At 41.7% G+C, this 127,274-nt stretch overlaps 3 protein-coding genes across 5 annotated transcripts; all 3 read left to right on the top strand.

Moving 5' to 3' along the window:
* Positions 1-25,142: 25,142 nt before the first annotated feature.
* LOC127053195 (protein SSUH2 homolog) lies at positions 25,143-51,740 on the top strand. Its single transcript, XM_050957511.1, has 13 exons — positions 25,143-25,234; positions 27,536-27,600; positions 30,128-30,235; positions 30,741-30,819; positions 31,767-31,896; positions 33,540-33,600; positions 35,227-35,351; positions 41,824-41,886; positions 42,526-42,608; positions 43,776-43,872; positions 45,091-45,192; positions 47,130-47,237; positions 47,885-51,740. The coding sequence occupies exons 1-13, from the start codon at positions 25,209-25,211 to the stop codon at positions 48,023-48,025; spliced, it is 1,188 nt and encodes a 395-aa protein (XP_050813468.1). The 5' UTR covers positions 25,143-25,208; the 3' UTR covers positions 48,026-51,740.
* A 2,278-nt stretch (positions 51,741-54,018) lies between these two features.
* Positions 54,019-78,096, top strand: LOC127053200 (protein SSUH2 homolog). Of its 3 annotated transcripts, XM_050957518.1 has the most exons (14): positions 54,021-54,126; positions 58,251-58,309; positions 58,968-59,110; positions 61,320-61,424; positions 61,783-61,864; positions 62,921-63,050; positions 64,292-64,352; positions 66,417-66,541; positions 67,802-67,864; positions 70,763-70,842; positions 71,902-71,994; positions 75,605-75,710; positions 76,509-76,616; positions 77,662-78,096. In XM_050957518.1, exons 3-14 carry the CDS (start codon positions 59,071-59,073, stop codon positions 77,800-77,802), a joined length of 1,134 nt encoding a protein of 377 aa, XP_050813475.1. In that variant the 5' UTR covers positions 54,021-54,126; positions 58,251-58,309; positions 58,968-59,070; the 3' UTR covers positions 77,803-78,096. The 3 variants fall into 3 exon arrangements, with proteins under 3 accessions (XP_050813477.1, XP_050813475.1, XP_050813476.1); XM_050957519.1 differs by lacking the exon at positions 58,968-59,110; XM_050957520.1 differs by lacking the exons at positions 58,251-58,309; positions 58,968-59,110 and having other exon boundaries at positions 54,019-54,126.
* Positions 78,097-87,460: 9,364 nt separating this feature from the next.
* LOC127053201 (protein SSUH2 homolog) lies at positions 87,461-118,907 on the top strand. The gene is made up of 12 exons (XM_050957521.1): positions 87,461-87,546; positions 92,428-92,526; positions 94,090-94,171; positions 97,177-97,306; positions 98,921-98,981; positions 100,450-100,574; positions 101,318-101,380; positions 103,347-103,432; positions 109,743-109,835; positions 111,442-111,547; positions 112,622-112,729; positions 118,027-118,907. The coding sequence occupies exons 1-12, from the start codon at positions 87,519-87,521 to the stop codon at positions 118,171-118,173; spliced, it is 1,128 nt and encodes a 375-aa protein (XP_050813478.1). The 5' UTR covers positions 87,461-87,518; the 3' UTR covers positions 118,174-118,907.
* Positions 118,908-127,274: the final 8,367 nt, after the last annotated feature.

The following is a 127,274-nucleotide window of genomic DNA, read 5'->3' as shown; positions in this document are numbered from 1 at the left end:
CACAGAACTTCAGGGGCTCTGCAGGGGTGCATGCTGGAATAGGAACTTAGCATCCATTTCCAGAGTGCACTATGATCACACACTTCTGGTTCAGCTCCACTGGTGACTGCAGAGGGAGCTTGGACTATCCTACTCCCACGTGCACAGTCTAACACTGGTGGCTGTGCTAGACTAATGCAGTCAGGACTGATCCCACTGCAGAGGGAGGGGATTGGAAGTAGGCTTGTGCCGCCTCGCCTCTTGTACACCTGTGTAAGGCCAGCCACAATCTGGACCATGGCATCACTCATTCATCCTTCAGTGTGCCCAGTGGCAGAATGTAAGCCCACCAAGAAACGTACAAGCGACATTATGGGCCAGATAGTGGCTAGTGTTTGAGTATGTGTGAAGCCTGCTCCCTGAGAATAACTCTTGGGTCTCACGGCACCCACAAAAGGGTAAGGAAGGTGAGGTGGGCTGAAGGCCCTGCATCCTACACACTAGCTAACTGTCCAGGTGACAACGAGGGAAGGGAGAAACGCATACAATCTACTCCTTAGGGATTGTGTAGCAAGCATGCGCTTCTCTGTATGGTGGAGCACAATGTTTCCCTGTGCTACCGGGAGGTAGCATGATATATCCCATTGCTCCCACTGAAGCTTTGCAGCTTTGCACTCCCTCCAACCCAGGTCAGCACTAACTGCAAACAGCAGGCAGCACCATGATGAACTATGCTCCGTGCAACCCCAGTATCAGTAAAGGTTGTATTTTACACATCCTTCCAGTGCCCCATTACCAAAGCAGACAGAAGAAAGCAACAAAAATGATACATAGATCAGAGAGCAGGACCCTATGAGAGGCTGAGGCAAATAGAGTTATTTGGAGCCTGTAAAAGAAGTGACTCTGGGGAGGCAGATCATGGTCTATAAATATCTCCAAAGAAGCCATATTGTCACGGAACAGCCGAACAAATCCCCAGAGTCCTTTTAAAAGGCAGCCAAAATATATATAGTCTCGGGGAAAGAACTTGGAGCCTTCTAGCTTTTTCATGTAAAGAAAATTTCAAACAAACAGAAATAATCAACATCACAAATTAAGAAGGGCACATACTCAGGGATATTTGTCTCCTTAGAAAGTTAGGCAAAGAGCCATCATAACTATATTAAGTAGGATTCTTTGAACATTTATTGCAGTTAAATATCTATCTACTCTCTCTTTCCAGTGCTTTGTAGGTTCTGGTGACTACGTTAACACATTTATTCTAAACGTAGTGTAAAAAAATTTCAGTATGAAAAAAATATGTTTACACACATCTTAATTTGAAGGCATTACACAGACTATCTGGACAATAACTAATCATTATTTTCTCCTACCACAGACATGTAGGGATTGGAAGGACCTCACTAGATCATCTAGTCTAGTTCCCCGCGTTGTGCTATCATGTGGTATTGTGGAATAAACAACAAAACGAGAGTTATTTTTAAGTTTTAGATTTTCACTAATAGGGTTGCCAATATTACCTGCATTAGCTGCTGCACAAATAGCAGATTCCCACAAGAAAGCTACTGTCTGGTTGGCCTATTATAATCTAATGGCGTTAGATAAGATGAACACGGTCTGTTCACAGTGTGTTGTGACATAAATCAACAATCAAAATGGGCCAAATTCAAATAATCTACAGTGAAAAGCAAATGAATGATTCACACTGTCAGAGGATGGTACAGTAAGGCAAATAATAATGGCTAGCATATAAAGAAGGAAAGGCCTGATTCTCCCTTGCTTTGTACCTCGTGTAACCATTACAACTGAGCGAAGAGGGAGCAAAATGAGTGTAACCAGTCCTACAAAACCCAAGGAGTCACACATGAAGATGTCTTCCAACCCTTCTGAGCAGTCTGTGTCACTAGGGATTCATTTGCCAGTTTCATTGGTTGGACTGGTGAATGGATTCAGCAAAGGATTTGTGGAATTTGCAGCGTAGTAATGTTTTCATTTACATGGGTTATCAGATTTCTAGTTGAGACCTGTTCAGTTTATTTTTCACACAAATGAAGCTAAGATAACAGCTAAATACAGAAAAGGAACCTATTAGTATGTCATAATTCTATTCTCTATGGTAGGCAACGGTGGCCATGTTGGATGGGTGTGTCTATCTAATGAAAGAATTTTCTTCCCTCAACTGAGACAAGCTGTGTTGCAAGATGATGCCAAAGCCGTAACACTAGTGCAAATGTGAGATTTCACACATTCTGTGACTTCTCCCAAGAGGCAACACTTCAGTCAAAGTGTCTCTGTGTGTGTGTGTGTGTGTGTACATAGAGGTTTGTGTCTGCTTATTGTGTGTGTGAAGGGAGATTTGGGATGTGTTGGAGGTTTGGAAGGGGTGTTTTCAGTAGGTCCACAAAGAGTGAGAAATGGCAGGTGAAGGGAGGAAACTATTAACAGCAAAAATTTACAGTCACTGTCCTAACGTGCCTATGTATAATTGGATATGACTAGTCTAGTTACCTACAGACTTGGTTTTGGTCTCACTCAGATTGTACACCAGTCTGACTCCACTGACTTCATTTACAGAAATGCAGAATCAGGTCCCAGACTCACAAGTGTGGCAGGGCCTGATTTGCAGAAGTGCTGAGCATCTATAGCTACAGCTGAAGTCAGTAGGTGCTCTGCACCTCTAAAAATCAGCCTCTGCCTGCTGTGCATTTCAGCTGATCATTCCTAGCATGATCTGAGCAAGTGCTGGTAGCAGGTTATGCAATCACTTCCCCTTATAACTTTCTGAAATCTTCATGTGTTGGACTCTTTCTTACAATGGACACTGAGCAGAGATAGTTAGCTACTGCACAAGCAGCAGATTCCCACAAGAAAGCTGCTGTCTGTCTGGCCTATTATAATCCAGTGGAGTTAGATAAACCAAACGTAGTCTGTACACAAACAGTGTGTTGTGACATAAATCAATGATCAAAATAGACCAAATTCAAATAGTCTGCAGTGAAAAGTACAGTTTTAATTCAGTCAGCTGGTTCTGCTGAAGTCATAGACACATAGGCTGGGGTGCTTTCCAACATCAGCTCCCTCGGGCCTATGATTTAGTACTGGACAATGTGTTCCGGTTTTATGGACTCTTTCCTTTACAAGCATCTTGTTGGTAAAAAGTTCCTTCCAGGTCAAAAATCTGCCATGCAGAGAGAGTCTGATTTAGAGCCTATTATGATGAGACTGCATAATGAAAGTGGTAGGAAAAAGGAAAGATCTATGACTCATTAAAGGAAAGATCATTGCCTAGAGACACAAGCAACTACCAAAAAAGCGTTGGTGATTTATAGTGAAGATTTTATTATGTAAGCTATACACCACTAATGACTGCAGCCGCTTGGAATGGGGCTAAAAATCACAACAGCAAAAAAATATATTCCCATCAGCTTCAGCACCCCCAACGCAGTGCCTCTGCTGTTTTCATCAACAACAGTCTTTGATGTTTGAGGTTATCAGTGCTTAGGTATTTTCTGTACAAACCCTTTTTCTTAAGTACCTCTTTAAAGCAATTTGTATAATGAAGCACTAAAACCAGATTTCATTCTCTCTTTCACTGGTTGAAACATGACAGGCCTCTTGTAACCATCTCTCCTACAAGGGCACCTTTTGTACTGTTAGGGACCTGATGGAATTCCAACCACCTTCTGCTGGCTTGAATTCTAGAGTGCACGGTACTGGTTTTCATATTGAAGTCAATGGAATCACCCAAGGAAAAAGATATCTTCAGCGTGTTTAAGGGGATCACCATCAGGTCATATGTGATGGCCGCCATCTTGGCTAACACACGTGGGATTGAACCAGGGACCTCCAAAGCTAAAAGCATGAGCTGCTATGGCGTGAGTTAAAGAGCCTCCATCCCCTAGCTGGGGGATGTAACAAACTCAAACCATTTCAGGATTGGCACAAAGGCAGACTGTAATCCACACTGGCCAGTGAGTTTTATGGAAATAATCCCTCCCACCCCTGTTCCCTCCCCAATTCAGGCCCAAATTCAGAGTGCTTAGGTATTTTCTAAGAGTACTGGCAGGTCCTGATTTAATAAACCAAATCCAGCCTGAGTATAACTCCATTTGAGTCCTTCTTAGTTAAAGCTGGGTTTGCTTGTTTACTTTCTGCAGCATTAAAGCTAAGCCTGTTCACCATGAAGCTAAATAGCACTGAAACAAATCCTCATACTCTTCAAGAAAGGAGAGATGACTATATCCAGAATGGAGCCCCCACACATCCTGGAGATCAGGCGTATGAATTAGGAGTGTTTTAACAATATTTGCAATTTTTTTTTTGAGACAAGGGTCCTGTGAGTAAAAGCACATTAATCCGTAGCTATGCCTATTGTGGTTTGTTTTCTTCATTTCAGGAAGTTCAAGGGTTTTGATGTAAGTTAAGGGTTAGCTAGTATGGGGGGGCAGGGGCCTCCCTAGGTAGGGCAACCTCGGGCTACAGAAAGAGTAAATATCAGTGATGTTTTCCTTGCAGAGATTTCTCTCCAATTATTCCATCATAGTGTCGGGTTTGACACTGTGACCCAGCAACCTCTTGGTGCCCGCTGGCAGAGGATGGAGGGATGTAAGAGCTGGAGGGCCCCCAGTGTCTGGTAGCTACATACTAGTTTGTCAGAGAATGTCATGTAAGGGCTCTACTGAAAGCCAGGGTCACATTGATCACCATAAATGTGTGTACAGATAAAAAGTTCCTTTGGGTACAGCGGCTCTGGTGATTTTGCGAGTGTGCTGTGGAGCTGGATGTGTACACTCCAGGGAGATGCTTGGACGACCCAAGGGTTGGCATGTGCCCAGGGCCAACTTTAAGCAGATTCACCTGATTCCCCGGAATCGGGCCCCGTGCCAAAGAGGGCCCCATGCTCGTGCCTAACGGGGCCCTGCATTTTGGCCTTGGGGGGGTCCGCTATGGGGGTCTTTGGCGGCATTTCGGTTGGGGGGGGGTCCTTTGGTGCTACAGAAAACCCGAAGCGGACCCTCCACCGCTGAAGTGCTGCCAAAGCACCGTACCGTCACTGAGTATTCCAGTCAGGTCCCACGGGTCATAAAGCTGCCCTGCCTGTGACTATCACTAACCTGCAGAGGTACAGCGGAGCTTGTCTGGGCTGAAAGGGGAGGGCTTGTCTGCCTGTGGCTGGTGGAGTCAGGATGCTGACACCTGCCAGGCACAGACAAGACTTGTTCATGTTAAGAGCAGTTGGTAGGAAGGTGCCTCAGGTACCCAGGAGGTACCTCTGGGAAAAGACACAACCACCTGTCCTGTCTTTCTCCCTCTCCCCCCACCCAATCTGTCAGGGGTCCTAACCTCCAAGAAGTCCTGGGATCTTATCTATCCTAGGCAGGGATATAAAGGATCCTAGAGTGAAAGGCTCCACAACTCTACACCAGCTCTGGCTGTTTGGAGCTTAGGTGGCCAGATGTTCTAATTTTATAGGGACAGTCCTGATTTTTGGGTCTTTTTCTTATATAGGCTCCTATTACCCCCCCCCCTCCACACACTCCATCCCAATTTTTCACATTTGCTTTCTGGTCACCCTACTAGAGCTCCACCTTCTGGTCCCTGGAAGCCCCACAGGACCGCCCTCTGCATTCAAGATCCCCACCTGAGTGGGAGAAAAGTGCAGAAAAGTGATGCACCCACAGACCATATTTCCTCTGGGGTGGGGGGGAGTGGAAAAATGATGACCTTCACACCCAGTACACACCCATTGGGCTTGAATGGATCATCAGACCTGTGGAGTGCCTGCCATGCCATCTGAAAACAAGGAGATGGAGCTGTGGAGATGGTTGACCCTCCTTTTCATGTGAGAGTGGGAGATGCATACCAGAAGGCTTCCTTTTGCAGGCAGATCATGGGGGAATGATCAGGCTCACTGCTGCTTCCTTTGAACTGCTACCCAAGATAGGACTTGTCAGTTCTGTATTAAGCATCCATTTGTTAACATACCAAATATGTACAAAGTTCAGGAGAGTAAAGAGGCTTCCAGAGACTGAAGGAATAAGAAGGAGGAGAGAGATGACCCTACACCTCCAAAGTTGGGATACTTCAGGTAAGTTTCTGTCTTTACCTAGGCTTCCTTCTGCAACCTGAGGCAAATTCGTTAGTGGTCTACATGCAAGCTGGGCCTCCATTTGTGTCTGATGCCTGCGATGAACTGTGCCCTCCCCTCTCCTCCCCCCTCAGGTCTTTGGCTGCAATATACTGCCAACAAAATGTCCAAATGAAGCATGGACACAGAACTGTGGGTGCAATGCATTAAGGGTACAAAATCATGGATGCAAAAACAGATATTATGAATTAGATACACAATCTGTTGCTGAAATGCAGCCATGTCTGGGAGAGAAGGAAGCAGCTTTTAAATTGTGTTAATCCGTGCTACCCAGGACAGATCCAAAGGAAACTATTTTTGCCTTGCTCGGGGGTTGGGACACACACATCCCAGTGCAATCAGTCATTTCACTCCAGAGCCCTGGCAGTGGAGTCCATCGCTGAAAATGTCTGAGCAATATAAATCTCATGGAAGAGCAATGCTTGTCTGGCAGGGATCCAGAGATCAGGCAGTGAAATTAGGAAACACAGCTGTTCTGAGCAATACTGTCTTCTGACAGATGGAGAAGGGGGTGATCTGGGATATTTTCCCCCACTAGCAATCCTGTCTTTGACACTGAGCAATGATAACGTTAAGGGCCCTGCTCTGGTTTTTACCAGCAGTACATGCACTTGGAGGTGGGGTAGAGGGGAGAGACGGCAAAGGGCTGGTCTGAAGATGCTCCAGCCCACTAGCAGACCCAGAAAGTATTCTAGCTGACTGGGCCAGAATGCCTTTAGGAGCAATGGGGACATGAGAATGCCAGAGCAGAGGCTGTAACATAGTTTGAAAGGGTGCAGCACGCACTCTCCCCTACTTTGGCTGTGCCCTACCCCCACGCTGCTCTCTCTCTAGGATGTCCAATGGTGGTAGTCAGTCACTGTCTTTATGCCCCAGGCGACTTAATCCCCCCCCACCCCCATTCACACACAGACACAGAGAAGTCTCCTTGATTTGAGAGGAAGGGGAAGTTACTCAGATAGTTTTGTGATAAAGGCAAGGCCTGGGAGCAGGAAGGTCTGAGTGAGATTCCTGGCTCTGCCACAGACTCCAGGTGTGACCTTGGGCAAATCACTGTCTCTCTGTGCCTCAGTTCCCCATCTGTAACAAGGAGATAATAAAATAGCCTTCCCTCACAGGGCGAGCTGAGGATAAATCTGCTAGTGTTTATGAGCACCTCAGGTTCTATGTAGTGGGGGGGCCTTATAAATACTTCTGGGCCCTAGGGGTGGAAGGGCTAATATTGGTGCTTCCTAAGCCACATAAGGTGGGAGCTAAAAGAGCTCCCGGCAGACTTTCTTAAGGTCAACCTTAATCTAGAGCTGAATGTCTTTCTCCTTTGTCCCTACCCTCCCGGTTGCCAAAATCCAAATCCACTTGCCACACATTCCTGAGCACCAAAAGCACCAGCTTTCCCAGCTGGCCAAAACTTCAGCTACCTCACCACCCCCAGGCCCACCAACTTCCACAATGGTTATTCATTGTCCATACAAAAATCTGCAGCACACTGAGCAATGAAAATTGGGGGTAGGAGGTGCAAGGGGGTGGATGCTCTATTGATTTTAATAGCAAAATAAATAGAAGATCATGGAAGCTGTAGTGTACGGGACTTGCCTGGCTTGGGAAACCATAATGGACAGGGATGCTTGGGGACAGACAGCTGTATCAGCCTAAAGGTCCTGCTATTTAACTTAGGTCTGATGTACAGCACCGGACACAGGGCTTGTGCATGCTAGATGGAAGGCTACATGTGGGTCTATGAGGTATGTGTCTACCATCTTCTACATATTACACTGTTGCATTTCATTTTATAGCGTATAGCTCTGCTACATGTGTTATTCATACCTACTTTCTGTGTTGTGTGCTACAGTCTCAGGTCATTAAAATCTCCCCTGCCCTGCCATGTGGAATATCACTGATTTCCTATAAAAAATGATGTCTCTGATCCTTAGCTTCCTGTTCAACACCACCACAAAAAAAGCTGAAAAACTGCTAGAAAGGAGCAGCTGAGGATGCCCACATCAGAGAGGAATCCTCTGATGATAACATAAGTGGTGCAACCAACTCCTATCCCTCTCCACCCTGAATGATGGGCATGTTGGGGGCAAGATGGGGTCAATCCAAGGGCAGTGCTGAGTACATTGTGCTCTGACAGTTCCTCGGTGGGGAAAGATAGAACAGCCTGAGGCTGCTCTATGTTACACTGAGGGCTGTTTTGGCTTAGAACTATCTTCCCTCCCTCTCAGCCCATCTGTAGAATAGGTGGGACTTTGACTCCAGGTCTGTAGGGCAATTTTTCTTTAAAAAAAAAAAAGAAATATTAAACATAAAAAAATCCCCAACTCATTAATTATTGCTACAGACCTTGGATATTTTTCTCTACTTGTTCTCTTCAGTCTCCTAAGCCCAAAGAAAATGCTGACTGAAAGTCAGGAAAAGTTGCAGGTTACCCAGAAGAGACTGAAGTGAAGGAGACCAATCCACTCCCACACCCTATGAATCAGTCCCTCGTGGAAACCAATCCATCCTTCCAAAGAACTACTTCCAGTTATTCATTTCAATCAACAACGCAACCTCCCCCTGCCTGCCATTTCAGGGAGAGAAATCACTTCTCCAAAAGGCCAATCTCAGCCCAGATGTTGGGTCATTTTCTCCACTTCATTCATCTGCTAGCCTGACTGATTAGAATGAATAACTCTAAGCTGTTCTCTTTGGGAGAGAGACCTGAGCTCTGTCTTGACTTGTTTCTGGGTATTTCTCGCTCTTTTCTTTCAGCATTCTCTGGGGTTGGGGTGTGGATGCCTGCGGGTGTACAAATAGGAGCTAATTTCCAACTCCCATCTCTGCTGGTAATATTTATGGATCACTTCTGAGATGCTGACACACAGAACAAACAGCAGCGAGTAGGCCACATGAGTGAAAGACACCCGAGACCCTGGAATTACCATTGCACTTTTTCCTCAGGGAAATAACATCATTTTGTCTGGGGTCTAAAGACTGGGATGCTCCATGAGTTTACAACTACAATATGCTGTGGAGTGGGCTGTCTAATTAAACCACAAAGGTCAGGGGAAGAGCTGGGAGAGCTCCATTTATTCAGATTTAACTTTCCTGGTGTAATAATTCAGATTATATTTGGTTTTGTTTCATGGCTTTGGGGCCAGCGGACACTGTTATGTAGATTTATGCCTTTTAGGGTAAATTGGGAAGGCCTTGGATGCAATGAAACTGGTGTGTTTCTGCCAGGCAGCAAGTCTGCACCACTAACTGCCACAGGGCGGTGTTCTATGGAGGCTCCTTGCACCCTGACTGAAAGATGTTTAGAATGCAGGGAAGGGGCCAGGGCCAATGCTGCTTCTTGACCAACAGGGAAGGAACCAAGACTCCTCCTGATGCTCATGGCCTTTTTGCAAAGTGTTTGCATTAGAGAGCGGCCCGTTCTGCACAACAACAGGATAGGCCTTTACTATGAACTAAAGGTGCATGCCTCACACATTTCAAGGCACAAGTTTGCAAAGGGTTGTTAGAACAGTGTTTCAACTTCCTGCCCTTTGGGGGCTTATAGAAACGTATTTGACCTGGGAATGTTCTATGTGGTGCATTAAATGGTTCAGAACAACAGGCAATGTCAAAGGAATTGTCTCAAAGGAAAATATAAAGAGTCTGAAAATAATGGAATTATCAAGGGTGCTCACTGGCTCCACTGCTGGACTGACACGCACAAACTCATTCCCTACTTAATGTTTCTACTCCAAAGTGGAAGCTATGAAATAATTGCCTAGTTTGGACTCTCAGAGCTGGATACTGTGACCATTAGATCCTTCCCCCTGTATTGCTGGGAATACAGGACACTACAGCTAGGATTTTCAAAGGCACCTAAGAGAATAAGGGGCCCAACTAACGCTGAAATTCAGTAGGAGATGGGTGCCTCAGTTGTTTAGGTTCCTTTGAAAATCCCTGCCCCAAAATCTATTGATAGTTAAACTCTTTACTAGTACTATCTAGCATTCATCTCATGAACTAGAATTCCTGATTACATTCCTAATTCCAACCAGGCAGCGGGGATCCCATTTGTAAACACATCATCAGCTCCCTCAATTGTTCCACGGGATAGATCTATTACATCCTAAACCTAGAGGGCTCCTGTTTCCTTAGATCTAGCAAAGGAAGCATATTGCTCTAGATTAGAGAAGAAATAAACAGACAGAAATAAACCAAACCTGCAGAAAATCAAAGCTCATGAGCAACCAAAGAGGCCTGGGCCACAGGGGGTAATAAAGAGAAAAGGAATTTGGGGAGCTGAAAAGCTTTGACATTGAGTTATCCTCATTATTTCTAGCCTGATTCTTGCTTGCATATTTATACCTGCCTCTAGAAATTTCCACTACATGCATCTGACGAAGTGGGTATTCACCCACGAAAGCTCATGCTCCAAACGTCTGTTAGTCTATAAGGTGCCACAGGATTCTTTGCTGCTTTTACTGATCCAGACTAATACGACTACCTCTCTGAAGCCTGGGATGTGTTATGAGTGGGAAAGGGAAACCAGGCAGAAAAGTAATGCTTATAAATTAGGACCTCATGTTAAAGTGACAAAACACCCAATGTTAAGGGGTGCAAAGGAGTTGCACCTGGACTGAATATTCCCTGCTTTTGGAATTGCTAAATCTGAAAACTCAACCAGGAATCTGCAGACAAAGCTGGATTCTGCCTTTGTCTTTCTCACTGAATTGAAAGACTGTCCCTTTGGAGTGTAGCTGACAATTTTGTTCATGCCACACGAGGCACAATGGAGTTCAGCTAGCTCTTCCATACCATTTGTCACCCTAGCTGTAAAAGGTAGTAAAAACCTAATTATGCCATTCAAGCCAGCAAATCGGATTTAAAGACACATGGGGAACAGATGTGCCAATTTAGAAGTTTCCATTGTTACACAGTTTTCTAGCAACACATTTTAAATATGCTCCAGGGAATTACACCTTCTTTAAAGTTACAAAGGACATTTTAGGAATTGATCTCCCCCATTTACCTACCGAAAATATTTATTTTCTAGCTTTAGGGCCCCTGTTCTCCACCAGAGGACCCTTATCTTCAGAAATCTCATCTTGATCACAAACCTTTTCTTCCCCATCTTCAAGGTCTGTCTGGACTTTCTCTTCTCTCAGTATGACTGCATCTATTAATCATCTGGAAGAGAAGTCCAACCTTACTACAATGCTTTGTTAATATCTGATCACTCAGATGAGACAGTTAATGCCCATAGGACTGAGACTCTTAGCTGGCACCAAGTTTTCCTACTGAAGGAATGTTTGCAAGAAGGTACAGCAAGCAAAGCACTGTAGCAATGGCCTTGGAAACCAAATTGCCCTGACTCACAATATTCTTTTATGAAAGGCCTGGGGTCTTTGCAGCCTTGTATTTCTCAGTTTGAATTCAAGGATCCCCCAAGTGCTAATGAAGACTGAAGCTGCACAGAGTACTAGGGCATTAACACCATTACCTTTCAGACAGAGCTGGAAAATGTACGTTGCAAACAAAAAGCTCAAAGAGAAACTCTGTTGTATTTAATATCAATTAAAATTTTAAATTCATAGTGGAGGAGGTACAAAAACATATATTTATTATTAAAGTTAAGTCTTTTCCTTAGCACTTTTGAATTTAAAGCAGTTTGCGACTTGAGAGAAAGAGGAAGCCTTTGAAAAATCAAACCCATGCCGTAGTGGCAAAACCCACTCATCATTAAGAAAGGAATAGATAATAAGACAGAAAATATCATATAGCTGCTATCTAAATCCAGAAAAGGGCAACAAAAATGATTAGGGATATGGAATGGCTGCCGTATGAGGACAGATTAATAAGACTGGGACTTTTCAGCTTGGAAAAGAAACAACTAAAAGGAACTATGATAGAGGTTTATAAAATCATGACTGGTGTCGAGAAAGTAAATAAGGAAGTGTTATTTACTCCTTCTCAGAACACAAGAACTAGGGGGTCACCAAATGAAATTAATAGGCAGCAGGTTTAAAACAAACAAAAGGAAGTATTTTTCCACACAACGCACAGTCAACCTGTGGAATTCCTTGCTAGAGGATGTTGTGAAGGCCAAAACTATAACAGGGCTCAAAAAGGAGCTAGATAAATTCATGGAGGGTAGGTCCATCAATGGCAATTAGCCAGGATGGACAGAGATGGTGTCTCTAGCCTCTGTTTGCCAGAAGCTGGGAATGGGCGACAGGAGATGGATCACTTGGTGATTATCTGTTCTGTACATTCCCTTTGGGGCACCTGGCATTGGCCATTGTTGAAGACAGGATACTGGGCTAGATGGACCTTTGGTCTGACCCCATATCTACGTTCTTATATTCTCTTTGCATTTATGGAAATGTTTATGTTAGGAGAGGAGATTAAATAAGACCCTCTTCACAGAGAAATGCCTTACAGATGCTGATGTTCCACTGATGGCAATTGTTTAGGACAAAAATTATAATGTTTTTTTTCCAATCAGGTGAGATTTGGGGAGAGTAATGAGAGATGTATAATAGGAACCTAGAATATGTTCGAGGACATGATAGTCTTTATTCAGATTTGAGCCCATCACTGCAGAACAGGAAAGAAGAGTTTCGGGCTGTGAGATGAGAGTGGATGGATGAAAGCACAGCAGTTGTACTTCACCTAAGAAAAGCTCTTTCATGCCTAGTTTTGCAATGGGATCTGCGAGCATGGATGTTTGTACTACTACAGGGTCGGATAGATTTCCTGCTTAATAGAAAAACAAAAACAGGACAATATTAATATTACAGCTGAATCCAAGCACAAGCAGGCTGTGGACTAGCATGAAAGCACAGACTACTGTGGCAAGATTCAGGACTGTGCACAGGGAGATGGTCTCAGGAAAGCCTGTCTGAATCTCAGACTCAGCTGAGGGTGCTCAGCTCCTTGACCAATCTGACCCCAGGCACTCAGAAATGCAGGCCACCAAAACTGCAGTCTGCTTTTGAAAATGTGGACCTAAAGCACTCAAATGAGGTATTTACCCATCTCTGTGATTGCCGTGGGACTAACCTCTTACCAAAAGTTCCACCTCTCCCATTAATACTGGTTTGTGTGATTTTGTTTTATTATCTACTGTTGTATTAGCCCAGACTGACAGTACTGTGAAGTGGGGTGGTAAACCCTGATAAACAGCTGCTGGAACTGGCAGCCCTTTCTTACAAAAACGAGAGAAGTTAGGCAGATGAATAGCATGTACACAGAGTTATTGCTGAGGCAATATTAGGTTAAAGATAACCCACAATATTGTATAGTCCCTAGTTGTTATTATCATTAAATGTTATTTGTTTAATGGTGACAATGAACTGGGTGCTGTATAAAACACAAAGACAAATACAACGGTGTTTCCTAGGATTATTTGCACTGTTCCCACAGGACACTAATCAGGATTATAAGTAAGAGTGCCACATATTTACTGCTTTCTTTTAAATCTCACTACTGTTGCTGCTAAAGCCAAAGAAATTGAACGAATAACTATGCCCTTTATCATAAAAAAATTAGACACAAAAGAAGAGGGTATGATTAAAGGCAGGAACTTTTCTGAAATCATCTGACATCCTGCAGCAAAGTTTCATGGTCATCTGTATTTCATGGGTCATATTCAGCTCTTGTGTGACTTCTGCGATGCTTAAATCGTAAACATTCAGTTTCAGCCACATACAGCTGGATTAAATTATTAATAACTACAAAAAATTCAGTCAGGATCAAAATCCTTGCCTGTAACAGGAAGTGAAATGTGAATTCAAAGCAGTAGCAGGAGGGAGCGCACGTGTTTATTTAATACCCTCTAGGTTGCTGGTTCTTTTCTACCAATACACTTAGTCCTGATTAGTATTGCTCTGTATGGCAGCACTACTGGTTGTTTATATAATCCAAGCAGTGGTTACAGGCCACACTTTTTCTAGCTAGTTAACTGAAACAACATAATAAAAGATAATAATTCGTCTTAGTTGGAATATTAATTATGTAAGCCAGGGCTGATTAGGTGATTGTTTCATTTACAAGGCCAAAAATCCCAGCTGTATTTTTATCAAGCCAGAATGGGAAGCATATTGATTCACACACAAATCTTTGAACATTATTTGCTCACCAAGAGGGCATCTAGCAAAGATGACATTATTTTAACAATGTTAGATGAAGATTGAAGAATTCTTCATGAAGCAGCAGTGCACAAGTCTGCCACACGGTGGTGCCAAACTAATTTTAAAAGGCTACTTTAACATCAAGTTTTTTGAAAAATCACAGCAAGTCTCTGGCCCGATGAAAGCATAAAACGGAAGTTTTGGAGCAGAGCTTTTTAGCTTGAATTTATATCTGTCTTCAGCCCAGTCTTATTCTCCCCTTTATGTATATATTTCTCTCTTGAAATTCACTTCATAATATAGACTCACTTGGCTTTTCCTTATAAGAATGAGACTTTTGTTGATTTACCACCAATGACTTTACCAATCGGATAGTAGTTAAACTAGATTAAACCAGTTTGTATGCTGCTGGTCAGAAAACTATTGTCAATGTGTTGCTATCAGCTCTTATTTATCTTGGTGGGGGGAGGTTTAGCTAGTTTTTATTCATTCATGACCTATTACCAAAATACAGCAACATAAGAAATTTATGATTTATTTATTTAATAATAATAAGTAATAATAATTTCTCCTCAAGAAATGAAAACACACACATGCACACACACGCTGCAGGAAAGTGGTTACAAGCATCACAGTAATCAATTGTTCTCCATGTTCACTAAAAATAGGCCAAGAAGCAATCTGCTTAATCTCCAGCAAGGGAGATTTAAGTTAGATATTTGGAAAAAAAATGGTAACTAGAAGCATAGTTAAATATTGGAATGGGCTGCCAAGGGAGGTTGTGGAATCCCCAACATTAGAGGTTTTTAAGAACAGGCTGGACAAACACCTGTCAGGGAAGGTCACACCTCAGTACAGAAGGCTGGACTTGAGTTCCCTACCAGGTCTACATTTCTCTAATTCTACCAGGAGTCAGGACAACGAAAGAAATTATCACCGGTGTGCAGCAGACTCTGTTCACTCCTAAAACAAGTACCATTTTATACCAAGCTGCAATCAGAGAAACAGAAGAGAAGGTCATTTTATCATGCTTAATAGCCGAGTCAGGTTGATGAAAGAGCAAGCCACGAAAGCCCTGCAGCACAGGAACAGAGCAGGAAAGTGAACATTTTAATGCATTTTTTCCCTTTTGAGGCAGTTGTAAACGCAACTGTACATCTATCTGGTTTGGAAATGTGGCCCTGGATGTCAGTTTTAGTCTGGGAGGAACACTGGTTAAAGGAGACTGAAAAGGGGTGCTCTCATAACACCACTATAGGGGACAGGGAGCTGTGGGGAGCTCATCCAAGCCAAGGAATGGGGAAAGCGTTCTTTATACTTTTAGCATCAACATCCAAGGAGAAAAGGGAGCCCTGCTTTTAATAGCAGGGCTGTATTGTCCCCTGCCTCCCTTTATTTTAACCCCTGATGGGGAGGCTTTCGAGGAATGGAGGTCACACAGATTGAGTAGGACAGCATGGTGGGGCTTTGTGGGAAGAAATGTTGAGTCATAGTCAGTGTCTCAGTATGATCCAGAATGAGAGTTTTTGGGGATAGGGAGTGTGGGGAGATTAAGGGAAGACACACCACTTACTACAGTTGAAAGTGGTGTCAATATATCTGATCCAGCTCGGGGCCAGTCACGGTGCTTTATTTTGACTCAGAACAAGAGGGTGAAAACTTGGGGAGTTCTGTCTGTGATCCACCTTCTGTGCTGTCTTTTGGCCCTTAATTAGAATTAATTATAACAACTGGAGCGTCATGCCAGAGACACACTCCCTGGTGGGATCAGGATTCAGAGCTCTGGAGCAGGCCAGACTGTAGAATGACAGAGTCTCAGGACACCAGAGGAAGGAGCAACTGAAGGTATGTCTACACTACCTACCGGATCAGTGGGCAGTGATCGATCCAGTGGGGGTCAATTTATCACGTCTAGTCTAGTCTAGACGTGATAAATCAATCCCTGAGTGCTCTCCTGTCGCCTCCTGTACTCCGCCCGCCACAAGAGGCACAGGCGGAGTCAATGGGGAAGCCTTCAGTTATTCCCATAGCTGAAGTGTAGACCAGGCCTGAGTGATCTTTATTTTTGTATTATACTAGTCTTTTTAACTTTTCCTCTAATGCCCCCTAATTGCCTCCTACGCAATGGCTCCAGGCAGTCACAAACTACACAGCATTATGTAGCTGAGTGGAACAGATCCTAAACAGCTGTTTATCTGCATTTGAGCACATTGTCTTTCTCACTTTGCTTCCCCCCACCATAATCAAATGTGTATCTCCTCTGTATGCAGACAGGTGCTGCTGTCTCTTATAGGCAGCCCAGGAGGCAGAGATGATGCTTTCATTTATCCCAAAGTGCCCAACACTGTGATTCTATCAGTTATATTTACAGAACAGTGCCTGTTTTGCAATTCAAAGGTATGAAACTTTCCTGTGTTGTTTAACTTTGCAAATTTTGGCAGTAGCTGCAACGTGGAAATGCTACACACAAGTAGCGGTTCCAAAGTCCTTCTTTACAATAAGCTCCTCATGATGGCAACAATTTTATAAAGAGCTCTTAACAACTGGGATAAGCCAGGGCCAAGAGACAAAGATTTATTTTGTTATATTACAGTTCTATTCTATAGCATAATTTGCCTCAATTGCAAAAAAAATCAGTTATGTTCCTTTTAAGATTCTAGGGTTAAATCAAATTTTGCTCTGAAGTTATACCAGTAAAAATTATTATTTATTATTTATATTATCTTAGCACCTAGAAGGTCCTCATAACTCTATCAGGCTGGGGACCTATTGTGCTGTACAGATATGGTAAAAGACAACTCCCTAGTCTCTGCCCCAAATAGTTTGCAATCTTATTTTAAGATAAGAGATAATAGGCAAAAACTACTCTTTAATGGGCTGGAGTATATGGAGGGAGGACAGGTTCACTGTAACATGCACAAGTAGCTTCATAGACTAGCTGTGTGCACAGCTCATACATAGCGATTTTGTTGTTGGGGCTTGAGACTGGGGGTCCCCTTCACTAAGCCCCAGGGGGACTCTCGTCTGTGTTAATGGAGACAAATGAGCAGATCATTAGAGATCATTTCAGCTCTCCACCTGCCGACTCATTATCAGCATTCTGCAGGCATCATGGTCAAAGTAAGTTTTATAGAGAAGAGGAACAGGGTTGTGGTTTCAAACTTTGTTGAGGAGGCTGTTCACTGGATGTATTGGGAGATTGCACGAACGTGATATGGGAGAAGTGGTCAAGTGCGTGATCATGGCTGGAATAGCTAAATGATTAATGGGGCAAGTAGCAAGAGGGTAACAAGCCTTGTGGATGGGGGAAGTGGTAGATATGGTATAGCTTGACTTTAGGAAGGCTTTTAATACTGTCTTGCATGTCTTCCTCAAACAAACTAGGGAAATACAATCTTGATGGAGCTACTATAAGGTGGGTGCATAACTGGTTGGAAAACCATTCCCAGAGAATAGTTATCAGTGGTTCACAGTCAAGCTGGAAGGGCACATCAAGTGAGGTCCTGCAGGGATCAGTTCTGGGTCCGGTTCTGTTCAATATCTTCATCAATGATTTAGATAATGGCATATAGAGTACACATAAAGTTTGCGGACGATAACAAGTTGGGAGAGGTTTCAAGTGCTTTGGGAGGATAGGATTAAAATTCAAAATGATCTGGACAAACTGGAGAAATGGTCTGAAGTAAATAGGGGATGAATTCAATAAGGACAAATGCAAAGTACTCCACTTAGGAAGAAACAATCAGCTGCATATATACAAAATGGGAAATGATTGCCTAGGAAGGAGTATTGCAGAAAGGAACCTGGGGGTCCCAGTGGATCACAAGCAAAATATCAGTGTAACACTGTTGCAAGAAAAGCAAACATCATTCTGAGATGTATTATCAGAAGTATTATAAGCAAGACACAAAAAGTAATTTTTCTACTCCACTTTGTGCTGATTAAGCCTGAACTGGAGTACTGTGTCCAGTTCTGGGTACCACATTTCAGGAGCGATGTGGACAAATTGGAGAAAGTCCAGAGAAGAAAAACACAAATGATTAAAGGTCTAGACTTAAGAGGGAAAAATGAAAACGTTGGGTTTGTTTAGTCCAGAGAAGAGAATACGGAGGGGGGAACATGATAACAGTTTTCAAGTTTTAGGGGCGAGGGATCGCTCAGTGGTTTGAGCATTGGCCTGCGAAACTCAGGTTTGTGAGTTCAATCGTTGAGGAGCCATGAGGTAAAAAATCTGGGGACTACTGTTTTAGATAATACTTAGTCCTGCCTCAGTGCAGGGGACTGGACTGGATGATCTCTTGAGGTCTCTTCCACTCCTACAATTCTAGGATTCTGAGCTAATAGGTAGGGTAGGGCTTCTCTCTTTTTTAATTTATAATAAAGCCCCCAGTGATTATAATCATGTGAATTCACATAGCACCTGTTCTTTACAAAAGGGCCTAGACATCTTTACAAAGAATGTCTGAGTTCACAGTACCTTTTTGAGCTAGGAGAGTATTATTATTTTACAAATGGGGCCATGGAAATACAGAGAAGTAATGTAATTTGTTCAGAGTTACACACACGGAGTTGGGAGTAATACCCAGAAGTCCTGGCTCACTGTCCCATTCCCTTCCTCTAAGCACTAGACCAGTGGTTTTCAACCTTCTTTTCATCTGCGGACCCCTAAAAACTTTTGAATGGAGGTGAGGATCCCTTTGGAAAACTTAGACATAGTCTGCAGATTTCCAGGGGTCTGCAGACCAGAGGCTGAAAACCACTGCCCTAGTTGATATTGCCTTTATGGTTTGTATGTCCAACTACTGACTTGTTCCTTGACGTTACTCTTCATTGGGAATTCCTTCAGACCTGTTAAGCAACATTCCCCTTTACAAATCCCAGGAAAAATGTGTTTTCCATAGCTCAGTGGTGAATGCACAGTTCCAACACAATTCTGCTCCCCACAAACTCAGGGTTGTCCAGTTTTGCAAACTCAGCCATCGTTTGCATTGTCTCACTCTGTGTGAATAAGCAGGTCCATGAAGTTTCTGAATAGGGTGCCCAAGGCTGAAGCTGGAGATTGCAAGGCACTTTACCCCTCATAAATACTGAATGATAATACATGTTTGAAGACATTGCTGCAAGATTGCTCTCAACGCGTATTAAAGGCTTTATTGAATATTGCTTAGATGAGGTATGTTCAGAGGCTCAGATTACATGTAGATAAGATCGCAATTTAGAGGGTGTGTAAGTGGTGCAGTTGAACATTTACCACACAGTTATCTAATTCAGGATGTAGTTTTTTCTGTTGACTTGAGACTTAATCCAGCATTCCACAAAAGCTCCCTTTTAATTTCTTGGAGTTTTAGGTGCACAAGGATTAAGCCCCTGTTTTCATTTTTGCCATCTATTAACTTCTAATTCAGAATTACTATAACCACCTATCTTTCAGTTAGGGAATGACTGGGCTAGACACTGGGCCAGATTCAGTCCCCTCTGGCCCATATAAATTTTCCCCAAGACAGGGGCAGTGTAGGGCCAAGGTGCACATTCTTATGCCATGCTCCTCTATAACCCCTGGTGTAGGGGTGTACTGCAGGCAGGACAGGGAGTGGGAGTGGTCATAATAAGAGAAGGAGCAGGGAATGGCCAGATTAGCCTATATGTTATGGTTACCCTGGTATAAATTAGAGCCACTCTGGGGTTGCTCTAAATTATGACAGGGACCATACCAACTTCTGGAGCAGTTAGAATTATGGAGGCATGAAACAGTAGCTATGTCTGTGCTGTTTGACTCCTGGGAGGTGCAGCACAGATTCTAGTCTACTGCAGTGATGGACACTAAACAGCACCATAGACATAAACAGACACAGATACAGTAGCACGAAAAGAAACCAAGGTCTTCATGTACCCCAGAGATTGTTTGTACCATCTGATCCAGCCAGACTATATTGCCAGAGAAAATTCTGCATATCTCCAGAGAAATATTGCCTGTCCCCATCAAACAGATCTACAGTGGTGTGTCCTAAGTCCATGAACCTAGTGTGATCTCTTGATCCCTAAAGTCTTTGAAACACAGAAACAAAGAGTACAGTGTTAAACAGCAGAAACAACAACAGCAAGACCACTTGTTTTATTCTGTTCCATACAGAATTAGGTTGACAGGAACAAATTGGCTTTTAATTTGTGCTTCAGTTCAATTTGCTTTGCTATTTCTTTCTATTTTTTAAATAAAATATATTAATTACATTTTGTTTAGGTGTTCAGCATACTAGTACATGTCCAATTTCATCACAGAGTTATTCCATTTTTTGTTGGTGTGCCTTCTTTTATTTGACTTTTACTCTGTTGCCAACATAAAATAAATTGCAGCCATTATCCCTATGTCATACTGTATTTATAGACACACTTGATTCTTTAGCAATGCAGTTGTACTGCTTTGCTTCCTGAGCTGATCCATGGAGTTCTTGAGTTAGGCTAGAAGTGGAACTCAGTTGGGTATTTGCATTTACATTTGCAAAAGGGAATATGTGTGATGGGTTTACATGGCCTCATTGGTCAAAACAAGAGAAATGTTTTGCAGACTAGACATCATTTGCATTGCTCCACTCTGTGTGAATAAGCAGGTCCAGTACATTTTTGAACAGGTTACAAAGCACGTTACTGCATTCAGGAATACCAAAGGCCAACAAAACTGTCTCATATCCAGTAGCTAATTCTCTTTCCTTCAAAAAGTGTCATGCCTATGTGCTCTATTTTTAAAAGCTTTTAGCTGTGGTTGTCTTGCTAAGGGAGGTCCTGTAGCTGAGAACTTCTGTAGATAAAGGATGAAATCCTGGTTCCACTAAAATCAGTGGAAAAACTTCCATTGACTTCAACAGAGCCAGGATTTCACCCAAGACCTCTAGAGTTATCCCAGTATTGTAACAGAATAAATTATTCCATAATAATTCAAGATACAGTTTTGGAACCCTAGAGTTCCTTAAAAGCAAAGTCATTTTGTTACTGATATGGCCCCCATCATCACAGAATTTGAGAGCCTTAGAAACATTAGTGAAGTTATCCTCTCAACAACCCTGAGAAATAGGGAACCATTAGCCCCATGTAGATAGCTGGTGTGCTACGATCACTGCCGATCATGCTGACCAACATTGTCTTTTTGTTTCTTTTTATTCTTCTGTTGGTGCATCTGTATTCACCTGTTGTCTCTTGGCTTAGACCTAGATTGTAAGGCGGTTGTGGCAGGGCCTGTCTTTTTGTTTTGTGTTTTGTACAGTGCGTAGCATGACGGGGTCCTGGTCCACAACTGGAGTTCTTAGGTGCTACAATCATATGACAAATAAATAATATTCAAGGTCACACAGGAAGGCTGTGGAAGAGCCTGGAGTTGAACCCACCTCTCAAGGCTCCGTCTAAGTCCACCCTTCTAGTGAATCACTTGACACTCTTTTAGGGCAGAAGCAAAGCTAGTGGGGAGGTTGTGGAATCAGTGTTACTGTCACTCAATGGTAGCCCCACCAGGTTATCCTGGCAGAGCTCCTGTTCCACAAGCCCTGCTATCTGCAGTGGTATCTGTTCTAGTTATCACTGCCAGCCATGCTATATTCCTCCTGCTTCGTCAGAGCACCATTCATTTGTTATGGTGGATGCTGGACTAAGTCTAGCTTATTCCCCACCACTCCAGGGTGCAGGTTCCATCCTAAATGGTGACCAAAGCCCTTCACTTTAAAGAGACATTGTTCCAATGTGCTCATTCCAACATGTTCCATTTTCAGTTGAAGATCCTTCCCATTCAGAATCCTTGGATACTGTAGGCTCCAGAATTATTTCCTGTTCTATTTATGGTTCTGTCCTCATTTATACTGCAGGATGAAATCTAATTACATTTGATTCTTTATTATTTTTCCTCTATGTGCATTTTTCTTGCTATTCTAAGAGCAGCCATGTGTGCTGGAGCATGAGGTCCAGTGAGATACATGTGCTTCCCTAGTGCTGGAGGCACTCAGTTTATGGCTTTTTTCCTTCAGATGCACCCATCTGAGCATCATTGAATGGTTACTTAATGGTAATAAATGGTTGGTTATAAATCATGGTTACTTAATGGTAATAAAAGGATGGTTATAAATCTTATAAAGCATTACTAATGACATAGCTTATTATTTGTATGTCACTTTCAAAAAATATCACTTCCCCCACGTTTAAGAATAAAAATTGCTGAGTGCCCCGTGCTGCTATGTGTTAGTGAAGTTCCTCTCTTTGACAGCACGCCATGGGAAGGTTGGTCATGTGAAAGGGAGAAGACAACAATACAAATTAATCCAACTTCCCTCCTCAAATCCGGACATGTTGCTCAATGACAACGAACATCTCTTTTGGAGTTTCATTTCTTCTTTTAAAAATCAACAGCTAGCACGCACTCGTGCTGTACAAAATGGCTGCTGCACAGGAGCGGCGCCAGGGTTTTTGGCGCCCTAGGCAGGGGTCCTTCCGCGCTCCTGGTCGGCGGCAATTCGGAGGCGGGAGGGTCCTTCCGCGCTCCTGGTCTTCGGGGCACTTCAGCAGTGGGTCCCGGAGCGAGTGAAGGACCTGACGCAGAATTGCTGCTGAAGACCCAGAGTGCGGAAGGACCTCCCCGCCGCCGAATTGCCGACGAGGGCCGCAAAATGCCGCCCTCCCAAATTGTGGTGCCCTAGGCAACCGCCTAGGTCACCTAAATGGAAGCACCGGCCCTGCTGCTGCACAGCACCCAGGAAGTAGCTGCATTTTAACAGTTGGTGAGTGATACCATGTGCAGTTTTCTATCTCCACTGCACTTCCGTAAGTCAGAAGGGATTCATCCAAACAGGAAGTTGGTGGATATTTGCAGTGAGGCCTGTCCCTCCCTTAGGAATTCTACTAGAAGAGGCTGCCTGCGAGATAATGAGCCAGTGCATTCCACAGACATTTTAGCCATTGCCCTTCCTAAACAGTGTTTTGCAATCTGGAGTGGAGCAGCCTGGGTTATGGAGTAAAGCCTGCAGAAGCCAATATAACTCAATATTGAATCAACAGGTAGATTTAGATCATTACTGTTGCAACAGAACACAGCCTAATGACAGTACTCAGGACAAGAGGAACAAAACTATAAAGGCCAACGAACAAGATGCACCTATAAATATCCATATGCTACGTAAAAGAAGATGCCTAAGGAGAAATCTTAGATTGTGGTGGGTTGAAAGAGTATGAATTTAAAGCAGCATGTAACCTGATTGTTAGGGGACTCAGTTATGATATTGATTTGTATTACAGTATCATCTAGAGTTCAGGGCCCCATTGTGCTAATCACTATACACACACATGCTGAGAGACCAAGCCTGCCCCACAGAGCTTAAAGACTGAAGAGACAAGCCAAAGAATGGGACAGGAAGTACACTTAACCCGACAGAAATAGGGAATTCATGCATGGTGAGGTTAAATCACTTGACCAAGTTCACACGGGAAGTCCATGGTAAATCTGGAAATCTTGTGTCCAGAGCATTCCTTCCTCTGAAAACCGAAATCTTTAATTTAAAATAATTTATTATTATGGAAAAGAAAATTAATCAACCCCGTGACAGGGGTCCTTGGTCATACAGACCAAAATATTCAGTAACAATCATTTTGGGAGCCTCAATTTCTAACTTAAGTAGGCACTCTCAATTTGAGCCACTCCAAATTACTGGACATATTTGAAACCAGAAGCCACGTTGTATAAACTGTGTATCTTCCATCACTATCCAATCACTCACCAGCACCTCTGGCATGATTCCAAATCTACACTTCCTGCAGTACTGGTACTGAAGCCAGTGAATGTTCCTAGCATGCAATGACAGTGGAATCAGGTCCTGTGAGAGCATGCTAGGGAGTGCAGCACTGAAAGAGTTAAAAAATATTCTAGGAATCCCCATGTAAATACTCTTAGGGATCTCCTTAGAAAAAGTATTTGTTCTATACCTCTGATTCAAAATCCAACAGCTGACAATAACCTAGCAGCTCTCTCTCTCTCTCTGTGTGTGTGTGTGTGTGTGTGTGTGTGTGTGTGTGTGTGTGTGTGTGTGTGTGTGTGTGTGTGTGTGTGTGTGTGTGTTACTGATGCAGAACAAGCGATTTTTTTTTTTTTACACACAGCCCTTAGCACCAACACTGTCAATCTTCATAGTGACCAAGTGGTGTCCCTAGAGGTGTGCATCTGAGTGGCACAAGAGAACTCAGCACATGAGGGCCAAGACCACTCAATGCCAATGACACTATGCATTTTGATGCTGTACTTGTTCAAAACAGCAGCGGCAACCACAAACTTTCCACAATAAATATACCAGCAAAGTAACAGCTGCATCCAGGATCAGCTCCGCTAACCTCTGCACCTGGGACCAGGCACTGTGACATCCACGCTCAATAAGAGACTAACATCTGGCAGAATTCAGTGCCCTGGTTGGTTTAAAGTAATGGAGGAGGACGCACTACCTACATATTTATTTTTTTAATTAAAGCTAACGCTAAAATTGTATAATACACAGGTTGAGAAAAGATACACATAATACATCTGGGCATAGTACTTCGATTATCCACAAAGTTTGTTTTTAAAGGTCATATGATACAGCGAGTACACAATCAGCAATAACCCAGATTTAGGTGAATACATTTAAGAATAAAGTTTAGCTATTAGCAGCCAAGTATTCGGGTACAACCCTCATGAAAAGTTGTACAGAGAGTTGGCTGTGGAAAGCCCAATGTATCAATGTCTGAAGATTGTCCCTCAGGCATTGCGAATTAGGGTAAATTTACACTTTAAATGCTGCAGGCATCAACCTCTGCACAGCCAGCCAGTGACTTCTCCAACCAAACCAGCAAACGAAGGGTGCGGAGGACGTAACCGAAAGCAGGGGGCTGGCTTCCTCCAAGAAAAGTTGGGTGTGGGTGGGGAGGCGAAGCGGAGCAGCCCAGCACCAGCGTTCGGGACCACCCCGGCAGCGATGGCAGCGGAGGGCCAGGAGATCAGGTGAGGGCTTTTAACTTCGCCTTCGCTTTGAGACCGGTCCGGAGACTCTTTGGGCAGAGCGCAGCCTTCCTGCCTTTCACTTTCGTTTCTGTTCGCTGCGGCCCTGCCTGCTCCGGCGTGGCACCGCGGCCCTGGAAACGCACCGATCCGAGACAACAGCGACGGGGGGCCCCAAGGGACCCAGAGATCTGGAGCGCCCAGCGGTCCCCTCCATGTGATGTTCTCATCATCACCCCTCTGCTCCTCCGATCAATACACACATCCCCTGGGCTGGGGCCGTAACAACGAACCGGGCAATCGCTTCCCCCAGGGCGCGCCCAGGGAAGCAGCGGACGCGCACCACAATCAGTTGCGCACAGAGCCCCCCAAAGTTTTCCCCCGGGGAAGCGTCTCAGCCTCGTGTAGCCGGGCTTTGGTGTTAGCTTGACTAGGAAGTGGGAGCGATGAGTGGGCCACAGGGTTTTAGCTACGGAGTGGGTGATCTAGCCAGTCCCCCCCCTTTCCTCCCCAAGTGATGTGTGCCCAAAAGATATGGGGCCAGATCCATTGCTGATGTAAAGCAGTGTAACTCCATTGAAATACACGACTTACACCAGCAAAGGTTCTGGGATTTTTCTCTTTCCCTCCAGCCATTCAGCTACTCTTCATCCAGGTGCTGATCTTCGCCCTTGGATGGCAAAGAACTAGCTGGTTCTGTGAAGGTGATGCAGTGCTATCAGCAGTATTCAATAGGTTTCAGATTAGCAGCCATGTTAGTCTGTATCTGCAAAAAGAACAGCAGTACTTGTGGCACCTTAGAGACTAACAAATTTATTTGAGCATAAGTTTTCATGGGCTACAGCCCACTTCATCAGATGCATAGAATGTATATATCTCCTCACTATATGTTCCATTCTATGCATCCGATGAAGTGGACTGTAGCCCACGAAAGCTTATGCTCAAATAAATTTGTTAGTCCCTAAGGTGCCACAAGTACTCTTGTTCTTTTTGAGTATTCAGTAGATACACTGAGCTGAGACTTGTTGCTTTTCAAATGTTGACCATGAAACTATAGAATTACTTTACCTCCATTAATGTATTACAGGGGTAGGCAACCTATGGCACGCATGCCGAAGGCAGCACGCGAGCTGATTTTCAGTGGCACTCACAATGTCTCTGTCCTGGCCACCGGTCTAGGGGGCTCTGCATTTTAATTTAATTTTAAATGAAGTTTCTTAAACATTTTAAAAACCTTATTTACTTTACTTACAACAATAGTTTAGTTATATATTATAGACTTACAGAAAGAGATCTTCTAAAAACGTTAAAATGTATTACCGGCACTCGAAACCTCAAATTAGAGTGAATAAATGAAGACTCGGCACACCACTTCTGAAAAGTTGCCGACCCCTGATGTATTATTTGGCTCCTAATTTTGCTTACATAAAGGTGGTTTTGCTTGTGTGTTAAGTTTCTAATATAATAATTTTTAAATGCATCCTTCAAACAGTGAGAAACTTTCTCACTTTGTGGACAAGCATAGTGATTCTATAACACAAGTTATTAAGACATGCAAAATGTCAGTGTTATTGCACAGGCTAATAAGACACTGATTTGGTACAACTTTCCAGTGCAGATCAATTTTTTCAGACAGATTTTACACCCCCAAAACCAGGTGTCAGCAGGGAAATGCAAATGAAGGCTTTTGGTGGAGCATCTTGAGTGGTATGTCTATAATTTGAGGTCATTTGTGATCTCGAAAATATTTCCCAATAAAGAATGGATATTAAGTTGCATCATAACGGCCTTTTGGAATTTACGTAGGAGTATCCATCAAGCTGAGTGTGTCATATTGTTTTGCAACCTAGGTTCAGTAGTCTGCCAAATAAAATAATATCTTGGCATATGAAATGCAAAGCTACAGCAGTTCATGCCTTCTCAGTTATAAAGCATACTCTGGACTGGTACGGCCAGGGTGCTTTAAAGGGGAAAAAAATGTCTCCGTCCAAATTAGGCACAGTGGCTGAGATTTACAAAAGTCAATGCATAAATTAGTTACTGAAATCCTGATTTAGCTACCTAAATAAGTGGCCTGATTTTCAAAAGTGCTGAGCACAAAGCACATCAGTGTTTCCATAAATTCCAAAGAATCCATAAAATGTCTCTAGAGCAAAGAGATTCTTCTTGCGATCTCTTTACATTTGCCCTTCACCATTGCTCCAGGTCTCTCATTTCTCCATGTCCAGTCCCCTATTGCCGTCTTTCTACCTGTTTATTCCTTAACACTCAGATTGCCTGTTTTCTTTTACTTTTTTTGATCAGAGTTTCCAGCCAGAGTTATGGAGCTGTTGATCAGATGTCTCATGCCTCTGCTGAAGGATATTTTGGTATGAAAACCCTCGCAATCAATGACTCTCATGACACTGATGTTTGCGTTGCTGGCTGAGTCAGTTCTTGTATGTCAATCTTTGCCAAGGAGATCAGAATGGACCCAATCTAGGGTTGCCAACTTTCTAATTGCATAAAACTGAACACCCTTGCCCCACCCCTTACCCCGCCCATTCCCTAGATGCCCCGCCCCTTCCCCATGGTTCTATCTCCCACTCACTCCATCCCCCTCCCTCTGTTGCTTGTTCTCTCCCACCCTCAGTCACTTTTACTGGGCTGGGACAGGGGGTTGAGGTGCGGGAGTGGGTGAGGGCCCTGGCTTGGGTTGTGACTCTGGGGTGGGGCTGTGGATGAAGGGTTTGGGGTGTAGGGGGGGTTGTGGGCTGAGGCTGAGGGGTTTGGAGTGTGGGAGGAGGTTCTGAGCTGGGGCAAGGAGTTTGGGCATGGGAGAGGATTCGGGGTGTGGGCTCTGGGAGGGGATTTGGATGGGGGGTGCTCAGGGCTGAGGCAGGGAGTTTGCATGTGGGGTGCGGGCTCCACCCAGGTGGTGCTTACCTCAGGCAGCTCCAGGTCGGTGGCACAGCAGATCTAAGGCAGGCTCTGTACCTGGCTCTGCGCAGCTTCCAGAAATGGCCAGCATGTCCTGTGGCCCCTAAGTGCAAGAGTGATCAGGAAAGCTCTGTGCGCTGCCCCCACCCCAAACAGTGGCTCAGCAGCTCCCATTGGCCGGGAACCACAGCCAATGGGAGCTGCAGGGGTGGCACCCATGGGCGTGGAGCCACCTGGCTGCCCCTGCGCGCAGAATTAGGGTTGGACATGCCAGCTGCTTCTGGGAGCCGTGTGGAGCCAAGTAGGGAGTCTGCCAACCCTGTAGTGCCGCCAACCAGACTCTTAATAGCCCGGTCAGCGGTGCTGACTGGAGCTGACTGGAGCTGCCAGGGTCCCTTTTCAACAGAGCGTTCCCAATCCTGCACTCCTTACTTGAAGTCAGTGGGAATTTTGACTCCGCAGAAGGAATGCGGAGTCATGAAGAGATTAATGCACAAATTGCATAATGCATTGTCCTCTTAAATGCAAATTTCTTCTCATTTTTGTGAATAAACGCCAACATCTAGTTAGTTAATGGGAAGCAGCATAAAGTAATGTACATTCCTTCCTGCTGAGTGAGTTGTGTTTGTGGTTCAGCAATTAAAATGCTTGCAATTAAACAATTGCAATTGAACCACTATGCCGAAATTCAGAATGAGAATGTGCAAGAGACTTTCATTTCTTCAGAAGAGCTCAGTTCTCTGGTCATAAGAATCTATTTATTTTCTTTCTCTCCATCTTCAGTTCCTGCTTGTGGTAGATAACAAGGGTAGGCATGGGTCCCTCTAGAGTTCCTCAGTGTCATTCCTGAAACAGTCTTGCTGCTACTGAGTAACATGAGTCATAGGCCTGGTCCACACTACAGTGTTAAATCGATTTAAACAGCATTAAATCGATTTAACTCTGTAGCCGTCCACACTACAAGGCACTTTAAAGTGCTTAAGGGCTCTTAAAATCGATTTCTGTACTCCTCCCCAACAAGAGGAGTAACCCTAAAATCGATATTACTATATCGATTTAGGGTTAGTGTGGACAGAAATCGAAGTTATTGGTCTCATTCCTTTAATGTAGCTACCCAGAGTGCACCGCTCCGGAAATCGATGGTAGCCTGGGACCATGGACGCACACCACCGAAGTAATGTGCCCTAGTGTGGACGCATAAAATCGATTTTATAAAACCTGTTTTATAAAACTGGTTTTAATAATTTCGATTTTATTCTGTAGTATAGACGTGGCCATAGTTTGCTACAGCTGGATTCAAACAGGCTCTGAGTCCTCCTTAAATGTCCGTTTCAGCTACTGACATTCAGATTTCATCAGCCTGCACTGGTAAGCATTGATTCAAATCTCTGTCCAAAACTTTACTGAAATTTTGGTTGGATTAAAAAGAAAAAGTGCTCAGATAATATTTTCCCCTGAGTTTACGTAATCTCTATGCGTTCTCATTCTGTCTTAAGCCACAAGCAGAAGTAGTGAAATACCACAGAAAAGGCTTTTGTGCTACTTCTGTTGCAGTGAGAATCAAACAGAATCACAGGAACACAGATTTTCTTATAAGATTTTCAGGCCTATTTTGCAGACTCTTATTTCAAAGAGAGTCACGCAGACATCTCGATTCATAGGTGTTTATCCTGGGCACACCTCAAACCTTATGGAAGTTTATTCATCAGTAGTTTCCATGTGTGTGACAGAGGTCACCCATTGCTACCATTTTTACGGCAAAACTTCCTGGCATATCTCAAACACTTATTTGATTAAAGACCAGCAGTCTGAGTCTCCTTTCACACCAGTTTTATGCTAGTGTAGCTCTGATGTGACTGGGAGGAGAACTGGGCCCAATATAAAGCATTCTGTATATCCAGGACCCTAGTTGTTTCATTGCATGTTTGAGTGAGGTCATTATGACAACTTTCTATTGCTAAACTCTTTATGCTGTAGGTGCCATCGTTCCTGATGACATTACTAGTGGAGAAGAACCATCTGCTCCCCCTGCTTATCCCATGGATGATGTCTCTGGCTATGAAGGCACAGCTCTGGGTGATGGTGGTTAGTATATAAACTCACAGACTATTCTTTTTCCTGAGACTGTCTGTCTCTTTAAAAGGAAGTCAGTGTAGAGCATTTTGTACCAGCTGACTGACACTGTATTTTCTATATTCCTGAATGTAATCTTATTATCTGAGGCATTTTCCCAAGTGATAGGGTGGGAGAGAGATTCCACTGGGATCAAGCAGCTGCCAAGAGTTGCGAGTTACCCCCACCTATGCCACAACCCTCTACCCCTGCTGTGCCAAACAATTGCCTCTCTATCCCTGCTGAACCATCCAATGAATGTACCCCTGATTTCTCTCTTTCTCTAAAATATCAGTTTTCCTCTGATATTTTGTGTGTGCGTGTCCTGTGCTGGTCAGAGGCTGTTCATTAGAACAAGACAGAAACCAGTGATTTTGGCCTTATTTCAAAAGCAGACAGGAACTGAAGGACAAGTAGCAAATTAGTGTGTCTCTCTAAACCTGTATAATACCAACTTCTGCCTTTTCTTTTCTCGCAGGAGGAATAGATTTACCGCCTCCATCAGATCTGGTGACTGATCGTGGAGGTGGGCCCCCTCTAGCTCAAACAGACTGGAGGTAAGATGTGCTTTCAAATGTAATGATGATGATTAAGAGTTACCTTGCATCCTTTGCAAACACCGCTGATCAGGACCGGCTCCAGGGGTTTTGCTTCCCCGAGCAGACAAAAAAAAAAAAGAAAAGCTGAGATTGCGATCTGCGGCAATTCAGCGGGAGGTCCTTAGCTCCGAGCGGGAATGAGGGACCCTGTGCCAAATTGCCGCTGAATACCTGGACCAGCCGCCCCTCTCCGGAGTGGCCGCCCCAAGCACCTGCTTGCTAAGCTGGTGCCTGGAGCTGGCCCTGCCGCTGATGAGAGGGTGGCAGCCAACTGGCACACTGCACACAAGAGAGCAGAGGGAATTTTTTGGCCAATGACATGGGGTCAGACACTGCTCTTATCAATGGTGCTATGGGAGCGTTAGGCCTTCCCCATTTTCAGCTCTCCCAGCCAGCATGTGAGTGCCTGCCTTACACATCAAGATATGTGTGCACAAAGCCATGATCAGCATATGCTGCTGAGTAGATAAGCATGCACTTAGCCACGGGTGAGCGAATTCAGGGATTTTACATGCACACCTCTGAGGTGCACAATAGGCATAAGTGTTCACATTCTCAAATACATGCTGACCTGACAGTTGAAAATCAGTTGCCAGTGTCCATGACATTCTGACAGGACCTCACTTGTTAATGTTGCATCCTAAACACCTCTCATCCTAAACTGCCTCTCTACTTGGGAGAGATGAAGGCTTAAGTTACCCTGGCTAGGATTTGAATCTCTAAGAGAATCTAAGTTTTTCCAAACCTGTCATCTTATCCAGCATTTTTCTGTCAGTGCAGTGGAGTGCTATGTAAATTAGGGAGAGGCCTTTTATGGGAGAATGTGTGATGCTGGGATGTCAAAATCACTCTGAAAATTGAAAGCCAATTACAAACCGGTCCACGCTTTCTTATCTTTCTGGTAGCATTCCTGCTGTTTCAGAAGATGCAGCCAAAGAAGCTCTTATACAGTACGCAGCCAGTAAGTGCTGCTACAGCTCAGCCCCTGCCAAGGAAATGGTGTTTCGGACTCTGCAGCCATTCAACACCTACAGAGTATGTTCATCTTTTGCAGCTCAATGAGTTTGTCCACTAACTTCAGCAGGAGCTGGGCATTTCACTGGGATCAAACAGCTGCCAAGTGTTGCAAATTACCCTTACCCACCCAATAGCCCCTTACTGAGAAACTCCCATTGGGATGGTGGGGCTAACGTCAGTTTGGAATTGTGTTTGCACGCTCTGAACATCTGGGGAATCATAAAGGAACGTAATCTTTAGAATGACAGAAAGAGCTACTTCCGCTTCATAGCTTTTCAATGATGGCTTGGTTTAGAATCTGGAAAATGTAGGTTCATAATTTGATTCCATTGCTATGGACCTTTTTGCCAGTGTCAAGTCTTTTAAAAGTATACATTCCATTTTGATCCCTGATTCAAATAGGGTAAGGACTGGGGGTGAAAAGGTCAGCAGCCAGTCTACATAGGTAGCCACCACTACTAGAACCATTGCAGTTGAACCACTGGCAGTGAACAGTGGGTGATATCCAGAAAACCTGACAGCATAGACAATGTCAAAGAGAGAAGCAACTTTTGGATATAGCCATTGTTAATTACTAGGACCAATAACCGAATTCCAGACAACAGCAAATATTCCATGGCGACTTGTCCTCTAGAAACCCATAGATAGATCGCATTAGGTGAAACTAAAGTGAAGAGGAGAAGTATGTGGGAATAGAAGAGAGGGAGGGGATATGAGGAAAATAACCAAATGAGAAGGTAAATAAAGAAGAAGCGAATGACTAAAACAAAAAGAAATAGGGAAATTAAGTAGAGCAAGTGCAATGGTCTCATTGGCATTTTTGCTTTTTAGAGCATAGAGCAGTGGTTCTCAACCTGTTTCTCATTGTGGGCTGCATATGCAGCCCACATAGTGTTACCTGGGCTGCAGGTTGAGAACTACAGTGTCCCCCGCCTAATCCCACCCCCTCAAGCCCCTATGCTCAGCAGCCTCTGCCCAGAGACCCCACCACAGAGTGGGGCCAGGAGCAGAGAGCTGAGTATAGGGCAGGGGGCAGGGACCCTGACCCCAGACTACGCTGTGCAGGGACTCCTGACCCAGCTGTGTGGGACCAAGGGGCAACCAGGACCCTGACCCCAGACCCTGCCATGCGGGGCCGGGCAGTAGCCAGCAGCCCGGACCCCAGAGCAGACCATGCGGCAGGGTAGCTGGATGCCCAGACCCCACTGCAAGGGGTCAGGGTGCAGCCAGAACCCCGACCCCGGAGCCCGCCATGCAGCAAGGCAGCCAGGAGCCCGTAGCCCATGGCCTTTAGCACATAGCTGTGCTGGGCCGCAGCTATGTGCTAACAGGGCCACATGCAGCCCGCAGGCTGTGAGTGGAGATCCGCTGGTATAGAGCAAATATGGAGCCTGATCAAAAGACCATTGATAACAGTGGAAAGTCTCCTGTTGAATTTGATAGACTTCAGCTCAGGCCCATAATACAGCATTCTGTGAAGATACCACCTCACCCTGTCAACAGTGAGACTGGTCATTATTTTGGCTAATGTAAATCTACTTTCTTAAACTCCAGATTGCAGTCTCAATTGGGTTTTTGTATACACTGCATTGAATGCCCAATCACTCCCACTTTGGGTTTGTTAGAAGTTTTTGTTGTATGTTAATTAATTAATTTTTTAGTATCGGCTAGAGACCTTCACTGAATCCAGATCATCTGAGTGGAAGATAACACCTTACAAGGGTAAGTAGGATTCTGACATCAAGTAAGAATCTTGTGAGAGCGGCCTCTTCTATGGTACAGATCTAACTGTTGTGATGTGCATTTCTGCCAAAAACTAATGAAAAATGTGCACAAGAAAAGTTACCTTCCTACTCAGCTGCCGAACTGCAGTTATTGAAAATAAAATAAAACACATGCCTGGATAAAAATACTATGACAATTCACACCTTAAGCACAATAAGCCAGTTAATTTATGAGTAGAGTACGTGATTTATCTAGTTTGGAAGCTGAAATAAACTAGATCCCTGAAGGAAGTGTTCTAACTCCATAGGAATGTGAACGTTCTGGTGTGTACTGGAGCTTACTGATGACTTTGTGCCTAATTCATAGTTATAGTGTAAATGGGGGGAACATTGCAGTCCATCGTAAGGCAAATGTTATAGAAACTAGGTGACAGCCAACATTTCAGAGTTATCAGGAGTTGGCAAACCAGAAGAGGTTTGGGTTCTGGTAGCCTTCAAGCAACACGTCATATAGAGTTGGTTGAAATTTTTCAAAGCAAACATTTTTCTTGAAAAATGGCCTTTTTTTTCAAAAATGGAAAATTTTGCCCCCCCACAAATCTTTAATAAAATTTCTGATTTATTCATTTAACTGGGAATGAATCATTTTCAGTTTTCATTTTTTCCCCAGTTTTTGTTTTTTCCTTTTCCTCCTCTTTTTGACAGGCAAAAGAAAAATAAGAAAGGAATGGAGGGAGAAAAAAAAGAAAGGGGAAAAAGAGGGGTGGGGGCTGATGGAGGGGAAAAAAAAAGGCCAGGGAAGGGAGATCAAAGACCCTAGCCCTGAAAATTCTTGATTTTATGAAAAATTTCAAACAAACAGTAATCATTCCTTTTTGCAACTTGCAAAATGGGTCTAATGGGTGACTGAAAATTTCAAGATATTTTGCAACCTGTTTTTGAGTGGCTCTAGTAATCATGGAGGATTTTGATTTGGGGGTTTGTCAAACTGGTGTGGAGTGATTCTATTCCTCCTGAGGGAAGCAGAGCACAAAAAAAAAAAAAAAGAAAGAAAAGGATTTTATTTGACTGTCTCTCAATTTAGGGATTTGTTTTTCTTTATCATAACCACTGCCCATTCCATTCATTGGGGACATGAAGCCAAGATTTATTGAACACAATTGCTTGTAACTAATAAGTTCCTGATCCTGCAAACACTTAGGCATTTGCTTAACTTTGCTAACCTTGATTTCAGTTGGGACTACTCATAGTAGTAAAGATAAGAATGCAGAAAAGTGTTTGCAGGATTAGAGCTCACAAGACGTATTTTTCACTGAATTTTGGAAACAACGATTTTTGTAATCTTAATTTCTCAGAGGAAGTTTGACTATGCTGCATTAACACTATTTTGGTTGAATATTTTAGCTGGATTTGTTTGTGTTTGCAAAATACTCTATAAAATTTTCCTTTTTGGAAAGAAATTATGGTTGGTAAACAATGGAACTCTTTGACATAAAAGTGGTATTTATTTTAGTTAATCACATTAACTGGGATCAACAAACAGATACAGGTGTGACATGATTTAATTGCAGGTGTCAGGAAATACTTGGTGTTGGTACTCAATACAGTTTTGTCTCTGCTTCAGGTGAATTTGTTGACTCTTTTTTGCTTGGGCCAGCTCCTTTGCCATGGACTGTACAAGTGGAAGTTCCTACCATGTTCACAGACAACATAACCAAAGTCAAAGTGCCTCATACATCTTCATTAAAGGTATTATAATCATAGAATCATAGAATTGTAGGACTGGAAGGGACCTTGATAGGTCATCTAGTCCAGTCCCTGTACTCAAGGCAGGATTAAGTATTATCTAGACTATCCCTGACAGGTGTTTGTCTAACTTGCTCTTAAAAATCTCCGATGATGGAGATTCCGCGGCCTCCCTAGGCAATTTATTCCAGTGCTTAACTAACAATAAACCACCTCATCATGTGCTTTGGTGAGTTTACATATATATAAATACATATATTTAAAAGTGAATGAGTCCGTGTAACAGGGTGCTCCACTCACTGTTAAGATGGCGCCTTCTCCTGGTCACTCTGGGAATAGCTTGCGAGGCCCTTCCTGCAGTTGCATGCCATCTTCTGCCTCCCTCTTGGGGCCTGTGGCCCTTCTCTTGCTCCACGAGCTGCTGCTGCCTCTTCACAAGTTGGCCGTTTGGCCAGGTCACAAAATGCTTTCCCTTCCAGAGTTGGAAAATCTTTCCTTGCCAGCAGTCCTAGGCAGTCTTCCTGTTCACTGCCTCGTAGTGCCACTCCCTCAGTGGCTGGCAGGGGAACCACTACTCTTAAATTTTGCCTCAGGGATCCTCTAGCCACCAGTCAGGTTTTGTTCTGTCTTAGACCTTACTGCCTTTTCCTGAGCCCGGTCCTGCCTTCCTGTCTTCTCCCATCACTGGTTTGCCAGCCCAAACACACCTCCCTTCTCCTGGGGAGTGACTGCAGACTTTCCCAGCAGTCCCTTTCTGCTGTCAATTTCCTGCCTTTATAGCCCCAACCCAGCTTGTTCCTCCCACGTTGGACTCCCTCACTCAATCCAGGAATTACTTAGCCACCTGATTCTCTCAGCTGTGGCCGTTGAGTTAATTAGCCCTCTTCTTAGTCTTCATTAACCCTTTCATGGCAAGTGTGGGGTGAACACCCCATCGCCGTCCGGTATTTTTCTATGGCATCTCAGTCACATTCTGCCATTGTTTCTATCGATAGAAATTTACCACAGAAACAAGCATCTAGCCAACAGGTATTTTCTGATCTTTGGATGAGAGGTTAGGGGAGAGTCTTCTCAGGTCATGGCTGCTGATTTTACAAGTGGAAGCTAAATTGTCAATATTCTCACAAGAAAATGGTGGGATTTACAAAAGCACTGTGATGGCCTAGCTGTATTCTCAGTTAAGTCAATGGGGTTTTTAAGAGAGAGTTCAATGGGAGCAGAGTGAGGCCAGTGCTAAGTGATTCTGAAAACTCCATCCTCCAAGAGAGAGAAGTGAAGGCAGCTGTCCCAAGCTATGTGCTGTTGCTTAACAAAATGGGTTCTAGGCTCTGATCCTGCAACTCTTACTCACGTGATTAATCTCCACTTGCCCATTGACCTCAGTGGGAATACTAGCATGGGTAAGAATTATTCACACGAGTAAAGCTTAGTAAGAGTTGCAAGACCAAGCTTTTATCAACCAAGAAGGCGTGACAGCTGTTTCTGAGTGCACAGCCATTGTGCCAGCATTTAGTCCCATTTAGGGGACTATGAGTGTGATAGACTAGCTGCTCTATAGCTAGTCTGCTTTATTAGCAAGAGGCATTTTAAACTGTTAGGCAATACTCTGAATGTCAAAACAATGAATATCTTTTTCCCAGCTTTAAATAGCTGTGGGCCAAATCCTGGGGGGTGCTGCTATCCTGTCTCCACCAACGTTGCAGGCACACAGCCCCGCTCAGGATTTGGCCCTGTAGTGGGAAACATATGGACACTTATTCATATTTTATGATGGATGTAATTTCTGTGATTTGATACTGGGCCATTTGTATTTTTATGACGCTGGCTCTTGGTGGGTATCTATCTTCAGCAGATACAACAGCAAAACAAAGCGAGTTAATATGCAGTTTGTTTTCCTAGTGAGCTGGTGTAAAATTTGAAAGGTGCTCACAAAGTGCTGTATGCTCGCTAAAGCTGCAGTGTGCTAGGTGCTGAGATTCAGTTTGCAAAACTTTCTACTCTGAGCACGCATTTAAATACTATCTAGAAAGACAGATCTTATTTGGAGAGACATGGAGCATCCACTCCTTACGTTGACTCTGATTTGAATAGAAGATTAGACCTAATATGTTTCATTTCCCCCTGCAATCTACACACATATGTACTTGGGTCCCTATCTTGCACCACTCAAGTCAGTGGGAGTATTTTGCCATTGACTTCAGTGGTGCACGAGCAAACTTATAATGCAATGGTACCCAAATTTTTCACCATGTGCCCTTCCTAACCCTGCTGTGCCCCAACCCCCAAGCCATGGTTAGGAGCAGAGTCGGGAGCGTGGCCACAGTTGGGGCGGGGGTCGATGCTGTGGCCAGAGTTGTGGCTGGGTCGAAAGCCAGGAGACAAGGCTGGGGCTGCAGCTGGGGGACAGAAACCAGTGGCTGAGGCCAGGAGTTGGGGCCGGAGCAGAGCTGGGGGCCCTGCTGCACCTCCCCAAATGTTCCTCTGTGTCCCCCTAAGGAGGGGCCCCACATTATGGAGATCACTGTTATAATGGGGCCACATTTCATTCACAGTTACTGAAGTGATGCCTAAGGCAGCTTTAAGTTACTTTTGCACCTAATAAGAACATAATAACAGCCATATTGGGTCAGACCAAGTATCGTGTCCAGTATCCTGTCTTCCAACAGTAGCCAATGCCAGGTGCCCCAGAGGGAATGAACAGAACAGGTAATCATCAAGTGATCCATCCTCTGTTGCCCATTCCCAGCTTCTGGTAGACAGAGGCTAGGGACATCATCCCTGCCCATCCTGGCTAATAGCCATTGATGGACCTATGCTCCATGAATGTATCTAATTCTTTTTTGAACCCTGTTATAGTCTTGGCCTTCACAACATCCTCTGGCAAGAAGTTCAGTAGGTTAACTGTGCATTGTGTGAAAAAATACTTCCTTTTGTTTGTTTTAAACCTGCTGCCTATTAATTTCATTTGGTGACCCCTAGTTCTTCTGTTATGAGAAGGAGTAAATAACACTTCCTTATTTACTTTCTCCACACCACTCATGCTGAAAAATCCCAGTTTCATTAATCTCTTGTCACATGGCAACCGTTCCATACCCCTAATCATTTTTGTTTCCCTTTTCTGAATCTTTTTCAATTCTAATATATCTTTTATGAGATAGGGCGACCACAGCTGCACACAGTATTGAAAATGTGGCCATACCATGGATTTATATAGAGGCAATATGATATTTTCTGCCTTATTATCTATCCCTTTCTTAATGATTCCCAATGTTCTGTTCACCTTTTTGACTGCCACTGCACAGTTAGTGGATGTTTTCAGAGAACTATTCATAGTGACTCCAAGATCTCTTTCTTGACTGGTAACAGCCAATTTAGACCCCATCATTTTATATGTATAGCTGGGATTATGTTTTTCAATGTGCATTTATCAACACTGAATTTCATCTGCCATTTTGTTGCCCAGTCACCCAGTTTTGAGAGATCCTTTTGTAGCTCTTTGCAGTCTGCCTGGGACTTAACTATCTTGAGTAGTTTTGTATCATCTCCAAATTTTGCCACTTCACTGTTTACCCCTTTTTCCAGATCATTTATGAATATTTGAATAGGACTGGGCCAGTACAGACCCCTGGGGGACGCCAGTATTTACCTCTCTCCATTCTGAAACCTGACCATTTATTCTTACCCGTTGTTTCCTGTCTTTTAACCAGTTACCAATCCATGAGAGGACCTTCCCTCTTACTCCATGATTGCTTACTTTGCTTAAGAGACGTTGGAGAGGGACTTTGTCAAAGTCTTTATGAAAATCTAAATACACTATATCCACTGGGTCCCCCTTGTCCATATGCCTGTCGACCCACTCAAAGAATTCATGTAGATTGGTGAGGCATGATTTCCCTTTACAAAAATCATGTTGACTCTTCCCGAACAAATTATGTTCGTCTATGTATCTGACAATTTTATTCTTTACTATAGCTTCAACCAGTTTGTCCAGTACTGAAGTCAGGCTTACTGGCCTGTATTTGCCTCGGTCACCTCTGGAGCCTTTTTCAATAATTGGCGTCACATTAGCTATCCTTCAGTCATTTGGTACAGATGCTGATTTAAATGATAGGTTACAGACTACAGTTATTAATCCTGAAATTTCACATTTGAGTTCCTTCAGAACTCTTTGGGGGGAATACCATCTGGTCCTGGTGACTTATTACTGCTTAGTTTATCAATTTGTTCCAAAACCTCCTCTAATGACACCTTAGTCTGGGACAGTTTCTCAGATTTGTCACCTAAAAAGAATGGCTCAGGTTTGGGAATCTCCCTCACATCTTCAGCTGTGAAGACCAATGCAAATAATTCATTTCATTTCTCCGCAATGGCCTTATCATACATGAGTGCTCCTTTAGCATCTTGATTGTCCAGTGGCCCTACTGGTTGTTTAGCAGGCTTCCTGCTTCTGATGTATTTAAAAATTTTTTTGCTAATACATTTTTTGCTAATACTCTGTCTAGCTGTTCTTCAGGTTCTTTTTTGGCCTTCTGACTTATATTTTTATACTTCATTTACCAGAGTTTATGCTCCCCTGTCTTTGACCAGCTGGGGACATCCTCAGCCTCAGGGCTGCTCTAATTTGAACTGAGCTGTGTAAACCTGCTTCCCTAATGGGCTTTTATGATAGCTGGGGCAGAGGAACACGGTAGCCACTTTCACTTCTCAAAGAATCCCTCTGATTCACATTCTGCTGTGAGGGCTTCAGTGCGGAGTGGAGGGGAAGACGCATAGAGCCAATTATGCCAGTATTGCACCATCTGCAGGTTACTCCTACACCAGGAGATACCCCATTCCCATTTAGGATTCTTAGGACAATCATGAATCAAGGCCAATGTGCGTATATATGGAGTGTAAAAGCTAATATAACCATAGCTGATACTTACCTCCTTTGTAAAGTGTTCTTAGATCTATGAGGGAAAAGTGCTATATAGGAGTGAGGTATTATTTCAGAGAGAGAGAGGGATTGAACGTACAGGACTGGATAAGTTTGTTAAAAGTATGTGGCAGGTTTAGGAGCTTTTTTATATCAAGATGAATTAGTGCTATCAGAATCCCAAATAATTTAATTATAAGCAAGAGAGTTATTTGTTTTTGAACGTTTTTATTTCTATTTAAAATTGTTATCCAAATATGGAAGCATCACTTTCTGCTTCCCTTGAGCCGTTTTTTTGTGTTTTGTAAAATTATGCCCAAGAGGGACTGGTATTTGGTGAGAAAAAGCCCTGTCTTTTGGGAAAGCAGTGCTATAGTCCAGGAAAAGAGATGCTTTGGGACATTTTAATGGGATGTGATTTAATAGATATTTTTCTTTCCCTTGCTTCTGTAATAAGAAAGGAATTTTGAGAGAGTTATCTCACTTTAAATATCTGACCTCTTCCATCATTTAAACCTTACTTCTTAAAGGTGGGGAGGAGTGAGGGGGGTAAAATGGGCAATACACAGCCATGAAGAAAGACGAAGAGCAAACTGAACAGGAGTCTAATATATGAAAGGTATTATTGTCTAATGGGTAAAGCAAGTGAACTGGGGATCATTACTCCTGAGTGCTAGTCCCAGCTCTGACACAGTCTCACTTTGGGCAAGTTCTGCTCTGTGCCTCAGTTTACCTGTCTGTTACAATAATCAGTAAGTGCTTCATTGTAGTCAGGAATGTTTGAATTCCAGTTATCCCCTTATAGGGAAAGAAATGAACTGACAGAGTCACAGGACATGATATCCTAGTTTAATTTATTTCTGTGGAGATTTTCTTTGGGAGGGAAATTAGAATCCGTAAGCGAAGAGCAGCTGTAACTCACAGATGTAGCCCTGCCCGATGAGAGCTCCAGCATACAGACCGAGCATTCATGCTGTCACATAGACTGTTCCCTTCTTGCTTCTCTACCACCTGTGCTAATACTGGTTTATCATGATTTTTTGTCTACACCGAGGCTCTCACTAGTGCTACCACAGGGTCTAGTTGAACCAGTGTTATCACTGGTGACAGCTTCCCCGCCTAAAATTCCATAGTGTAAACATGGGCTGAATGTTTTAGCCTTACTTCAAACAAATTATAGAAGTGCTTACATGGGCTGTCATTCAACATCACTCTCCCACGTGATTGGATGGACTTTGGGGTGTTGGCACCAATGAGCTTACAGCTACTTTGCAAAACAGAAGACATACTTAATAACTTCTCTCCCAATTCCACCTGTAGAAGGGTGGTTGTAATTTGGCTGTAGGTAGCTTTAAGAACCTTGAATGAAAGACCTTATAAAAATGTAAAGAATGAGGTTTATCTAGAATGTTTCCACAAAAGAAGAAAAAAAAAATCTCATTGTCTTTTTTTTGGGAGGAGGGGGGGCATACCAAGAGGTGTCCAGGTAGTAACATAAACAGCTACATTAAAGAAATGTCAATCCACTGGCTGCCTTTAAAATTTCTCCTTTAATTTAAGGGCTGCCATAATTGTCGATGTTCAGGTACAATTCGCTGCACAAAGTGTCATGGAAGAGGAAAGGTGAGTAGCCACATCCAAGGGGATCCTTTGGTTAGGACTGAATTCATTCTGGGGAAAGGTGTCAAAATAAGAACCAGGCAAAGATGCTGAAATCAAATAGCTTTGGGAGGTTAGAAGGCGAGTGAGGTTCGCTGTGAAGAGTTCACAACTGGATTGTGCTCTGTTTTACAGCATTTATTGTTATTTATTATTTGTATGATTGTAGTGCCTCAGAGTCTCTGTCATGGACCAGGACCCTATGGCGCTAGGCACTGTACAAACACAGAACAAAAAGACAGTTTCTTTCACAAAGAGCTCACAGATCTAAGCATCTCTCAAGCAGTTCATGGGACTAACTTGTGTAGTAAGGTGCTGAGTGCAATGGACGTTTGTGGAGTAGGGCCCTTAAAGATTAATTTATGCTTATTAGGAATACTTTGGTCAAACACATTACAGGACTCAATACAGGGGTAACTCTGTGAAATTCTATGGCCTGTGTTGTACAGATTAGAAGATCTAATGACCCCTTCTGGACTTAAAGATCTATGAGTCTATTAAAGTTACAATCTGTTTTCCACGTGAGAAAATGAAGGTTGCAACAGCAGCAAACTGCTCTGGCAAAGTATATATGGCTCTGAGTTTTCCATCTAATTAATGCAGGAACAGTGCTGGATTTGTCATGGCTCTGGGAAACAACTGAGTAATGACAGGTGCACACACTGCAGTGGTTCTGGAAGGAGCAGGTGAGTCAATACTCAAGGAGAAGCCAACTTGACAAGTCCATATTTTAATTAGCATCAGCCTCAAAACTATGGCTCGTTGGCAGCAGGGGTGGAATAATGCTACATTCAGGAACAGTTCACGGTCAGATTCTTAGGTGGGCTCAGCTAGCCAATATAGCTGTACAAGTATTGTTTGGTTTGTGAAAATGCCCCTCAGTACTGGGCTGTGGCTGCCCAGGATAATCAATGAAATCCAGCTGTTGCTGTTGAAACTCCTGCTGGAATGAGCAAAATGTATTATTCATTCTGGGGCCGGAGCTGGCCCGGAGTTTTTTAGTGCGCTCTTCAAAACTAGACCTGTAGATCCCATCCAGCTTCCTTCCCACCTAGGAGTAAGCTCCTCTCCATTTCTTTGCATAGCATGGAGTTTCCCTCCACTGGTTACTTCCTGCCTGCAAGCCTCGTGTTGACACCCCTTGTCTGTTTGTGAAGATTTACTGCCTTCAGAGGCTTCCCTAGGAAGCCATGAGTTACAGAGGAAGCAATTTATCCAAGGCAGGAGGGTAGTGGGAGAGTTCAACCCAGCTGCAGCCTAGCTCTGGAAGAGCTATTCTTTGAAATTCACAGCTGCGAATAGTGTCAGTCTGTTTTACTGTGATTATACCATCTCATTTTTCTGAGCGGGTGGCAGTGCTTCAGTGGCAGAACCACTCTGTACATGAAACTGAACCTTGTGCTTGGAGAACAATGTTTCCCCAGTGCTTTGGTGGCATCAGCTACCTAAGACATTGCAGTGAAGCTGTCTAGTTGCTGCTGGAAACACTCATAGAATCATGCTAATTGTGAATAAACTTGTGACTGGAAACAGAGAGTAGACTCCATGGCTTACCCATACATATAAAATACCGGATTAGGACTCAATACTATAAATACTTACTAACGGATAAAGTACTTACTACCATGAGTCAATGGATCGGTGACTTTACTGAAGTCATGTTCTTCAGTGAGACAACTCCTGGTAGTAGACACGATGGCAAATAGTAAGCCTCGGCTGGACTGGATCTCTAATGTGATGCTAAATGAAGTGTGATGTGTATGTGTGCATGCACACACACAGTGTATGTATCCAAAATCACTGTGGTAATAGTTTCTCACCATCCACTGTAATTATCATTTTTTTGTTTACAGATGCAACAGTTGTTCTGGTTCAGGCCACAAAACCTGCAAAACGTGTGCAGGAAAAGGACAGTTGCTGTACTACATTGAGCTTCAAGTCAAATGGCAAGTCTAATAAAACTTTAAATAATTACAGAGAAGCTCCTTCGTCCTTACCGTGGTGCATACAGGGTTAAATCGGCAATGTTCTGACATGCCGGATTGTGATGTATTGCTTTCCCTCGGGAAGAGGGCTGTTAGGATTTCAAGAACATTACCAGCTTCACAAAGTTGGGCTGTACACAAATCCATACCAGCTAATTATCATTTCAAAAAGTCTGTTGAAATTTACCAGAAAGCTCCAGAAGAGAGCAGCATCTTAAGAAGGATGTTGGAGGAGATAAGCTTCGTGAAAATGTACAATAATCATAGAGAAGTTGAAAGCTTAGTTGTGGCCCTGTACTAAGATAGGATCAAAGCTATGGGCTATGTCAGCAGCTCATCTCTCTGATGTTGTGCCAGCAACAAAGAAACATAGATTAGGACTGAACTCAGTATCACATCACTGGCTGTTTAATCATTGATGACTAAGGAAGAGCCACAGTAGAGAATAGGAGAGTTATTCTCTGTTTATTTAATTAATGAGATCCTTGTTGTTCTACACTGTGTTTCATATGAAGGAGAAGAAATGTCCTTCCCTGATTCAATGACCAGGGTAGTACATGGAGTACCAGACAGGGTGATCTAACAAGTGCCTTGCAGAACAGCAGTTTTACCTCTTGTTTTGTATCCTGTCCCTTTGCTAATCTTCTGTAGTGCACTATCTTCTTCAACTTTTCAGGCCCCAGATTGGGTTAGAGTTCCCAGATTGTTTTACATTGGTCTGAATTAAACCCCTGTTGTCCTCTGTTGGCCCAGTCACTGACTTAAAAATGTTCAGCCATTGTTATTTTAATATTTGTAATTTTTAAAGGCATTTTATTTTAATATCACTTGGTGGGTTTTGTAAGAGGATTGTTCCAAAGAACAAATATAAATAAACCACCTTAGCATTTCAGTTGGATCCACTACAACTGGAATTTGAATGCCAAAGTCTCAAAGTTTGCATTTTAGCATAGCATGCCTCCATATTATCATTAGAAAAGTGCAAATAATACCATGTGTTATGTTTAAAGCTCTACCACTAGGAACCTCAGTACAGATCAGAGAACTTATTTAACAACTCTGCCTTGTGGAGTTTGATGTTTTTGTAGCACAAGAAACACATAAAGAAGGGCCATCTAAAATCCATTTGAGTAAGGGGAGGTAGAATAGGTGGCAATATTTTTGTCCTTGTTCCTATAGGAAGAATAACGTTTTTGAATACGTGGCGGACCAAAGATCTGGGTTTCCTGCTGATCTCTTCAAGGAAGTCACTGGGCAGAAGATGTTTGTTGATGAACAGTCCATGGTAATGAAACTCTAGACTCTATCACCTCTTGAAGTAGCAAAATGACAGGTCTGGAAACAGAACCACTTGCATAGCCTGAGGTGGAGTTTACAAAGAATTTAAAGTATCAAAAGAGGAAAAAGACGTTTGAGAACACAGCGCTCTGTTTTTCTGGTTACTAATGTAACTAAATTAGTTAATTCTCAAATGTCATCTACAGTAGGATTTTCCTTTTATGAAAGGACTCAGGGCCAATTGCTGGTTTGGGATATTTTGTATGTGTATCAATTCACCTCTTTGGCTTGATGACCAGAGGTGCTGCTCACCCGCAAATCCCAAATGAAGTCAATGAGAATGAGAGATGTTCAACACCTTTTACTATTCAGACCAGGGGAAAGTCCTGTAAATCCCTGCAACATGGATCTCATTATATTTCCCACAAAAATGGGCCAAATCCTCTGTTGGCATAAACTGGTGCAGTTCCATTTAAGCTGTGCTAATTAACACTAGCAGATAATGTCGTCCCATTTCTACACCTGTAGATTGAAAACCGCACTTTCCCTGCATTTGGCCTGTCGGTCATATATCTATTGGGCTAGCAGTGTTTGGGTTTATGGTCACTGGGCTCATATAAATTCCCAGTGCTCACACGCAAAAAAATAAATTTCAAATATATTTAGTTACATGCAGTTTACATTAGAGATGGTCCCAAAGAAAAAACCCAGACCTAAACAGCATCCGGCTTTGTGATGTTGGAAATCCAGATCTAAATTTTGCAGCTTTGTTCCTCTCACGGTTACATATTTGCAGGAGCTTTTAAATAGCAAATATAAACGCGACGTCTTCTGATCCTCCTGGTGGCTAACCCTGTAGAGGTTCTCTAGGGACCAGGCACCCCTGCATAGCACCTATCATAGTTTGTTAATCTCAGACTGGTTCTGTGTTTGAACCCGTGTCTGGGGCTTCTGGGTGCGGCCATAATACAAATAATAATAATAGCAGCACTCGTGTTTGAGGTGGCTTGGTATTTCATAACACACTCCAAGTCCTTCTTAACCACCCACTTTTGGAGGAGCTACAAAATGTATGATACATATTGATTTCCTGCAGGGTATATCTGGAGTTGATAGCAGTGATTCTTGTAGATCCTGCCAAGGAATCCACAATCAAGTGCAATTAGGTGACTACCCTGGAAATCCAGAGCATATTGCTTTTCAAGATTTAGCATATAGGGTTTGTGTATACTTTCTGCCCCAGTGTAGATGGTGTAAGACATGGCTTGCACTAGTGTGACTAACCCCCTTTTGAAACCTAGCACAGACGAGCCTTTAGTTTTTAGCAACTGCAACACCTAGCAGCAGTGAAGACTGCTGAAAAAGATACTAAGGAAGAATGCTTTTGTTTTCGTTACAGCTGGTACAAAATGTCCTATAAAACCATACTCACATGAGTCGCTTTTCTTTATGCAAGCAATTCCATTGACCTCACTGGCCAGATCCTTATTGATGTAAACTGGCATAGCTCCATTGATCTGTTCCACTGCTGTGAATAAAGATTACTCATATGAGTGAGGGTTTGTCTCCACTGTGACACTCAGGAAAATTAATCTGAATTGACTATGGGTTAAATTTTAAATGGATTAGTTAAATGGCATTAAAGCCCTGTCTGAATGCACTGTAATTGAGAACTGAAGTGGCCTTAATTCACTCTGGAAGTGAATTGAACTAAACCGAATTACAGCCACTTTAATTCTGAATTACAGTGTCCACACACAGGTTTAATGAAGTTTAACATTATCCACTTAAAATTCCCACCTGTAGTTAATTCAGATTAATTTTCCTGAGTGTTCTTGTGGAGACAGGTCCTGAGAGACCTCAGGACTGAGATGGGCCTGATATTTGGAAGTAATTGTGATCTCCGTCCTATTTGTGTGTCTTAGATGTTCTCCCTTTCTCCAGGTTTACCCTGTTGTGAATTTTCCTGATCCTTCCATAAGTCAGGCTTCCCAAAATGCTCTTGTGCAACATCACACTCAGTTTGCATCCACATCTCGTGTACTGAGACAGGTGAGTGCACTTCAGGCCACGTCTAACAAGAGGAGGCAAAGCAACTAGTTTGTGGATGTCAGACTGTAGCAGCTTAGCATTTATGCAAGTCTCACTGTGCCCTTTTTTATTGGACCATTTGAAACCATTCTTCAAGCACCAGTGCAAAAGACTTTCCATTAGGTGGGTAATGACTATTAACTTTAAAGGGACTGGATTTTCTTAAGTGTCTGCATACCAAGACCTTTAAAACATCTTTAATTTGATTTAGAATGGGGGTGAGGATGGGGGGGCGAGTGTAATAATAAAGAAAAATGCAATATTATTAGAAGTGAGCATAAGAGAACTGCCAGCGAGATAGAACATGGTACTGGGAGACAGGAACTCCTTGGGTTAGAATCTCAACTCTGCCATTGATTGCCTGTGGGTAGGTCACCTCATGTCTCTATGTGCCTCAGTTTCCACACCTTCAAAATGGGACTTGTCGTGCTTTCTTACCCAGGGGTGTGGTGCAGATTAATTATTTAATGTTTACACTGGTCTTCAAACATGCATAGCGCTACATAAAGTGCTTTTGAAAACGCCACCAAGAGAGCTTACAAGTACTCCTGTATTGTATAGATTTAGCTTCATTATCCTTGTATTTTCTGTCTCTCTCTTTATTCCAGAGGCAAACTATTGAGCTGATTCCTCTTACTAAAGTGGAATACGAGTGGCAAGGGAAACGGTATTCCTATTATGTGTATGGAGATGAAAATAGGGTGTATGCAGAGAACTACCCCAAAAAGTGCTGCTGCTCCATTATGTGACTGACTGATCTCTTCTCAGAATGCCAAGGCCAATGGCTGTTGTCCAGAAACATACAAGGAAAGGATTAATCTAGTACTATTTTGGTTTTGTTTTGGTCAATAGAAGTTCATTGATTTGCATGTATGGGGCAGGCTGCAGCAGGAAGAAAACAGGGGAGCAAAAAGTTTGTCAAGTTGATTATTCAGTTTCAGGACTGTATCCTGTATGTATGTCACTGTCTCTGTGGGCCACTGGGGGTTTGCTGTGGATCTCCCCGTCCCACCCTTGCCACTGGTAAATGCAAACTCAATTTTGGGTTACAATACCATTTAGTTTCTACAATTTGTGTGGGCCTAGCCTAATCTACTTTTATTCGGGCTTCACTGGGTCTCCTGGTGTTAATAAGGTCTAAATTTTTATGAGTAAGGAAATACAAGGAAAACAGGTCCTAGATCTTTTTTTTCCATTATCAGTAGTAGTAAAAACGATGTGACCCAACAGTCTGCTCTGTGTTACATTACGGAAACCCACTGACTTCAGCGAAGTTGGACCAGTGTAAATCAAACCAAATTTTGGACTGAAGGTAATAACATTGGTGTGGATCAAGTAGTGGTGGTTAGTATGTGGCTGCACTCCAGTAATGCTGTCTACACATTTCTCTTTGTTGTTTGTGGATTCTTTTATTCTTACCACAACTGAGAGTTCAGTGATAATATGGTACCAGGCACAAGTTGAAAAGGTTTTGCTGTGAACCTTCAGAGTTTGCGACTAGCTCAGCAAAGAGCATGTGGATGGTAGTGACGCATCTTACACTTTTAAAATGTCTGTCTCCACTGCAGTGCTTGGCTTGCTGGTTCAGCCATCAATAATCTTGTCTGTGGGAAACACAGAGGCAGCATTTTTATTCTTCTAATAGAATCTCCAAATGAAGCTAAACAGAGAAGGAAATAGGACAAATTGTGGATTTTTTTTAAATTAAGTATATAGGACATGACCAAAAGCCTTTTGAAGTCAATATGAATCTTTCCATGACTTCAGTGGATCAGGTCTCTAATGCATATTGTTAATCACCCACTATCAAATTCTAATCTTTCTTGCTGCTGAGTTTTCAGCATGTTTGGATCATACCTCATTTGCCATGTGACTGTGATACACACACACACACATCTATAAGTTTCTCTTTCTGTACAAATGTCATAGTAATAAAAGATGACTAGGTAGTATTTCTGTAAAGAATAAATTTATCTGGGCAGTTGTGCCAACAACACTATAGTACTAATGCCCAAGTGTTTACTTGCACGTGCTTGTCAAATCCGGTTTTTGTAGGTGGGATATAACCAGGGTGGACTGCATTGTTCTTTTAAATAGTCAAGTGGGATTTAGTGATTGTGATAAGAGCTCCGGAGAAGCTATTTGTTCACATATCGAGTATAAGCCATGGGAGTTTAAACATCCTCCTGTTCTGCTAACACACTGTCAGTGTGCCCTAACCCTGACCTGGAGGGATCAACTCTGGGGCTAAGATGGTAGCTCAGTTGCCTTACCACTCAGTCTTTGTCCTCTGCTAAGACTGTCAATAGTTCTAACTGGTGTCAGTTGATTGTTATTACTATTAGTTGTGTTGCACGGGAGCCCCACTCATGAACCAGGACCCCACTGTGCTAGGCACTGTACAAACCCAGAACAAAAAGTAAGCCCCTGCCCCAAAGAACTTACAATCTAAGTAAGAGTTTACAATCCAATTTTGTTGGTTTTGTCCTCTAGGAAAAGGACTGAAATCACTAACCAATTTTGCATAGGACAGGGAAAGGCCATCAGCTTTGGTGACTCACTTGGAAGTGACCTAGATGAACCGGTGCTAATGACTGCATGGGTAAAATTTTCAAAAGCACCTTCGTCTCATTAAACATGGACTCCTAAGTCACTTAGGTGCTTTTGAAAATGTTACCCAACGTTTAATATTTACTTGGATAACAGTGTCTCTTACCTAATATTTTCTAAGCGAAAACCACTTTCAGACTGATTTATTGCTGCAAATGACTTCTGCAATGAAAACCCAAAGTATTAGTCACCATAAACAGAATAATTGAGCTCCTGATACCAGGAGTCAGGATCGGGTTATTTTTGATGCCACAGCACTAACCTTATTACCTAGTATGATTGTAACACTTCACCAATTATAAACAGTCAGCTTTAAATTCAGGGATGTTTAGAAAGCATCTCTTTTCTGATAGTGAATGTGAGTTTGGATGGGAAATGGATCAGAATTTAACAAGACTCTGGTACCCTTTGCTTATACATCTAAGGTAAAAGAGGGTTTGTTGTGTAGTAGAATTGATACAAGTGTCTGGGGTGAACATTCTGATTATAAATCTCAATGAGCTCCATTGACTTCAGAAAAATTATTCTGTATTTACATCAATGAAACTAAGATCAGATTCTGAAATTAATGTAATTTGTCTGATTTTTCAACAGCAGAATTATGTGGCTAAACTAGCTACTCCTTTGCCCCAGTCCCATCTTTCCCAGGTAAATGTGTATGTGTGCTGGAAAAATTTGAACAGGCTGAATAATTTAAAAAATATGGCTCTAAATGGTTCTCCTTGTGGTATTTTTGGATAGTCTTTGTTTTTAAAATCTTTAACCAGGATCTTTTCAGCCAATCAAATGTTATTTTTTCAAAAGTGCCTCAGTGATTTAGAAGTAGAGCTGTCTGGTGAAACTTCAAGAAAACCATAGTCCATCACAATATATAGTGCTGTCAAAATAAAAATGCTCTGCTAAATCAGGTCAATTTTGCTGGAATTTAATTGTGGAAAAAACCTGAGAAAAAGTTTTGATATTTTTTGTTTTACTTTGAAACCACATTTTGTTTTGAATTGTTTTTATTTTGCATTATAAAGTATTTTTTTAATGTCAAAACTAAAACATTTTGACTCACCTGACAGGGAAATTCTTCAAAATCTTCCTTTGCAGAGAATTTAAAAATATTTGGTTTGCATTCCAATTTGAAATGAAGCCAAATTTGAGATCTTGAAATCCTCTATGAAATGGAGCATCCATCCCTTTCATAGCTTTACTTAACCTAAATCCCCAAAACAGCCTTAAGCAATTAAAGAACCTAAGTCCCACTGAAAGTCAGTGAGTCTTGGGGTCCTAAGTCTGTTTTGAAAATGGGCTTTAGGAGCTTTTGAAAATTTTACCCCACATCTTTTCAGGGAAGAGCATAGGAGGAATATTGTTTAGGTGCATATACAGATAAGCAATACAACATTTAAAACAAGAGACACAGAATGAGATTTTACTACATTATGTTCCTAGCTATATATCCTGTCTTTTTAAAACTGGAAAGATATTTCATCAAATCAGATTTACTTTTCCATAAATGTTGCATGGCACAGCAATATGTGGAAAGAACAACACCAGTTGCCAGTTTTCAAGATATGTCTGCAAGGGAGGAAAATGTGTTTAGTTTATTGTAATAACACATTTATAAATAAATAATAGTATAAGGCTCGCTTCCAATAGTAATTTCTTATTTGCTAGTTTCAATGTTGTACCATTTATTAGTTCTATAGTGCCATCTAGTGTGTGATTTTATCACTGCAAACACTAAAATGGTTCCCTTTTTTCTGACAACAAGCCGATTGGGCTTTTTTCTGTTCTCATTCACACCCATTTTAAACAAGTGTAACACGATGTACATTGACTTTAATAAAATATTTTGTGTCTTCAGTGTGTGACTTCAATGGAATTGCTCTGAATGTGCATGAGAGTGAGAGACTGTCACCATGGTCTGTGCTGCTCAGATGACAAATCTTCACCTTATCTGACTTAGCTATTCATAAATCTTTGTTCTCCCTATTTGGGCTGGACTTCCCAAGACAAAATTTTGCTACCAGAACTTGTTGTTTCTGATGGAGGTGGATGTAAAGTAGAAATAGCAGCCATATTGCCATTTTGCCACTTGAGAACCATAATGTACAGAGGCCTAAGAAAATGAAAAACAAAAGTTAGCCAAACTTTCTCAAGCCTGGAGAGTTGCAGTTTGAGTTTTTGGTGGAGGTTCCCATGGGCTGGCCGTGCATAGCCAGATTCTGGTCTAACTCCACTGGAATTGCACTTGTATACCAGTTATAGTGAGAGAAGAATCAGGCCTAAGAGACTTATCCTGGAATTTGCCTGTATCAATGAGATCAGAATCTGGGACTCAATCTTGAAATCTTTCCATCAGTTGGTATATGCAATATGCTGCTTACTAACAATTTTGCCAAGCAAATAATCCCACTCCAGGGAGTTTACCATTTTAGAGTCTGAACTGTTATACCAAAAGTGTTAATAAAATGCATGTAATGACTCAAATATATGTGTGACCCAAGGATGCCAACTAGCAGATGGCTTAGGGTACATATGGGTACAGGGATAGATAAAGATAAAGTCCCTGCGGAAAGCCTCATAGTTATTATAAAATGTATGTATGGAAAACATGAGGAGTTGTGTGTATATGCTGAAAATTATGTGTTCTAGGCCTTGCAGTTAAAGGCAGGTCACACAAAGTTAGCATGCCATGCAACAAACTTCTCCAGACAAAGTGGGAGGTGGATCACTGTGAATCTCAACAATCGAAGTCTATTAGCAAAGGAGACAAATGCTAATGAAGAGCTTGTGGACGCTTCGGAGGAAGATGAACAGGAAGAGGTAAACAATAGAGGGAGGCTGGAATCCTATTTTCAGATGAACATCAAAGGTCTGGCCTGGTCTGTGTAGGTAAGATGAACCCCCAGGCATCCTCCAGTCTGTGAGGACAAGCTGCCAGGGGGCTTGATTTTATGAAAGCAGAATCTCAGCCCAACCTGGCTGAAAATACTGGGAAAAGACTTTTTAAGCTATCTTGTATGAGACAGGGAAATATCTTCTGCAGTGTAGTTGTATCTGTGTCGGTCCCAGGATATTAGAGAGTCAAGGTGGGTGAGTTAATATCTTTTATTGGACCAACTTCTGTTGGTGAGAGAGATAAGCCTGTTTGGTGATTTAAGTTTAGGCTCTAGAAAGTGTATTTTGATTTTGTTTGATATGGAACCATTTGTTTCCAATATTCTTACTTCCTATTATTGGAATCTCTGTCCTTTGATAATAAGCTTTCTTCTTGTTTTCACTATAACCATATCTGTGTGCTGCGTGTTATGCAAAGTGGTAATCCCAAGCTGACTCTTCCAAGCTTTGGAAGCAGCGCATCAGAGAGTTCTGTGAACGTTCAGTGGAATGGGGACAGGGCACTGCAAAGGGACACTTGGAGAACTCAGGTTAGAGAGTCCCTATCACTAACCTATACAGAGAGAGCAAGGTCTGCAGAGGCCTGGCAGGTGGGGCTTGTGTTGTCAGAGGTTAAGGGCAGGTAACAGCGAGGTGCCTTGATACCCCATGCAAGTGTCATGAGAAGTATGCAATATGAAACACTTCATATGTAGAAGGACTGGCCCCAGGGACACCATACTGTAACAGCATCCAGATGGTCTTTAAGGGATGTGGATTAAGCCTTCTCGTGTGGATGGGGTTTGCAGAGAAGTCGTCCCCACATAAATCCGTAGAGGTTCTTTCCTGTTGCAGAGCAGCTGCGCTAAAGCAGGGTTAATGTCAGACCTTCCAATGTAGCCCATTCAGATTAGAGCTAGGAGTTTTCAAGGTAACAAATTCAGGGGCCCAGATCGGAAAAAGGAACAGTGGGCTTGTCTGGACTACAGTTTTAGAAATACATGTTTTTATTCTAGTCTAGACACCCCCGTGGGCTAAAGCAGTCAGTGACCAAGAGATCTAGGCCCTTATCCCTGTTGAAGTCAGTGGGAATCTTTGCATTGGGCACGGGATCAAGCCTTTAGAGAGCAACTTTTTAAATAGCTGGCTCTTGCTGATTAAAACTAGGGGGATGGCATGTTGAAACCCTACAGGAATTCGTGTGATCCTGTACTTGCAGATTTAGTACAGACACTGCAACTTCCTCCAACTGTGAGGCCTTGTGGGAGCTAACCAACAGCACAGGAAGTGTCATTTCTTGAGCAAACAACAGTCAGTGTCTTTCAACAACAATGGAGCAAACAACAAAGGAGCAGGAGTTGCAGATTGGGTGAGCTTAAGAAATAAGAATGTATTTTTGTGAAGGAGAGGTACAAACATTCTGCTATGTTGGAAAAATCAGGGAATCGTACAGTCGCTGCATACCATTTTAATACAGTAATGCAGGGAGAGGGAGGCTGCTGATTAAGAGAGCTATGAAACTTTTGGTTTTTTAACCCAAATAAAAGTAAAAATTTGGGGAGAATTTGTAGAAATGTCTCAGTTGGTTTTTAAATGTTAAGAGTAATGTTTATAAAATGAAACAGTTTCCTTTCAGTAAGTCAGAGGGAGTCTTTCATCCAACTCTGGAAAGTTCTAGTGAATGCCAGTTAGTATTCTCAGCGTTGCCTATTTTATGTTGTGTAAAGATGTCTTCATCCCATGATATGTATATGAGTCAGTTACAGTTTGTTTCCATCAAAAACTCCTAGTTTGTACTGCTCAGGATAAATAAAATCTTTCCTGAGTGAGGCATGATGGATGCTTTCCCAAGACGAGGGGCAAAACTGTATAGTCAATGAAGGTGAATGGCCATATTTTCAGATGTGGTTGCAGTGGATAGATCATTAAAATCCCACATTTTATCGCTGTAGCAATATGCCCTGGTTTGAAAATGTAGTCCTATATGAAACTCATCAAAAACAATGAAATTCACAGTTGAGGATTGCAGTACAGTTACACACCTAAAAACTGCATGTAACAATGCTATTACTGTGTTTAGAGTATTAATTATAGAACGACACAGTAGTTTTCCTTCAAAAGGATGCTTAAGAATGATGTGAAGACTCACAATTATTTTTGCAAAATGCAGCTTGGAACTGGACATTGTGGTACATTTTAACCCTTCTTAAAGTAGGGCTATCCTTGTTCTGTGCTTGGGGTGTTGACTTAAATGTGCAACTTCCATTACTGATGATAACAGGAGGCATACATTTATCCTTTGAAGCACAATGAGCCAGATCCTCACTTGGTACAAATAAGTATCTCAATTGAAACCTATGCTATTTTACACCAATTGATAATCTGGGCTAACATTGCAAGTGTTTCCCTTGACGGTGATGTATGTTGTAGGGGAGTCTGTAATCAGAACAGGTTAAATTGTCTCTCTTAGCTCTCTTCCAGCTAACTAGAATAAGGTTTCAGTTAACTTCGTTTCCCTCTTATTTTAAGCTCCGCACCCCTCTGTATTACATGCTTCTGCCTGGGATGTGACAAGAGGTTATTTTTGCAATGTTTCTAGTCCAGCTGGGAGCAGGAAGTACCAGAAATGCTAGGAAAATTCCTGCACAGCCTTTTCAGAGATTCAGATAAACATTCTAAGAGTCACACATCATTCATTTATAACAACACACAGTTATCTCTAACTCCGTTGACTTCTGGGCAGTGACTCAGAGATCACACGGGTGTAAAGGAGATAAAAATTTGGCCTGCCAGGACTGTTAGTCATTGCAATGTTATTGCCTTTACAGCCCATTTTGGAATATTCCTCCTTTTATTTTTAACCTTATTTGGATTTCCTTTTTAGAATCAGACATCTGGGATGATTCTAAGCAGGTACCAAGAGCAAATTATCCAATGCCTTTGAGAAACCTCAGACACGTTCTCTTTTTCAAATCAGCAAATTATCCAATGTCTATAAAAAACCTCAGACATGTTAGCTGGTTAGACCTTTTTCAAATCAGTAGTTTTTTATGCTATTTTTTATGGTATGTTATTTCTTTGGGTCTTCTTGTCAAGGTTTTTATGGAGATTGTTAGAGAAATGCTTAAGAAATAAAGAAGAATTATCAAGGGTAAGATACTTACGACAACATTATAGACTTTGGTTTACAAAGTGTCTGTAAGCTCTGCTTCACGCATCTAGCAAAGTTACTTTAAAATTTACAGCACAGATTCAGCTATATGTTTAATACATCGTATTATACCTACATTGTTAAATACAAACAATAAAGGGAAAATCTTAGGTTTCTACACCCTTGGAATCAAGATTAAAAAATATCCACCCATCAGTGGTAGAGTGGTCTACAAAAGGAAGAAAGGGACATTAAAACAAGACGTCTGAACAGCTTCGTGCAGAGGTCGGCATCCTTTCAGAAGTGCTGTGCCGTGTCTTCATTTATTCACTCCAATTTATGGGTTCGCGTGCCAGTAACACATTTGAACGTTTTTAGAAGGTCTCTTTCTATAAGTCTATAACATTTAACTAAACTATTGTTGTATGTCAAGTAAGTAATTCATTTAAAATTGAATTAAAATGCAGAGCCCCCTGGACTGGTGGCCAGGACCTAGGCAGCATGAATGCCACTGGTTGCCTACCCCTGGCTTAGTGTATTGTACAGGTTGCTTTAGTGTACCCTGCCCTTCTCTATATATTGTGCCTTTTGAACTGTAGCTCAATACAGTTTGAAGGCTGAAGTAGAGCCAAACCAAAACTTTGGATGTGAAACACTTAAACACTGGGAAATTCATGATCCACCTCTGGACATTATGCCTCTGCCACATTTGTAGTTCTTTCAAAAAGTTCCAGTCTGATGACACTAAAGTCATTTATTTATCTTTTGATCAGTTACAGTTTGATCACTAGCACTGCAAACATCCACACTGTGCCCCTGAGGCCCGGCCTGGAGAGACCACCTCTAGATGTATAAGAGTTGTTCATTCTTCATTGCCACTCAGTCCTTGCCTTCTCTGCTAGGCACATTGATTGTGATGCTTTTTTTATATGATGTGGACACCTGACCTCTTGGAATTGAACCGAGATACCAAAATTATCTTTACCAACTATGGATCATCAACAGTCAATTGATGTCTGTCACTTGTGGCCCAGATTGCATTTGAATTACTAGTGAAAGGCCCCATATATCATTCAAAACCACCTTTGCTCTCCAGGTCCCCATCGCTCATTTTTCATCCATCAAATGCTGTGAGTTTGCTCTGATGTGGCCTTCACATACAACACTCCTATCCCTCAGTCTCTGTTTTAGAAAACTTCCCCAAAAAGCCATGCAAAGCAGAGACTTAAAATAGTTGCTTACAGCTGCTATAAAATGATTCAGCCCAGGTGAGAACTAGGACACCAACCAAAATATGAGAGAGAAGCATTTTAATTTAGAAAGCTTATTCTCAGCTTACATAGACCTGCACAACTTCCAGCAAAGCATACAGGAGTGCTGGGGTTTAAGACCCACAAATAGGCTGGAAATCTCTCTCTTTGTATCTGGACAAAGCAGAACAATTGTACAGGGGATAAAAAGCAGGTTAAAGAGCTGCACAGGTGACCACCTGATTGACCATTGGGTTTTTAATTCATGCTAGGCTAGACCTTTGGCCACAATACAGTCTCTGTACCACTTTGCCAAGGCAAGGAGACCGTAAAACTGCTTTATCAGGCAATTGGTGATTACCCTGGAATGGGGGAATCTTTGGCTTGCGCGGTCGGTGGATAGCCAGTTCTGTGCCATTCTACCCCATTGACCCACAGCTTTGGGGGCATGCCAGGAATAGGAGAGGCCTCAGCAGGAGAGTGCTGTTCCACCCATCCCCTCATTGTACAGGGTATTGTGCAACCAGTTACGTTAGTATGGAAAATCCAGTGATTAAGGGCTTGAAAACAGAACTGGCTTCCAATGAATGATTAATGACAGTTTTGTAGTGAGATTGCTCAGGAGAAAAAAAAATATTATGCAAGCACTTGCTATGGTAATCACAGTTAAGAAACATTTTAAGGAGGTGAAGCTGGCTTCTGTTTACTTTTATATTAAGTAAAAACCCAGCTCGGTTTCCACAAGCATTCCAGCCAACCACTAATCTAATTCCCAGAGGTATTTGCAAAAGGGGTGCAAACACATTCATATTGGTTTAAAAATGCGATAGATTATTCACAGGGCTTTTTTTTTTTGCCAAATTCTCACAACCAACAAGCAGAGCACAGCACAGGCAATAGCAGGATGAGTTTCTCCTAAATTGCGCTGCCAATATGTCTCAGCCTTCGTCCTGTTGGGGCCACCTCCAGGGGCGAGTGGGTAATAAATACCATTAATCCTACGTCACAATGAATCATGACCCTGCTGTGCATCCCCTTCTCCTAGCAGAGGGCTTGTTTCATTATATTCTTTGTTTGCATTCTTCCAAACAGAAATGAAAGCCATCTGAATTATGGAAGTGAATGTCTCCTTTCTCCCTCTGTTGCATAAGGTATGGACAATGGTATTTGTAAATTAGCAGCTCTTTACCTGAGATTAGATCTAAACTACTGAGCAGGCTGTTTTCAAGCAAGATTGGCCAGGAGCTAAACAACCCACAATCCTTAGCTTTGTTTGCTGTCCTGTCTAAAAAAATGAGGAAAACAAAAGAAAAAACCATTGTCCCACCTTGTTGACTTCAATAAGAACAACATTGAGCTTCAAAAAACGTATGCAATAATGGTAACAATTAAAATAGACCAGGTTTTGATTTTGTGTGCGTTTTTGGAAGGATTCTTAATGACATTATGCTAGTATGTCAGACAAGAATAACCCAAGAACATAACAGTTTATAGTACATGAAGATACTAATATGTTGCAAATACTTAGGGTCTCCCCTGAATGATAAATGCTGTGTATCTGAAGGAAGGTTTGAGACTTTCTTCTGAGAGACACATAAAGCACATGACGATCAGTGCTTTTCCTTTGCAGTCAGGCATGCTGATCATCACGATTGCAGCTCACATTGTGAAACTCCACATGGTTATGCTTGTTCCCCTCTAAAAAGTCCCCTGTCCTTTACCATGCCTGAGCTGCACTTTCAAAGCAGGTGGAGTCATATTCAAATCTTTACCCATTCTTTGACGACCTGAAAATACATTTTACAACAGCAACAACAGATCCAGTTATACTAACAACAGAAACAACAGACCTCGGTATATTATCTAGCACGGTCGACTTGACTCATTTGGAGTCACCCCCGTACAGCAGAGGATGCAAGATAGAGACCACTGTCACATCTGCAGCACACCAGGTAAGTGAGACAAGCAAAAATTCATGCATTCCAGTCTCTTATTTTAGTTACTTATTCTGGGCCAAGAATTACACACCGCACAACTCCATTGACGTCAGGACATTTTCATGGGGCTGTAACCAGTGCAAACAGGGCCCTTAGTTAACTTAAAGTTTGTGAGTAAATTTAATGCTTCTGAAAAGTGAGTGACTAATAGCACCAGACGAAGGCAGATGCTGTGGAACTTTCTCTCACACAGCTCTGCCAGTGCACTCCTATGTCTGTAGCTTGCAGCATTCCTACTAGTCCGGTCCTGAAGCTATCTTGAGCAGAAGCTGTTAAACAGTGCTAAATGGTGTGGTGATTTTGCGATGATCTTACACTAATGTGGATGTGGGCACGTAAATAGAATTCTGTCCATTTTACAGATGAGGAGACTGAGGCATGGAGGAGTTAAGGGGTTTTCCCAAGGGCACATGGAAAACAAACCTGTTGCAAAGAAAAAAATCTGGATGTTCACAATCATGTTCCTTAAAGACAAAATGGCCTTTCCTTCCCCAGTATTGTGGCTAACCATGTAGCTTAAAGCTGACCAATAGTAAAGGGTAACAAAACCAAGAATATGCCAGGCATGTGCTGCAGATACTGTACAAACTGTATAAATATACTTTACACTGCCTGCATATTTATGAGAACAATATTGCCACATTTCTGACCTGCAATAACTCAAAAGTTCCCGTTAAAGGAGGAAGAGTCCTGTGGCATTCTGTGTTGTTCATTGCCACACCTTCCTGAGCTCAAAGAACAAACTTGACATCTGCTTCTTGTACTCAGAACCATGGCAGAGATGTTTCTGAGACAAATTAACAGTGATTGTTTTTTATTCTCTTTGGACTTTGCTTTCTCAGTCAATTTACTCTGAATACAGTGAGGAGGTTTGTTTGCTACTGAAATAAGTTAGTTTAGCAATTGACTTTGTGAACTCTCTGGGTTGTTAAGCACTTTTGACTGGGCAGATCTGCTAGAGTGGATTCCTATGAAAGATTTTTGCCTTCCTCCCTTGGCTACTAGAGAGCTAGATTAGATAGATAGACAGTTCCAGTGCTGCCTTTTGCCTCATTTTGCTTGATCCCATTCACTGCTTTGAGATTCCCACCCGCACAGTCTTACCTGTGGCCAGGACCAGCGCTAGGGGTTTGAGTGCCCTAGGCGCACGGCAATTTCGCCGCCCCGTGCGCTTGTCCCACGGCTCCGGTGGAGCTGCCGCAGTGGTGCCTGTGGAGGGTCCGGTGCTCCGTGGCTCCAGTGGAGCAGCCGCAGTTGTGCCTGCGGGAGGTCCACTGGAGCCGTGCGAGGAGCCAACCGTCCGCAGGCGCCACTGCGGCAGCTCCACCGGAGCCACGGGACCAGAGGACCCTCCACAGGCAGCACTGCGGCAGCTCCACCGGAGCCGCCTGCCTCCCCCTCCGGCAAAACGGCACCCACCAATTATTCTGGCGCCCTAGGCAATTGCTTAGTCTGCCTAAATGGTAGCGCCGGCCCTGCCTGTGGCCACCACCTAACACTTCATAGACTGACTGGAAGGGAATGATTGAATAATATGTTTTTATGTAGTCCAGAAAGGGGACATCTTGTAATTCGAAGATCAATCCTGTTATTTTTGCAATATGGCTGATCTCCATTAACCTAAAAGTCAGAAATTTTAAGACTGCCCCTTAACCCACATCTTCTGCATCATCACAATACCACGGCCATCTACTTCTGTGGCATTTCTTAGGCAGTTCACATGGGTATCCCAGTCCATGGGATCTATGGTTAATGCACCCTAGAAGGACTAGTCAAGCCAAACATTCAGTTCTGGAATGGTAACTAATTCAGATATGGTCTAATCATTTTGCATAAACACATAGTTCTTGGTGACCCACAAGTACCATAGAGATAGGACAAACTGACTGGGAACTTACAGTATACCTGCCTGCAAACATCACACCATTGGTGTGAAGACATCACTTCCAATCCAGATCTAATCAATACAGCACATTTCCTGGAACCTTCTGCTGAAGGTTTCCCATCATTACTTCAAACTGGTATTAATGACCTCACATATTCTCTCCTCTTGATGTTTTTATTGTATTGTTAATGGCTGTTTCCTTGCAAAGCACTGTCAGTCTGCTGTAAGTACTTTTAGAGCCCTACCAGAATTCACTTCTCTTAAACTCATGTGTTGCAGATGCCCCTGTTCCTTATTCTTTGCCCCATGAACAATCCAGTGCGCCCCCCTTGGAGCTGATGGACGGGGCCACTGAAGATGAAGGGGAAGATTCAGGAGACTACGGTTGGTACAATCTCCCACAGTACATGAGGGTTGTTTGTTCAGGGCAATGTCTGCCACTTTTAAATAACCACCTATTGCAGACAGTGTTAAAGTAATCAAGGAACAGGTCTTTATTGTGCTAGCCTTGAAGAGATACACAATAAAAAGACAGCCAAAAATCTAGGTTATGATACAATACTACAGGTAAATGAGACTAATAAAAGACACAGGAGGATGAGGTATCAGTAAAGCCAGCAAGTTATATTATAAGAAGCAGAGTTCTGAACTCATCATCTGCATCTTTCCAAACTAGCAGGAAATTGAACTATGCCAATGCAAGTTACTAAATTCAACTTTTCTTGCTGTTATTTCACTGTAGGAAACAAAGGTTTACCTCCCCCAGCTGATCAGCTGCCTGAAGGAGAGCACAGTGATTCCATTCCACCTCAGACAGAGTGGAGGTAAGATGCCTTTTAGGTGCTGTTTCCAGTGTGAGAGAGCAAACTTTTTTTAAACTCATATTTACATTATTGTCTGTGGAAGATGGTGGAATCATAGTGTAAAATTCATAGCCTGAATTTCCATGTTTTATTGATGTATTTTACCTAGATATGTTAATGCTGGATACTATCTATCATATTGCTTGGATGCTGATTGCTGTTATCTGAGTTTGGACCTGATTCTAATCCCACTGAAGTCAATGGGAGCTTAGCCCATTAAGTATCTTTGACTAGCAGCTTATAGAATTGTCCTTTGCCTGTCTTCCTACAGCCTTGTGCACATTGCTTTAAAACAGCAGCATTATGAAAAGAAACATCTTCTAAAACAGAACAATACATTTTCACCTTACCCTGGAAAAGAAAACAGAACATAAGAACGGCCATACTGGGTCAGACCAAAAGTCCATCTAGCCCAGAGAAAGAGCATAAAGAAGAGAGGTGACACTGAACCAGAATCCTAAGTCCAAACCTTGCATTAGAGTAACAGCTCGAACTGATCTCTATGCTCTGTTGAATTCAAACACTGATTCTGAACATCTGGGAATTTGGCTCTGAGTCTGATCAGATCTGAATTTTTTTGTGGCCCCAATGTTCAGGAGTTTTTGGATTCAGGGATTTGATCTGGACCTTTCCTGGCCTTTATTTGCCATCAGAAACATCAGCCTACCATCAAATTAGTCCAGACTTTACAAACAACTGTAATCTAGGGTGAGGGCCATGATTTTCATAAGTAACTTGTGAGTTAGAGCACCCTAAATTTTAGGGGCTCAAGAAGATATTTTAAAGCAACTTGATTTTTCAGAGGGGCTCAGCACCCTCAGAAATCAGATCCTTTTCAAATGTGTCTTTAGCAAGGCACCTAAAGATGAAGCATGCCATATTGCTAGCCACTTAAGAAAATGGTAGCCGATGGTTTTACATTTTTTCCTCACTGTATAAAGACGTTTCTTCCTCAATCTCAGGAAGTGAAGTGGATTGTCCAGTTTTTACCAAAACATTTTTTCTTTCCTTTTCCAGCATTCTAGCTATTTCTGATCATGTAGCCAGAGAAGCCTTAGTGCAGTACATAGCCAATAAGTGCTGCTATCGGATTGCCCCTGCAAAATATATGGTGGTCCAGAACCTGACTCCGCTCAACACATTCAGAGTAAGTACATATAGTATTGAAAACAGCTGACCAAATTTAGCATTGCATGGCAGGCTTAGTTGATAGGCTTATTCCTATACCAACTACAATGATCTACGGTTTAAGGGTATGTCTATGCTACCCGCTGGATCAACGGGCAGTGATTGATCCAACAGGGATCAATTTATCACGGCTAGTCTAGATGCAATAAATCGATCCCCAAGCACTCTCCCGTTGACTCCTGTACTCCAGCTGCAGGAGGCGCAGGCGGAGTCGACGGTGGAGCGGCAGCAGTCGACTCACCGTGGTGAAGACACCACGGTAAATTGATCTAAGTATGTCGACTTCAGCTATATTATTCACGTAGCTGAACTTGTGTAACTTAGATCAATTCCCCCTCCTCCCCCATTGTAGACAAGGGCTCGGATAGACACCCGTCACGGGAAGTTGGGCAAGATATTTGCAACGAAATATAAAACCTCAAAAAATCAGCATTTGTCATGTTACCAATTTGAAAGTGGTCTCATTTCATAACCCCCTTCTCCAGACACACACACACTAAAATTGGCCATTTTCAGCTAAGATAGGCCCGTTACATTTTTCTTTGCTCCAAAATGTGGTGCTTTCTCTGGTTATACGAGGGACACTCTGTGTGTGTCTGGTTATACTAGGGAGACTCTCTCTCTCTCTGTGTGTATCTAAAGTACATCCCAGAGAAGAGAATGAATTTTTCCCTAAATGTAAAATTGGTCTGAAAAGTTCTTGATCTCATAGATTCTTCACTGTGGACTGGAAGATGTGACTGGACTGGAAGATTATCAGTATTGTGGTTAGGCAGCAACAAAGATAACAAATACTGAAGTGACTTATGCTAGTGCAATGACCCCCCCCAGTGTGCGTCTTCACCAAGTTTCTACAATGACTTTTAGCACAGGTCACTCCCACCCAGCCTCATGCTAGTATGTCTCTGTGATATCAAGACTGCTTATGCCTCAGACAGACTCAGCAGTCTCCATGCTATTACTCCACAGTGCAATCATTTATTAATTTAACTATTTTATTGCTCTGTCTAGCTCTTGCTTTTGAAATCAGAACAGCTCTGATTACCCAAACGCAGGAACCAATTCGACTCTCCTTGAAGTCAATAGAGGTTGTACCGTTGTTTTTAAAGGGAGCAGGATTAAGCCCAGAATTGCTTCACCTCCTAGCAGAGAATAAGAAGCAGCTTTACATTAAAGTTGACTTTTGTTTGGTCTTATCAGTATCGTCTGCAAACCTTCACTGAAACCAGAGAAACATTCCCGATTAGCGAGCCTTATAATGGTAAGCAAATCAGCGCTCTTACTTAGCAGAGTGAACGCTGTAGACGGTACTGTGGCAGGGAATTACTATCTTAGTAGACTTATGGATTTAACGAGTGACCACATGCTCCTTAACTGCACACAGACTAGCAGAATCATAAGGGGCAATATTTTAAAAAATAGCTACTGATTCTGATTGCCTCAGTTTTGGAATCCAACTTGAGGTCTCCTAGGGCCTGATTTCAGAGGCATGGAGAACTGGATTGATAACTAAGCCTTTCACTTGTTTAGATGGCGAGTTTAAATCCAGCCCAAATTGGTGGAGATCAAAAAATTTAAAAATTATAATTTATTTTTCTTTGCCTGTCACCTTTTATGACATTTGTTTTCTCTTTGGCTTTTGGATAGTGAAACAAGGTGAGTCTGCTTAGGCTAGTGCTCCTGTAGTAACTCAGTGATGATATGTTTGGCATCCCATTCTGGCATTTTAGTCCAATCCCCACCTCACTAAATGAAAAACCATTGGAAAATATTTCTGTGTATGTAATGTTTTGGGGAAAGAGAAGCGAAGAGGTTGATGATGGGGAAGGAAGATCAGATAAAAGTGGCAGTTGAAGGATGGGAAGAGAGGAAAGGAAAAGAATGAGGGAGAGGAAGTGGGGGAGAAACAGAGGTAGGAGAAGACAAGAGTGGAAGAAGAGAGATGGAGGAGAGTGGAGGGTGAAGGGGGAGGAAAAAGTGAGGAAAATTGGAAGTGGAAGGTGAATGTTATCATAGGGGCCAGCTAAGTGAAAGCTAACTTCCTGCCAGTCCATTGTATGTGCCCACTAATATTTTTCATTCTTCTAACCTGGTTTGCTCTGGGCCTGATGCAAAGCCCAGTAAATGAATGGGAGTATTTACATGGACTTCAGTGGGCTGTGGATCAGGCCCCAGAGTTGTTCACACAAGCTAAATATAAGCTGGGGCAATAAATTCATTTAGAACCTTTCCCACCATTTATTGTAATTGTCTTTTATAATTTTTTTTTTAAAAAAAGTTCCGTTCAGGAAACAGCATGTTCCTTTGCTTCAATTTCCACTGATAGATGCAGGTTTGTTAACATACCAGAAGTTGCTCACTGGAGTCACAGTTCCTGATATACAATTAACTTCCATACTAGCTCAAGCACAGTGAGGCGGGTTTACTTTGACCTCAGAGTAAAATGGATTGTAACATCTTCCTGCCTTCAGAGAGAAAAGGAGGAGGGGAGAGGGGGGAAGATTGTCTAGAGACCGGGATATGGGTGTACAAAGGGAAAGAGAAGAGAATTGAATACACTGAGGTTATACAACCTCATATGGTTGCAAATATAAGCTTTAAATTGGGGACATTTTCTCATCTAATTAAAACAGATTGGCCTCTGTAAAGGGTTGGCTTGGGAGCGGTAAGTTCAAGGAGCTTTCCTCCATCCCCCTTGCGAAAGGGCAAGCGACAATTGTAGGAAAATGATTCCAAATGGGATGAAGCCAGGCACCGCTCCAGCATTAGAGAACAAGCTACTACTAGAGGAGAAGGGAAGAGGTGGCAACATGTTTAAAGAGGGCACAGCTTCCATGTTCCTTCTGAGCACTGGAGACTGACGGAGGGTTTATGCCTCCTAAGGCGCAACTCCTCCTCTGGGGAGCAGTGACTGGTGTGTTTTGGACTTGAATGTAGCACAGATTAGCAGAGACCTGAAGTCCTTCCCAGCTGATGGATTCAGTAGTCTTTCTTGAATGAGTAGGTGGGTCTCTGCCCAGTAAACAGAGGCTGGCATCAGAGGAATCATGACACCAGTCAGTACTAATTGGCACCTCTCACCCCCAGGACGGTGGGGCTATAATGGATAAGATCTGAACTGCCACTGTCTAAACTGGATTTGTTTTGTGGATAAGCGGCTTCCCTCAGTTTCCTCCACTACCATCAACCTGGCACCTTCCACTAGCACTGAAACGCACATGTGAAAGGAGGTACCTGGTGATGTTTTTGTCCATTCCATGCTAACCTCCCATCCTCCCTAATGCATCGCTGTCTTTTCTGACTGATCTTTAGTCCTTTGCTCTAGGTGGATTTGTGGACTCTTCTGATGTTGCACCAGCACCTGCCCCATGGGCAATAGTAGTGGATGAACCTCCTCTGTTTATGGATTGTAAAATGCACATTCCAGTGCCGCACACATATTCAGTACAGGTAAATCCCCCACAAACATTCCGACTTCTAAAGGATCATTCATTGGGTGACAGGAGTGCCCCATTTGAAATCAGGTCCCTATTGTGCTAAGCGACTGTCCTGTCCCCAAAGAGCTGACAATCTAACTAGACAAGATGGACAAAAGGTGGGAGAAGGAAAATATTATTATCCCATTGTACAGAGGGGCAACCAAGGCACAAAAAGCAGTTAAGCAATTTACCTAAGATCCCACAGGAAGTCTGTGTCAGAGCCAGGACTGAGCCCAGATTTTTTAAGTCCCATTTCAGTGCTTTAGTACCTACACTAATAGAAAATATTTCTAATCGTAAATCCGGCAGCATGTAACTCAAAGTCTGATCTTCTTCAAGAGCTTAATCCTACTATCATTGAAATCAATGGCAAAACTCCCATTGGCTTCAGTGGAGCAGGATCCTGGTCCCAAGGTATCATGTTATCCTAAATGCAGAAGGCTTGATTACATGTTAATTTTAAAATCACTGTGCTATCATATTTCAGTTTTATATTTGTGGTTAAATATCTAGCACATATACCTATTTTTACTAATTGTAATGGCTCTTCTGGGGTATAATTGTATTTATTGCTTCTTCTTCTTCTGATTTAGGATAAGAAAAGATAACTCAGGTATCTGGCAGGTAGCATTGTTTTTGTTGCTTTAAATAATGAGATAAAGGATTAGCCCTTGTTTTTGGCAAGGAGTTGATTTTACTGCTCCAGATAGTCTGAAGTGTGCATTTCAAGTGGGCAGCCTGCCATGAAAAAGGATTTGTATCCACCCAACAAAACAAAGCAAGACTATTTTTGGAGTAAAACAAACAAAACTAGACAGAAAAGCCAACCCAACTGGTTTTGTGTAAGAACTCAGTAACCTAGGTAAGAAAATATATATCCTGCTTCCTGATGTTTCTACTAGGAAGAGGACAGAAGATCTTTGAGCATGTATTTCAATGTAGGGTTGACAGTCTTTTTATACTTTCTGCTCCCTGTGATATGATCATTTCATTTCACAGTGGAAACCCTGTCTGCACTAGTCATTTTAGGTTTCTTTGCCAATGGGTTTCAAGCAAGGCTCCCCTCACCTACAGGTGTAATAGAGAGAGAGGATGAGGTTTAGGTGAGAATGGTGACTCCTTGGGGTTAAAAGTAATTGCCCATGGGCTCTAATGCCAGCAGCCCCAAGCTGCTGTATTTCTCTTTCAACTCACTGCTCTGTTACTTATACCTTTTTTGCTTTGCTTTCAGGATTGTCCTAATTGCCAAGGACATGGTAAGAATCAGTGCCACTTGTGTAGTGGATCTGGACAGGTATGTTACAATGCAATTATGGCCAGTTCTCTTTCACGTGTCACCATTTCCTAGCAGTACAATTTTACAGGGAAGGAAGAAAACACTTAAATTTCCCTTCAAAAATACTTGGAAGAGTATATAAAAACCACTTGGCCCAAACTTTTCTCTTTCTGAGATCTTGACAAGCAAATTACATCAAGTCATCTGAGAACAATAGTCACTGGTAGGAACTGGTCCCACCTATGTGTCTGTTGGACATTCAGTTCACAATCTTTCTTCCAAATAGATGGAACAGATCAAGTTAGGTCTTTAATAAATACTGAGGGAACATATGTCTTCAGCTTTCAAAAACGGGGCAGCTGTTCCCAGTCTTTGACAAATATTTCAAAGAGAAATGACAAAGTCAGGAAGGAGATGTAAATGGTTGTGTGACAGCTAAAGAATGGAAGGTTATGGGCCTGATCCAAAGATCATTGATGTCACTGGGAATCTTTCTATCAGTGGGAGTTGACCGTGACCCTTTGTTATTTGAGAAAAACTTGATCCCAATTTATATTGACAAATGAGTCTGACCTCTCTTTGAATCTAGGGCTTTCCCTTAATAAAGGAGTGATTTAATCTAACCTGTTTTAAGTGAACAGTGAAGGGAATGACAGAAATTGGGAGGCTTAACAGAAATGACATCCTAATCAAGTTGGAGCAGATTTGTACCCAGAATATTTGGGAAGGTTTCAGGACAGAAAGTTAACTGCTAAGAGTGGTTTCTTATACTAGTTTCACTGTGTTTTGTCTGCCCAGATATAATGAAAGGCGGAAAGAGAAATGCAGCTATCACAGTTGGTGAATGACTAGAGTAGAGAATAAGATGACATTAGAAGGCACCCTCATGTCTGTACACTACTATGATAGAATCATAGAATCACAGAAGATTAGGGTTGGAAGAGACCTTAGGAGGTCATCTAGTCCAATCCCCTGCTCAAAACAGGACCAACCCCAACTAAATCATCCCAGCCAGGGTTTTGTCAAGCCAGGCCTTGAAAACCTCTAAGGAAGCAGATTCTACCACCTCCCTAGGCAACCCATTCTACTGCTTCACCACTCTCTTGGTGAAATAGATTTTCCTAATATCCAACCTAGATCTCCCCTAGTGCAACTTGAGACCATTGCTCCTTGTCCTGTCATCTGCCACCACTGAGAACAGCCTAGCTCCATTCTCTTTGGAATCCCCCTTCAGGTAGTTGAAGGCTGCAGTCAAATCCCTCCTCACTCTTCAGCCGAACCTGCGAATGTGGCAGGTAAACAAACTGGCCCAGCCCGCCAAGGGCTTTCCCTAAACAAGTGGTATCCCAGGTTTGGGAAATACTGGTCTAGATCACTCTGGACTCTATCTCTACTCTCCAACGTATCTACCTCTCTCCGCAGCTTAGTATCATCTGTGAACTTGCTGAGGATGCAATCTATCCCATCATCCAGATCACTAATGATGCCGAGATATTGGTAGCAGTTAAAGTGATCCTCAATTGAGGTGCTTCCTTTGTAAATATCATCTCAGTATTTAACCAACCACAAAAAGAAGGGCTGCCCATCTGTAGCCACTATAGATGTCAATATTAATTGTTTAGCACAAGTCCCCTCAAAAGTTTTCCCAGGCTCTCCTATACAAATTTAGGATGAGAAATTGGTAAAAAAAGTTGAATAGAACTTCTATTCTGTGGTATATAGCTGTCACAGCAGTTGTTGTCAGGGAATTTCCCTTTTCCAATAGCTAAACCATTGTCACTGTCAGAGACGTGGGGTTTTTATCGGAGGAGCTAGCTGGATGACTCAGAGAATAGGTAATAGGATGCTGAGCTTTTCATCAGTTTGTTCTGGCTAAGTTCCTTAGTAATCAGAATTCATTGTGATACGATGGCTGTTCACATCTGATCTAGCACCAACTCTCATCCTGCTTGGCAGTTTCATCAAAGAGGCTAAAGGACTGCTTAATAATGGTGATTCCATAACTGCTCACTCTCATAGGTCAGTCAACATGGGTAATATGGCAGTGCTTCTACGCATGCAGTATCTGTAGACAAAGGACTTGAATCTCCAGAGGATGCAAATTATAGGAGAAAAACAGGTCCTGCAGGTGGTAAAGGCTACTTTTATGAGTATCAGCAAGACTAGATAACTGCAAGAGTATTAAAAAAAAACCCCAAATGAGGAGTCCTTGTGGCACCTTAGAGACTAATAAACCGTTATGGTTAACAAGGATGGAAGAACAGGTATTGCTGGAATCTCTTTAATTTGTAGTCCTAATTCTGGAATCTGCAGGTGCTACTCAATCATGTTCAGGTAAGCACTGCAAAATTTGAAACTGAACAGACTCTACTGCCATCTTCAGACACAGAAAATGTGTTATGAAAAGTTTCTTGCTAATATATCAGCTTGTACAGACTATAGAATGGATCTAAGGATGTGCCTACCTCATTTTAACAGTAATATTAAGGAAGTAATGTCACTTACATGAGCAGCAGTATTAAGTTGTCTGCAATTAAATACTCTGCTGGATATGGAATCCTTACTGGAATACTCTGCATTAGGGGATAAATTCATCCCTGTATAGAAATCCAGCATGAGGCCTATGCATTACTTTCATTCCATTTTAATCTTCAAAACTAGGATTTGAGTGGGACTAGCATGGTGTATGGATCTTGTGTGGGTTCTTTGCACAGGGATGAATTTCATTGTAGGTACCCTTGCCGCATGGTGCATGGGATGAAATAGATCCACTTAGGTTACCCCGTTCTGAGCTCCAGGTACTTGTATGTACTTTTGTTGTTGAGAATGTGGACCTGACAAAGTGAAAAGTGAGAAGATCAAATTCTTGTCAGAGAAAAACATCTTTTTCTTTTCTTTTCACCTTTTTAAATGTAGAGAATATGTACAGCTTGTAATGGGACTGGCTGGCAAGACTCATCCATTTGTTTATTTTGCTCAGGTTCAGGAAAGAGACGGTAAGAAAATGCTAAAATACCAGATGCAATTTGTATTTCTTTCACAGCTTTCGTTGACCAGATAGCTCTTTATTAGGACATCATTTCCTTCATGCTCTTTGAAAATGGGGATGGGTGAAATGGTGCCAGCTGAATAAGAACTTAACCAAACTACAGATCCAATTCAGTGCTCACTAAAGTCAATGGGAATCATTCCATTTATAATAACAAACATTAGCATCTTACATTCAAAGCTTGCAAAACAATTTGTAAACATTCACTAAGCCTCCTGTAAAGCGTGGTAGGTGTTATTAATCCCATTTTATGCTGGAGAGACTAAGACACAAAGAGGCAGTGGGCCTTGTCCTTCACTACCTTGCACCATTTAAACTAGTGGAAATGAATACAAAGTGGGTGTAAAATGGTATTCTGTACCCACTTTCTGCAGGTTGTTATTCATTTATTATATATTTTAGCGCACAAGGGACCCAACCAAAATCTGGAGACCCATTGTGCCTCACTCACACTGTAGTAACACATAGTAAGAGAAGATCCCTGGACTGAAAATGTTACAATTTAAAAAGTCAAGTCAGATGACTGTTTTTCCCACTCCTTGGTGTCACATTAGAACACACACATGCAAACTGGTGATGTCTGATTAATGAACCCATTGAAATCAGACAGTCCACTGAACCGATCCACTTTTCTGGATGAAAATGAGGGTAGGTCTACACGGGGGGGTGGAGGGAGGGAAGGTGTCGACCTAAGATACGCAACTTCAGAGCTGAAGTTGGCTTATCTTCTGCCGATTTACCTGGCCATGAGGACAGTGACGAGTCAACTGCTGCCGCTCCCCCATTAACTCTGCTTCTGCCTCTTACCACGGTGGAGTGCCAGAGTCGACGGCAGAGCGATCGGGGATCAATTTTATTGCATCTACACTAGACGTGATTAAATCAATCCCCGATAGATCGATCATTACCCGTCAATCCAGCGGGTAGTGTCGACGTACCCTGAGAGTGCTATAAAGGAGGCTTGTATGTGTAAAGCGAGTGCATAAATGTTGTATTTCTTCCATAGTTGCTCAGCCTGTCACGGTGGCGGTTGGCAGAATTGCATCCGTTGCTCTGGAAAAGGCCTCTTGCTATATCATTCTGAACTTACAATCACTTGGTAAGTTGAAATCAAATGAACACAGGGGTTTGTTAGACAGGAGGGTATATACAGTTGTTGGCCAGTCTCAAGCATGCTGATGTTACAGAGACAGATCCTCAACTGGTGTAAATGAGGGTAGATCTGCTGAGGTCATTCCTGTGAAATGCTGGGCCATGGTTAAGAGTACTGACTTCAATGGAACCAGGCTGATTTACACCTGCCAGTTATATTGCCCAACCATGAGATAAGTGCTCCTGGTGATAGTCTCCTCTGTCTGTTACAGCTATCCCCCTATTCCATTTTGTTTCTTACAGCTGTCCCCATACTCTGTTTTGTTTTTGTTCTCCTCCTGTGGCTGTCCTTCCCTGGCTGTTAAGTTGTTTACCAGGTCCACTGCCCTTCTCAAAGGGAGGGCCCCTTAAGTTGTTTAACAAGAGCCATTGCCCTTCTCAAAGGGATGGCCACTTGTGCTGCGTACTAAATGGGACCACTGCCCTGTTCAAAGGGTTAGTCCTGTTATCACCTCGTTGAACCTGGGCTCGTTGTAGGGCAGGCAATGTCCAGAGCTGCAAGACCGATTGTGTTTTTAAGATCCTGGGCATGAGTCATAGGCCTCATGTGCTTTTGAGTCACCTATTGCACAGGACTCTGCCCAGACATGTCTCTGTGCTCACCTGCAGTTTTTTCCCTGTGCCTCCTCCCCTGTGACAGAGGGAGCCTATCAGGATTACTGGCGGGAAACTGCCTGAGTTTGCCTTTAAAAACAGATATTTTTTAAACAAACATCAGAAAGGTTCTTGCATTGCGGCCTGGTCTGATAAGCCAGGGGTGTTGGGGGGTCCTTTCTCCGCTCTCGTTTTATTTTTGAGCGTACCCCTGGTTTTTTAAACCCCCTCCCCCATGAAGAACAAATTGCTACCTGAGAGATCTCCTGATTATTGAGACTGTACCGAGCCCTCCTTGCTTCTTCTGATGTTGCTGCTGCCTTGGGGACTGGTAAGAATCCCTCTGTGAAACTTTCCCTACTTTTATTTTATTATTTTAGCTGCTGGCCCTGTTTCCCCAGCACACAGACTCAAGCTAAACCTTGGTCTGTGTCTTAAAACCTCTCTTAAACTCCGCGGCGCTTTGCCGCTAAAAATAAGTTTGTGCCGCTGCTAAGCTCTGCTCCTGTGGGCTTTGCCTTGGGGCTCCCTGCTTTCAGCTGTATCCATCGCTGCAGCCACCATCCCTTGGCTTCCTTGGGAGCTGGATCCTGGGCACATACCACTCTGCCCTCTGTGACTTCCCCATAGCATAAGGTGCACCATAGGTTTTGTTTTTTTAGTTTAATAAGTCATAGTTTGTTAAGATTATAGAGCTTGTAAGTTCACCTGCCTTGTTATAGTTTACTGTTTTGTTGCTCCGTATAGTTGCTTGTTATAGTTTTGCTTAGAATTGTGATATTTGTTGTTTTGCCTAGTCGTTGGTTAAGATAGATAAGGTTTTTGCTGCTTAAATTCGTCTTCCCGCTGTCCCGATCTCTCCCTGAACTTTCCCGTGTCTGTTTTTCCCCCGCTCCAATCTCCCCCTCTGTGTGCTTCTCCGTGTCTCCCTGTTATAACCCTTTGCTGCTTTTTCCCCCGCATCTGCACTCTCTCCGAACTTCCCAACTCCTTGCTGCTTCCCACCCTCCGCGTCTGCATCACCCTCTGAACTTCTGAAACCCCTTGCTGCTTCTCCTCCTGTGAAACTTCCCAAACCCCTTGCCGCCTTTTTTTATCCTTTGTTTTTGGTGTCCGCTTGTTGCTTAAACCTCTCTCTAGCCCTTCTTTACACTTCTCCGCTGCCCCTCCCCTACCGAAAATCACCATCACACTGCTCCATTGTCCTTACCCTGCAGGGCTTCAGAGTCTCTCGCTGCTTCCAGCCGCACTCTCCTCTCATCAGTTGCCACTAATCATTCACTCCCCTCCCCCCTCCTGTTCCTTGACCCAGCCTTCAGGTACACTCTTGCAGATTATCTGCTATCCTAGCCTTACAAATTAAGTCATTACTTTTCTTTTATACCGTTACATTGCATAATTTCACTTATCACCCATATTGTATTATTGCACTGTGATTCACATTTTACTTGTAATTATAACACCCCATTGGCTGCTTCCACTTTTCTGATATACTTTGTATTTGCTTTGATACCATTGTGTTACATTGTGTATAAGGCCACTAACCACTTAATACATTCTATCTAAGATTGTTGACCTTTTTATATAGAAGCTACCATTTTATTTTGCATTTCTTTTGATACGCTTATTGACTGTACTGTATCCCATTGTGCTGAATCCCACTTACTGTACCCCACTGTTAGAACTCCCTACACTGTTCAGTAAGAAGAACCCCCCCATCATTGTCTATTGTAAACACCCTATACACCCCATCTCATCGTATTTCATTGTTAAATTCCCACCACTTCCTTTTTCCTTTAATAAAGAAATTAATTGGCACCCCACTTGTGTGGTAATTGCTCCCCAAGATCCCATATACCTGCAGGCAGGGACAACCTCATTTAACAGAAGTGTTAACAAAATCCTTAGAAACTGATATTTTACCTGTAGATTTGAAAGAAAGAGTGGCATTGAAATCCAGCTTTCACCTCTAGGAAGTATAATTTTGTAAGTTTCAGAAGTCACTTGATTATCTACTTTTAGTTAAGCAGTATGAGAAATGACATAATCACAGTCCATGCTGAATGCATCTGGCACACAAATATTCAGAGACCTTGAGTGTTCAACCAGATAACTAGAACTTCTGGATCAAATAGAAAACTAAGGTCCTGAGCATTAGTGCCTATTAAAACTCTTTCCGTATGGTTAGCCAGAGCACCTTAGCTCAAAGCCCAGACAGAATTCTGAGTAAACTACATTTCACCTCACTAACATTTTCTTGTAGTGGACCTGATTCTTGTTTACACTATAATCCCTTTACCTTGCTCTAGCAAGATGAAGGGGTCTTAAAGTGAGTGTACATGTAATGTACACACACTTGACAGTGCCCCTATGGTGTAACGGAACTTTAGTGTAAATGAGTAAATGAGAGACCCATCATCTTCCTTTTAAATTCTGATCTGTTTAATGTTGCTGTGCCTTGCTTGAAGGGTGCCTCTCATACCCCACCAGTGGAAACCCTAATTGTTTGGAGTTGGCACAGTGGCACACATTAATCAATGCAAAGGCAGAATTAAGGTAGACCTGGGACTGGCTGTGGCTCTGGAAATCTCTTCTTACACAGTTTTTTCAGGCCACGGAAAGTAGTAACCTGAAGGGGGTGGTAGGATCTGAGACATGTGAGCTAAAACCTGTGAGGCACATAACCAAAGCCTAGCCCAGAATGTCCTCTAGCTACAAAGGCTTGAACTTGACAAGATTTTGTGGGAGATAAGAGCAGGTCACAAAAGTTACCCCGATGGTTCCCCTCTCAGCTGTGGCTTTTCCGCCATAATCCTGTGTGCTTCCCAAGGCATGATTTTGTCCCAGGGCTTGTAAAACATGTTGAACACTATGGGGTTTTGTTGTATACAGCTAATCATAGCAATCCTAACTTTTAAGGAAGAGAAATAGGAACCAACATGCTCCCCCCATTTTCCCAACAGGAAGAACAGCGTGGCTGAATATGTTGTTGACAAGAATTTTGGGTTTCCTATTTATCACCTGCAGGAAGTCACCGGGAAGGAAATATTTAGCGATGAAAATCAAGTGGTAAATAATGACACTATTATGTTAAAATTCTTGCATCTCGAATCCACTGAAACTGCAGAGCATACTGCCATGTTTATGAACTAGATCTCTAAATACCAAGTAATTTTAAAGGAACAAAGAAGTAAAATTAATATCCATACATTTTATGATAAATGTATAATTTCTATAGGAGGGTTTCACTGTATGTTAGTAAAAAAATGTGACGGCAATTTTCCAATGACAGAACAACACAGTAGCAGCCATTGCTATAGCATCATGTTACAACAAGGGCAACATGCTACAGTCCAGTTAAACACTGCTGATAGCTGTCAATACTTGTGGATGAGCAATAAGAGACACAGGCCTGAACCAGAACCCTGGATCTGAACTACTAGGAATTTGGGGAAAATTTGCATCCATAGAGGGACTTTACATCTCGGGCCCATTTTTTGTCACAGCACAAGACAGGGAAAGGAGTTCTCCAGAGTGGTTATTGTGCCATCTGAGAATCTCACTATCCTGTGCTGATTTAGCCAGCTGTAGGTCTGCTTTTTGCCGGGGTTGTGAGGTGCTGCAGGATAGTCCAGGATCTATATTTAAAATTAGATTAAAAACTGATTTATCCCTTGAAGCACTGACATTTTGCCAGCTGCCAGTCAAATTGATGCTTAGGAGGGTGTCGGCATTGTGAATGCAGTCTGTACAATGGGATAAAATTAAAACACACCCATGGGACTACAGTTCTTTACTAATGATCTTAAACTGCAGTTTGAAGGGTGTATAAATAAGTCCTTCTTAACTCTGTTTTTATTTTCACAGGTGTATCCTATAGTGAATTTCCCTGAGCCAACCATTGATAGGGGTTCAGAATCATGCATTGCACAACACCAGATGCAGTCTGCCTCCAATAGTCGAATATTGAGGCAGGTAAGTAAGATGCACCAAACGGATGTGAGCTCATTGCCCCAATAAATGGGAGGCAACTGGGGGAGAATATTATCCTTCTACTGCTAATCTCTTGTAAACTGGTGAAACAACACAGCAAAATCACAGAAGGTCAGCCAATCAGTTCCCTTTACTCAAGGAGAACTGTGCATTGTAATCTCAGAAAACAAAACCACTCCAAAAACATCAACATGCAAAATATTCTCCTGGTTCGAGGACTCTAAACTTAAATCTACAGCCCCACATTCAGAGACCAATCTTCAGCCAGTCAGGCTTTCCCTTCCTATTTCTGGAGCTGTTTTACTGCACCTCCCTGCAGCACCTATGCGAACGCAAGTTGCTACTAATTTACCATCTGCCCGGGAGGTTGCATCTTGTCACGTGTTTGCCAGATCTCTGTTGCACGATTCTGATCTGACTTTCACTGGGAGTAAATCTATCAAAATCGAATGAAGATCCATCATGTAAAATCAATGTAAACGATGTAGTCAGTCCCCAAGATTTTTTTTTTAATAAAAGGAGAGTCAGATGGGAGACAGTACGTTCAAAGAAGCTTGTTTAATAGCAACTTGGGGATGGAATAATTTAAGTGGTATAAACCTGTATAATGAAATCCACGACTTCTAAATATCCTGGTGTGCAAGAAAGGTGTAAATATGTTGCGGTCAAAGGATACTTGGGAAAGGAATTGAAACCATTCCAAGAATTCACCATCACCATAGGAATTCTGAGATGAGTGAAACACTAAGCACAGATAGACTACACCAGTGTTTCTCAACCACTGATCCTTGGATCAGTGCCGGTTCCTGAGATCTTCTGTGGGCTTTGGATCAGGATCCTTAAACCAAATAAGAGCTCGGTTGTGATCCACTTCCTCATGCTGAGTAGCATTTTACCCGGGAAGCAAAAGGGCTATTTGTGAGTAAGGTGCACCTCAGCATAAGCCAGGGCAGCAGGATCTGACTCCTAAATTCTGCCCTTAGGATCATTATCAGATATAATCATATATTTCCTTTGTCTATTCCAGAAACAAATCATTGAGCTGATTCCACTCACCAAGGTGGAATATGCATGGAGAGGAAAAGTCTATTCCTTCTGTGTCTTTGGAAATGAGAATAAAGTGTATACAGAGGACTACCCAGCAAAGTGCTGCTGTTCAGTCATGTGATTCACAGATAGGTCAGAAATTCTGCTGAGAAACACACCATCAGGCAGCACAGCACAGCGCAGCTGGAATTATTTATTCTCTTTAATAAACTGAGCAACTCCTTCCTTTCCAACTTTCACTGGACAGCAGATCTAAAGATCTTCATTCCCAGCATTATCACAGAGGGTGATGGGTATCTGTTTATTGGTGGAGTAACGATTTATGCGGGTCATACAGTGCTTAAATTAACCAGCAGAACACCTCTCTCTGCTCTATGTTTATGGAGATGAATAAATCGTGATAATGAAAATTGAACACTCCCGAGCATATTATATGACAGATTTGAATTCCAAGCTTTTGGTTTTGTTCTTCATAGCTTTGCATTGAGATATTTAGCTTGATAAATGTATCCTTTAAATTCCTATGTGTGATTTGCATATTCTAAATGATGGAAATGTAAGCAGCTTCAAGGTAGCTTTCTTACAGAGTTTGAAATGAAGGACTGTGTTCTGTCATTTTGCAAATACACTAGTACTCTGCAATAGCTCTCAGGGTCAAGAGCAACAGGTGTGTGTATTCCTTATCCATTGATAAGGACCTTCACAAGAAAGTGGGGGAAGACATTGGTTCAGAGAGGGATAGGTAGTGATGTTAGCACATGTCCACTTGTAACATACACAAGGGCAATGTGGGTCTTTGCTCCCTCATCGTGACTGAGCCACACAACAGCCACGAGTCTGCTTTGAAGTGCTGGAGTTACTCCTCTAGCTCAACTGATAACATCTCATGCTTTCAGCTCCGTAGGACTTGGGCTCAAACCACACTGTCAGCACAAGCAGGGTCAATTACAGAAGGATGTCAGGAGGCTCCTCACTAGGATAGTCTGTTTAAAAAATTAGAATTTAGGACAGATCCTTACACTGGGGGACCCAGAAGGTTTCCGTTGGCCATCTATTTAAAGTGGGAGCTCCTTGCAGCAGGGAACATGAACTCCTCTGGGTCTGGGACAGCATCAGGCACACGACAGACACTGAATAAAATAAACACTAGAGCTGAGCTTTCTTGCTTGAGGATGATGAACCTCCCCCCACCCCGCCCGGGCTGTTCTAAATGAGTGGTGGAATAGCAACACTCTCTTCAAGCACTTCACAGACTGATTATAATCAGACCTTTCTCCCTCACCTTCATATTTTATATTAGATGTTACCTCCAAGCAGCCAATGAGGCTGCTGGCTACCTCCTGCTGAGGTGCAAATCATATAGTTATTGTTGTCATTGCCTGCATTGTTGTCATTGGCCAAGGTGTACAGCAAGAGTAACTCCATTCCCTTGAGTGACAGCACCTTTCGGTAAGTGACATCAGACTCAGGCCCTAGAGCAGCATAAGTGATTTGTCTTTGAAACCAGCTCATGTGTGTAGTTAAACATCATCCTTTTCAGACCCAAGATCTTTGTCAGGGGTAGACAGAGAAAGGGGGCGGGGAGTAGGAAAAGTAAATGCCAACACTAAAGGCCACCAGATTAGTAACTATGATAGCACTCCAAAGCCATTGTAGTCTGTGTTGTTGTGTAACTGGGTACAGTTACTAGCACAAGCTAACTGACACAAACAATTATAATGTGCAGTGTTGTTGTAGCTGTGTTGATCCCAGGATATTATAGGACAAGGTGGGTGAGGTCGTATCTTTTTGTCCCAGATCTGAAGAAAAGCTCTATGTAAACTCAAAAGCTTGTCTCTCTTACCAGTAGAAGCTGGGCCAATAAATGATATGACCTCACCACCTTGTCTTTATAAGCAATTCTACCACAGTCAAAACAAGGGTCAAACATTTAGCCAAGTGATTATAGCCCTTGTAGCAGGACAAGTATGGAAAGACTAATTTGTATCCAAACCTAACTGATACAAATTATTCTCTCGGATTTGGGGTATTATTGCAGGGGATTCAGATTTAACCCAAATTGACACCAACTTGGCAAAAGGCTCGTGCTGCACATTCCTTCCATGCAGTAAACTCAAAACAAAACTGGAGTGTATAAATCATACAGCAAAGCTCCCTTCTCTGGTCAGCATAAGCCTCTGATGTCTCCCTCCATTGACAGTAGCCCCCTTCTGTTAAGGTCTTGAGTCTAAACAGGCTCAGTGGTATCTAAGTGACTCCAGCTCATAGTACCTCTTTAATATGGAGATATATCTATCTCATGGAACTGGAAAGGGCCTTGAAAGGTCATTGAGTCCAGTCCCCTGCCTTCACAGCAGGACCAAGTGCCATCCCTGACAATTTTTGCCCCAGATCCCTCAAGGAGTGAACTTACAACCCCAGGTTTAGTAGGCCAATGCTCAAACCACTGAGCTATCCCTCCCCCAAAGGGTCCCTCTCTAAGCAACCCCTGAACCTGGGCTGGAAATTAAAAACTTACACCCCTGACCTATCTGGTTTGGCAGGATCTTCTTCTACTGACACCATTGGTGTGGAGTATGGCTTTGGACTTGGGGTCCTTTCAAGTGGGCAGCATGAAGACCTACATACCCCTCACAGTAAACTGGTCAATATTTTCTTATCAAATTGCTTTTTGACAGAAAATTGGATTTTTGACTAATTTTTTTGCAGAGCGTGTCTGTTTTCCATGGAAATTTTTATTTTTCGCTAAAATATTTTGGTTAAACCCCAAAAGGTTTGGGCCAAAAATGGGAGCTGTAGTGTTTTGTAGCAAGTGATAGTTTGCATCTCATGTCCTCATTCTACATGCTAGGGTTCCCCGCAGGATTACGTCTCCCCCACCAATAAGGGGACTCCTGTGTAACATGGAATCCCTGGCAATAGCGCACTGTGGGAGATGGTGTCCAGCTGCAGAGCCTGGTACATAGGGGGTAATGGGGACACAGAGCAAACTCCCATTTTCAGCCAAAACTCAACAATTTCCATGGAAAATGGAAATGGAATTTTTTTCATTTTCATTTAAAATTTCAGACTACCTCTACCTCACAGCCCTAAAGTAAGCAATGGAAAAATCTTGCTGATTACGTGATTGGCTTAGCACTGGGTAGACTAGACACTACATTTTAAATGGCTGAACACCCAAACTCTGTAAGGAATAGAATACTTGTGGGAAATATTTGGCAGAGGTTCTTTCCTTTCTGACGTGAATTAGAATTCTTGCCAAACCCAAACATTCAAAATTCATGAGTTGCCCCATAAAGAAATTTTAATGAATGAATAAACAGTTGTTGTTTTTTTAATTTGCCTTCAGGTTTGTTAACCTTTTGGGGGCACTTGGGTCATGTTTCCAAGCTTTTCTCTGCAACCATCAGGGCAGAAATGTTTATTAGAAAAATATAAGAAGAAAGCTGAGAATTGCACCTAAATGCATGTCTCCAGGAGCTGGGGCTTTACATAAAATATCAAATATGACAAGACTTGCAATAAAATCTAAGTGTTGGCAACCTTGCCATAGTATCTGAGCATCCCATTCAATCATTCCTGCACCATACTTGCATTTATGAAACTCTTTACACAGCGGCTTTAGGCGGACACTGACGTTTCCCTGTTACTCCATGGCAGCCGGAAAGATGGGTTGCTCGTGGCTTAGAACTGTCGAAGTTAAAATAGATCTATTTAACTAGAAAAACAGATGTCTCCTAGCATCAAAGATAAATGTATTTGTTCCCAACTGAAGTTTGTATGCTCAGTCTTCTTTAATCATAGTACAGCAGGCATCCAAAACCTGTCACATTTATCTTTTGAGCACAGCACAGAATGCTATAGTTCCCCTGGGAGTGGCAAAGAACTCCGCCACCAGTGTGTTTCATTTTCTGCCTCAGCTAATTTTCCACGGGCCAAGCAAACGTATGTCTTTTTATAAAGAAAATTCCAAAGAGTTGTTAAGAATTGAGGGTAGATTTTCAAAACATCACACGGAGGTTTTATAGCTATGTCTCACATTGATGTTATTGACTTAAATCCTGCACAAAACCTCTAAAATAGGAGGAAGTATGTCCATTGGGTAGAGAATAGGATTTAAAGGCAGGACTCTTGGTTTCCTAGCTTTGCCACTGATTTTCTGCGTGAGCTTGATCAAGTCATTTTATCTTTCTGTACCTTAATTTACCCTTCTGTACTTAGGGTGTTGGCCTATGAGATCCCCACATGAAGTATTTATTTAAAAGTATTATTTAAATACACATCCAGGACGATCTTTTCCACTCCAAAAGTTCTGGGAGAGACATCAACTTGTTCCAATCAGCGATGATGCAAACACACAGCATAAGGTATTGTATTTAATACTTCCCAGAATCATTGCTATTTCACAGATTGTTTTTTATTTACACCAGACTATCCTACTGAATGGAATCTAGCATTTTCCCTTGCTAATATTTATGCTGTAATTCGTTGTTTTTGGGGAGAGTTGATAAGTCGATAACAATGTTATCACAATTTAACAGGCAGGAGTTATTTTGTTTTATTTACATTATACAATTCACATGCAATGAAGGGTGTGAGCATTTCTCAGTAGTCAGGTTTTGGATGGGCCGTGAAACTATGAGCCCTAATTCTACAGCTGACAACTGACAAAACTCGTAAGGCCCAAACCAGAGTTTAATCAACAATGTCTTAAAATAAAAAGATCAGTTATAAAAGTGCATTCATTCCCCACCCCCAAATTCAATACCAGAAAACCTATAATGCCTCTAAAAATATGACTAGCTAACAGAAAATAACATCAGCTCAGCAGCTGGAAATAGCCAATGCCATGCAGCTACTATAGTTATAAGGGTGTCTCTTTTACATGTATCCCTGACAAAGAGAAATAGCATGCTAGTTCCAGAGTTCCTAGATTGGGATGGAAGACCCAATACAATATATATTCACACAGGTATAGACAATAATTTTACTGATTCCACTAATACACATAATTGTAAAATAAGCATTTTAAGAGTAAGGGAAAGGTCACTTCTCACATATGTCCTGTTAGCCTGAGATGAGATGGTGACTAGCTCATTTGCTATTTCTACCAAGGCTGGTCAAAAAATGTGGAAAAAAAATCAGTGTTTTTTTTTCTTTTGCTTTTTTTTTTTAAATTTCAGTTACAGAATTTGAAAAACTCAGCCCATCCTACTCACTAGTAAAGGGAGGTGAGAGCTGTAATGGGAGTGAATTTAGCAAAATAGCACAAACTCAATGAGTGTCTCCAACCACTTCAGTTCATTCATTCTGATTTCTCTTCACTTGGTCTTGCTATCTTTTCCATCAGACCTTAGGTCTTCTAGTCCCCGAAGCATTTTGGAACAAATACATTGTAATGGGATTCTACTCAAGTCCCACCCAAAATTTAATTTCTGCCAACAATTGCAGACTTTTTGAAAGTTTCTACTGAAGTGACCAGCAGTAAAACAGTGACATTCAAATACTTTTTTGAGGATTCAGCACCAACGTCCCATTGAGTTGGATGGAATTTCTCTCTCTCTTTCATTCCATTTACTTTATAAAAGTAACAGTGTTGGAGGCTTCAGTTACAAACTGGTAAAACTGACCCAGTTAAACAACACAGTTTGGTTTGCTGTATAGATGGGACCTATCTGTATTAACCACATTTCCAAACCATACTGCCAGCCTACTCCATCTGAAGCTGCAATATGAGACAAGGGTTGTACAATGTATAATCATTGCTATAAAAACCTCCACTTTCATAGGTAGTAAATTCACTGACAAATTATAATAATTATAATAACCTTTAGGAGGACTCAGTGCCTCCATGCCTTGTCCCGCTTATATCGGACTGTTCCATAGTCTGAAAAGATTAACTTCACCAAAGAAATCCTCAGACCCTCTGGCTTTCAGTTGGATGATGAAATGCAGCAACATGTCAACAAAGCATCGTAATCTGACTATGCCTCAATGTGATATAGCACAGTCACAGTGGTGGAAAAGATCCCAGAAAAGATGTGACCATCAAGTTCTATTAAGTTTTATTAAGACAATTAGACTTTTATTAAGACGGGTATGACTTAGATGGAAAGTGAACAGTTATGGTCAACACATCAGGACAGCCTTCAGGCCTTTTCACATAAAATAGAAGGGACAGATGGAGGAAAGAAAAAAACAGTTTAAGCATATTTAGGTCCCGATCATGCAAATTGCTGACCAAGGGGCCCCAGTTATTTCAGTGGGGGTCCACCCATGCAGCTAACATTGCAAATTTAGGGCCTTAGAGTCTATTCCGGATGCTTGAAGCTTTGCGTTAAAGAGTAGAAGTTAACAGCAACATGAAGTCTAGCTCGATCATTAAGAGCCATTTATTTTAATCTTGAAGGTATTTAATGAATCACAGCTTCTCAAGTGGAAATTCAAGTGTAATAACAACGACACCTAGCACACTGCATTTAATGAACACCAACAACTGTCGCTGGCAGTAATAATGCTTAGCATTGGGGCTAATGGATCTATTCATTGCTATTAATACATACTATTCATTTATCCCTCTCAGAGGTGTGGCTCTATGCCACAATTTATTTCAATGTTTATCAGCACTGTCCCGTGGTGATTAGTATTTTTAGATATTTTTTAAAAAAATCTGATTTAAATAATAGCTAAAAATATTCCTAGCCAAGGCTGTAAGTGCTCTAAAAACTCCAGTAACAGCACAATTACATCTCAGCAGCATTAAATGATCAATTCAGATAGGAACTCAGCCAGCCAGATACTTACAGAGACTTCTTTCCACCCCTCAGTCATTGAGGGACCCATACTCTCAGCCCTCTCCAAAAGCCCTATCAAAGAGATGTCATTGGTTAACAAATTCGGACTATTTTGGACTAAGAAGGGGAGCAAGATCCAGAGTCCTGGTGACCTCACTCAGAACACTCTGTTAGCCACCCCCTCTCTGTTGAAAAGAGGGGGATTCAGCTCACGTGCTCCTGCTGAGTGCAGCTAGCAGTAGAATGTAAACTCTCTTCCTTGATGACCTCAGAGCAATGTCAGTATGGACCGAAATGTATAAAGGTTTTAGAGTTATAATAGGGCCTCATTCTGAGTTACATTAAGGTCAGTTTATACAACTCTGACAGCATAAACCTGCCTTAAAGTAGGTGTAGGCAGCTCCCCAAATATCTCTTATGTAGGGAGCCTTTCTGGCTGGTGAAGTACTGGAATAAAAGTTATATATCAGCTGTGCACCCAGGCCAGACAAAAGGCATGGATCAGGGCATGCCAGCGGTGTGGCCAGGGAACACTACACTACAGGTATTCTCCATCTCACAGTTTATAATAGTGGTTCTCAAACTTTTGTACCGATAGCCCTTTTCACATAGCAACTCCCCCATTATAAATTAAAAACACTTTTTTACATATTTAATACCATTATAAACGCTGGAGGCAAAGTGGGGTTTGGGGTGGAGGCTGACAGCTTGCGACACCCCAAGTAATAACCTTGTGACTCCCTGAGGGGTCCCAACCCCCAATTTGAGAACCCCTGGTTTATAAGTTCCTTACTGATTCCCCATTGCTGCTGCTGCTGCATTTGTTTTGCAGCAGCACCTAGGAGCCACAATCATGGATCAGGCCCGCATTGTGCTTGGCACTGTACTAACACAAAACAAAAAGCCAAACCCTACCCCAGAAAGCACCCAATCTAAGTATAAGCATCATGCCTGCAATTTTGCTTGTCCATTATGCAGTCCATGCAAAAGGATATTTTCATGAAAAATTCATATTCTTTTTTTCTGTCAAAAATTTTCAGTGAAGCGTTGCCATCTGGAAAATTTTGACCAGGTCTATACAGATTGAAAAAAGAGATGGAAGGAACTTTTTGCCCAAAGATGTGTTTACATGGTGATGGATTAAAATGAAAACAAAAATCCAAAATTTGATCAGCTCTAGAGAAAGGCTCCTACAGCCTCTCTCTCCCTGACATGCTTCATACCTACATAAGGGATGTGCGATGGGATAGCCTAATTTTGGCAATTAATTGGTCTTTGACTATTAGCAGTAAATATGCCCAATGGGCTGTGATGGGATACTAGAAAGGGTGGGACCTGAGTTACTACAGATAATTCTTTCCTGGGTGTCTTGCTGATGAGTCTTGCCCACATGTTCAGGGATTAGCTGATCGCCATATCTGGGGTCAGGAAGGAATTTTCCTCCAGGGCAGATTGGCAGAGGTCCTGTTTTTTGGGGGGTTTTTTTGCCTCTCTCTACAGCGTGGGGCATGGGTCACTTGCTGGATGACTCTCTGCACCCTGAAATCTTTAAACCACAAGCTGAGGACTTCAATACCTCAGACATAGGTCAGGGGTTTGTTACAGGAGTGGGTGGGTGAAATTCTGTGGCCTGTGTTGTGCAGGAGGTCAGACTAGAAGACCATGATGGTCCCTTCTGAGTCTATAAGGATGACAGAGAATCAGACCCCTAATGAATCAAATATTTGAATATCATTGGATATTAACCTTTTGGTCACATGACCTAATAAGTAAGTCACTGAAAAATTGGCTAGTAACAACATATCCTCCATTCATTTTTTTTAAACTTCACATTTTTTGTTATTTTATAAAATATAAACAATAATGAAACAAAACATATATAAATACAAGCACAGGATGGAAATAGCATATAAATAAGAAAATTCAAGAACAGGTTTGTTTATGATAATCGTCAGCTACCTGACCAAAGTATCTTGTTAACTGTTTTCCCAGACAGGCAATAGCTTATTGTCCTTAACTGTATCAATCTGTTCCTAATATTTCTGCTCATAGAAATGATGGATAACATTAGAGAGCACACATATTACCAAAGAAATGCTGTCTGCATATAGTACAGTAAACTTAGTTTTTTTGGATGAAGGTTGAAGTTCAAAAAGGAAGTATGTGTGTGGAATCAGAGAAGAAGAAAAGGGATGTAAGGTACACAAGAAGGAGTCGGGAAAGCTTAGCATAGGCTTGGCACAGAATATTTATTAGCTCATTTGGTATAGCTACAGTATTCACCAGGGAACACAAGTATCCTAATTTGAGTTGTAGTAATGTACAGGATTCACATATATACAAGTCTGGCTAAATGAAGAGCAATGAATGGAGGATTCTGATCATTACTTAAGTCTGCCAAAGTCTCTGGTATCTAGCTGGCATGTATTTAGCCATCACAATCATACATGACAGCAGATAATACCTTACATCAGATACAAAGACTTTTAGTGAAAGCAAAATAGGTGAAAAGGGGGAAAAAAAACAAAGTCCCATAACATGAAGGTATTTGTTACATACATATAAAACAGTACATCTGTATTTTGGGTGATGAGTAAAATGAATAAAGCCCATGATCACATTAAACCCGTAATGAAAGAACTACTCTTCTCATGTTACTGGATGGATAAGAGGGACAGATGGGAATATGATGTGTAGGGAGACTTACATCTACTCTACAGACCCTTTATATCAGGCTAGTTGGCCTGAAGGGCCCATTGAGTAATCTGACCCTGTGTGTTAGTCTTTCTAAACATTTTGTCCCCACTTATGGGTTTTGCTTTGGGAGGGGAACGTGAAACTCATACATTTGTTTGGCTTTTATTTTCATCACTCACTTTTGCGTCAGCTTTGACTTTAATTCTGACCTTTGAATTGTTTGTGAGGTGGGAGTGGCTGCAGGGGGTGGGCTTTAGCTACTATGAACACAGAATGCTCAGAAAACAATGCATTCCATGGTGGAAATTGGGATTAGAAAATCCTCTTTGCCTCCTGACCCTTGAAAATGGACCATGAACAGAATGAAGATGACAGTAAGTAAACTAAAGGAAATATAGCCCAGAAAGGACCATTTCTCTAATAGTTTGTTGTCCTATTTTGTTATAATGCATGCTTAAAAATAGTTATAGGCTTTTCTTTCAGGTCATGCACTGAACAACAGTATGTTTCCAGCACTGAAAAGGCCCACAGTAAATACATGCATGCTTCCTCCCATTGTCTGTGAAAATGTGACAATTGTCAATTCATTCCTTAAATACACCCTCTGGACAGCTGAAGGTGTTCAGTGCAAACTTAGGTCCAGATCCAAAGTCCACTGATATCAGTGGAAAACTCCGATTTCCTTCAAAGGATCAGGCCCTTAAAATCATCTTCCATAACTAGAATTCCATAGTAATTTTGCATCATAGTTTTGTTTTCAATAAACGGAGGACTTTTGAATCCTACTACAAAGCTGCATGGCAAGAATTGAACAGGGACATTTATATCCTCTAATAAAATGCTGTGCAATTAAGACATCTCTGATAAAAGATCTTTTATCTGAAATCTTTGTCTGCACTTTTTTAAAGAGATTATAATACAGTTCCAAGAGAGACATCCATTTCAAGGGGCCCCCGTGATACACTGCTGTCACTAATACTGCTGAAACGTCAGTGAGTACTGATGTTTAATTCGTGAATGATGAAAGTCTTGATGATTGTTCGGAGAAATAACGATGCTACATGAAATATTGTTAAATCAAGATAAAAAGGAGATATTAATCTCTATGCAAAAAGCTGAACTCCAGGTCTGCCTAACCACCAAAGAGTTAAGAAATAGGTGAAAGGATACAGAGTGAACTGGGTTTCAATGATGCTTTTCCTGGGTGTTATGAGAAATAATTATATTTGAAGGTTATATTTTTCTAATGAGTGAGATTGGCTAGATGTTGTTCAAAAAGGGCTGAATCCAAAGTCATTGAAAACTATGGGAGTCTTGCCATTGACTTCAAAGGGCTTTAGATCAGACCCTGCAATAACATATACTCTTACATGTATCCATTAAAACATTGCACCTCCAGAAAAAGGGCATCGTTACAAGCAGATTGCAATTTAAAAAAAGAAAATGATCATCCCAATATATTATGAGTCATATAAATGTATTGACACCATTTACTTCTAGCTTTAAACCTTCCCTTTCTCATCAAAAGGAAAAAAATAATTTCTCAATACTTAATTCCTGCCAACTATTGACAAACTTTCCCATAAACATTCCTTTACATGTAGGGAAAGGACGACAGATTTAAACCGACTGTAATACCAGAACTCTCTCAAACCATTTTTAAGCTTTGTGCAAATATCACTTTCTCCATTTCCAGTAAAAATATATAAATGCTTTTGGTGTGCTAAATGGCATAAAAGAATGGTGGGGAAATAAGAAATGACAAAGTTCTGCTTATTTTATGATAGGGGAAAAATGTATTTGGCAATTTATTTTATATGTGCCCATCACTCATCCACTCGTATCTACATTGTGGATTCTTAACCAGGCAGTCCCAATCACTCTGAGCTTCCATATTGCTCAATGGAAGGGAAGGGGCATTGGTTTTGCAGTCTTGTTATAGACCCCCAAAGTCTGAAAAACAAATGACTGAGATGTCACAGAAAGTATAAAAATGCAACAGTATAGAATAAGGCATACAATAGTTTTGCTTAGCCAGAAACTCAAACCCAAACTGGACCTGCCCTGTTGGAGTTTGCTGGAAAAAAAAATCACACTCCTGTAACCTTAGTTTCATCATAAAATTATGGTGTTTCCATTAAGAAATCTTTCTATTTTGATGACAGCTCAGACAAGCCTGCTTTTGAATTTGGGGTGGGCACAGTGGAAAGCATCTACCCAAAGAGGAGCTCTGCATTCCGGAAGTCCATCCATGCACACATATGGTCTGTGGATGGAATTCTGGGGTATGGACACTTCCAAATTGGTGTCACCATGTGTTTCCATGCATTGCTGAAGTCAATGGGAATTTTTCCACTGACTTCGCTAAGCGAAGGATTAGATCTCTAACGTACAATACAAGAACATGCTGCAAACTGAGGCACAATTTATAAGTAACAACTTACACTCTCAATTTCCTGGCTTTGGTCTAAGTTCTTCTCAGTCTCATTGTTATTCTAAAGTACATGTGTTTATATATTATTGTGATATCTAGCAACAGGAACAAGTCTGTTGGTGATTTATATGCTCCAAATTCGGGATATTTATAACTCAGCCATTTAAAGCATTTGCATGGAGCTGGAATTTGGAACATATTCTCAGCTCAATTTTTGTTGTAAATAAGTTACTTAAAATTGCTGGGCTATTTTGAACTTTAGCCCATTAAAATAAATGTTTGGGTACTCTTGGGAACATGCAGAACTAGATTTTTTTTATAAGTGCAATGTGATTTAGAAATAAAAAATGTTGGCAGAGATTGTGATGTAATGGTTAACAGGGTTCTAGAAGTAAGGACATTTGGGTTTTTGTGTCTGCACTGACAGTGCCCATGGGTAAACCACTGATTCTCAGTTTACGTCTCTATAAAATGTATATAATGCACACCTACCACACAAGGGTGATGTCAGTCTTAATTAATGTTTGTAAAGGATTCTTAGTTCTCTGAATGCAACAAATTGATAAAATTGACTGATTTCTTGTGGGTATCATGACCTAAGTGAGTTCCATTGCTACGTCATATGAGTTGGTGAAGTGGGTTGGTTGTCACAGTTTAGTTCATAGTGGACGGCTGTTCAACTTAGTGGGAATCTCAACAGAAATATCATGGAAATTGAACTTGTAGAGAGGCTGTGAGTGAGTAGTCATCAACTGATATGGGCCCTAATTCCTGGCTCTGTCACTGAGCTACTGTGTGGCATCTGGCAAGTCATTTCAGCCTCTTGGAGCCTCTGTTTCCATACTCATCCTTTGTCTGTCTTGTAGCTGGAAAGCTCTTTGAGGCAAGTATTGTCTGTAAGTATCTATTTGTATGGAATCTAGCACAATGAGCCTTGAAAATCCATTGGGTCTCCAGTCACTACTGTAACATTAATAATTCTCATGGCATCTAGAGGTGAACCCTCCAGGTCATGGGTCATAGATAGGTGTAGGTTCTCCAGTTCTCTTTTTTCAGCAGATAATTTCTTTTAAACACAGAGATGGGGCAAAACTGGAAGTATTTATCCAACACCTTTCCCTATCCCTGGACGTTGGAAGTGCAGATAAAATGGGACCTAGATCAGAACTATGGAACTATCCCTTGATTTTAAACTTGCAAAACCAAACTCTGCCTCAAGAGACTTTAGAAATGCATAATAGACTAATATACCGTAATCTGTGAATTAATCGACTCGTCTCTCTAGAGATGCTTTGCTCATTGCCTTAAATAAAATCACTTTGATTTTGCTCTGAACATGAGCAAAATAATTATACTGAAAGCAACGTATGGATTTTTTTTTAAAAGAAAGTGTCCTGTAGTGTTTATCACTCAACATCAGGCTGTTATCTTCACTCCTTCAGTACAAGGACAACCTTGTCTTCTGCACAGGAAAGGTGACATTTCTACTGAAGCATATCATTTCTTATTTTCATAGGTAAAATAATGAAGTGGTTAATTTAGGCTCTCTGAAGAATTAAGAATGGTCTCAGAAGAAAAGTCAAGTAAACCAAATTGATGGATGACTGCACTGAGCCATTCTTTGTGTCATTTGAATTGTACATTGTTAGCAGATGACATTTCCTGGCTCTTCCATGTGTTTCTTTGTTTTTTTTTTTATTAACTGCATTTGCTTCCTGGTGCAAACCACTCTAATATGATGGGAAAGGTCACTGGATGGAGGGCTAGTTAATAAGATAGATGGTACTCCTGATGCTTCATGCAGAAACAAATTGTTATAGCTCAGGAAGGGGAGTATTTTTAGAGCAGCACATAAAGAAACAATCAACTGGTGTCCCAAGATTAGGATTAAAATAGTTAGAAGTGTGGCAAAATTTTATAGAAGCCACCGCTAGTTACCAGTGTTATTATTACTAAAAACAAAGGGTGAGATTTCTAATATAACTAGGGGGTTTGGACACCCAGCTTTCATTAGCTTTAATGGGCCTAAATCCCTTAGGCAATTTGAAATTCTCATTCATGTTTTCTTATCCAGTTACTAAATAGAGAAGTTCAACCTCTGGAAAACTGTTATTTACAGTAATACTTCTGTAAGGCCCTAATTCTGGATGCTCATGTTTAACATCACACGTATGAACAGTCCCCTTAAAGTAATGTGTGTATAAAGCTAAGCATGTGCAGAAGTATCTGCAGAATCAGAACCTAAATTCTAATATCTGATATCAGGTACAAGTTTTTTTTTTTTTTGCTTAAAAAGCGATGAGCCTTTAGTTTGTGAAGTGTTTATATTACGATAAAATATTATTAGTAAATCACATCAGTAGTATATTCATCTTTTTCATTATAACCAACAGGACAAATACTTCATGAGTAGAAATGATTTTGTTTGTATTCAATATCTTTCATCTGAGGATCTGAAAGCATTTCCATTAAGATACCAATGCTGAGAAGGCAAGCATGATTGTAGCCCATTTACAAGTGGGGGAATTAAGGCCCAGTTAAACAACTTGCCCAAAGTCAAAGATTCATTGGAATAGAACCCAGGATTCCTGCCCCAGCTCTAACAATTAGGTTACATCAGTTACATTTCTGCAAATGTATACTAAGAGTTGCTCCATTCCCAGCCTGGAGGCTGAGCTCCCAGGAGGCAGGGTTTGCTGTGATCTCTCCATTTTTACCTTTATTGTCTCCCTTTGCCCTATTTCCCTCCCCAGTAAAATTATAGCACAGTAAGTGATTATTCCATTTAATTGATCACTCTATGTTCCTTATTTCTAATTAGCAATCCTGGATCTGGAATCGGAGCCTGAAAGTCCACTAGCACCCCCTGAAGATCTTCTGGAACAACTAGACGGCTATGAATGGACTCTGCGAGATGGGGGTATATGTGCAGCATGGACAGTTTCTCTTTTATTACAATCTGTATATGAATTTGTTTCTGTGAAAGTGAGAGATTAATTGCCCCTTTTTTATCCAAGCAAGAGCCATGCAAGCTCCCTCATCACTCTTTCCTATAAGTCTCTATTCTGGTGTGAAAACATTTGCTACTGTGGTCCCATGCCACTCTTGAGCAGAGGCAGCTGTTCATGCCAACATGTGAGGCAGCTTTGTCAAGCATGAGAGTGGGACTTGGATGAGATCAGTGCACTAATGTTCAGTAGGAAATCCCTAGAGAAAGGTGCAAGAACACACTGCCACCTATCTATGCCACAGTGTTAAATACTTCTGGATTGTGGTTAAATACTGTACCCGGTCCCACTACAAGATGTTGCTGTGAGTGCTGGGGTGCACCAGTCTCATAAACACTTGGTATCATGCTGGGTGTCTCCAAGGCTTCAAGGATTAGGTTCTTTAGGCTCAGTGGGTTCCTCAAAACTTTTGCATGCTTTGAGTCACAGAAGATTTATTTACTAGGCCTGTCATCAGAAAGATGTGCAAACACCCTAGGCACAATTGCTTTCAGTATTACAACAACAACAAGGCTAAACCCAGCACAGGTGAATAAACGGTAATAAGGACCTCATGAAAACCATGCACACTGTCTTCCCTGCAAGCTACTGCACTGTATCCATCCTCCTGCTGGTCCTCTGCATCTCTGTCCAGCTCTCAGGCCATCTAGTTCCACATCCCAGGCTACCTCCATCCACTGTCAGCTCCCAGGCTACTGTGTTTGGCCTGCTGCTGCTCCTACTGACAATAGCCTCCATCTCCCTCCTGAGCCTAGCCCATTTCACCTCTGGTTGTACTTCTCTTTCGCAGGCTTGGGAGGCTATGGAGTCCTCAGCTGAATGTTGAGCTAGGGGTTAACAGTGCCTAGTAATGAACTAGTAAATCTATTACAATGTATCCAATATTTCTGGATTATTAGGCTACGAGGACTCCACTTGAATTAATGGAGTTTGCTGATGTGGATAAAGTTCAATTGCTACATCAACTCTCAAAAACCACAGAGAAAAGACTGACAAAACTCAAACTGAAACTTTTTTTCTTAAAGTGATCAACATTCATCATTCTCCTCAATTATTTTCATTTTTGATTCCTCTGCCCTGCTGGGTTTTGGCCAGGTCCAAAACCAGAATTGTCAAAGCTCCAAAAGAAAATGCCCTTCTGTCCCAAACTGTGGCCTATCAGAAAATAGAAGGGTTTAGAAACCTCATGAGAAAGTCTATTCAGGAGATTCTGGGCCAGATCCTCAGCTGGCATAAGTTAGTGTTGTTCCACAGAAACCACTGGAGGTTTGATGATTGACACCATCTGAGGATATAATCCATCCACCCTACTTTGCAGATTTTGGATAAGACTCCAGACTCCTGAGACCTTATCTAAATTCCTCTCTTTTTGGAGGGTCTGCGATTACTAATTCATAGCAACAGACAACCTCTGTAAAGTAAAAGATTTTGCTGTTAAATTTAGACTAATTCCACATTTTGATTGTTTCCCTTAGGAGGAAAAAGCCTGCCACCACCTGCAGACTTACTGAGAAAGCTCAGTGAACAGAGAGACAGGCCCATATTTCCAGAACACAGGTGAGATCTTTGCATTTCCTGCTATATTTGCTTAACATGACCTAGGACCCTAGCCTGCTGCCCCAGGAATATTATTTTGATGATTATTAATATTACAATGGCACCTAGATCACAACCAAGATCAAAACCCCATTGTGCTAGGTGCTGGGCAAAGACATAACGAGAGAGAGTCCCTGCCCTTCCAATCTCTATAGACAAGTCAGACAAAGGGAAAACATTCTTCTCCTCATTTTACAGAAAAATGAAATGATTTGCTTAAGGCCAGACAGGAAGCATAGCCAGGCACTGACCTGAGTCCCCACCGATGCCTTAGTCACAAGGCCATTCCTCCTCTCTAGCAGATCTATTAACTTCATTGGGACTACTCGCATGTGAATGGACCAACTCACATGAGTGGGGGATGCACATCATCATCATAGCAATGCCCCTCTGTCATATTCATTGGCCAAACCGGACAGTCTCTACGCAAAAGATTAAATGGACACAAATCTGACATCAGAAATCATAACATTCAGAAACCAATAGAACACTTCAATCTCTCTGGTCACTCAATAACAGACCTCAAAGTGGCAATTCTTCAACAAAAAAACTCTTCAAAAACAGACTCCAACGTGAAGCTGCAGAACAGGAATTCATTTGCAAACTAGATACCATCAGATTAGGCCTGAATAAAGACTGGGAGTGGTTGGGTTAGGGTGACCAGATGTTCCAATAAAATTGGGACTGTCCTGATATTTGAGTGGTTGTCCTGCATCCCGACCGGCCTTCGGTCGGGACACAATTTGTCCCGATATTTCAACTCCACGGCGGACACCCCGCCATGTGTCCTGATATTTTCTTCATCTCATCTGGTCACCCTAGGTTGGGTCATTGAAAAACCTAAGCTTAATTTCCCCAATACTAATTTCTCCCTATTGTTACTCACACCTTCTTGTCAACTGTGTGTAATGGGCCACTCTCTTACCACTTCAAAAGTTATTTCTCCTCCCTTGGTATCCTGCTGTTAATTGATTTATCTCGTTAGACTGACCTAACACTTGGTAAAGCAAACCCTATCCTTTCATGTATTTACAGCTGCTCCTGTATCTTTTACTTTATACATCTGATGAAGTGAGTTCTAGCTCATGAAAGCTTATGCCCAAATAAATTTGTTAGTCTCTAAGGTGCCACAAGGACTCCTCATTGTTTTTGCTGATACAGACTCACACGGCTACCACTGAAATCTATCAACATTTTTCTTGTGCAACTTAGGTGGCACTTTGGGCTAGCCCTCAGCTCAGGGGTGAATTTTACCTTTAAAGTGCAGCCCCAGGTATTGAACTCAGCACCTTCCATCTTTGCCTCTGCCCTCATCCTTTTAAAACAATCTTCCATTTGCCAATAAAGTAGAAAAGCAAAGTACAAATGATAAAGCACAATTTTAATAAACTGCAGTATAGTGTAATGATTGGAGGGAGCCTCAAAAAAGATTTAGACAAAGTGTACAGTGGGATTAAGCTTCTCAGTCTTTATGAGAGGGAAGGGCATTAGGACCTGCCTGAATGTCTTTTTAAACACAACCTGGTAATGACAGAATAGGTAATAAAGAAACATAGGAGCTGTGAGTTGATAGTTATCTGCTAAACACTCATTAATTCAAACATCTGAGCCAAATAAAAAGGGATCTAGAGGCTCAGGAATATTTGCTAAGAGCAGATGTGTTTTAAATTTCCTTTGGATAGCATGAACACAAGGATGATTTATTAGCCCCCCAGTCTCTAATCAGAGTGTCATGGATGTTTCAGACATCCACGTTATTGATCGGAAGGCCTGCAGGGGTGATTTATCCTGTCAAGAATCATCTGGCTAATAGCCTATAAAATGGTTGTTTGCGCTCTCTGATAACTGCCTGTAGCATCATATTATTTGTAGGATTTGTGATATTAGCTCTTCCTTTTTATTGAAAAAGGGCTTCTTAATATAAGTTGTCACAATCCTGACTGCAAAGATTCTTAAAGGATATTGTTTAGGGCCCTAACAAATCCTTAGCAAAACTTACTTTACCTGGGAGGATTCAGTCATCATTGCCTCCTAAGAAAAGAATTGCTTACTTAAGCATTCCCCAAACAGCAAACGCTGAGCCGATCCCCTCTATTAGCATCCACTCTACAATATTTCAATACATCTTTGCGAGAGCATTTTTACATTAGAGAAGTGTACCAAATATAGAAAAGGAGAACATGCAGTATTACAAGGGGGGCATGGAGGCCCCAGTCCTCCACCTTCGCAGTCAGTGTGAGTATTACCATTGACTACCAAAGGCAGTAGGAGAAGGGCTTCAAAATCAGTTATTACCATTGCGACTGCTAGCATGTCATTCATATTCTATTTCAGCTGTGTATGTCTGTATGCTAGTTATATCGGGTACTGCAGCCTTACAGTTCTAGGAGGCTGCTGTCTGCAGAGGCAGTTGCCACTCAGAGCAGAGCTGTTGCAGCATGTTACAGAGGACACAAATTATGCTCTCTTCATGTGCCCATTAGTCTTTTTGTTGTTGCCGTTTCTATTAACCTGAAATTTAAAAAAAACCAGCTCAAGATATGGCTGCTCTTCATGTATAAAATTATACAGTCTCTAAAGTGTGTATAGAGATCGGACAGGAAAGATGTTTGTATTTTGGTTTGGATCTGGTGAAATCACAGGTTGGGTTTTGATTTTGCAAATTTGTTTTAGGTCTGGCATCTTTCTTATCCCAACCAGCAGAGTTTAAGGTGCGGGTTCAAACTTTTGGGTTAGACCCATTTTTCTAATAATGAGCAAAGTGAGATCTTCTTCGTTTTGCAGGTAATTTAAAAATACATTTGTCTTTTATTTGTTTGTAATTAAAAAGATACTGAGGCCAGCAGTGATTAGTGTCAAAGACTGGGCTTCTCTCCCTAACAGTGAGTTTAACATGCTAAATAGACATGGCTGTTTCTTTAAAAGGTTAAAAATCGAGAGTTTATCATTTGAATGTTAATCCTTAGAATTCCCACAATGACAGAAGACATGGCCAGGAATGCCTTCCTCAGCTTCGTCAATTCTAAATGCTGCTATGGCAATAAAGCTGCTGGAGAACTGGTCATTCAGGATTTGAGACAGATGACTGTATACAGAGTGAGTATATTCAGATCTGAAACTGAAAAAAAGCGGTGCTTGGGCCATGTTTGGCCAAGTTGCTTTGGTAATTTTCCGGTTGTCAAGTGATACTGGTCCATGAAGAATCATCTATTTATTAAATAAAATGACTTTAATTCATTTTTCTTGAAATGGAATTCTATAGCTCAAATAACTATTTTCCAAGGAAAACCCACCTTACTAATATTTGCAACCTTCTACGAGTCCATCTTTCTCTATAGTACGAGCATCCGCAATACCTAAATGCTACAAAATTTCTGAAAGATTTTCTCCTCCCTTCTGAACTATGGAATTTGTCTGTGGCGTCAGACCCCTAAAATTGCTGCCTTTCCCCAGGCAAAACTGCTAACCTGTACTTGGTTTACTCACACAAACACAGGGAACAAAATGTAATCCTAAATGTACTCTACCAGAGTTATTCACTCTAATATATAATTCAGCTGAAAACTGACGGATCTAGGTTCTTTATCTCATCCCCATCACAAATTTATTAAAGTGAGCTCAAGATAAGCTCTCCCTCTCACTTTCTGTCCTTTTTCCATTCTGTAAAACAGTTCTTTTGGATATGTTCTTTTATGTTTTTTTTAAATATTTTGTGCTGCTTCAAAAATGCCAGTTTGCCATTGAACTGAGCATTAATGGGTTTCAGAATGCAGATGCCCCCTGTTATTATACACAATGGATCACTCAACTTTCTAATACATATACAATGGGACAAGCATAGCTGTTAAATAGAACAAAAATGTTATGCTACAGCAAGTTCTAATATATAATTGAACTCTTCTTGCTTTAGAGCTTTTAAAAAGAGAAATACAAGACACCAAATATCCCAATAGATAAAACTCTTTGTATTCTCAATGGAGTTCATTGAATAACTCACTAAAATGATATTTATTGCCAGCCTAGCCTTTTTTTCTGTTCACACGAGACTTATGAGGTACGAGGTCACTAATAACTTGGAAGTATTCACTAAATATTCAGAATCAAGAGTTTCTAGCCTATGGCCTGTTAGTTCTTCATTTGTGAACACAGCATCAGTTGTGTTGAGTGATAGTTCATCCAAGTCACATGGTATTGTTTCTGTTCCCCAGTTGGTTTTCTGAAGCCTTTCAGACTAGACTATAACTGACAACTGATGACTAGGAAATCGTAAATACTGCACCTTTTGTAGGAAATTTTAGACAAATAACCATTTATACGAGGCTGTTCAACTTTTGGGATTCACAAACTTTCTAGCGGTTATCTGAACATTCCTGAGTAAACAAGCAACAGAATCCCATGAATAAAAGACTTTCCGTTTGTATTTGCTAGTCTACTTCTTTAAATAAATAAATAAATAGTTGATGGAGCTCTATCTTTGAGTCAAATGATTCAGTGAATGTCCTTGCCAATTTTTCCCTCAACTTTTTGTAAAAACTTGAAATGGAAACGTTCTCCAGTATGATTTAGTTGGTGTTGGTCCTGCTTTGACCAGGGGATTGGACTAGATGACTTCCGGAGATTTCTTCCAACCCTAATATTCTATGATTCTATGATGGCTTAATACAATTTCTCTTAACGATAATTGATTGCATGATTATTTCTCTTTTCTAGTATAGACTGGAGACCTATCATGAATCAAGGCTAAGTGAATGGACTTTTCAACCTTTTACTAGTGAGTAACTGCCACATAACCAATTTGAAATGAGACAAACAGGAAATGCTTGAATAACTGAGGCTGTGTGTATACTTGGAGCTAGGGGTGTGATTCCCAGCTCATACTCATGCTAGCTCTCATTGAACTATTGCACTGAAAATAATAGCGTAGCCAAGGTGGCATGGGCAGCAGAGAGAGCTGACATGTGCTAGCCGCCCCTAATAAGTACCCATGTAGTCTAAGAGAGAATATGTGATTTATTCAAGGTCACAGATGAAGTCTATGGTGTCCGCACGACTAGAACATTCTTCCTCTTTCACTAGACCATCTCACACAAGACCATCCTCTGCTAGTACCTGTAAGATACGGACCTAAAATGAAGAGTTTGGATGAGGAAATGGATCAGATCTCTCTCCAAGCTTAGGGGAAGGATAGTCAGACCTGGGATTTTGTTTTGCACCCGTCTATAATAGGGTACATATTATACACATTGAAAAATCATACTCTGTTCAGAGACCCCATGTAATGCCTGAATATTGTAGCAGGTGGATAGGAAGCTGTCTCAGCTCTGCTATTCACTGCTTAGATCATTAACTTAATTTTAACATTTAAAATTATTTTATTTCAATTTAAAGTCAGATTTAATTCATTTTTTTTGCACGGGTTCTCTCAACTGTCTGCAGTACTTAAAGACTTGGGACTTTAAACCAAGAAAATAAGCTTTATCTGACTACTTTAAAGAGGTTTTTGTCAGATTACAGTATGTGTGATAAAAAAATAAAAAAAAATTAATGAGTAAAAAGAGAGCTGCCTGTGAGAAGTCAAGGACACAATGAGGTCTGTCTTGCAAAGGTGAGGTGTGATGGGTTTCTAAGAGAAGTAATACACTCAGGCTGAAGTGATTGGCATGACCTATTATATGAAGCAGCTGAGGGACTTTGAAGAGAGCATTGTGGATGGAGGACTTTCCTTTATAGACTTAGGTTCATTTTATTCCCATTTTGTGAGGATTTTGTTAAGGGTCTTGGAAGCCGGTGACATTATTTCCATTAGAAAAAGCAGATTGCCTCTATAGTAATAACTTCCTGCAAAGTGTGATATACCGTGGTGCTTGTGAAAGATTTTAAATTGACAGCCCTAGAGAGTGAAGTTCTTTTATTTATCCAGAAGAAAGGTACAGCAGAGATAACAGTCCCTTGCACTCCTTGAACAATGTGCCTGAACCCTGACTAGGATGGGCCTTGGACTCCGTGAGAGGCAGTTGAAGGAGTCAGTAAGAAAGTCTACACCAGAGAAAGAGTAGGCAGTTCAGTCTGCATCCTTTGCTGAGAATGCCAATAAGAGCACTCTGTGGTGCACTGCCAGTTGTGAGGCTTGTTGGTGTTCCATTGGGAAGTGGTTGGAGAACACCAGACTCATTTCCAATAACATATACAGCAGGGCAACGTTCGACCAAGGTTTATATAAGGTTTTCTTCCTGATGCAGATAATTTGGTAGATGGACCACAAAATGGCGCTTCTCCTCGGCCATGGGATATTAAGGTCCAGGCGCCGCCAATGTTTCAAGATGATACAAAGAAGTTCCGAGTACCTCACTCTTCATTAGTCAAGGTATTTCAGTCTATGGATCAGTTAAAAATCAAGGGCAAAGTGTGTTATTAAGTAGGACACATTCATTTAGATGAGCCTTCCAAAGATCTAATGGGTTATTTATGGTTGTGGAGGGTAGAGTTCTCAATAAATTTTAGTGTTAGTTTTGTAATTTTATCTTATGGATTTCATATGAAAATAGTGTGTGCATGTGCTCGCGCACACACACACGTGCGCACACACACATACTCTCTATAAATATGTGGGCAAATAAGTATAATTTATTTTTGACTACTCTTTTTTTTCCAGCTGTGTGGGTACAAATTTTGCTCTAAGCTTTATAAGAAATGGTGCAGGGTGATATTCCTCCCCCTCCCTCTTTTATTAATAATGACAAAAACTGGCAGAAGCTTTTCCAATATTTTTTCATGACATCTCCCTCCTCTTTTGACCACATCCAAGGGTAGTTTAATTTTTTGTAAGTAAAATTTTGATTAAAAAAAAGAAATTTCAGCAAAAGTATGCACAGAAAATATTTTCCATTTTTCTGGTAGGTCTAATTAGAAATTCTCCTCTGTTAAATAATATACTATTGATGGTTCCTTTAGTAGTCTTTTAAAGCAGGTTTTACTCTATTTGATGCTGTCTGATTGGAGTAAAATACCATCACTAGAGTATTTTTGATGTAAAATTATTGCGTAATCCTATGTTAATGTTTCTGAATATCTTGGTAACTTTATACATGAGCAATATTTTGATTTCAGGCATGCCACAAATGCCAGGGTCGTGGCCGACACAAATGCAGCGCTTGCCATGGTGCAGGCAGGGTAAGTAGCAGTTATGACTTCTTCAAGACTGTCCCTAATTCCATACTTTTCATTTGAGTGCTTCACTCACAGATATCTTATCTAGCACTTAATGTAGTGGTACTGCACTTATAAGTGGGGAGGATTCAGGATGTGTGTAGGGGTGGTAAATCAGTTTACTTCCAAACTTCGCATAGTAAAAGCCTGATCCTGCATTCTTTGTACACCCAAACTTCCTATTGACATCAAGGGATCCACATATACAGAATCTGGATTGTGAACTTTATGAATGAAAAGAATCCTATTTGGAAATTCACTCCAGTAGATAGACAACCTCAGGAGTTATAATACCTTACTCCTCTCTAGCCAATGAATTACACTGGTTTGTCTGAGAGTAGATTTCACTCTGCATGCAATCAAACGAGTGTGAATCCTAAACATACAATACAGTAAATCCATCAACACATTTGCTCAGACTGTAGTTTTGAAATTTCTCAGTGGAAATGAGTCCCCAATCCAGCAAGCCATATGCTTAACTTTAGGTGCAAGAGTAATCTGACTGAATAGTTCCCAGCTGTGCATTTGGCCTTCTCTGTCTAATGTGCTCATCCTGCATAAAAGTTCCCAGCAACAGAACACATATTGTTGTTCACAGTACTCAGAGCATACTGTTTAGCTAAATCTAGTCCGATTTTACAAAAATGTGTCTGCAAAGCAGCTTGCTAGTAATTACATACACCAATATATGTGCAAAAATGTGTATATAATATAAAATACTTTTAATCTTATTCCAATCTCATTTATACCAGTGGTAAATTTGACCAATAGACACCTATTCAGCCCACTTTCATAGGCACTGAGATTTAATCAACCTTCTATTTTCCACATTATTGTTGTCAAGGCGATTCTCCACTCTGGCACTTTGAGTGCAGAAGGTGGGGGCTTGCAAGAATTTTAAAAATTAATACTGGCCATTTAGGGCTTGTATTAAACTCCCAAGGTCACAGCTTCTCTCTGACCTTGGATGGGTAGATGCTGCCAAACACTCAAGTGCAAAAAAACCAAACCAAATCAAAAAACCCTTGAGAACTCAGGAAGGAACACTTGAGAATTCCTTCCCCTGGGGTACCTTCAAGCCCTTTCACTCCCTTCCTGGGAAGAGCTGAGAAAAAAAACAAAGGAAATCAGCTGTTCCTACCAGCTAATTAAACAACATATGCACAAACCTCTTAGGGACACAAAAATCAAATCCTGTTCTTAAAAAAGGTAAATTTTATTAAACCACAAAAGAAAGGACATTTGGAACTTAGGCTTTTTGCTGGATCTTAAAAGAAACAATTACAAAAATTAAGCATCAAGACAACTCGCTTAAGGTTCAGCTTAAAGGTTACAAGCAAACAAAAGCATCAGGGGTTAGCACAGAGGAGTCCACAAGCCAATTAAAAAAATAAAAAATAACCCTAATCGCGTCTTCCTAGATATTCCCTAATTTACTTACATTTCTGGGGTTTAAGATAAGCAACCTTTAGGTATGATCTGATGGTTTTTCACACTTGGCTTAAAGCTTCTCACAGTTTAACTGCTCCCTGTTCTCCTCTTTCCCAGAAAACAAACACACAGACAAAGGAAAGGTTTTTTCTAATTTAAAAAATTCTAACCCTCTCATTGGCTCTTTTGGTCAGGTGCCCTCTCCTTTCCTTTTACCTGTGGGCTTGTTAGCCCTTTACAGGTAAAGCAAGTAGAGAACCACCACCAAGAGGGATTCCATAGCCAACTGGCTGGCTGGGTGTTCACAAAAGGGAGCTATCCCCCCTCTGATTTATCACATTGTGCAAAGCACATATCTAACATAACTTCTTTTTTGCTGAAATTTGACTGAGCAGGGTTGTGGTTAGAAAGCATAAAGATAGTATGCAAGACAAATCTGAAAACATGGTTGTTTCTAGTATCAGGGAGGGCATATTTTATTTCTCTGGTGCATTTTTAGATGAGATGTGTTACGTGCAGTGGGGCCAGACACAGGAAAAAACAGCAAAAGCGGTGCAAGATGCGTTCAGGAACTGGACGTAAAAGGTAAGGTGGGCTCATTGGCATTTTGCCACCATGGCTCCATTTAGATTATTTTCTAGAATAATTTCATTTATTAAGAAAAAAAAATCTAATCCTCATTTGTTCACAGAGAGGCAGATTCTCTACGTGGATGAGTTGCACTGTATGTAAGAGAGCAGTATGATTGCTCAGAGCTGCAGTACGAAACTGGAGAAAAGCCTGTTGAGAGTCTTTGGGTTAAGTTTAGAGGTGAGAGCAACAAGGTGTCATGGTGGGCATCTGCTATAAACCACCAGACCCGGAGAATGAAGTAGATGAGGCTTTCTTCAGACAACTAACAAATTTTTCCAAATCACAGGCCAGGTTCTCATGAGGGACTTCAGTCACCCTGACATTTGCTGGGAGAGCAATACAGCAGTGCATAGATAATCCAGGATGTTTTTGGAGAGTGTTGGGGCAACTTTCTGGTGCAAGTGCTGGAAAAACCAACTAGGGGTGGTGCTCCTCATGACCTGCTGCTCACAAACAGAGAAGAATTGGTAGGGGGAGGGCCAGCTCTACCATTTTTTCTGCCCCAAGCAAAAAACAAAACAAAAAAAAGCAGCCCAGAATGTGCTACCCCAAGAATGGATGGAATGCCGCTCCTTAGCATGCGCCGCCCCAGGCACATGCTTCCTCCATTGGTTCCTGGGGTCGCCCCTGGGTAGGAGAAGTAGAAGTGAGTGGCAACCTGGGCAGCAGTGACCATGAGATGGTTGAGTTCAGGTTCCTGACAAAAGGAAGAAAGGAGAGCAGCAGAATACGGACTGTGGACTTCAGAAAAGCTGACCTTGACTCCCTCAGGGAACTGATGGGCAGGATCCCCTGGGAGGCTAATATGAGGGGGAAAGGAATTCAGAAAAGGTGGCTGTATTTTAAAGAAGCCTTATTGAGGGCGCAGGACCAAACCATCCCAATGTGCAGAAAGAATAGCAAATATGGCAGGTGACCAGCTTGGCTTGACACAGAAATCTTTGGTGGTCTTAAACACAAAAAGGAAGCTTACAAGAAGTGGAAACTTGGACAGATGATTAGGGAGGAATATAAAAATATTGCTTGAGCAAGCAGGGATATAATCAAGAAGGCCAAAGCACAATTGGAGTTGCAGTGAGCAAGGGATGTGAAGGGTAACAAGAAGGGTTTATACAGGTGTGATAGCAACAAGAAGGTGGTCAAGGAAAGTGTGGGACCCTTACTGAATGGGGAAGGCAACCCAGTGAGAGATGATGTAGAAAAAGCAGAAGTGCTCCATGCTTTTTTTGCCTTGGTCTTCACAGACAAGGTCAGCTCCCAGACTGCTGCACTGGGCAGCACAGTATGCGGAGGAGGTGACCAGACCTCAGTGGTGAAAGAACAGGCTAAGGACTATTTAGAAAAGCTGGACATGCACAAGTCCATGGGGCCGGATGCAATGCATCCGAGGGTGCTGAGGGAGTGAGCTGATGTGATTGCAGAGCCATTATCTTTGAAAACTCGTGGTGATCAGAGGAGGTCCCGGATGACTGGAAAAAGGCAAATATAGTGTCCATCTTTAAAAAAGAGAAGAAGGAGAAACTGGGGAACTACAGACTGGGTAGCCTCACCCCTGTCTTTGGAAAAATCATGGAGCAGGTCCTTAAGGAATCCATTTTGAAGCATTTGGAGGAGTGGAAGGTGATCAGAAACAGTCAACATGGATACATCTGACCAACCTGATTGCCTTCTATAATGAGATAACTGGATCTGTAGATATGGGGAAAGCGGTGGACATGATATACCTTGACTTTAGCAAAGCTTTCAATAAGGTCTCCCACAGTATTCTTGCCAGAAAGTTAAAGAAGTATGGGCTGGATGAATGGACTATAAGGTGGATAGGAATCTGGCTAGATTGTCAGGCTCAACGGGTAGTGATTAACCTCTCAATGTCTATTTTGAAGCTGGTATCAAGTACCGTGCTCCAGGGGTCAGTCCTGGGACCAGTTTTGCTCAACATCTTCATTGATGATCTGGATGATGGGATGGATTGCACCCTCAGCAAGTTTGCAGATGACACTAAACTAAGGGGGAGAGGTAGATACGCTAGAAGATAAGGATAGGGTCCAGAGTGACCTAGACAAATTGGAGGATTGGGCCAAAAGAAATCTGATGAAGTTCAACAAGGACAAATGCAGAGTCATACAATTAGAATGGAAGAATCCCATGCACTGCTACAGGTTGAGGACTGACAGGCTGAGTGGCAGTTCTGTAGAAAAGTACCTGGGGATTAAGGTGGACAAGAAGCTGGATATGAGTCAACAGTGTGCCCTTCTTGCTGAGAAGGCTAATGACATATTAGGCTCTATTAGTAGGAGTATTGCCAGCAGATTGAGGGAAATGATTATTCCCATCTATTAGGCACTGGTGAGGCCACATCTGGAGTATTGCATCAAGTTTTGGGACCCCCACTACAGAAATGATATGGACAAATTGGAGAGAGTCCAATGGAGGGCAATGAAAATGATTAGGGGGCTGGGCACATGACTTATGAGGAGAGGCTGAGGGAACTATGCTTATTTAGTCTGCAGAAGAGAAGAGTTGCGGGGGGATTTGATAGCAGTCTTCAACTACCTGCAGGGGGGTTCCAAAGGGGATGGAGCTAGGCTGTTCTGTGGTGGCAGATTACAGAACAAGGAGAAATGGTCTCAAGTTGCAGTGGGAGAGGTCTAGGTTGGATATTAGGGAAAAAAACTATTTCACCTGGATGGTGGTGAAGCACTGGAATGGGTTACCTAGTGAAGTGGTGGAATCTCCATCCTTAGAGATTTTTAAGGCCCGGCTTGACAAAACCCTGGCTGCGATGGTTTGGTTGTGGTTGGACTAGATGACCTTCTGAGGTCTCTTCCAACCCATATCTTCTATGATTCTATGATTATTACCTGGGATAATTTTCACCAGCTGAGGAACTGGCCCAGGATATTTTTGGTCATGGCTGAGGCACATTAAAGGGGCAAAGTCAGGAACCTTATGACCAGTTTTCCTGAAGTCAGTAGGACTCCACCTGTCTCTTCAGTGTAGGACCAGTGCCTAAATGACCTCGTTCTCCAAGCTTTGCAGTCTTCTATGTCACCAGCATGAAGATCTCTTAAAAAATATTAAATTCAAGGTAAACTGGAAATTGTTTCTTCTTTAATTTGTTAGAAAGTCCTTTATTCCTCCCTTGAATTTTAAGATAATTTATGACAATATGCTTATTCCTACATAATACTGCCAACCTCAAAAGTTCAGAGATCAGGAGTCACACCCCAAGAATCATGGAGCTGACTTAAAAATCATGATTTTTTTTAAAAATATTAAATTTGGCATTCTGTTTGTTCATCTTCTGGTTTTTGAGCCTTTAGTTAGGGTTACTATATTTGAACCACGAGATCTTGCATGATCTAAAAAATAAAAAGGAGTCATATAAAAAATGGAAACTAGGACAGATTGCAAAGGATGAATATAGGCAAACAACATAGGAATGCAAGGGGCAAGATTAGAAAGGCAAAGGCACAAAATGAGCTCAAACTAGCCACAGGAATAAAGGGAAACAAGACAACTTTTTATCAATACATTAGAAGCAAGAGGAAGACCAAGGACAGGGTGCTCAGTGAGGAGGGAGAAACAGTAACAGGAAACTTGGAAATGGCAGAGACGCTTAATGACTTCTTTGTTTCGGTCTTCACCGAGAAGTCTGAAGGAGTGCCTAACATAGTGAATGCTAATGGGAAGGAGGTAGGTTTAGAAGATAAAATTAAAAAAAGAACAAGTTAAAAATCACTTTAGGTGCCTGCAAATCACAGTTAGATGCCTGCAAGTCATCAGGGCCTGATGAAAGGCATCCTAGAATACTCAAGAAGCTAACAGAGAAGGCATCTGAGCCTCTGCCTATTATCTTTGGGAAAATCATGGGAGACAGGAGAGATTCCAGAGGACTGGAAAAGGGCAAATATAGTGCCCATCTATAAAAAGGGAAATAAAAACAACCCAGGAAGCTACAGACCAGTTAGTTTAACTTCTGTGCCAGGGAAGATAATGGAGCAAGTCATTAAGGAAATCATCTGCAAACACTTGGAAGGTGGTAAGGTGATAGGGAATAGCCACAATGGATTTGTAAAGAACAAATGTCAAACCAATCTGATAGCTTTCTTTGATAGGATGACGAGTCTTGTGGATAAGGGAGAAGAGGTGGATGTGGTATACCTAGACTTTAGTAAGGCATTTGATATGGTCTCGCATGATATTCTTATCAATAAACTAGGCAAATACAACTTAGATGGGGCTACTATAAGGTGGGTGCATAACTGGCTGGATAACCATACTCAGAGAGTAGTTATTAATGATTCCCAATCCTGCTGGAAAGGTATAACGAATACGGTTCCACAGGGGTCTGTTTGGGACCGGCTCTGTTCAATATCTTCATCAACAACTTAGATATTGGCATAGAAAGTACGCTTATTAAGTTTGCAGATGATACCAAACTGGGAGAGATTGCAACTGCTTTGGAGGACAGGGTCATAATTCAAAATGATCTGGACAAATTGGAGAAATGGTCTCAGGTAAACAGGATAAAGTTTAACAAAGACAAATGTGAAGTGTTCCACTTAGGAAGGAACAGTCAGTTTCACACATACAGAATGGGAAGAGATTGTCTAGGAAGGAGTATGGCAGAAAGAGATCTAGGGGTCATAGTGGACCACAAGCTAAATATGAGTTAATAGTGTGACACCGTTGCAAAAAAAGCAAACGTGATTCTGGGATGCATTAACAGGTGTGTTGTGAGCAAGAGACAAGAAGTCATTCTTCCACTCTGCTCTGTGCTGGTTAGACGTCAGCTAGAGTATTGTGTCCAGTTCTGAGCACCGCATTTCAGGAAAGATGTGGAGAAATTGGAGAGGGTCCAGAGAAGAGCAAAAAGAATGATTAAAGGTCTTGAGAACATTACCTGTGAACGAAGGCTGAAAGAATTGAGTTTGTTTAGTTTGCAAAAGAGAAGACTGAGAAGGGACATATAGCAGTTTTCAGGTATCTAAAAGGGTATCATAAGGAGGAAGGAGAAAACTTGTTCACCTTAGCCTCTAATGATAGAACAAGAAGCAATGGGCTTTAACTGCAGCAAGGGTGGTTTAGGTTGGACATTAGGAAGAGGAGAAAGGGGCAGTGGGTAAGGTTATCATATGTCCATATTTTCCAGACATTTTTATATATTTAAAAAATCCCCCCGGGCGGCTAAAAAGCTGGACATGTCTGGGAAAATACAGACATATGGTAACCCTACTTTAGTTTGCAACCAGAGAAACGTATTTTAAAAAAATCAAAACAAACCAGAAAGAAGAAACCTAAGATTCTCATACCTGGAGGACATGGAGACACCAAATACCGTGAGGCTTCTGGTAACGTCATGAGAGTTGGCAATACTGCCTTCAGCTTTTAACAGACACAGTACGAATGCTTAAACAAGGAAGAGAGAATGGACCCAAGCAATTCTAATAGCCCTGTGGCACTGATCAAAAAGTCCACTGAAGCTAGTGGAAAGAGTCTCATTGTCTTCTGTGGGCTTTGCTTCAGGGCTTACATTTCTACAGAACACTGTTTAGGTTTAACAGTGTTTAGAGCGAGTGCAGCTTGGAGAATTATTACCCTGTTGCCTTTCCAAACACCAAACTTAACAGGTTTAAAAATGATCTTTAAGTGACATACCGAAAAAGCCACTGTGCTAAACTGTTTTGCTTATTTGGCTCCATTAGGTTTAAAATAACAGAGATGGTATTGTGGATAATCATGGCAGTAATTGTAAAGCATGAATCCACTGGGGCTAATGAAGGCTTGAAGAGCTTCAATGAATCAGTTATTAACTGCTGCTAATCTGAGTTGTGTTGAGGCAATCAAAATATTCCATGCAGAAGCGTATGCCTCCTGCATCTGTTAGCGGCAGAGATATCAGTGTCTCGAAAGGGACACTCAGCCGTCTACAATTGTGTAGGGAAATGGTTATTATCCTTAATTAGATGCACAAATAATTTCTTTGACTAATTCCACATTTACAAACAGTCTTTGTGGCAGTATTAGTCATTCAGTTTATACAATAAATACAAATCCCTTGCCTCACAGAGTAATGAAAGAAGTACACCCACCGCATATAATTTTGTTAACCTCTTTACTGCCTTACAGAGATGGGCTCAGAAAAGAAACAAACCAAACACTGAAAACATTGTAGGGGCTGAGCCTCCAGATTCCTCGAACGTTAAACTTCAACCATTTAACTGCTATTGACACAAACCTTTATTTTTGCCTCTAAAAGGTGCAGCACCTGTTCTGGACGGGGCAACAAAACCTGTATGACATGCCAGGGAGAGAAAAAGCTCTTACATTTCATACAGCTGATAATAACCTGGTAAGTAGAGTGGGAAGAATGTTGTAGTTATTATATGTTGTACAGCAACACTTTGAATTTCCAACCAAGATTGGGCCTTATTATGCAAGATAGGTAATAAGAGCTAGACACAGATTAAAAAAATATATTTATTACCATTTTATAGATAGGGAACTGAGGTGCACAGGCCCAGCTCCAACCCTCATTGAAGTCAGTGGGAGTCTTTTCATTGATTTTTGCGGGAGATGGATTGGGTCCAGAGAGAGAAATGACTTACCCAAGGTCACAAAGGAAGTCTGTGACAGAGTCAGAAATGGAACCGAGGAACTCTGGAGTTCCTGTCCAGCACTTGAACCAAGATGCCTGTAATCAGAGGCATCTCACAGTTGGAAGCATCTCTTTTGTGCAGAGAGTGAAATGAATTATCGAGTCTGAGTTAATGTTGGGTTACCAGCCAGAGCAGAATGGATGACATTAGCACTTTGCTATTAACACTTGTTATTTGAGTGGCTCAGTGCCAGTAGTGACATCTGAGTCTAGCAGCTGAACCCCATGTACCAGGGTTTATGCTACAGAAAAAAGCTGGTTCCCTCTGTTGTGGCTCCAGTGTTAGCACTTCTAATTTGGGCGCTTTGGAGCCAGATGTAACAGAAGAGTCTAACAGCATCTCAGGTTGTGAGCTTTGGTTAAAAGCCACACATTTCCTGCTGACCCATATCCCAAAATACTTTCTAACAGATGCCCAAGCTCCATCATTTTAAGAACTTTGCTTCTCAAAAATTCATTTCAGTTCATCCCTGGAACAACCTTTAAATCAGAAATTGCCACCAAGTGGTGCCGATGATTTTTATGAAACGCATACCAGACTACTAAAGAAAAGGACTGGCACTACACATTTATTTGGCACAAGATGCAACATAGCCAACAGATGGAAACAAATTTGGATCACACTACCATTCTGGGCATTGATCCTGAGATGGGAAGCTCTATTTTCTCATCACTAAATCCTCAAGACATGTAGTCCTTCAGGCAATGAGTGACATAGTAAGGCATGTTATAATAATGTATACACACGAGATATACGTATGTCTACTCTTGGAGCTGGCTGCCGCTTCCCGCAGCTCCCTCGCCGGAAACAGTGAACCGCGGCCACTAGGAGGTGTGGGCAGCCATGCCTGTCGATGGGCAATGTAAACAAACAATCTTGCAGCCCGCCAGCAGATTACCCTGATGGGCCACGCGCAGCCTGCTCACCACTGATATACAGTATATCCAATAGCATTGTATAACTTCCTTTTGAAGTCATCCTTACTTAGTAACCAAGCCTTTATCTTGCAAGCCGGAGGGCAAAATAATTAATTATAACAGAAACCATGGCTTCTGAAGGAGGATATGTAAGGTAGCCTGTTAACCATGAAGTCCTAGTTTCAGGATCTTTTAATGCAAGAGTCATCCATGCCATAAAAACAACATTTGAGGTTGTAAAGAAAAGAGATTGTTGCAGAAGAGCACAAAGGTTGTGAAGAGTGAATATTGTCCTCAAATCAGAAAGCATTAGAACCTTTCTCAGGTGTTTAGAAATAGTTTAGAGTAATATAAACAACCTATGATGCTTTTTCTCTCCCAGGAAGAACAAAGTGTTTGAATTTGTTTCTGAGCACCAGCTGAACTTTCCAGGAGAGCTGCTCAGTAAAGTCAATGGAGAGAATGTATTTAAAGATGAAAATGTTCTGGTGAGTAAATCTTAGGGCTGGAGGAAATTAGTGATTGTTCCTACCTCACACCCATTTCTGGACTTTCTTCCACTTTACCACAAGTCAGCTTTCGTACATAGTGGACTTGAGTTAAAATAACTACCAGATCAGCAAACCACTAACTAACTGTGAATTAGATTAATTCTTTATATTATTTATTTGTATTGTGTCAGCCATGCCCAAGGGTTCCATTGTGCTAGGCACAGTTCAAACACGTAACTGAACAGAGTCCCTGCCCCCAAATGCTTACAGTTTAATAAACCCTGTCATGTCAGTAGTAAAGATCCTGCAATCAAAATTTAGTTCAGGGGTGCGTGAGGCGGAATAGAATCCAGTTCACTATCTCAGAGCTGTATTGCCTCTGCAGTCCTAAGCATACATCATTCACAGGTATAAAGGAAACATTTATGGTCATGACGTAGATGGATAGAGGAAGAGAGAGATATTTTTAAAAAAAAATGTGTCTCTCCAAAGCTCCAGGGATATGAACAAATCATTCTGGAAAAAAAATCCATTCAGATTTCCATTTGGCTGATTGACCAGGTCAGTGATCCTTCCCAATGCACAGAACCAGTACTTCTTCCATAAATCATCAACACACTGAGATAAAGCCTTGGTGAGACAATGAGGCTTTGCAAAAAGTCTTCAAAGTCCAGAAGACTGGTGGGATTCTGTTGGAACAAGACGGGAGTGAGTTCCATAATGGAAATCCTTTCTATGGAATCACCACCTTGCAACTGGAATCTGGGGCTTATCAATTAGAGAACATCGGCTGCTCTCAGCTGCTGTGGTACTGCATGAGAAGAGTGTTGGCTTCTAAGTTGGAAGATGCCATCTTTACACAGTCTCTTTTCCAGCCACAATTACATTCTGAGGTCTGTAATGTTATGGTAAAATGAATATAAATCTGTATCCATGATTTCACTATTTAAGGGCATTCAATATGTTTTCATTGTGCTGTAGCTGGCTCCTTGCATGAGTTGACAGAATGACAAACCAGATAGTTCATGCCACGCAGGTTGGGTTTTTATTCCTTTTCTTTTTAAATTTCAGGTGTATCCCATCATTGACTTCCCTATACCAGAGGTTTCCCTAGCTTCACAGAGAGCCATCACAGAGCATAATACAGCATTCGCCACATCATCACGTATTCTACGGCAGGTAAGCAGGGAAGCCATGTGTAAAAGGTGTGGGGATCAGCCAAGGTTGTGGAATTTAGTGCCTGATCCAACACGCACTGACAGCAGTTGGAATCAAAGAATCAGGTTCTTAGCCAGTAACCCATATTGTAGGTCCCACTTACAAGATTGGAGTCTGTATCCTGAAATGCAGAGACACTGAAAAGGACTTAGGGGTAATAGTACATAACCAATTGAACACAAGCTCCCAGTGTGATGCTGTAACTAAGAGGAAAAATGTGATATTTGGATGTATACGCTGGGGAGAATCAAATAGGTATGTGGTATTACCTCCTGATAATTTTGGACTATGTTTATTTCATTAGATTTATTCGTGGAATTGATTAAAACCAGTGATGGAGGAGGAGGATGTTAGATGTTAATTACTATCTTAGTCATTTAAAAGCAATATTATTTTTGAGCAGATGTAAAGCATGATATCTTTAAAAATCAGAGTGAAATCCCAGGGGAAATAATGGCTCTTGGTTCTAAAGACAAGAGAAACTTTTTTCCCCCTTTCCAAACAAAGTGACTGCAAATAAATTCTTTATTCCCCTGTATTAATATCCTAGCAGCTAATTTTGCATAACCATTATGTTCCATCAAGTCATATCTATTGCCTTCATTAGGTTGCAAATGCTAAGTGATAGCAGGTACATATTGCTTTTTCCCTCTGGAAAGAGAAAAATGCCACCTTAAAAAAGAAAAGTAAATTAAGAGACCAAAATAAGCTAAAGGGGCAATGGTTTAATTTTCCATATGGTCTGTCAATCTAAAATCAGCTCTTTGGCAAGCTCATGCTTTCCAAATTAATTCAAGGCGATAATCTCCACTTCTCACTATCAAAAGCAGTTTGTTCACTAGATTGGGACACACCATCCAAATGCCTCCTCTAGCTGCCTGGGAAAGCAGGTGTCGAGAAGCTCTTCCAGTGCCAAATCTCCCAGACCATGTGTTGTTTACTTAGGTCTGGGCTGCGTCCTGCCGGCCCATTCCTCACTACTTAATTCTTTGCACTTCACTTGCTCTTGGCTAAAGTTCTACCACTTTTCTACATCTTTTACTGCATATTTGTTTGGCTGGCATTCCAGCTTTTTATGAAGTCGGCCATATGATGGAGGTAAATATTGTGCCCATAAACATTCCGCAGGCTCAGCGTGACAACAGTCTGGCAGCTTTTGCTTGCTTCATTTAGTTGTGTTTAGAACATTGACTTTGTGTGTAATTGTAACACATCAGGGTGGACAACTGAGGATCATTACTTACTGAGAGCAGGAGATTATTACTTAATCTACCATAGCTATTGCATTCTTCTCTACCTTTTTAGTTTATACTAAACTAGATTCCAGTTGCATTAGCTTTGCTTCAGCACTGGATGGCAGTGTCTTTTCATAACAAATGCTACCAGTGGAGATGTACATCTTTGCAAGGCTGAATGGAACTAAAGAGAATTATGTAGTTAAATGGTTTGACTGAATGCGTGCTTTCAAAACACTACAGACTAGTGAACAGCCATTTAGCTCAAGGTGTTAGCAAACAGGCATTTAACCTGAGGTGTTAGCTTCCTGTGCAGACTTTTTTCTGGCATGGTCCCTCATTGAAATATTTGGACTTGATTAGTTATTTCTAGCTGTTGAAACATATTCATTAAAATGTCCCCCAACAGCATTTTGTCCCAGGTAACTCACTAATTGGCATGTGTGAGTTATCTGCAGCTTTCTGCACAGAGCCTAAAAATGTTTTACATGGTGTGAGTGGGTTGGGATTACTATACTCATTTCACAGATGTGCAAACTGATGCACAGAATTGTTACGTGAACTGCCCAAGGCCATGCAGCTAGCAGTGATGAATCTGCAGGGGCCAGTGTGGCAAATCTGCTAATGGTGATTCTGTGACTGCATTTTCACTTCTGCTGGGGTGTGAGGGAGTGAGTGATAGGACCATCAGAAGATGCAGTTAGGCAGAGTGTGGGGCAGAGTCAGGGTGTCTTTGGCCCTGGGAAGAGTGTGGCATTGAAGGTGCAACAGGGAACCCACCAGTGATAGAGTCTTAGGAGCTGAAGTACCTACAGTGCTTATCTCAGCTGTGGTACAACTGGTGTCCTACCAGGGACTGCATTAGATAAAGTTTGGTGCCATGACGCCCCAAAAGACTGACATTCACACAGTTACTGACTGAGCCATGAATAGAATCCAGGAGTCCCAGGTCCCTGTTCTAGCCGCTGGACTGCACTGTCTCCTAAACCTCTTCCACGCTTTGCGATAACATCCCTAGGCCCAGATTTCTATATGCTCCAAAGACAACTGATGGACTTGCCCTTGCCTTTCTCAATGCTACTTCTTTACTGACATGCTATCCCCCCAGGAAGATGCTGATCCTTCAAGATGAACACCAAGTCTTTGCTGCCATTGTCTTTGAACTACTGTGGAAATGTTTTGTGAGGCCAACATTTGAAGGGGACACAACCAATCTGCATTGGTGACACTTTATGCTAAAAAGGGCACCAAACTCCTAGAAGATGCTTTGTTTTTGTGAGTCACAATCTTCGAGTTCCAGCAGAAGTGAAATGTACCCAAACATATTCTTGAGGCCCTTTTGCATTTCCTAAGAATTCTTCCATTAGGGGAAGAGAGTGGCATGGAATTTATGGCTGTTCTATATTTCTGCTCCCAGACCCTGTGTACCTCTTCTTGCTACAAGGGGCTCTCCACGGGTCAGTACACCAAGAATCCACCCTCCAAAAAAATCAGGTTGCAAAGAGGGAAAGGTGGGTGGATTAATGCTAACAAGGTCAGCATTAAACTTCACAAGAACTCTGCTGGGTTGTACATTGGTAAGTACTATGCTGGGTTGTATGTAGGGCTGGAAAGTAGGATACCGTCTTGTGCAGCATGTCCCTTGTTTGCATCCTCCCCATCCACATGTCTGGAAGCCTGCAGAGCCCTTGTCTCTTTCGGGTAAGAGAAAGAGAGAACAGTGCTACTGAGACTTGCTTTCTCCTTTCAAGCCATGAGGGTAGGGATCCTATAAACACCTCCTACTTACAGTCTATATAGCCTAGACAAGAGAAAGGAAGTATCTCTATGTCAAGAAACTGAGGCACAGATTGCGTGACTTGGTAAGGTCACATAGGAAGTCTGTGGCAGACAGTGACCTTACTCACAATGTGAGTCCCTTAGCCCAGCACCTTAACTCAGAAGGATGATCTTTTGGCTATCTTGGGTACTTATATAGGCCCCATCTCCATAGTGTCTGAGCACCTCACACTCTTTAATGGATTTATCCTTACAACATCCTTGTAAGGCAGTGGTATTATCCCCATTGTACAGATGGGAAACTGAGGCACAAGGTCTGTAGCAAAGCACAGAATTAAACCCAGGTATCCTGAGTTCCAGGCTAATGCACTAACTATTGGCACATCCTGCTTCTTTCTTTTACAAAAGATATGAGAAAAGAAAATCTGCCACTAAGGGCACTCTAAAGCCTCCCCGCCCTGCAAGGGGAAAACGTATTCCAATAAGAGACACGCCACATAGTAAAACATACTAGTTTATCTTAGCCAAAAGGCTGATCCTCTAGTATAATTTTCCCCTCCCTCATTCAGAATAGGCGCTATCTAGGACAACGGTGTAGTAATGGCAGATTCTTTAGTGTCTTTTACTGTAGAATATTTTATAGAAAGAACAAGAGTAGCTAGATTAAAAGGGAAGGTTTAAAAAGTTTAGTTGCTTTCTTCCCACGCTGCCAGGGTAGAAATGCTCCTAACAATCTTTATTTGAGAGCAGGGGGATGGGGCTACATGGAATGGGGGCTGAAAAGAATCTGTAACTGTAGTTTAATGGACCAAACTATGCCTCCTCTAGGCAATCTCATTGTCTAAAAGCTTGTAATCTGTGGCTCTGACCATGCTGCTGCTTATTGTCCATATACTTCACTTTAAGAAAAAAAGTCTTAGTACTCTTGCCACATGGGCAGTTCCGCAGACATTTTTTCTGTTGGACCTGAGAAGAGACTGTCTGAGGATATTCACACTGTGTGCTAGAGATTAGACTTCTGTACTCTTACCCTAATCTTCCCTTCCCCCAAAAACCAACCACTATCGACACCCCCCCCCCCACCCCTCAAACCAGGAAATGACTCACAGTATTTGTCTGTGCATCAGGCCTGTTAAAACATACTAGCCGCAACTCCCAGATAACCAAAAGAACCCAGCAAAGGTTTTATATAGAGTAAACCCTTCACAGAAATCCAGACAGAGAGCCCTGCTCACCCAAAACTAAACTAACTCTGTCAAGGTCACTTTTGTAGACTACAGGCCTTGCTGCTACCCTCCCCCTCAGCCGTCCTGGTTATTGACCCACGGGATCTCTTTATAAATGAATCTGGTTGTTAGGTTAATAAGGGACTCACACCTGGGCCCTGATTGACCAATGAAGAGCTCTAATTAGCTCTGTCAGTATCCTTCAGGGTGGAGGACCCAGTTTAGACATTAACTACCTGATTGCTGGCTTTGATGCAGACCTAGTTTCTGAAGCAATAAACATGTCTTTAATTTCCTTTAATTTGAAACTTTCCTGGAAGCTAAGGACTCATCCATCTACAAGTACGCAAATACTTTTGTAACATGATTGACCTGCTTATCTGCCCTGGTTACAGCAAGCACAGATTACTTGTACCCTCATGGCTTTTAACCAGAAAACCATATGTCCACTGTTTACACATCTACTCATACAAAGCTGCTGAACCATGTAGCTATCCCATAGTGCCTTGCGGGGTCAGAGAGAGGGAATTGCATCTACAGGACATGTACCAGCAATATATGAGGCAATGCTTTGTGGGTTGTGTTACCACACACAGAGCTGTGACAATACAGGACTGGCTAACCTGTTTACACAGTGAAAGAGTCACATTTACACAGCAAAATAATACTGTCATAACATGGTTATAGGAAGACAACTACATGGAGGTCTGGCCTAGACACACAGTTAGCCCTCAGGATTACTGAGTATTAACCATGTCTTCTTTTTGAACCAAATCAAAAATGTCACAAGTGATTATAAACTCACTGCAATGTTCTAGTGTGCATAAAGCTGAAAGCTCCAAACACACAGGATAGTTTGTTGAAGAAGAGGGAGAGCATTTGACAACTGACGTGGTGGTTGAAGGCATCTCTCTTTATGGGATGTCAGGTGTTTCTTTCTTCCTCTTCAGATGTGGCAAAACATGAGGAGTCAGCCTTATGTAATTAAGGTTTTTCATTTGCTTTTTTCTTTTCTTAGCGTCAGACTATTGAGCTGATCCCCATCACAGAAGTTCATTATCTGTACGCAGGGAAGACGTACCTGTACTATATCTATGGACTAGAAAACAAGGTGTATGCACTGGACTACCCAGAGAGGTACTGCTGTGGCTGCACCATCATATGATGGCAGCGGAATGCTTCCAGAGTCCTTCAGTGTGAAACAGACAATAGCTGCACTTAAAATGGCAATATTAACGTCCTGTGGATGCACCGTCAGCAGGGTCAGCACCAGAGGAAGAAACAGCATGGCAGGACCTGGGTATTTTCAATCACTGTGTCATCTGGCCCCACTCAGGATACAGTTGGAAGACATGATGGTAATAACTCCTGAGTCCTGTTTACTCTGCAGCTTTATCTAGTGCTACTACCCATGGAACTGCATGGATGTAAATTGTCCAGCGTAGATGAAGTCAATGGAAGAAGACAACAAACCTCACCAGGAGAGAGAATAAGGAACACAACTCACATACTCACCAATGTTATTAGTAGCTCAAAGCCTGATTCAGCCTCATTAGGGTCAACGGAAAGATCAGGCCTTCATAAAAGTATTTCCACCTGAGGATGTTTTGTTTGTTTTTTGCTGTAATGATTCACCATTAAAATGTTACATATTTTTCAGCCTTTTTTTACATTCAAAGTTATGCTACTTATGATTGATGCATTCTGTTCTTTATTCTTTTCTTTTCTTTGTTAGGATTTCCCTGAGCTACTACATATAACCCACAGTAACAGATAACATATTTCTATATATATTAAATTATTAAATCTATTTTATTTTAAAATACCAACTGGAGTTTGCCTGATGTGATAATACTTGTATGGAAAGTATCAGATAAGAATAAACAGCATTTTCAGGCACCCTGTACATTGTGTGTGACGTTTTTGGCAGCTGGAGAGGAGGTGAAGCATACCAGGCCTGTGGGCAGATCAAAGCGGAATTGTTTATTGAATTGTATGTATTTGTAAGGTGGAATTTTTAATTTTGTTCCCACTGAAGTCAATGCTGAAACTCTCAGCCATTAAAGATTATTGCTCTTCCTGAGAAACCAGCACATGCTCCCATGGGTAGCAGAAAAGACATGTTACTCAAATCCTGATGCAATTCCTGTAATCCTGTGAGGATTTGGAATGAGGGGTCAATTTCACCAGCTGTTTGTGCCAATGGTTAATTCCTCTCCCCATCCCTAACACCAGACTTTAGGATTCAAGTTTTTTAGAATAAGGGGTGGTTTGGGCCAACACTTTTTACAAAACAATCATTCCATATGCGACCTCTCAGCACAACACCTTCAAAAAACAAGCTGGAGAGCTTAATTCATAACTTTGCTAGACACTAAAAATCATGGTCTTAATAAGACACTGGATTTATGACTTATTACAATAATCTGTAACCCACTCTTTGTTTTATGACTGCAGACATATTAACAGGCCACTTCATCTTGAATTATCCCTTCAAATATATGTTAACTCCTTACCCTAAACAATTTATTCCATCTTGTATTTAGCTGTGACACTCTCAGTACCTTCCACAGACTGGGAGAAGAGCTCTGTGTAGCTCGAAAGCTTGTCTCTCTCTCCTCAACAGAATTTGGTCCAGTAAAAGATGTTACATCACCCACCTTGTCTCTCGTGAATTTTAAGGCACTTTCATAATTTTGGAGCCTGACTCCTGGTTTTCAAGTAGTTGGAATTGGCAATACTGAGTACATTGCTGGGTGGTAATAACAGATAGACATCAGTATCGAGCAGTACAGTTTGTGCCTCTGATTATTCTTAAGGTCTCCTTTTGTCTCTGGTATAGACAGAAAAGGAGTCCAGTGGCACCTTAAAGACTAACAGATTTATTTGGGCATAAGCTTTCATGGGTAAAAATCCTCACTTCTTCAGATGCATGAAGTGAAAATTACAGATGCAGGCATTATATAAAGACACATGAAGAGAAGCTTATCCATGAAAGCTTATGCCCAAATAAATCTGTTAGTCTTTAAGGTGCCACCGGACTCCTTGTTTTTATGGATACAGGCTAACATGGCTACCCTCTGGTGTAGAGAAGTAATTCAGCAAGGGCAGCATAGAAATGTTTGTGGTTTTAGCAAGTTAAGATCCATAAACTGGGTCTGATTCTCCCCTGCCTTGTACCTTGCATTCTCATTTACAGTTCTGCAAAGTGGGTGTAAATACCTATCCAATCAGAATAGTAGCTTTTTATCCTGTGTAAGTGTAAATGACCACAAAAGAAGAAAGGCAAGGGAGAATCGGTGCCTTCAGTTTGCACATAGCACTCACAAGGTCATGTGGGAGCAGGTTAGGCACGGTGCTTGGCTTGAATTTTGTTAGACTAAAAAATAAAAAAAACGGATCAATATTGGGTTGGACCATTTTTCAAAATTCTAAATTTAGCAAAATCCACAGCCTTTGAAAGTAATGTTACAGCAGAAGAATTAGTTTCTACAGGAGGTGTGTCTAATATGATTTCTAGAAGAACAAGAAGCATCCCATTGGTAATCTACTGTAACACACGGAGGATGAGAGCCAGGAGAGGTACATGCCCTTATAGTTCTGCCCACCAGAGGGAGGCAAATGCAAACAGAAACAGTTTTTTCCTGGCATCCCATTTTTCATCAACTTTGCAAAGATTCTGGACCGCATGGTTTCTGGACTTCTGCTAACAAGTACACAGTAGAGTTTAGTCCTGGCATTTGTTCTTAAGACAAACAATTAGGCTCACAGACTGAGTCAGCTGCTATTTGTCTATAGATTCCTGTATTATGGCTTAAATCCATATTGCTTTGGGTGGTCTTTTATATTGGTCTGAGCCACAGCATTTGGAATTAGATTTTGAAGCCCTCAAATTTGTGGCAAGATATTGTGATCTAGGGCTTTGATTCAGGTGCATTTCTAAAATCACTGAAAAACTGCTAAGAAGAATGCACTTTAAAATAATATTTGACTTTTCTTTTGCCTCGCCACAGTCTCTCCCCCCACTTTCCTGGCGTCAGATATGATAATGTAAAACATACCGAGCTGCATTTCCAAGAAAAGAAGAGCATTTCAAAGGGCTGCTTCTGAAGCTTCCTCTAGGCTTCTTTCTCCACTTCACAGATGCCTTTACAAAGCACAGTTTGAAGCAACTTATTCTCCTCCCTATCTCATGTCTTTGACTCAGTAGCTCTGATACACACTCTATCCCAGTGGTAGGTCTTGCCTGAAACACATCCAGCAAACTCTTGTGTGCATTTACTATGTACAAAGTGCTATAGCAGTGCCAGAGCTATCGATTCCTTTAATTTCTTTTCTGTTTTTTTTTAATATACCAAAGGTGAGTTCATTTCCCCAAGATGAGAAACTACTAATATTCATAAACCAGGAAAGAACTCCTCAGCTCAGGCAAGTGCTTAGGGGCATTTGTGCCCTTGCAGTCAGGCTGCAGACAGCTACTGCAGCACAGGAGGAGGACACCTGGGCTCCACCTTCTGTTCTGTACCACTGCATAGAATTTGCTGGGTATGAACCCTCTGATCATGCCCTTAGCAGGAGCAAACATTTGTACGTCACTGGGTTCCATGGCCAGACTACATCTCCCATAAATCATCCAGAGTTATGCGACTCCCATGATGCACTACACAGGCAGGTGAGAGGGAATTTGCATTGTATTATGGGATACCTAGTCTACCAGAGAGCCTGACCCCAGGAGAGAATGTGGGTCAAACTACAAGGTCCATGAGGAAATGTACTGATAGGGAAATTCAGTTTAAAGTTTTGTTGAAATGACTTGAAATAAATCATTTCAGGTCAGTTCAACAAAATGAGATATTCTGAATTGAATTTACCCAAATGAAATGTTTCATTTAGCTTTTCCCCCCATCAGAAGATCAGAACATTTTGGAAACATTGAAATTTCCCTATGAAAAATGTCAGTTTTGCAGAGACCACATTTTCCATTGGAAAATCATTCCAATGAAAAATTCTCAACCAATTCTCTACATAAAATTCTCAACCAATTTTCTATACAAAACCTGATCATTATCTGAAACTTTCAACTGAGGCCTCCCTCATAGTCAATGTTCCCATGTTCTCTCTTCTTTCTTCTAAAGCTTAAACATTTTTCTCCCCACATTTGGACAAACCTGAATGCAACTTAGGTTTCTGTTTGGCTTTTATCACATAAAATATTGACATCATTCATCTGTCCTTCATGACAGAGATCCTAGCAGGCTGTGTTTGACCCATCTATCATATATAGAAAATCTAATAGAAAGGCTTTACAAGGTAGAACTAATGCCAATTCCATATTCAAAATTGCTTAGCCTTGACCTCCAGGTGGAGATCTAAGCCATTTCGAAACACAGCCATGGTCTTATTAAAGTTTTTGACGTCAAACAACATGAGAAAGGTTTAGTGCTATTCAGAAGTCATTTGTCCTTTGAGAAACGTTTTGGCACGTTGCCGGAATCAGCATGAGTGTCCGAGGGAAGCAAAATAAGTTAGTTCGTATTTTCCCTCACTCCATCTCCCCAGAATCTTTGCATGGAGTTTTGGCTGCACAAAATGTACCTGCATAGAAACCAAAGATCCAAGGGTTTTTGCCTAGCATCATGCAGGCTAGACTGGGAGGAAATTCACAAGAATGAAAAAAAAAAAACTAACCGGGTCAAGGGCAAACACATTTTTGCTCATAAACAGAATCACTGGTCATGTGCTCCCAGCTGGAATACAGCTCAATATCTCTCTTTTTTTTTTTTATTAAACCAGACTCATAGAAATAGAAGATGGAAAAGATCCATTAGGTCACCTAGTCGAGCTCCCGGCCAGACTAGGATAACTCAAAGTGCAATAAAATTCATGTTTGCTATTTTCCTCATAATCTTCAGTGAGTCATGCAGCCTAGCAGTTATATTAACCACATGTCTGTTATCTCTAGCACATGTTGTATCCTGCCCCTCTCCCTGTGTAATTTTCCAAATCACCTTTTTTTTTTTAAATGCCCCTTGCAGGCAGGACCCATGTCACTATGACTTCTCCAGTCCAAGAGACCCTGCATATCTACCTCCATAACCCCTTCAAAAGTTGCTCCAACATTTATAGCCAACTTTACATTTCTGGTAGGGGCCAGTCATAGCCTCCGCCCCCATTATACAGGAGATTAAGAATGCACTTTAATTCAGCCAAGGTATCCCTACACAGCAATCGGTGCTTCAGCAAAGCCCTTCTTTTTGCCACAATTTTTAACAGGGCAAACAAAGAACAGACAAACCTTTGCACATGAGCCAAGTGGAGCAATTTTGCACCAGTTAGCCATATAAACGGCATCATTTGTGTCACCCACTGATTACAGCAAAAAGTTATGGGTGAAGAATTGTGCACTCAAAAATATGGGACAGGGTTGGAATCCCTTATAAAAGACTCGATTAACACGTTACTATGTACAAGCAGTCCTCATTTTGGTTACTGTGTTTCTTACAACAGTACAATAATTTGTTTCCTATTTGCTTTGTATACATTTTCTAAGGCATATTAGAGACCCAGCTCTTTTGAAAGGGTTAAAAAAAGAAGAGAAACATACTTTAAACTCTAGGCACCATCTCCTACCATTAATTATTCTTTGCACCTTTGTGAATTTCATTGAGTTTGCAGCTGGACAACAAAACCCATCAACAAATCTTAAGCTTATGGAGACATCAACATATAAAAGGATATTATTTGGTGCACATACAGAAGGTAAATAGAAAGAAAGAAGAAAGAAAGAAAAGATCCCAGATGTTACACAATTACAGCACTCTGAGCTGGAAAGGGTACGTCTAAGACAACAATTGGTACGGAAGTTATGCCATCACGTTCAGCCTTTTCAATAAAGCATTGACACATGCTGCTTTAGATAGCAAGGCTTACATACAATTGTTGGAGTTTAATGTGATGTCAGCACTGCTGGAGACTTAGAGCAGCATACATGTTTAACTCATTAACAGGAATTGTGTTAATAATCTGACTCAACTGTTTAGAAAAGCGCAAAAATACATCCAACTTAAAAGCCAACTTGTTTCCTTTGTCTCAAGAGGAAATGAAGCAGATGAGCCATAATATACACAGCGGCTGCTGATGCGCAGCCTGCCGTTTGAATGGAGTACAATATAACACTATAATATAAGCTGATTTTCAGGGGCAGGATTGAATGTCTGGTTTTTACTTGCAACTTGTTATTCATTTTAAGTTGCTTTCACAATCACTTGGAAAAGCTTGTGGATGGTCGTTGTACCAGTGTTCCAACAGGCTAAGTGCCCTACCCACAGGACCACACTGCCCCTCATATCTTAAAATATAAGGTTAGCTTTTAGAAACCCTGCACAATCAGAAGGTTCTATTTTGGATGAGCAGAGGTAACAAAGTATTTACTGAAAGGGATGACAAATGGATATTCAGGGCTGCCCATGGTTATATAGGGCTCTCTACAAACTCTGAGGAAAACTCTTTTACCCATCACAGTGTCATGTAAATGATATCCTCTTCTGACCCTGCTGCCACTGAGGAGCCCCAGGGAATTGGGGTTGCTTCAAGCTGCAGTGACCGACTGGCCTCATCCCTATTTCATATTAAATCAGAAGGGTTCATAGTAGACTGAGCCACTACTAGTGGATTTGTGGGACTGCATGACCTTCTGCATTATGGGAGACTGGTTTTTATTTTTGACTGGTCCTGGTAAAACACATTTCTCCTTAAATTGGCCCATATATCTGCTACGTTTGAGTGCAAATTGTATTAACAGCTCTTTTTCTGCACCGTTTCATTCAGCAAACCCATGAAAGCCTGTTTCCTCAACAACCAGAGCTTCAGAATGTCACTGTGCTGAAATCCAGTAGCCACATATGGCCTAATTTTCCTCTCAGTTGCACTGGTGCAGTGAGAGCAAGATTACAGTCTACACGTAAGAGTTAACGTAGGGGGGGATCAAGCTCGACCACAGCTCCCCCTTCTATCCTAAAAGCAGAGAGAACCCCCAACATCCCCTGCCAGAGTTGTTTGGGCTATTGGTGCTCCCTGATAGCTCCTTTCCCATTTGTCTGGTGAGAACTCTCCATCCTATTTCAATATCTGTTAATCATTGGTTACTAGTATTCAAAGGGTCCAACTGCAAAGGAGGGAGGGGTTGTGTTAGTCACCTGTAGAATTAGTCTATGTATAGTCACCTGTAGAATTAGTCTATGTAATTAAGAGGAGGAAAGTGTAGGCAGAAGCCCCGGGAAACTTTGTGACAATGAGAGCTATTAGGTAGTGGATTCTAAGGGAAGTGGCAAAAATGCCACTAGTTGAGCCATTTAAAACATGACTTGGCAAAGCACTAGAAAATGTGCTTTAGGGAATGGTGAGTGGAGATGGGTGAAATGACCAAGTCTTTTTTCCTGTATCAAAAATGTCAACAATTCCAGGAAATTTACTGCACAAAACTTCATCTGATTTGTGCTTACAGCAGCTGTCCCTTTACTACAGATGTGTGTCCCCTTCTAACTACTTCAGGGATCAGCACCCTTTGGCACGCGGCCTATCAGAGAAATCCACAGCTGGGCCGGGATGGTTTGTTTACCTGCAGCATTTGCAGGTTCGGCCAATCACAGCTGCCACTGGCCATGGTTTGCCGTTTCAGGCCAGTAGGGGCTGTAGGAAGCGGTGTGGGCCAAGGGATGTTCTTGATTTTGCTTCACTGATTTTATAATCTGAGAGTTTGCAGGCAATAACCCCAACTTAAAAATGTAATATATCCATCTATTCAAGTCAGTGAGTGAGAACTAGCTTGCATCTGGTATGCACATTTCTCTATGAATTATTATTAGACCCACACACATCCAGTGTGGTACTCACTGTGCCTTTAGAATATAAGCTTCTTAGGACAAGGACCTGTTGCTTATCTGCACACTCCCTTTGTTGTATAATGCTGTGCACATATATGGCATCACATCGATATATATTAATAACTCAGTCATAACATATTGCCTTCCTCTGCTGGTGCAAAGTAGCCTGTAAGTCAGGTGAGCTGGTTATAGAAAGAGGATCCCTAAAATTTCTGTTGCACCAACTTGGCTGTAAAATAGTCCCCTTCCCATAGACAGGCATTTTTTAATTTTCTTCTTCTTCCCCGTGTATCCAAAGTGGGAGGATCTGTTTGCATTACAGATAACCAGTTTTCTTACCACTTCTCGGGGATAAAATAATAAGAATTGAAATATTTAAGACATTGATGTAATAGGGACCACTCACTCATTGAGTTTAATAGAGTTATGTTTGATCACACCAGCTGAGGTGACCCTGACCCTTGTGTAATATTCCTGGTCAATTCCCCTTGGATGGTAAAATATGGTATATAGTAGCAGGAGTTGAGTGATGATGAAAAATCATAAAGCCATTATATTAGACCACAAAAAGGCTTTATTTTTTCTGCATAATGATAGAGCTGAAACCTTTTCAAGTTTTAAAAAAAATCTATTAAAAAAATAATTTAAAATTCTGACTGTATCTTTGCCTGAATTGTAGAGTATCATTAAATGTTAATAAAACCTTATGTCTCAGTCACTGCATTATGTAATTTAATGATTATTCTGCTTTTATGCTGTTTATGATGAAAGCAGCAAACTTTGCCCTGCAAGTCATTAATAAGATTTTAAATTTTGAAGTACTAAAATACACATTTTGTAGACCATTGATTCCCACCACCCAAGTCTTCGCAGCTTTATATAAAAAACTTGAAATCATAGTTAGGAGGTGTGTTGTTAAAAGATTTAATCTAGTAAATATGATAAATTAGTTGCTGTGAGTGCTCTTTCAATGCATGTCCTTCTGCTCTTGGTGATAGAAAAGTGCAAAATTGTAAAAGACAGGAAGGTGCTGGAGGATTCTCTGCACCTTGAGGTCTTTAAACCACGATTTGAGGACTTCAATAGTTTAGACATAGGTTAGGTGTTTGTTCCAGGAGTGGGTGGGTGAGATTCTGTGGCCTGCATTGTGCAGGAGGTCAGACTAGGTGACCATAATGATCCCTTCTGACTTTAAGTCTATGAATCTATGAGAGACTATAAATTCTCTCAAGTTGTTCGGCTTGGATTTCTATTATCGGCTGTCCTTCTTTGTCTCTTAGCTCTTGAAGCAAAATATTGTTGAAAGCCTGAAGAAATACTTTGAGGCTGAGGTTTTCGGGGAGGGGAGATAAGTTTCATTTGTCACATAACTGACTATCATTGC

This window comes from Gopherus flavomarginatus, chromosome 6 (assembly GCF_025201925.1).
Source record: "Gopherus flavomarginatus isolate rGopFla2 chromosome 6, rGopFla2.mat.asm, whole genome shotgun sequence".
Taxonomy (NCBI): domain Eukaryota; kingdom Metazoa; phylum Chordata; order Testudines; family Testudinidae; genus Gopherus; species Gopherus flavomarginatus.
Note: the sequence above shows the minus strand (reverse complement) of the source record. Positions and strands in the feature narration are given on the sequence as shown.

Bases quoted from the DNA above. Each gene is read 5' to 3' on its own strand.
- LOC127053195 (XM_050957511.1), top strand. From the start codon at position 25,209: ATGGCAGCGGAGGGCCAGGAGATCAG. The intron at 31,897-33,539 runs GTATGTTCATCT...TTAATTTTTTAG, and splicing joins AGCCATTCAACACCTACAGA to TATCGGCTAGAGACCTTCAC. The intron at 42,609-43,775 runs GTGAGTCAATAC...TTTTGTTTACAG, and splicing joins AGTGGTTCTGGAAGGAGCAG to ATGCAACAGTTGTTCTGGTT.
- LOC127053200 (XM_050957518.1), top strand. From the start codon at position 59,071: ATGCAAGATAGAGACCACTGTCACATCTGCAGCACACCAG. The intron at 63,051-64,291 runs GTAAGTACATAT...TGGTCTTATCAG, and splicing joins CTCCGCTCAACACATTCAGA to TATCGTCTGCAAACCTTCAC. The intron at 64,353-66,416 runs GTAAGCAAATCA...CCTTTGCTCTAG, and splicing joins GATTAGCGAGCCTTATAATG to GTGGATTTGTGGACTCTTCT.
- LOC127053201 (XM_050957521.1), top strand. From the start codon at position 87,519: ATGGACCATGAACAGAATGAAGATGACA. The intron at 98,982-100,449 runs GTGAGTAACTGC...TTCCTGATGCAG, and splicing joins GACTTTTCAACCTTTTACTA to ATAATTTGGTAGATGGACCA. The intron at 101,381-103,346 runs GTAAGTAGCAGT...GTGCATTTTTAG, and splicing joins CTTGCCATGGTGCAGGCAGG to ATGAGATGTGTTACGTGCAG.